This window comes from Gouania willdenowi, chromosome 6, assembly GCF_900634775.1.
Source record: "Gouania willdenowi chromosome 6, fGouWil2.1, whole genome shotgun sequence".
Taxonomy (NCBI): domain Eukaryota; kingdom Metazoa; phylum Chordata; class Actinopteri; order Blenniiformes; family Gobiesocidae; genus Gouania; species Gouania willdenowi.
Genome location: NC_041049.1, coordinates 34,844,992 through 34,986,189, shown reverse-complemented (window position 1 = coordinate 34,986,189; position 141,198 = coordinate 34,844,992). Strand labels below are relative to the sequence as shown.

Sequence of the window (141,198 nt, the reverse complement as noted above, 5' to 3'; positions counted from 1 at the left end):
GCAGTAACTAAATATGTAAGTAACTAATGCAGTAACTAAATATGTAACTAATGCAGTAACTAAATGTGTAAGTAACTAAAGCAGTAACTAAGAAAATAACTCAATAAGTCACTAATGCAGTAATTAATTAAGTAACTAAGTAACTCAATAAGTAGCTAAGAAAGTAACTCAATAATAATAATGAAAATAATAAATTAAATATGTATAGTGCTTTTTTGGACAATCAAACATGCTTTACATTGGGAATAATAACACAGCGTCAGACATCAGACCGTTTCATGCCCAGGCCAACATAATCCTGACCTCCCAATGAAGGCTTCAAATTGTCTTTACTGACTGCAAAAATGCCCTATATTAAAGCAATTTTAAGTTTTGTCCAGGAATAAAATTATTAATATTATTATTATTATTATTATTAATAATAATAATAAATAGACGCAAGTGGCGATAAACGGCCCTCGCCTTTGCCACGCCGCCTTGCCAGTGCAGGTGGCACTGTGGGGATGTGTTTGTTCTTTGCAGACCTGATTTCATTATTATTAACGTATAAAAAAGATATAGTAAACACATGAGATTGTCTTTTTATGAACAATATGGCCTACACATCTCAGAGCAGTCTTGTTTTTTTATCATCATTATTATTATTGTCATTATATTCAATCAGTTTTTATTTAAATTTGCATTTATATTTTAAAAAATTACAAGATCAGACACTATATGATACCATAAGGCAAATCTATATACAATATAAAAAGTTCAGTGTGAAACCAGGAAGAAAACATGAGCACAATAAACATCCTCGTAGATATAAAAGGTCCGAGTTCACTACCTATAGGTTTACAAGCAAAAAAGAAGATACATTTCTCCTAAATCCAACTTGCATCACAAGATCATTAGCAATTGGCAATCATTAATCAAATGTATTATTTGAACATCTGCCAGAAACGTGTCCGTCTGTAATACTGGTCCGTCGGAAACACTTCCGTTGCGGAAACCCGGTGGCCAGGAAGTGTCAGGTGAATGCATTTAAAGAAATGAACACAAATGCAAAAAGGTCACAACGGAGGTGTTTCAGATGGACCGGTATTACAGACAGACACGTTTCTGGAGGATGTTTTAAACCAACCAGAACAGAGAAGAACAAGAAGAAGACATCGAAACGCATATGAAAGTAAGTGAAAGTTGATTAGGATACGCTTATATTTTTCATATCAGGCTATCATATCATAATACCCGTCCGACTGATACCGGTGTGTATATTTGCAGGTGCAAAGTAAAATAACGTGTGCAATTTCCCTGGTTTAATTCTATGAGACATGCGTATGATGAATGTGTTTTAATTATTATTAGTTGTTGCCACTGTAGTGTTATTCTGGAGTCATTTTGTGTTTTGTTTTTTTTTTTTAATGTAGTTTTGTGCATTTCTGTTGTCATTTTAGTGTATTTTTGTATAAATATTTAGTTTTGTGTATATTGAGTCATTTTCATATTTTTGTTGTTGTTTGGTGTATTTTTCTGTAATGTATGTATTTTGGAGTAATTTTGTGTGTTTTTGGAGCCTTTTTGTATATTTTTATGCATTTCTGTTGTCATTTTGTGTACTTTTTGTATAAATATTGTTTAGTTTTTAGTTTTATTTTACTCATTTAGTATATTTTTATTATAAATACTGTGTGTGTGTGCCAGCCATCTCCTCCGCGCGTTATCTATCACACATGCGCGCGCGCTTCTTACACATAAACCATCGCAGGTTGTTAAGAGACACGGTAACTACGGTAGCCAGTTAAGTCAACTATTCATCAGCATGTATGTCTATGCTGTACAACCCCTCGACTAACAGAGAAAGTTTGTCACACCAGTGCCACCACTGGATAAGTTTGTGTAGAGCCCTGATAATAATAAATATGTTGTTAGGGATATGATATTAATAGTGAATGTAGTAATAGTAATAAAAGTAATGTTGTAATGATATTAATGGTAGTAATTGCAATAACAAAATAATAATTTACTAAAAACAATATTAATAATAAACAATATCAAATAATTATAAGGTAATATAAAGATAATATAGAAATGCTAATAATACAATGAGAACACCAGTAACTATAATAAAAAAATATATATTAATAATGAAAAAGAATATGATGGGAATTATTTGAATAGCAATAACATCAATACAATAGTAAAATTATACAATAACAAAATAATATAATGAAAATCCAGTAACCATAATACAATAAAAACAATAACAACATAAAATAATAAGGTAATAGCAATAATAATAATACAATGAGAATACCAGTAACTATATAATACGGTGTGTGTGTGTGTGTGTGTGCGTGTGCGTGTGCGTGTGCGTGTGCGTGTGTAAAAAAGAGAGACCCAAAAGTACCACAAAAAATAAACATTTTGCAACACCAAAGTCACAAATCTCTCTCTACGGCTCTGTTTGGTGTATTTTTCTGTACTGTATGTTTTTTGGAGTCATTATGTGTATTTTTGGATCTTTCTGTTGTGTTTTTGTGCATTATTTGTATAATCATTGTTTTTGTTGCCATTGTAGTGATTCTGGAATCATTTTGTGTATTTTTTGTATAAATATTGTTTAGTTTTTTTTTTATCGTACTCATTTAGTATATTTTTCATTATAAATACTCTGTGTGTGTGTGTGTGTGTGTGTGTGTGTGTGTGTGTGTGTGTGTGTGTGTGTGTGTGTGTGTGTGTGTGTGTGTGTGTGCGTGTGTGTGTGTGTGTGTGTGTAACAAAACTGCACAAAACAAAGCGTAAAGCTCCAAACTACATGAGTGAGTAAGTAAATTAAAGTGTTATGTACAATTTGGCTGTCTTTTTTTAAAAACAAAAATCATTTTTTACCTTTGAACCGAGTGGTCAGAGCTTAACTTCCATGCACGGCACCACAGAGAATCCGCAGTTTTCTGTTCTGTTGTTAAGGTACAAAGATAAACCGTCAGGAGACCAGCCATATGAGTAACCAGTGCGTCTTTTATTTTGGTCCCCCCCGAACATCCCGTACATAGTTCCTACCACACATAGTGACCTATCTCTACATCCCCCTTTCTCAGTAAGATACATTCTTGCAAGGGCTGCCTGTGCAACTCTGTGGAGTTCAATATTTATACTCTAAACCTCACCAAAATACTGTATTACTAAAGTGCAAACAACATCAACCTCAACACTGCATTTAACATCGGCATTACACATTTCCATTAAAGTATTTTCTTAACTCGGGAATAATTCTGTTTATTAAAACTTGTAATGAACATTTCCAACACACACTTAGCTTCGCTAGTAGCCTGAACACGGAAACAAACAAAAGCATTTATACCAACAATTTCAAAGATATACATCCTTTGCAGTAAGTTGGCAAAACATTTGAAATACTGAAACATTCTTGGTGTGTGTGTGTGTAGTAAGGATGGGGTAGACTGCCCAAACCTTTTATCTGAGTGTGGGGATTATTCTGCCCCATTGTTCACTCAGCAATGTCCATCATCTCACATAGTCTTTGAAGTATGCAGGAGACCTCCTGGTCCGAGCAGGATACCGTCTCTCACACACTGTAGATTGTTGACCGGAATCACACTGCACATCAATCGGGACTTGAGCAGGGTCCGTTTCCAGTGAAGCATCATCCGGCGGCTCGTCGGGTGCATCAGGAGATGTTGCAGGTTCCAAAGACGTCGGAGTGAGATGAAACCTGTTTCTTCGAAGCTCGCCTCTCTGTGTCCCCACAATGTAAGAGGCAACAGTGCCTCTCTCCTGCAGGTCCTTTACCCAGACATGATCTCCAGGTCGCAGCTGTGACATGTCTCGAGCCCTGTGCCTTCGATTGTAGTTCTGTTGTTGCTTATGTCTGTATTGTTGCTCCGTCTGTCTTAGTTTCTTCATGTCTGCACATTCAGGGTTGAGTTGAGATGAAATAATAGGAAGAGGAGTCCTGAGTTTCCTCCCCATAAGGAGTTCAGCAGGACTGTATCCATTCGCCAGAGGAGCGGCACAATAGGCCATCAGGGCCAGATAAGGATCACTGGATTTTTTCATAAGGCCTTTGACGGTCCTCACTGCTCTCTCTGCCTCACCGTTGCTTTGTGGAAAGTGTGGACTTGATGTCACATGGTTAAAACTCCAGTCACGAGCAAACCTCCTAAAGGATTCTGATGTAAACTGTGGACCGTTGTCTGAGCGCACCACTTCTGGGATTCCATGACGTGAAAAGATAGACTTGAAATGCGCTACCACGCCTTCAGATGTTGTGGATGTGAGAAGAGCAACTTCAAAGTATCTGGAGAAATAATCGACCACCACAAGGTAGTTTTTCTTATCATCGGTCTGGAACAGATCTGCACCAACTGTAGACCATGGTCTCGGTGGAAATTCCGTGTGCATCATTGTTTCTTTCAGGTTTATGTTTTCACGAGCACATGTGTCGCAGTTTTGTATCAGCTTTGTGAGCTCTTTGCATAACACTGGCCACCAGACTGACTGTCTTGCTCTTTCCCAACATTTGGTGATGCCAAGGTGACCCTCGTGCAGTCTTGAGAGTATGTCTTCTCTAAGAGATGAGGGAATCACAATTCTGCTCCCAAATAATAGCAGGCCGTTTTGAACTGTGAGCACATTTGCATACGGCAGGTAAGGTTGAAACGCAGTTCCAATGGAAAATTTATTAGGCCAGCCCTTTTCACAAAAGTCCTCGAGCTTACTAATAATATCATCGTTGTCCTGGTGCATTTGGATCTTTTTGAGTATCTTTTCAGTGGCAGGAAGGCTTGCAACCACAGAGTCAGCATAAAGGTTTATCTCCTCTTCTTGAGGTCGTTCTGTTATGCTGCTTGTTGGACACCTTGACAACACTTCAGCAGTAGCGATGTCCTTACCAGCCACATGGGAGATGGTGTAGTCAAACCTCATTAGTCTCATGCGCAAACGTTGGATACAAGGAGGTAGTTCATCCAGGCTCTTTGAACCAAGTAAAGGAACAAGAGGCTTGTGGTCTGTTTCAATGTGGAAGGTCTTTCCAACTAAGAACTCTGCAAACCTCTCACAGGCCCACGTGGTGGCCAGTGCCTCCTTCTCTATTTGGGCGTAACGCTGTTCAGTGTTGCTTAAACTCCTTGAGGCGTACGCCACTGGTCTCCAGTCGACTGTGTCTCGACGCTGAAGAAGAACAGCACCCAGTCCATAAGATGATGCATCAGCCGATATTAGCGTCTCCGCATTTGGATCGTACAACGCCAGTCCTGGGGGAGTGGTCAGGTCCTCCTTTATCTTCTTAAAGGCTTGCTGCTGCGGTGATCTCCAGATCCACATATTTGATTTTCGAAGTAGATCTCTTCGCGGCTGTGTTTTTATCAGCTAGGTGAGGGAGGAACTTTCCAAGGTGATTTGTCATCCCCAGAAATGCTCTCACTTCTCCCACATTGCTGGGCTCTTTCATCCCTTTCACAGCGCTCACCTTTTTGGGATCCGCAGTAACACCTGACGCTTCGATTATCTGTACCAGGAACTTGATCTTGTGCTTGGAGAATTCACACTTTTCATTTAAAGTCACCCCCGCCTCTTGTAGTTTGGACAGGGCCTTCCGCAGCCTCTGATCATGCTCCTGCTGTGAAGCTCCCCAGATGAGAACATCATCCATCTGGCATAAAACACCTTCCAGTCCTTCCAGGATCTGCTGCATGCGCTTCTGGAAGTGCAAACACAGACGGTTATAGCAGTAGCGCCCAAAGGGTGTGAGAAATGTGGTCAGCAGGGAAGAGTCTTTTGACAGAGGGATTTGCCAAAATCCTGCATTAGCATCAAGTTTTGAAAACACTTTTGCACCTGCCAGCTGACCCAGTGTGTGCTCCACTGAAGGGAGCTGGTGTCTCTCTCTCAGCACAGATTTGTTTAGTTCTGTGAGGTCAGTGCATATCCTTACTTTCCCCGCGCGTTTTGGGACCACCACCATTGGTGCACACCACTCCGTAGGTTCCTCTACCTTCGAGACGACTCCCTGTTGCTCCATACGATTGAACTCCTCTTTAACCTTTGGCAGCAGAGGGAGCGATATGCTCCTCGGTGTCGTGATTGAAAATGGCTTTGCTCCCGGTTTTAGGACAATGTTGTATTCCCCCTCCATCTTGCCGAGTCCTGTGAAAAGCTTTGGAAACTCATGCTTTACAGTCTCTTTGGAGTGCAAACCGATGTCTTCCAGCCTAACTACCAGCTGTAGAGCTGTGGCAGCGGGTCTACTCAGCAATGTTGTCCCTCGACAACATAAATTTCTTCCGACACACATCAATCTCCTCGACTAAGGGAGGCTGTAAACTTTCTTTTCACTTTCAGGGTTGTCGAACCAGGGCCCTTTAAAATTTTTCTGGCCTTCTCCAACCTGTGGAACCGACCATCTGCATACAGTGACCCTGGGATCGCAGACACATCAGCCCCTGTGTCGATCTTGAATGATGTGATATAATCATCCACTTTCATGTCTGTCATCCATGGACTGCTGTCGTCATCAGTCACAGAGCCGAGGAATGCAACCTCATAATCGCTCTCAGAGTCCTGTGTTACTGTTGCACTGCTCATTTCACAGATTCTTTTGGTTTTGCACACTTTAGCATAATGTCCTTTCTTTCTGCATTTATTGCATATTGCTTCTTTAGCTGGACATTGTTCAAAGCTGTGTATTTTAGAGTCACCACATCGTCTGCATGATCCATGTTTTTCTTGTGACCTTTGGGGCATCGGTTTAAACTGGAACTTAGCTTGCTTTACTCTTGCATTGCTGTGCCGCTGGGCCTACAAACTATCCAGCTGTGTACTAGGCGTGTCTCCTTTAAAATTAGAGCGCAGCATTTCTTGTTGCTTTTTCACAACTTCGCTTTGTTTAGCTTTTGTTACAGCCTTCTCTAGCGTCAGTTCAGCATCCAACTGTAGTTGTTCGGACAATCTCTTGTCTCTGAGCCCGACTATCAGTCTGTCCCTGACCATTTCGTAGTGCAGAGCACCATAGCCACAATGCTCCGCCAGACAGTGCAGTGCTGTGATGAAGCTGTCTGCTGACTCGCCCATCTCCTGCTGCCGCTGGTTAAATTTGGCTCTCTCAAAAATCACATTTCTGCGTGCTATGAAATGCGCATCCAACTTGTCCTTGACAGTCTCATAATCACTCATTTCTGCTGGAGTAAGGTGCAATGAAACCAGTATATCCTCCGCTTCTTCTCCCATGGTGTAGATTGAAGCATTTACCTGGTTTTCATCCACTTGTGTTTCCAACCCAGAGGCAATACGAAACCTTTCGAAGCGCTTTATCCACTTTGGCCAGTCTTCACTCTTGAAGGAAAACTTTTCCGGTGGGGAAACTTGAAAGTGATTCATCGTTAGCACCGCTATGCTAACTGCTAACGCATGAAAAATCACGGACTACGTAGGTCTGCCTCAAGGAACCTCTAAACACGCAGTGTGCCCACTGATGCCGTCTATACACTTCACTGAGCCTTTGATCTCATTTAGTCACTTCTGACAGAATGTTCTGTTGTTAAGGTACAAAGATAAACCGTCAGGAGACCATCCATACGAGTAACCAGTGCGTCTTTTATTTTGGAACCCCCGAACATCCCGTACATAGTTCCTACCACACATAGTGACCTATCTCTACATTTTCCAGATGGAGTATTGAACTGGTTGGGAAACGTGTCTCTAAAAGACTCACCAGTGGCTAATGGTTTCAAATGATCTATTCAGAGAGCTATACAGCTGCTTAGCTGTGTTCGCAGCGATTGGCTCTGGCCGCACACATGACTCTTGAGCTGTGCAGTGAAGATGGTGCGCTAGCACCCCCTCACACCCTGAGGTCAAAAGTTGAATAGGTTTCATTTTGGGGCCGTCCAGAAGTGAAATAAAATTTAAAAAAACTTTTTGAAATGACCAAATTACTCCAAAATGACAGATACACACACTTGGGGTATTTGGAACCCGTCAACCGAGTTTCAGGTCGAACTGGTCGGGGAGATATTTGCTCCACACACACACACACACACACATCCATCCACACATACACACACACACACACACACACACAGACCTCCCTTGAATTATAGTATATATAGAAGATAGTATAGATAGACTAGTACAGTGCCCGTCGGAAGTATGCATTCATGTGGGAGCTTAAGTAGAGCTAATTATGGCCAAATGAGAATGTGTTTGAAGGTTGGATGTACAAAGAGGTGTACATACTCTGTAGTGTTATGAAGGTGTATATTTGTGGGTGCAAAATAAAATATTGTGTGATTTCCCTGTTTTAATTCTATGGGACATGAACATGATATATAGATAAAGGTTGCACCAATGTTTGCTGGACTTAGGTAAATGAATAATTAATGTACCAGAGCATCCCATCTTTAGACCCTACCTCAGCAATGAAAAACACAAAACCCAGTGTGAAAATTAATTACACACAAACATGTCATGTACATCCAACATACGACCATAGAGAAGAGACACAGAAAATTGGTGGGTTTTACATTAAAGGTGCCCCTCTCCATTTATCCAGGCTTGGGATTGGCACACAGGAACACACTGAGTGAGTTCTTTAGTGGCTGGATTCCCACCACCACACCATGTTAGAGGTTAGTTTGTTAGTTGTTAGTGTGTTAGTTCTTAGCAGTAATAGTACGTAGTATCAGTGTGCGTGCCGCTCAGACGCTCCTCCCCCTCATGTCTCGTTTGGTCTAATTTGTGTTGATTTCAAAATCAAAATAAACGTTTTTAAACGTAATTACTGAAAACACCAACACGCTGCAAAGATTGACCCTGTGACTTATTCACAGTCATGGCAAAGCATGGTCTCACTGGAAATTGTTTGCGTCTTAAGGTGAATGGGAAGATGTTGTCAGATGGTATGAGTGTGATTCATGGAATAAAGAGTGCACATCCAGCATTTACACCAATTACAGATTTTGTAACTAAGAGGTGTGGCAGGATTTCTTCGATAATGTATCTTGAGCCATTACAATGTCCATTTTGTTGGTCAAAGTTTCGCAGTAGCATGATCACCATTCCAACTTTTAAAGAAATGCGATGAGGAGGCATTCCGGAAGGGCAGAGTGTTTTTAAAAACTCAGTTGGGTACATATGATGACCCTCAGAATCTGCTGTGTCAACACTGTTGCAAACGTGTTCTCCTGGAAAGATCTTGGTCATGTGCTCATTTACTGTGTCGACTTCAGAGTTAGTTGGGCATAATATGACACGTTCACATAGCCACGTTGGACAGGAAATGTTGGCCAGCATGTCTTTATACACCCAAATTACAATGTCTTTTAGTTTGTCACCAGAAATTGTCAGTGTGTCGTTGAGTTTAATTGCGAATTCACCTTCTTCTGGAACTATTGGAATTTTTGCCTCGCCAAGGTCTAAGAGGAATTTGGCAAAGTTTTCTTCAGCTTGTTGATGTTCTGTAGCTTGAGAGATTCTCATATTTATTGTTAGACTGAGAGTTTCAACATTTTTCCTTAGGTATGAGCTCTTGCAACACCGTCCTATGATCGCGGTTCGGCCACCCTGTGGCACAACGGTCAGTATTTGCCTCCAGTCGCCACCAAAGACCATTGTGATGCCAAATGATTTGTCTGATCTACGAAGACACCGAAATGTACGGTCTGCTGCATCTAATGCACGGCGATCCATCATCGTCACTTCATCCACAACCAAGAGATGTACCATCCTAATGAGTGTGGCAGTGTTGTCATGTTCACTGACAGCGCAAGTGGATTCATCAGTGAGAATGAGAGAACATTTTGTTCTACTGTGAAAGGTGGTGCCTTTTTGCAGTAGGGTTGCTGCGATGCCACTCGCGGCTGTTGCAAGAGCCACTTTGCCTTTTGCACGGACTTTGTTCAGGATGTGGCATAACACAAAGGTTTTTCCTGTCCCACCACTTGCATCAAGCACGATCATCTTTCCAAGTCCCTGTTCCACGCTCTCTATCACGGTTTTGACAACACTTTGCTGCTCGGGATTAAGTGTGTTTTCTGTTTGAATAATTTGAGCGTGAAGTTCCTCCATGTTGTGCTCTGTCTCGTGCTGGATGATGTGGGGAGTCTGATTTTGATCATGAAGTGGATTAGGTTCAGGGAGTCCAAAGTTTCCACTCAGTGTGAAACCATGTCTTTCAATGTGGTCCTTGAGGTCGAGTAGCACTTCATTCAGAATGTTCTCATTTGGCTCATTCATTGCAGTCCTGTGCAAGTCATCACAAAGAACACGTTTGTGCCTTTCCCAAAACTGCAAGTGCTCTCCTCTAAGCACAAACATGAGCATGGTGGCAAATACTTCACGTAGTGCTGGGCCAAAGGTCACATTTGCTGCTTCCTCCATAACAGAATCCACTTCCTGGTCATTGTCAACAATGCCATGTGCAATGCAGGCAGCCAGATAGGTGTCCATGACCACATCTCCAACTTTACGGAGGTCTCTGAAGGAAGTAGGTCCTGGGATACGGTATAAAAGGATGCGGAGATAGAACAGTTCAGCAGTGTGTGGGTTGAAGGCAATCATTGGAATGCGTCCAACGGTGTTGGCCATGCGATAATCGTGGGAACTTAGTCTTTTTTATCCCCTTTTTTATCTGACACATTCATGCCCCCTCTGATCGTCTTTAAGATGGGAGAGCCAGGTGCATCTTCAGCTCGTCTTCTGTACAGTGGATAAGAGTTGTAGTTTGTGGTATGTCTCAACTGTTTGGGGTAGTCCTTTGAACACTTTCTGTCAACCATGCATGGACTGTTACGATTTCATTGTACACATGGGCCGTGAATATGTGATGTGACAATGTGATGTAGATATGGATTTGTGTCTTTGTTTGGAATCTCTGCAGATACAATGCGATCAGTATCAGTGGAGGTCCTGGGTTTGTCACGTTGCACCATGGTGATGAGCATATGTATATGAGGAAGATGTCTTTTTTGAGTTTCTTTCACCATCACAAATGCATCCACATGTCCCAGTATGTCATGTTTCAGAAGGTCTGTGAGTAGAGCTTCCACCTTCATGTGGAATACTCTGGCATTGATGTCTGGTCTTTGATGGGTCTGATGACCTTCAAAAAGCGATCTTTTAATCTCAGCCCAGTTGGGGTTGCAAGTGAAGGTGAGGAAGAAGTCTGGTTTGCCTTTGACTCTGACCAAGGCCATGGCGTCTTGGAATTCTTTGGTGTACCATCTTGATGATCCATAAATCATGGGGGGCAGTATGGTTAGGCGTCCCGGAATGATCTCAGTGTCACTACTCAGGGCATCAACAATGACATTGTATTTTTCTGCCTTGATAGATTTCTGGTTGTGGCGAATCCAGTTGAGATGGTGTGATTCAATTTTAGCCATCATGTCACATACATACTTTTGTGTGAGTTTTCCACCACGATGCAGCAAATTAAAGTCAGTGTTGTGCAATTGAAGGTGGAATTGGTAAAAGTTTGTTGGGGTGACACCTATCAGTTCAGTGTGGTATCCTTGAGAGCCCTGTGGCAGAAGAAGCACATATAATAGCGGATCATATGCTGGATGAATGGCATCAATTTCCTGAAGTTGTCCTCCTCTGAGGTGAAGACTGACAGCCAGCTTTCCAAATTGCTCAATAGGAGTGGTTCCTGGAGCAATGACTGCAACATCGCTGTCCAGTGACGGAAGATTGACAGTGCCACGATGAAGGTCACGACGGCGAGAGTGAGCTGTTAGGACAATTCTCAGATCATCAGCAGTGTCATTTTGGTTCATGTACTCAATTGCTGACTTGAACTGTTGTACATATGGGTTGCACCTGTGAATGGCCTCTTGTGCTCTAAGCAAGAATTCTTCATTCAGATCACTGTTTGAGGCATGAGTATGGCGTAATTCCCCTTCATGGGAAGGATCATGAAAGTAGATCTGAGCAAAGTTGGGTATTTGACCCTGTTCAGGAAGGGGGCCGGCAATGAAATGAAAATTTTTTTCTTGTATTCGTATGCCTGTGTTGAAACCAAGAATTGCGATCTCTTTTATGCCAATGCTTGCCATTGCCAAAGCATTGTTGTATTGCTTAGCTTGTTTAACAAAGTTTTGATTCATGACCGTGGCTCAGGTGGTAGAGGGTCGTCTTCTGATCGAGAGGTTGGGGGTTCGATCCCAGTACCTGACTATGTGTCGAAGTGTCCTTGGGCAAGACACTGAACCCTAAGTTGCTCCCAGTGGTCGACTAGCGCCTTGCATGGCAGTCCTGTCCCACTGGTGTGTGAATGTGAGAGTGATTGGGTGAATGAGCTGATATGTAAAGCGCTTTGAGACTGCTTCAGTGTGGTGATAAAGCGCTATATAAAATCAAGTCCATTTACCATTTACCATGAAAAGGTCCTTGACAGCATTTGGAGGCTGTGGTGGGATTGAGCCAGGTTTAGGATAAGTGGGATTGTATGTGAGGTCTATTTTTCCAGACACACAATAGAATCCTTTCCTCTCCTCTTTCCGTACATAGGCATTGCAGTGTACGCATGTAGGACACTCAAACAGTGAGGTGATACTGAGTGTGTGTGTGAAATCACCATAAATTTCCTCTTTAAAAAAGTCTGTCATCACACCGAGCAAGGTTGCAATTGTTTTTGCGTGCCTGTTCTACGCGTGCACGATGCATTTCTTGATGGCACAGGGCATCTCTGGCTTGTCGGTCCTCCTGCTGCTGAGGTGTTTCTGCTGTACGGCGTGTCACCTCGCTCGCAGCGTTGCTCGCCAAGCGATTATTCTGTTCTTCACTCGTCTCTGCTGCACGGCGTGTTACCTTGCGCGCAGCGTTGCTCACCAAGCGATTATGCCGTTCTTCACTCGTCTCTGCTGCACGACGTGTTGCCTTGCGCCCAGCGGTGCTTGCCAGGCGATTTTTCCGTTCTTCACCTGTTTGAGCTGCACGACGTGTCGCCCCGCACGCAGCGTTGCTAGCCAGGCGGACATTTAGTGAAAATAGTAATAGTAATAAAAGTAATGTTATAATGATATTAATAGTAATAATTGCAATAACAAAATAATGTAATATGCTAAAAAGTATTAATAATAAACTAAATTAAAAAATACAGTAGTAGTACGATTAGATGGAGATAATAATAGTGAAAGTAGTAATAATAGTAATGGCTATAATAATAATAGTAATAACAGCAATAACAAAATAACCTAACCCCAAAATACTGTAATGAATACCAGTAAATAATAAGGTAATATAATAATTTAGCAATGCTAATAATACAATGATAATGAATATGAAGATAATATAGCATTAATAGTGATAAGCTTTAGCTTAACTGCCGACATTAGAAGTATGTGCATGTTTAAACGGACTTTGCGGGTTTTTCCAGGGTTTCTTCCTGAGAGCAATTAGGGGCTTGACTACTCCATGTATAACCTCGAGCACCATGTGATAAGCTTTAGCTTAGCTTTCTTAACTGCCGATGCCGACATTATAACCACACACACACCTCCCTTGAATTATAGTATAGATGTGCATGTTTAAACGGACTTTGCGGGGTTTTTCCGGGGATTCTCCCTGAGAGCTATTAAGGGCTTGACTCCTCTATGTATAACCTCGAGCACCATGTGATAAGCTTTAGCTTAGCTTTCTTAACTGCCGACATTAGAACTATGTGCATGTTTAAACGGACTTTGCGGGTTTTTCCGGGGATTCGCCAGCGTGTGATGCTCTGCTACGAATAAACATGCATGTTTACTTACCAGAATAGTACGTCCCACAAAACTGATTAACGTGGATGCCGATGCAGATGAATAGCAGATGATTCACAGTTCATCTGTTTCGTACGGTGGCTGGGAAGTGTCAGGTGAATGCATTTACAGAAACAAACACAAAAAGATCACAACACGAATGCAAAAAGGTCACAACACAAATGCAAAATGGCCATAACGGAAGTGTTTCCGCAACGGAAGTGTTTCAGACTGACCGGTATTACAGACAGACACGTTTTTGGCGGATATTTTTAGCCCGCCATAACAGAGAAGAACAAGAAGAAGAAATCGAAACGTGTGAAAGTAAGTGAAAGTTGAATAGGATACTTTTATATTTTTCATATTAGGCTATCATAACGCTAGCAATGCAGTAACGTTAGCAATACGGCGTTTAGCTAGCGACAGCCAAATTAATATAAACTGTAATCCTGTCTGGAGCGAGTGATGTCAGGCTAACGTAACAGCAACAGTAGACCATTTTTAGGTGTACTTTGAATAATAGTGTACATTTCTCAATCACGTTCAAGAGACGACTTGTGTTGCGGTTAAAAGAGTCACCATGTTAACTGATAACTTTTAGCTGAATGTGCTGTGGTAACTGCTGCGTTTGATGGAAATTATCGTGTCATGTTGTCAACCTCACACTGATGGCAGAGGTGTAATTTATGTGTCGATGACGTTTCGTTAAAGAGTTATTGATGCTGGAAGTCTGAATCTGTAAATATCTGCCAAATTTACCGAACAGTGTTACGGTCCAAATAGTATCAAGATAAACTGGTGACTGGGCGGACTTTTGCTCCCGGTCCGACACATAAAAAGAAACAACTCATAAGTCACGTTACTGGTGAACGTTATTAATACATAATTAATGAAAACATAAAAATGAATGTTACGTAAAACATGCACATATGTGGAATCAGAGGTGGTGTAATAAATCTATTGTTGCTCCTCATTTCTTACGACCAACTTCCGTGTGTGTGTTGACGGCTGCTGTTAGCGGTATTTATAACGTGCAAAATAAACATTTTACTGCCCTCAAAAATGCTGTAATTGTTTTTTTTTTTTTTTTTGCAAAAGTGTCAAATATTAGTTCTAGTTCTAATATCTATTGTTCCTCACAGCAGCCTCACAGTAGATAGTCAGTCAGCAGTTTATCTGGATACTATTTAGACCGTACCACCGCAAAACAAAACAATTAACGTGAGCAGTTTTTTACGAGCTAAAACATTCACAGACTGAATGAAAACATGAGACCAGAAAACTGTTGAAATAAATCCTAAACAGTCTCATTGTGTGTGGAGACCTGGTCCAGGACCTGGATGAGTTGCAGCAGATTTCAGTTCTTGCTTTAATTCCCCCATAAATATCAAAATATCACACAAACAGAACAAGTTAAAAAACAACAAAAAACTGAAAAATGCTGATTATCTGGTTTTTCTGTATTATTTCGGTTTTAAATCAGAAAAACAAAATAATCACACTGTTTATTTGTTATTTTTATTTGTTTTTAAAATAGAATAATCAAAGAACGAAGGGTACACGGATTCATTAGATATGTCTCAAACACTAGAACCTTGTTGTGCTTTTCAACACAACCAGCATTGTGGCGACGACCAGTTGTTCATTTGTGTATGTGTGTTTATTTCTATCACACAGATTACAATGTATTGTCCCTTTTGTGGATTCAGCCTGCAGCATGAAACCCCATTCTGCAGTTCCTGTGGCAAAAACATTAAATTCTTGCTTAATGTTGATCAGCCTGGTAAAAGCAAAGGTAACGTTTCTTCGGTTACTTTCTGTAAAATTAGGTTTTGCCCATCTACATTTAATATTGTATTTATCATAATACTCAGTGAGTGAACTCCAGAATTAACATTGTTTGATGCACTCTTTTAATAATATTTTATTGAAATATGTTAATGCAGAAAACCCAGGAGAAAATGCACTGGCTTCGTTCCTGAATTTCAGGAGTCTAAAAGAGAAGGAACGGAGATTGTGTTTCCAAAAGAAAAAAGAACCTTTGAAAGACAATCCAGTAAAGGTAAATTCCTTTGTGTGGGCTAATAAATTGTGAGTTCATTCTGATATGTATTTTTAGTGTTGATTTTAAACCATTTACAGTGGCCTACTTCTTTGTTTCCTCACAGATTTCAGTAGGCCTTATGCGCATGAAAGATGGAGGACTGAAACCTGTTAGAGGAATGTTACTACCCCTGATAGTGAGGCCAGGGTTCAATGCTGACCAATTGCTTAAAGCCGCCGAACAGAAAATTAAGGACTTTAACAAAAATTTACAGGATGGTCCGTACCTCCTGCTCTACCCCGATGGCACGAAGATTTCTTGTATACCAGGGACAGAAACACCCTTCTCTCTGAAACACTACAAGGAGGCAGTGGGGAAAGCATACCAAGGCATCACATTGCATATTTGTACAACTGAAGATTACTCTACCAACTGTAAGTGTTAAAGTAGTTAATAACCAAGAAGTATTGCTCTCTTAAACCAGGTAGTATCCCAAGTAAATTAATCACTGCTCTGACCAAGTCTGTCTAATCCTATGTTTCACAGCTCAGCAATCCAACTCGGACTCATCGATTCAGAGGTAGTTATTACAAGTAGAAGTGCTGCAGAATTCTATTCGGCTGATACAGTAGTGAGTGAAAAATTGTCATACTGTCCCTGCTAGCATGATATAAGTGCCAGTCATAGATGGTAGACCCTTGGATACCTGAATTGCTTGTAGTAAAGTTTCTTTCATTCAAATCACGTTCACGTCTCAAACAGGTTCTCTCCCTCCGTGAGGACAACACACTCACTGGGGAACAAACTCTGATAATTGGCGACTCCATAGTGAGAAACGTGAAGCTAGCGAAGTCAGCGGGCATTGTGAGGTGCATCCCAGGGGCCAGAGCGGGCGACATAGAATCAAATCTAAAGTTGCTGGCAAAGAGTAATCGTAAGTTTGATAGGATAGTCCTCCATGTCGGCACTAATGACTCCCGACGTCGTCAGTCAGAAGCAACCAAAGTGAACATTGAATCAGTTTGTGCTTATGCTAAAACAATGTCGGACTCCGTAATTTTCTCTGGTCCCTTACCAAATCTGACCAGTGATGACATGTATAGCCGCATGTCATCATTTAACCGCTGGCTATCGAGGTGGTGTCCAGAAAACGAGGTGGGCTTCATTGATAATTGGAGATCCTTCTGGGGAAAACCAAACCTGATAGGAAGAGATGGAATCCACCCTACTTTGGAGGGAGCATCTCTACTATCAGAAAACATGGCACAGTCACTGTTATGACATCTCATGAATGAGACCATGTTACAGAGGGGGAGTCCTCCACGCCCCTCTGCGCTTGCCTTAGGACAGTTTCCCTTCCATTGCTATTATGATAGCTGTGTTCATCGCCATGACAACTGTTGTGATGGTGATGAATATTTTTTTATGGAGACATTGTCTGTCCCCCGACCCATATTTCACAATGATTTTAACATAAAATCAAATAAAAGAGCTATCAATTATAAAAATCTGAAAAAAAATTAAGATCTCAAATCTAGAAACACCAAAACATAAAACCATTACATGTGCTCTATTAAATATTAGATCACTGAGATCCAAATCTCTACTAGTAAATGACCTTATCTCAGAAAATAACTTTGATTTATTCTGTTTAACTGAAACATGGCTGTATCAAGATGAATATGTTAGTTTAAATGAAGCCACTCCTCCCAGTCATTTAAATACTCATATGCCACGAGACATAGGCCGTGGAGGTGGTGTAGCAGCTATTTATCATTCCTCTCTCCTAATCTATCCTAAACCAAAGGCCAATTACACTTCCTTTGAAAGCCTGGTTCTAAATTTATCTCATACCGAATCAAAAACCTACCAGCCAGTCTTATTTGCGATAATTTACCGTCCTCCAGGCCCTTAATCTGAATTTCTATCAGAATTCTCTGAGTTTACATCAAACTTAGTCCTCAGTTCTGATAAAATACTGATAGTAGGAGATTTTAATATCCATGTGGATAAAGATAGTGATAGCCTGAGCTCAGCCTTTATGACCCTAATAGACTCAGTTGGCTTTTTTCAAACTATTAATGAAGCTACTCATCGTTTAAATCATACTCTTGATCTTGTTCTAACATATGGCCTTGATATTAATGAACTAAAAGTCTACCCTGAAAATCCTCTGCTATCAGATCACTTTTTAATATCTTTTAACATTATATTAGAGGATCTCGCACTGTGCAATAAAATAGTTACGAGTAGAAATCTGTCCAATAGTGCTGTGGCTAAATTTAAAGAGGCCATTCCTGCTGCCTTAAACTCAGTGCACCATCCAATAAATAACTATGACATTAATTATAACCCCTCTCAACTGGATCTGCTTGTTGATAGCTCTGCTAGTCTACTAAAATCCACCTTGGACTCAATTGCCCCATTGAGGGAAAAAACTATTAAACGTCAGAGGAAAGCTCCGTGGTTTAGCTCTGAAACTCACACACTCAAACAAACAACCCGTAAATTAGAGAGAATGTGGCGCTCCAATAAAACAGAGGAGTCACGAATACTCTGGCAAGAAAGCCATAGTAAATGCATGACAGCCTTACGACATAGTCGATCTACATACTATTCCTCACTAATTGAAGAAAATAAAAATAATCCGAGGTACCTTTTCAGCACTGTAGCTAGGCTAACACAAAGTCAGAGCTCTATTGAGCCCATGATTCCTCTAGCCCTCAGCTGTGAGGACTTTATGACATTTTTTAACGATAAAATTCATAAGATTAGAGATAAAATTAGCCACTCCCTGCCTTCACCTGGGCCTGCTGTACCATTAAATGTAAATAGGCCTAACCTAAACTGTTTTTCACATATAGGACTTCAGGAACTTAACTCTATTATTTCATCCTCCAAACCATCGACCTGCCTTTCAGATCCGATCCCAACTAAGCTGTTTAAAGAAGTTATTCCCCTAGTCTGCCCATCTTTGTTGGAGACAATAAATATATCCCTATCAATAGGCTACGTGCCACAGTCCTTTAAAGTAGCTGTAATCAAGCCCCTTCTCAAAAAACCTACTCTTGATTCCAGCACTTTAGCAAACTACAGGCCTATATCTAATCTTCCTTTTATTTCAAAGATTCTTGAGAAAGTTGTGGCGGCTCAGCTCTGTGAATTTCTTCAAAACAACAGCCTGTTCGAGGACTTCCAGTCAGGTTTTAGAGCTCAACACAGCACAGAGACTGCTTTAGTTAAAGTAACTAATGATCTACTCTGAGCTTCAGATGAAGGACGACTCTCAGTGCTGGTTTTATTAGATCTTAGTGCAGCTTTTGACACAATAGATCACTATATTCTACTAGAGAGATTAGAGGAATTACTTGGAATCACAGGGACTGCCCTAAACTGGTTTAAGTCCTACCTATCTGATAGGTACCAGTTTGTACACGTGAATAATAGGTCTTCTGTGTACATTAAAGTAAGCTACGGGGTTCCTCAGGGCTCTGTGCTAGGTCCAATCCTCTTCTGTATCTATATGATCCCCCTTGGTAATGTTATGAGAAAATACTCTGTTAACTTTCACTGCTATGCTGATGATACCCAACTGTATGTATCAATGAAGCCAGGTGAGACAAATCAGCTATCTAAACTTGAGGCCTGTCTAAAGGACATTAGGGCCTGGATGGACCAAAATTTTCTTCTTCTCAACTCAGACAAGACTGAGGTCATTGTACTGGGCCCACGACACCTTAGAGAAACCTATGCTAGCCTAACTGCCCGAGATGGCATTACTCTGGCACAAAGCACAACTGTTAGAAACCTTGGGGTTCTATTTGATCAGGATTTATCCTTCAACTCTCACATAAAACAAACTTCGAGAACTGACTTCTTTCATCTCCGTAACGTTGCTAAAATCAGATCTATCCTGTCCCAGGGCGACGCCGAAAAACTAGTCCATGCTTTTGTTACCTCTAGACTGGATTATTGTAATTCTCTTTTAGCAGGCTGCCCGAGCAAGTCGCTTAAGACACTTCAGCTGGTTCAAAATGCTGCAGCACGTGTACTGACTAAAACTAGGAGAAGAGATCACATTACTCCTGTATTAGCCTCTCTACATTGGCTTCCCATAAAATATAGAATAGAATTCAAGATTCTTTTTCTCACTTATAAAGCCCTAAATGGACAGGCACCAGTCTATCTCAAGGAGCTTGTAGTGCCATACAATCCCCCCAGAACACTACTCTCTCAAAATGCTGGACTACTCGTTGTTCCATTTGTCTCTAAAAGTAGTATAGGAGGAAGAGCTTTCAGTTATCAGGCCCCACTTCTCTGGAACCATCTACCAACCACGGTTCGGGGGGCAGACACCCTCTCTACCTTTAAGGTTAGGCTCAAAACATTCCTCTTTGGTAAAGCTTTTAGTTAGGAACCAGCTCATAGCTCATAATTAAGATGCAATAGGCATAGACTGCCGGGGGGGGGGGTCTGGCATGCTCGGTTGGAGAGAGGTTGGAGAGGGCGTTAAGAGAGAGGTCATTTAGGTTAGAGAGGGACCGGAGAGGGTCCCATTCCTCTCTCAAACACTCCCTCTATGTCTGCTTCTTCCCTTGTGTGTTTGCTCCTGTACTCCTTCTGGCTTTTGTCTTGCAGGTCCGTGGGATCCTCAGTGTGGAGTTACAGAGTCTCAGCAGCTCTGTCTCCACCCTCTCCTCTGCACACACCCATCACAGCATAACGTGGATGGCTGTTCATCATAGGAATGGGATCCACACAAGGTTCCTGCTGCTTAACAGAAGGTTTTCCTTGCCGCCATGATGAATTCATGTTGGGTGTGGGATACATATGTATGTGTATATACGTATATATGCATATGTGTGTATCCATAAAATGAAGAGTCCGTCCTTAAGACTGCTCTACTGTAAAGTGTCTTGAGATACCATTGGTTATGATTTGGCGCTATACAAATAAAGATTGATTGATTGATTGATTGATCTCCAGTGCAAAAGTTAAATATTTCTTCTACTTCCAGCTATTTGAACCTATCTCCAACAGTACCAGTACGAGTGACAATGTTGGACAATCTTTACAGCTTGATTCAGCTGCTCCGGTAATATGTGGCTCCTTAATTTTAATGTGTTGTTCACATGTAGCTTTGTCTGAGAATATTGTTGTGCAATTTATTTGTTCTACAGTACATAAAGTGATGCATGCCACTGACTGTGATGATGTCCACATTAGAATATTTTTTCTTTCTAAATAGGACATCTCATACCCCTTTCTTTACATTATGACGTGCTTCCACTAAATAGTCCAATACCTATTTTGGTTTGCTTCACAGATCTTGCTTACTGATTCAGAGGATGACCCGGGAACATCAGGAGTTGCAGTGGAAACTACATGCTATGGGTAATATGATTGCCCCCTCAAGTTTGAAGTATTATTATTGATTTGGAAACATAAAAAATGTAAATGTGTTTGTGTTACTTTCTCAGCAAATACACAACCCTGTATGCACCCATTATTGTAGACAACGAAGAGGAGGACTCAGACAGTGATGCAAGCAGTCATGAAACTTCACTTGATGCACAGTAAGAAATGGATAGTTAAACTTACGGCATCTGTTTTGTTTCATTTTACAGTTAATTATTTCTGAAATTATGTTGCATCAATGCCCCAATATTACTTCTTTTAAATCATTTTGATTGTACACCCACTTTCAATTAGTGCTGCTCAACTCTAAAAAAAAAAAATAATAATAATAATAATAATAATAATAATAATAATAACAACAATTACTTTAGTCATAATTGAAATCATGATTATTTAAATGATTATTTGTCAACCAAAAAGTTAGTTATTTTTTGTTCAAAAAAACATAAAACATATTTAAACATAATAAAATCCTTCAAACACTAAAAACAAGTATGTTCACCTTTGCACCAAACAAAACAATTTCTTTTAATAGTTTTTTCTCGATTGTTATTTTTGTAATTGTTGGGTATGATAATCAAAATTGAAATCAAATTTCGATTAATTGAGCAGCCCTACTTTCAATAGGAAAACATAGCAACCCTTTTATTTCCATTGGCGCTCTGAACGCCTGTTCCTACACTTTATAACTTTGTGGAATGGGTCAGAGCAGCTGCGAGAGGTGTGCATATTACTCTCATTGGTCAGTTGACATTGCTCTTAGGTTTCTGAATTTGTCTTTGCCAGTGTCTGACCCATCAACTTGTAAAAAATGTACACAGGCTTGTGTTTATAACAGTGATGTAAATATGAATAGCAGCCAGAAACTTTTAGGGCATAGATTCTCAAAAAGTGGCCTTTCTCCTGTTGTGGCTTTAAGCTAAAGTAACCTTTGTCATTGTCTGTCTATTGGTAGGATGGAACAGGAACAGCAATCTGTAGCACAAATAATTCAAAACTTGGCACTCCAGATTGACGTCATGCTGTCAGCAGATTTAACATCTGCCGCTCTGACATCTGGGATGGAGCTGTGAGAGGATTCAAAAGGGGAACTTTCTCTGAAATGAAGGACATTTTAGTTAAGTTTTCAGATGATGCAGGCCAGTTTGAGGAAGGTATCGATACTGGTGGCCCTAAAAGAGAATTCCTTTCACTTCTGATGAATACACTTCACCATCGACCCATATTTGATGGACCTGCAAAAAGCCGCTACCTTGTGTATAATTCAACAGGTACAGTTTTGTGTAGAATGTTTAAACAGAACTATACTATTCAACCATGTAATGCTTGTTCAGTATATACACTTATTGAATAATTAATTTTGCATCTCCATGAGCAGCAATGAGAGAAGATGAATATAGTTTGGCAGGGAAGATGATTGCCGTGTCCATAGTGCACGGTGGACCTGGCCCAAATTTCCTCTCAAAGGATCTGGTCAGCCACATATCAGGCAAACCCAGTTTCAACTCGTCTGTGGATGACATTACAGATGAAGAAATAGGGAAAGTGTTACGAGAGGTAGGAGTGTCATTGACGGAAGGGTTTGAAATCTTTGTAAAGGTAATTGGCTAGTTACATGAACAATTTTGTCCATTTAAAACTTCAGGGTAGTTTTCTGATATTAATATTTCTAATTATTACTTTTTGTGTTTGAATGGATTTTGTGCTATAATTTGAAGGTTGTTTTTTTTTTTTTTCAGATCCAGAATGCAGCCTCATTAGAGACCCTGCAAGACCTGATTGTTAAAAACAGCAGCATGTTACAGACCGCAGGGTGCTGCAAACATGTGAAGTCAGTGGAGGAGAAGACCTTGATTGTGAAGGAGTACCTCAGATGGTACATACTTGACAGGAACCACAGTGCAATCCAAAGGTGTCATTTTGTTAAATTACACAAATGTACTGGTAAAAAAATAGTTATTCATGCGAACAGTGTCACTGTATTATTCCTTTGCTTTATAGCTGCTTGTTGTCCATGTTAAACTTTTCAAGTAATCTGTTATATTATAGATTCAAGGATGGACTTGCCAGCCTGCAGTTTTTAACAGCGCTGCAGCAGCATCCTGCTGTCCTAAGCCCTGTCCTCTGCCACTCTGAAAGGAAGTTATCCGCTACAGAAATCGAAGATCTGTTTCGACCAGATCTTAGTCCAAATGGAAGCAACAAGAGGGTCCAGGAGAATAAAACAATAAGTTTCTGGGGGGACTACCTACTTGATTGTGAAGGTTAGTCAAGTTCTCTTTTGATTGTCAAATTTTACCACACCAACTGCACTGAAAAGTCCCTGTGATGCAAACTTTGTCAATTTATTTCATTGTTTTTCACTTTTAGAAAAAAAGAGTGAAGTTTCCTTGCAGGAGGTCTTCATGTTTGCCACAGGTGTGCCTTGCCTGCCTCCTGCCGGCATCGAACCTCGTCCACGCCTTCAGTTCCTTTCCAGCTCAAAACTGCCTATAAATACATGTGCCAACACTTTAAAGCTGCCTCTCTTACATTGCTCCATGAGCTTCAAAGGAAACATGAACTTTGGGATTGAGAATTCCCCAGGCTTTGGGTGCAGTTAACCACGTCGGGACATTGGATTACCCGTGTTAAGCGTTATTGTTAAAATAAGATGCTTTTGGTTTACAGTTGTACTGTGTTAACAACAGTGGACAACGTTAGTTCTATTTTTGGAAAATGTTGTTTTTGTGTGGTTTGATAAGACAGCACGTCTTTGTTCAAATGTACTATGTTATGTAAACTATTGCTAATCTGTACCTGTATTTTCATAACAAAAAATGCATCCTTTTTAGCCATGTTTTAGCCATTAGCCAGGGCAAGATGGGGGATCAAACCGCCAATCTGTGGATTGAAGGCCAACAGGCTCTTCCAGTTGAGCCACAGTAACCCCTTAAAAATTAAGAATTAGCATGGAAAGAAGTGGGTCAAATTCTTGTTACTAATGTATTTTTTGCACATCTTTAAAGTTTCTCAAAGTATTTAAATCAATGCATTAGCAAGTAATGGTATAAGGACAATAAATAATACGGCAAAAGAAATTATAATTTAACACTCATTTATTAGTAGGCATCACATCATAACTTAACTCATGGTGTAAAACCTGCTGAAGACTGCTTAAATTAAATGGTGCTACTTTGTTTTAGTGCATTGCATTTAAATTCTTTTAAAAGGTCTTATAGCATACAAGTCTTCTTTTTTTTTTTTTACAAATCAGTTATACCATTGGATCCCCAACTTTTTCTGCAGGCCCCACCTTCGAATAATAATATTTTTTCCCACCCCCCTACCATACACATTAAAATATCGACACACACTGTGAATCACACTGTTTTGCAAACAAATTCCTACATCTAACAGCTGCAAGCAAATTTAAAAAGCTTTGTCATCTGTGGTGGAGCTGCATTTTCAGCCTTATATTTACCTGGAAGTCCTCATTACATACGTTTTGTTAAATCGGCTGGGACACTCGACTGGTTCCACGCCACACTTTGGATTATACTACAGGTCAGCCATGTTCTTCAGGTGGATGTAGTTCTCTACAGCAGATTCCCATTGTAAAGGAGGTGTCAAACCACTTATTCTCTGTAAGTCTTCAAAGCGAGTGTGCTGCTCATCATTGCCACTTGCAGGTGATGTTAAGAGGCTGTTGAACTGACTCATGGCTTGTGTAGATAATGGGAATCCACAATTCCTTCCATTAAATCTAGGAACAAGACAGTACAGTTGACTTACAATTAAAAAAAAATGACAAATCTCTTAATTTACTGAGCGCCACATCTTGCAATTTCTTGCAATTTCATCTTTATTTTATTACCATTCCAACCATTTTGGGAGTGTCTTACACTATAAATAAGCAGAGACATTGTTAAAAGTCAACATGATCTAAAATGAAATTAAGTAAATAAAAATATGCTAAGTGCTACTGATTGAAGCGAGTGTGTATTTTCGGTCATAGCAAAAGGGTTCAAAATGAGAAAATTGATTCTTCAATTAGTGGTGGCCAACACAGTTTCATTGTCAACGCTTTCCTTTAACTACATGAAACATTCACAGATTATTGATGGTTTAGTATGTTTGTAGGAGGTGCTGTACTGAAAACATTTAACAAATACTGCAAATGGCATATAATTGCACTGCACTCTTGCTGTACTTTATATTAAAGGCAGGGTTGGTGATTTCCTCCAGATCCACTTTTTTTGAGATTTCCGTTGAAATTGTCTTTAGGTCCTGACAGAAATGAATAATACATGTTCTGAAAATTAACTGAAGAAAATCTGTCACCTGTAGCAGTTGTAAGCACTTAAAAACTTCAACCAATATCTGTAATCAGTGCAAGTTTTATGAATCAATCGTACATCCATGTATTCCTGTCCTGCATGCACGAGCCCGCAATCACAGCATGAGCTGAAATCTGATTCTGGACCAATGGCCCTAGTGTATGTAGGTGAGGAGCACGACTTTTGAGGAAGCAAAGATGGGAGGGGGTGGGTGAAGGTGAAGCACAAAGAGAATACCACTTTCAAAATCATGCTAGTTTTTGCAAATTACCAACCATGGCATTAAATAGTATGAATGCTAATATAGCAATAGTATATAGTAAATTGAAATGAAGCCAAATAATCAGATTTATATAGTAACATAGAGATCCAATACTCACCTGTGAAGCACATGGTACATGGCCTCTGGTTTACCAGATGGGCACTGGGATTGGCGAACAGGACGAATAGTGTGTGTGTTCCACAGCTGCTTGTACTCATCCAGTTCTTGCTGCAGGACACCCAAGAAGCAGTACCGCACCAATCTTGTATGTTCATAACTGCCATTAAAGAGATGTCTCTCCTTCAAGTCCACAAACAAATCAATCCAAAATTGACTCCTAGGCAGAAATCACATTTTACTGTAATGCTGCACCAAGATATTATTATTAGGAATGTGAAAAAAACATTGTCAGAAAACTAAAAGGGACAAAAACCTTTGTTTACGGAAATAGGACCACCAGCTTTCAATGCGTTGGTTGGATGTTGAAGTGCCATACATGCGGCTTTTAGCTCCTGCAAATTCATCTGCATGTTCAGATCTCAAAGTACAGGGAAGTGCTGCCATCAGTCCATTTTCTGTGCCGCAGTCTGTATGAAGGCGCTTTGGAACAACTTCAAATTCTGCAACACACTGCATATAGTTTGCAGCAATGATCTCAGGGTCATTGTTGGACTTTCCACATTTGAGCCGCATTTCAGGAGAAGCATCAATACATCCACTTATTGCTATTCCAAAAGGCTTTATTTTATCATATCCGTCAACATGCCAGAATTCATTGGGACCCATTGAGTAGTATCCTCTTCGAACAAATCTGCATCTCGACCGATTTTCTACTTCTGATGGATTCATTTCTCCCATTAAGCGCATCACATCATCTCTTCTGACTATAAGGGAGTACTTTTGTTTAAGAGTCTGCCACATTGCTCGGTAACCAAGCAGCTGGCCTGCACAGCAACAGTTGAAGAATAATTTTCCCTCCTGGTCAGGCCTGAATCCTGTAGTCTGCGTTTTAAGGTGCTACGGCTCAATGAAATGTTGTGCTTAGTTGCCAGTAAGTCCATGATTATTTCATATCTGTGGCCCTCTTTGAAATACTTATTGTTGAGTTCATCCTCCACCCCAGCTGCAGGACCTGAAACACACAATTTGAAGTGTGTTTCTTATGTGGATTTTCAATGTCCTTCAAGCATTACATTATACAATAATAAATAATACTCATCAATACAGCAATACATGACCTTGAAGGGAATGACTGTCAGAACTAAATGTACCTTCATCTTGAAAACACCTTAAAAAGTGAACATCTTTGCCACATGAATCACATTGTGACAGGATGGGTTGAAGGTTCGCTCCACAAAATGGACAAAACATAACCTGTTAAAAGATAAAGAGAAGCAAAGTTTTTAGCCATCATCTATTTCATACAAACCATGTGGTATTTTTGCAGGGGAAGAAAATTAGTCTTTTTATACTTTTATAACTATAATCTAGGCAATTGTGTGCAACCAAGGAAATTATTAATGAATCTGAAAACTTGTGTTCCTCTGGCAGACTCAATTAATTCAATGTTGCATTGATATGTCTGACAATGTTACAATGACCATGTTAACTGGCAACTTTAAGCCGAATGCATCTGTGGTTGCTATGGTTACTCATGATTCTGAATCTGTGTGACAGAAAATCATTAAACATACACATGAATAATCCGTGTACCCTTCGTTCTTTGATTATTCCGTTTTAAAACCAAATCAAAATAACAAATAAACAGTGTGCTTATTTTGTTTTTCTGATTTAAAACCTAAACAGAAATACAGAAAAACCAAACACCAGATAAGCAGCGTTTTTCTGTTTTTTAAAAAAAAAATTGAAAAACTTGTTCTGGACCAGGTCTCCACACACAATGAGACTGTTTAGGATTTATTTCAACAGTTTTATGGTCTCATGTTTTCATTCAGTCTGTGAATGTTTTAGCTCGTAAAAAACTGCTCACGTTAAATGTTTTGTTTTGCGGTGGTACGGTCTAAATAGTATCCAGATAAACTGGTGACTGACTATCTACTGTGAGGCTGCTGTGAGGAACAATAGATATTAGAACTAGAACTAATATTTGACACTTTTGCAAAAAAAAAAAAAAAAAACAATTACAGCATTTTTGAGGGCAGTAAAATGTTTATTTTGCACGTTATAAATACCGCTAACAGCAGCCGTCAACACACACACGGAAGTTGGTCGTAAGAAATGAGGAGCAACAATAGATTTATTACACCACCTCTGATTCCACATATGTGCATGTTTTACGTAACATCCATTTTTATGTTTTCATTAATTATGTCAGTCATTCGGGAGGGGCTCAAAGTAGAGTCGCTGCTCCTCCGCATCGAGAAGAGCCAGATGAGGTGGCTCGGGCACCTAATTAGGATGCCCCCTGAACGCCTCCCTAGTGAGGCGTTCAGGGCACGTCCCTCCGGAAGGAGGCCCCGGGGAAGACCCAGGACACACTGGAGAGACTATGTCTCTCGGCTGGCCTGGGAACGTCTTGGGGTCCCCCCGGAAGAGCTGGAGGAAGTGGCCGGGGAGAGGGAAGTCTGGGCCTCCCTACTGAGGATGCTGCCCCCGCGACCCGGAAACGGCTAAGCGGGAGAAGATGGATGGATGGATGATGGATTAATTATGTATTAATAACATTTCAATTCACCAGTAACGTGACTTATGAGTTGCTTCTTTTTATGTGTCGGACCGGGAGCAAAAGTCCGCCCAGTCACCAGTTTATCTTGATACTATTTGGACCGTAACACTGTTCGGTAAATTTGGCAGATATTTACAGATTCAGACTTCCAGCATCAATAACTCTTTAACGAAACGTCATCGACACATAAATTACACCTCTGCCATCAGTGTGAGGTGGACAACATGACACGATAATTTCCATCAAACGCAGCAGTTACCACAGCACATTCAGCTAAAAGTTATCAGTTAACATGGTGACTCTTTTAACCGCAACACAAGTCGTCTCTTGAACGTGATTGAGAAATGTACACTATTATTCAAAGTACACCTAAAAATGGTCTACTGTTGCTGTTACGTTAGCCTGACATCACTCGCTCCAGACAGGATTACAGTTTATATTAATTTGGCTGTCGCTAGCTAAACGCCGTATTGCTAACGTTACTGCATTGCTAGCGTTATGATAGCCTAATATGAAAAATATAAAAGTATCCTATTCAACTTTCACTTACTTTCACACATGTTTCCATTTCTTCTTCTTGTTCTTCTCTGTTATGGCGGGTTAAAAATATCCGCCAAAAACGTGTCTGTCTGTAATACTGGTCAGTCTGAAACACTTCCGTTGTGGCCATTTTGCATTTGTGTTGTGATCTTTTTGCATTCATGTTGTGACCTGTTTGTGTTTGTTTCTGTAAATGCATTCACCTGACACTTCCCAGCCATCGTAGTTTCGCCTTCAAAATGGATACCGGAAGTCGTCTCTCAACAGATGTGATCTATACAGTGAGCTCCCGTGTTTGAGAAGCTAACGATTGCATGGCGGAGGAGGAGTGGCCGAACACGTGACTCTTGCTCGCGTGAGGAGCTGTGTAGTGAAATGGATATAGATGGTGCGCTAGCGCCCCCTCACACCCTGAGGTCAAATTAGGTTTAATTTCGGGACCGAAATGAAATGAAATAATATTAAAATAAACATTTTGAAATGACCAAATGACTCCAAAACAACAGATACACACACTCGGGGTGTTTGGAACCCATCGACCGAGTTTCAGGTTGAACTGGCACCGCGTCGGGGAGATATTTGCTCCACACACACACACACACACATCCACACACAGACCTCCCTTGAATTATAGTATGGATAGATTAGATATTTTATTCAATTTAGGGAAAAACATGTCAATTTTAATACAGTTTGGAAAAGATAACAACAATTTGTGAATAAAAATGACTGTCACCATGGTGTCCTGGTGCAGCCAGAACAACCTGGAGCTCAATGCTTTAAAGACAGTGGAGATGATAGCAGACTTCAGGAAGAACCCAGCCCCCCTCACCCCCCTCACCCTGGGAGACTCTACAGTGAGCTCTGTAGAGTACTTCTGCTTCCTGGGGACCATCATCACTCAGGACCTCAAGTGGGAGCTGAACATCAGCTCCCTTATCAAAAAAGCTCAGCAGAGGATGTACTTTTTGCGGCAGCTGAAGAAGTTCAGTCTGCCAACAAAGATGATGGTGAACTTCTACAGCTCCATCATCCAGTCCATCCTCTGCTCCTCCATCACCATCTGGTACGCTGCAGCTACGGCCAAGGACAAGGCCAGACTGCAGCGTATCATCCACTCTGCAGAGAAGGTCATCGGCTGCAATCTGCCCTCCCTCCAGGACCTGTACGCCTCCAGGATTTTGAGGCGTGCAGGAAAGATTGTGGCCGACCCCTCCCACCCCGGTCATAAACTGTTTCAATCTCTCCCTTCTGGTAGGAGGTTTCGGTCCATCAGGACCAGAACCTCCAGACACAAAAACAGCTTCTTTCCCTCTGCCACCATCCACATGAACACACCCCAAGTCACCCACTGAACCCCCCCCCCCCCCCCTACCCGATCACCACCTCCACCAGCTTGATACCTGCTGCACTATATATATATATTTATATTTATATTTATCCTATTTATCCTTTATTCTCTATCTATCCTTTATTTATCCCTCATCCTTTATATTTATCATTATTATTATTATTATTGTTGCTGGGTTGTTCTTTGTTGTTTTGTTTTTATTTCTTTTATTTCTTTTTGTTGCTTGTTTTGTGCACCAACCACCAAGTCAAATTCCTTGTACTGTCCTCAAAACTGTACATGGCAAATAAAACATTTCTGATTCTGATTCTGATTCTGATATAAGCATGGGAAACTGTGAGCCCTGGCAAATTTTGTGGATGTTTATTAAATGTATCTATTTGGAAGGATTGAGATATCTACAACTGAATTACTTGGTTCTACACAATGACTCATGCTTTCTGTAATTCCCACTTCCTCCTGCGGGCCACATTTGAAGCTCTCAAGGGCCGTATTTGGACCCTGGGCCTTGAGTTTGGCATGTGTTCCCCAGCATCAGACCCAGAATGCAGCAGCAGTAAGCAGCACAGTTCCAGGTCTTATGCTGCGTTTAGACCAAACGCGTTTTCTGCGGGATCGTTCGCGTCTGTCGCGCGAAACCTTCCGCAGGATTCGCAGGATCAAAAAAATTTTCCCTATTTGCTTCATATTCGCATCTGAAGCGAAGCTCCGCCCACCAGACTCCCAAAAAGGCGACAACCAGGCTCTGTTTGTTTCCACCATCAACTATGGAGGACCCCTTCAATTCACTGCTCCTTACCCTCGGAAGGGGAAGAAACGTTGGCTTTCCTGGCTTCACCAGGTTAACCAGCGACACATCCAACTCGGTGAGCTTCACTGCCTGCTTCAGGAGCTACACCTGGATGATGACTGCTTCCAGCGGTACCTGTGGATGACCAGCGCCCGATTCCACGACCTGCTGGGTCTGATTGGCCCACAGATGTTCCAGCAGGATACCAACTACAGGAGCTCCATCTCTGCAGCCAAACGACTGTCTGTCTGTCTCCGGTAAGATTCATAAGCAACCGAAGATGCCATGATTCATCAGACACATCTCTCAAATACACAATAAAGATAGATAGATACTTTATTAATCCCAAGGGAATTTAAAAGCAGAGTTATTAACATTATTGTTTTCTGGAGATACCTATTCTGGGAGATAAGGCCTGCTTTATTATTGTCTTTATCATAAATATATTACAACTAAAACAAAAGTTAATCATTATAATAAATTATTTACTATTGTTATTTTTTGTTCTCTGGAAACCTATTCTGAGAGATAAGGCTTGTTTCATTAATATTTATTGTTTTTAACTCTTATTAATAAATCATTATTTATTTACTACTGTTAATTATTGTCATCTGGCAACACATTCTGAGAGAAAAGGCCTGTTCTCTCTCTAATCTCTCCACCTTTATGCACACGTACACACACCCACATTATATATATCTGATTATCAATGATCTGAGCTTTTCTATGTTGTTAACTGTGCAGGTATCTGGCCACAGGTGACTCCTTCAGGACCACAGCTAACAGCTATGGACGAGAGGTCTTCACATCGTACTTCTCTGCAGGAGCTGTTCCATGGCTGGACATATTGCACCAGCACACCCAAACGACTATTTTAAGAGCCAACCACATACTTCTATAGAGCAAACTTCCTACTGTATTAACATGTGTATAATAAATATGGAAGAATGGGGAGAGAAACATCTGTCAGCTTCATTTTTAACCAGAAATAAATAATCCAAGAAACCTCACCTCTGAAATTAATTTAAGGCATTAAAGGTCTCAAAGAGAATCAACATGAGGAAACCATATGTTCTTGTATGAAAATATATAACCTTGATGTGAACACATAGCTGTTAAGATACATTGATAGAAATTAAAAAGAAAGCAAAAGTACACTTCAAAATGTGTTTTTAATCAACAATTCTGAAAGAACACCATTTACATTAACATAATACCTCAATTTTAAACAAACTATTTACTTCAATATTATAATACTTACATAATAAACAAACTAGTGTAAACAACTATTCACGATGTGGTTCCTGCCATGCAAAGAGTGCCGCCCATCCAGCCCAATCAAAAACCTAATTAAAATTTTCCAAATTTAGTGTTACCGGATGATAATCAAGAAGTTTATAACTTTGAAATTTAACGTTTCCTAAATTCTGGTGGCACTTTTTGCAGGATAGGAAGCAGGTCTCTGAAAAACATCTCATCCTCAGTCAGAGCTGGTGGTGAGGAGGTGGTCTCCTGAAGGTCTGTAGGATAAGCTGCTCCACCTCTCTTGGAGGGCCTTGGCTGGGCCTCTTCTTTGCTTTTTTTCCTTAAAAATAAACAAACACAGCATATATATATACAGTATAAATAGCTTATCAAGTCACTGTTACTTAAATAAGATCATAGATATATTTTAATTAAACATTAAATGAGGTAATGATCAACATTGTCATCATTGATATACCAAGCATTTATAGATACATTTTATTTATAACAAAATGCAAAACAACTTCTGTCATGTTCATATCAGATGGTTTGGCTGCACTTGTTTCTGCAGGAGATGCTGCTGTAGCACCATCATCACCATCAGCATCTTCTCCTGCTCCCTGAGCACTATCTGTTCCCCCTCCATCACTCATCTGATTGTTTACCTCTGAGTGACAGCAAACACAATATATGAAACACATTACTATACATTTTAAATCATTATACTAGATTTAGATCCCCCCACTAGAAGAAGCCGTGATGCATAAAGGCCTGAATATTAACCTGGTATATATTTCTATATGTCTGCACTGATAAACAAACCTCCAGTCTCTGATGGTTGACCATACTTTACGGCCCTGTCTTCCTAAACCCCCTGCCCCATGTTGCTGCTTGTCTCTCGCGGTGAAACAAAGGGGTCGACAAAGGACATGACCACAGGGTATTTCCACCGTTTGGATGTTCCTGCAGATGACCCACTACGCTTCCACTGACATTTTTTCCTCTCATAAATGATCAGTGAAAAAAGCTGGCGTTAGCGGCTAACTCTATCATTAGCTAATGCTATCCTCGCTCACTGCCGACTTTCAAAGATGAAAACTACAGAGAGAACATTTACCTGCTGCTCCCACCTCCTCGCTGATTCTCCTCCATGCCAAATCCTTCCTGGTCCTGGTCCTGGTTAAAATAACAGGCCGTGTCATACAGCTCCCGGTGGTCACACACCGCTACGATTAGCTTCTCCTCAATGGTTGAACGGGTGAAAATACTGGTTTCCGTGTTGCCTGCCTGACATCATTGCCAACAAAGACTCTGATTGGCTTTCGCGCCTGCGCGTCACGCGAAACAGCCACTGGAGTTCAATATTTTCAACTCAAGCGAACCGCAAATATCACAAAAATCGGAAGCGCACTTGCAGCAGCCATCGCTTTCCACGCGTGAAACAGTCCGCGCCGCCCCACCGGCGAATAATTTGCCTCCCAGTGCGTCTAAACCATTGACTTTGCATGTAATCTGTTCGCTTGTGCCACAGAAACCGCGTTTGGTGTAAACGCAGCATTAGGCTCCAGCCATCCACCAGACTTCAGACTCCAGCCATCCACCCTCCACCAGGCTCCAGCCATCCATCAGGCCTCAGGCTCCAGCCATCCACCAGGCCCCAGGCTCCAACCAACCACCAGGCTCCAGCTATTACTCACTGAACCAAATCACTCCATCCGGTTTCACTTTCACTGAAAACCCGCGCCCTGATAGGAGGGTTGGGGGTACTGCTGTCATATACAGAAAGGACATCAAAATAACCAACATTCAAATTCCAAACATTCCTACTTTTGAACACATTGTCTTTAAACTCCCCGGTCCCACCCCATTACTCACTGCAGTCATTTATCGTCCTCCAAAGCCAAACTCCTCCTTTCTCTCCGATTTGACAGACTTTCTGACCAAGCTCCTTGCCATCTCCTCATCCATCCTACTTCTTGGTGACTTCATTTTTTACATTGATAATAAAAACTGCAAACCTGCCTTAGACTTTTTGGATCTAATTCACTGTTTCAATCTCTCCCAAATTGTAAATTTTCCCACTCACTCCCATGGTCATATCCTGGACTGGCTCTACCAGCCTCTCTATCCATAACCTTTCCAGCCAAAATCTCCACATTTCCGATCACCTAGCCATCACACTGGACATCGATATCCCTCTCCCCACCCCAAAACAAAACGCACTATATCTTTTTCAAACCTCAACTCCATTTCTCCTTTGGCTTTTTCAACAACATTGGCTACCAATCTAACCTCCAGCCCTCCCCCCACTGTCTGAAAACCCATCCAAACTTGTAACCTACTACAATAACACACTCTCCACCTGTCTTAATGAACTGGCACCCATAAAAACCAAAATGGTCTCTTTTACCCGTTCAACGCCCTGGTTCACTACTGAACTCCATAAAATGAAAATGTGCAAATGCCGGCTTGACAGACTATATAGAAAAACTGGTTTAACTGTTGTCACAGCAAATTTGCGGTTGATCTCATTTGGAGACATGATTTATGCTCTGTGTTGAATGATGATGTCCAGTTAAAGCTTGATGATTTTATAAAAAAGGATTTATTATAAAACTAAATGAAAAAGAGTATAAAAAGGAGACTGTCCCATCCTGTATTAGGAAGGGCAAGCAGCCAGGTACTAAGCAGGATGGTCCAAAAAGGTTCTTCCCTGGCTCCGGATATACCGGACTGACCAACAGTTTCACAGCTTAAGCTTTATACAGATATGAGAAAAAGTCCCAACCCTGGAGGAAAGAAAGGAGGGGGTCAGATGCCCAACAGTGGAGACGTTGGAGAACGTGTATGTTATGAGGAAGGCTGGCGCCACTGATATCTGTCCTTGATAGTGTGTGCGTGTATATCTGCATGTGAGTTTGAGTTTGGCCTTCAGCAGAGACTGTGTGTTGCTGGCACTGTGGATACAATACAATCTGTACTGTTAATCTAACATGACTCAGCTGTTCAAAAGTGTAAAGAGTAATGAAGTCACTGTGTATTAAAACATGACAAATTGTACATATGAACACACATTTGACAATATGATGAATATAATAATTGCCATAACACAGGAAAACTTACAAGTGAAAGAGTGAGGAAAGAGTGCAAAAGTTGCAAACAGATAAAAGGAAGAAACATTCATTGTGGATAAGAGGAAATTAATTTTATTAATGGTAGATGTAATAAACTGTTCAGCTCAAACTGAAAAGAAAACTGAAAAGATCAAAATAATCATGAAGTCAGCAGAAAAAATCATGGGAATTAAGAGTTAGTAATGGTTATAATAATAAAATGAGAATATTAGTAACAATAATAATAAATATTAATAATGAATAAATACAATACAATAATATGATAATGTAATGATATTCATAATAATAGCAATAACAATAATACACTAGTAGTACCATTATACAATAATAATAATAATAATTGTCAAATGCAATGTATAGCCTTAAACAATGTTGTCAATAAAAACCTGAGCACATCTGAACGTTTTCTGGGTTCCTTTTGTTCTATCTATCTATCTATCTATCTATCTATCTATCTATCTATCTATCTATCTATCTATCATGTCTGACGTTTGTTACAAACAACCCCCGTGGAAATTGCTTGAGAATTTAGTGATGTATGCAGCGTCTACGTATTATGATGTCTATTATGGAATCACAGGAGAGCCAAAATTAAAAGGAAATGCATGTGGAAATATAAAACGAATCAATAATACAAATGTGTGAATAAAAAGAGAATCAATAATAAAAATGTGGAAATATAACGAGAATCATGAAAAAATATACAAATGTAGTATATATCCATTTTGTTTTTTCCATTTTGCAAAGAATTTGTATTATTGATTCGCTTTATATTTCCACATGCATTTCCTTTTCATTTTGGTACTCCGGTGACTCCATAGGTCTATGAGCAATACGCCACCGATGCGTCTAGTTTGCCGGAAATTCAAAAAGAAGAAGATTCAAACGTTGACCACGCCCACTTTAGGACGGGAACAAGCAGCAGCAGAATCCACAACAAAATGGGGGCTTCACTAGACACACCAGCGGTGTGTCCTCTCTGCAACGAGCTTACCCAGGACCTTTTCACCCTGAAGTGTAACCATCGGTTTTGTAGGCGGTGTATCGGAGACCTATGGAGCATCAACACGAGCGGTCCTTACCGCTGCCCTGAGTTCCGGTGTAAAACAGTCTACCAGAGTCTACCATTTGACCGCAGGACGCATCCTAACAGCTCTAAAGGTAAACCAGGTTAAAGCAAGACACGAAAATGTAGCCAATCCTCCTGCTGGCTCACCCAGCTCACTTTAGGATAGGACTAGGAGTCTCATGTGGTTCAGCCAATCAATAGGGAAGCGTGTTATCTGGTGACCGACTTCCGTTTGCGAAAACTGTTATTGTGTGTGATCTGTTAAACATGTGACAGAGAAATTTGTACCTATTTAACCACAGGTGTGTTGGTGAACTGTTTGAAGGTTTCCCCCGCATAACAGCTTTGTGATAATTCTACTTTGTCCCTCTGCTCCACCATTTTCAGATTATGACATAAGCCTTTTCACACTTTGAAAGTGCGCATGCGCAACGGGCGGGGGTCATAGGTCTAGAGGGAAACAAGCTCGTTCATTCACTAACCAGGTTCATTTATTTTTTTTTATTATAATCTATTATTTTAATTCAATTTACAAATTTGATGAAAGTGCACAAGGTTGGTCATGAAAAGTATAAATCGTTGTCAGACAGGATTTTTAAAGCAGTTAAATCCTGTCTGACAACGATTTATTAATTTCATACCCTGACCACTTCCTTTCTGTTCGTTTCCTTTTCTTGTTTTACCGTAATTGTTTAAGACATGAACAAGGACTGTCACGTGACCAGGAAGTAAAAGTAAAAGCCCAAGGAAGTAAGCCAGATTGATAAAAAAGTAGATGATAGATAAATAATTTAGATATATATATATATATGTATATATATATATATATATATATATATATATATAGACATAAATAATTATCTAAAAATATTAGATGATAAGTAATTAAGATAATTAGATATATATAGACCTAAGTAATAAGATAGATAAATAATTGCATAGTGTGTATATATATCACTTATAAGGTTACAAAGTGCTTTACAGAGTATAAAGAGAAAACAAGATTTAAAACAGACAAAGTAAAAACTGTTCCATAAAATGCACATCAAAAAACATTGGTAGAATATATAAAAATGAACAAAATAAATACATTAGATTAAAATAAAAGCCTTCTTATAGAGTGAGGTTTTAAGCAAGGATTAAAAATTTGGTATCGAGAGTTTGAGTTCCAGAGCTTAGGGGCTCTGAGGGATAAAGGTCAAGATAGATAGATGCTGTAGATAGACCGATACATACATACAAGTTATTTTATGTGAGAACGGACACATTTAAATGGATGCTTGTGATGACTTTAGATGTTATTTCTGGAGCTGTAGTTAACCGTTCATGCCACCAAAGGGAGCATCCCCTGAAGTGAGCACTAGTCTGGGTTACTTTGTGTTTAGGTGTTTATGATTTAGCATTTGTATTAATTCCAAATATTAACTTTAGGTAAACCATCATATTTGGAATTAATACAAGTGCTATATCTTAAACACCAATATAATGTATGTATCAATGTGTGTAGTTGTCAATAATTCTGTGTGATGTCAAAATGTACAAAAATGCTTTTCTCTTCTTTTCTCTTGTTGATGTCGCTATTTGTATGTTTGTAATAATAATTGTATATGGAATAGGTGCCTATAAGCTTTCTTGCTTCAGCCTACTGCTTTTGAGCTTTCATTTTTAATAATGTATCTTGTTTTTGGTAAAAAAAAAAAAATAAAAAAAATATGAATGTGAATTGCTCAAATAAACTAAACTTTAGTTCCTCAGTATTCACTGTCAAAGTTGTCACATGTACGTGGTTCAAGTTTATCAAGAACATTCGTCATGTAAATTCTTTTACAGTTGAACTTAAAAGTACATTACCTTTTGAATTCATATTAACATAGCCTAACATGTGTGTGTGTTAGGGATGTCTCGATACAACTTTTTAATTTCCGATATTGCAGCCTTGCATTTTGGCCGATACCGATCTGATATTAGCATGAATCATACATACATTTATTATTCATCAATGTAAACCTTAAACATAAAATGTCTGCAGTATTTTACAATTTAATAAAATAAATAAAAAATTAATTATAAGACCCTGAAAAATAACCTAAATAAATCCAATAAGCTTTGGGGGAATCCTTTAAGTGGCCCACTATTTTTCTCCCGTTGGCTAGTGCATCACTTACAGCTCGCTGTGACAAACCCCTTCATGGACTACAAGCTAAAGACTGTGCACAAAACATCCTAAGTTTGGCACACCTATCTGATCTATAGCCTTTTTCATATTAGCAGCATTGTCTCTTAAAAAGACATGGACCTTATTTTTGTCAATCTTTCAGTCCATGGCGTTCGTGATTGCTACAGCAGTGTGGTTCACTCTGATTTCATGTGCATGTAACACCGCTCTGCAATGTAAAGTCAGTGTCTACCTAGTGCACAGTCAGCCTCAATAAGGACAGTGGTCGATGGTCTGAGCTCCAGATGTTGGTGGTGAAGCTAACAACTTTAGCTTTCTATACATGTGCCACAATATACTTTTTAACTTATTTATGCATCTGGGGTATCGTTTAGTCGACAAGGTAGTGGCGGCTAGGAATAATATAGCGAGGCTCAAGGTACTCAATTAAGCATTTAAACCCAACATTACTCAACACCGACAGGGGCTGGTCATCGGGCACAATAACCTGGGCTATCTTTTCTGTTATAGCCAGTGCCTTTTTGCCGTATCGTGGGAGTTTGTCACGCATTGCAAATGCTTCGGCCAGTGTTCGTTGAGTGAAGGAGCCAGAGGTTTGTTGTTTCTTCACCTCGGCGGTCTTGCCAAAATCCTCATGCTGTTTCAAATGCTGCTGCTTCAAATGCGCGATGAGGTTCTGTGCCACCACGGGAAACTTGTGTATGACAAGTGTTGCACTCAGCTGCAACGTCTTTGTTCGAGTTTATGGTAAAATATTTACACACGTCCAACATCACTTCTCCTTCTTCCAGTAGCGCCGCACACACGTTTTTGTTGTGATCATGTGGGATCTGAGCGAGAGTGTGAAGGCTCATTGCTGCATTGCCTATTTTGTTGGAGTGTGAACCACAGTCATCTATGCATATAAGTTCTATCCAAATATATATTTTATCGGAGCACCTATGCAGACCGATAAAATTCGATATTCGTTTTCTGGATGATATCGGACCGATATCAATATCGGATCGGGACATTCTTTTTATATATACAGTATATGAGGGAGATTCGAATCCCACTCTAGCCAAGTCGTTGTTGTGTCCTTGGGCAAGGCACTTTGCCTAGTATGAATGTAGTGTGAGAGTGTTGGTGGTGGTCGGAGGAACCGATGATTCACTATTGCAGCCTCGTTTTCGTCGGTCTGCCCCAGGGCAGCTGTGGCTGCAATAGTAGCTTACCACTACTGTGTGGAGTGAAAGAATAATGCACATCAATGTAAAGCGCTTTGAGTGTTTATGATAAAGCGCTATATAAAATCCAATGCATTATTATTATTATCTACATAAAGGTTCAACATGCTTTGTTTACTGTCTACTTTGTATACTCCGCAGCATGCACCCACAAGACAACATGATTCTGAATTCACAGAGCCACACAGGGCTCATTACAATTTTCTAGGGCTGGGCAAAAAATCGATTTAATCGATTAATCAAATTTGTAGATAAAAACTGTTTTTATTTTGCAAAGTCGAGTTTAAGATAAAAAAAATATATATATATATATATTTCATTTTTTTTTTCCCCCACCGCAGTTTTTTCTGACTTTTTCGTGTTCCGATGTGAGCCAGCCTCCCTTTGTTTACCCTTTCAGTAGGCTATATGTGTTCCAAAGGCATGTTTCATTTTTTGTTTGCACTATGCTGAGATGCTAAGAGAAAAGTTTATTTATTGTATCATTATATGTTATAGAATATGTAGTTATCTGATTTCTTAATCAGAAACTTTAAAGGGGACATATCATGCTAAATGTACTTTTTTAGCCCTTAAATGCATTTTGTTGTATATTTAGAGTGCTTAGAAGTACAGAAAAAATCAAATTAGTCTCTTCAGGTGCTCCGTAGATATCTTTATATTCTGTTTTGGTCATATTTTTCAATCTGTTTCGATTTTTCTATTCTCTATTATGTTTTTTGAACTATTACATCACAGTATTTGCAGCGGAACTGCCAAATTAGGACATCGACTCACTTCGAGCAATCCGCCATTTTTATTTCTCGCTGCGACTTTGTAGTCCACGCTCAAGGATGCCGAAGTTACGAGAGGAGAAATCAAAATGTTTGGTTGTTGGATGTAGTAACCCACACGCTTCATTACACCGTCTCCCAGCATCAGAACCTTTTCGAAGTGCCTGGTTGAGTTTTATTTTTTATGGAAATGTACCCACATCTGTGGGTAAGGTCATTTTTGTGTGTGCGAAGCACTTCAAGGATGACTGCTTCATCAACCTCCGCCAGTATAAAGAAGGATTTGCCGAAAGACTTTGGCTGATTGAGGGTTCAATTCCTTCTATCTTTGGAGACGACGAACAGAGCACTTCGGTAAGCTGTAAATAACGCTAAAAAGTGTGATGATAAGACGTCCCTGTCATTGTTTTGTTAGCATTAGCAGTTGCACCGTCTTCATATGTTAGCGCTGTGTGCTCGTTTTAGATCCTTGATGATATGGCCTACGTGATTTAATTTAAGTCTAAAGTTTTCATTAGTCATTTCATTTTGTCGTTTTTGTCTCCGAAAAGACTGTATTAAAATGCATTTAGTGACGTTAGCTTGGCGCTAGCGTTAGCTCGGTGCTTGTGTTAGCTCACTCGTTAGCGTTCTGCAGGTTCATCATCTTCATTTTCATCTCGCTCCACCGGGTCAGACTCTGGCTCAAACATGTAAGGCTGGATGGACAAGTCTTCTGTTGTTGACATTTTGTAAATAACCTCTGAATAAAAAGTGTATGCGCCGTTACATAACCGTATCTCTTCTATCAAACTACAAAAATGGCCGAGCAGGGTGGAGTTGAACCGAGTGTCACCTGAAGAGGGGGCGGGGTATGGAGTGTCTCATTTGCATTTAAAGAGACCGCACCAAAACGAGTTGCTCTCAGAAGCACATCAGAAAAGGGGTAGAAAAGGGGCCTGTAGAGCTATAATAATGAGGAATTCAGACCCAAGCATTGCAGTTCCGCTTTATATAGACCACAACTTTATGATTTATATGTAAAAAGGAAGAATTTAAAACCATGATATGTCCCCTTCAAGCTACTGTGAAGTTGCTGTTGCACTTTTGCTTAAACCTGGGTTAAAGCTTGAAATTGTTGAATGACAGAGCCTCATTTATTTTTGATTTTGTGATTGTTCTATGCATTTTAACTCTTGAGGACAATCACAGCAATAAAGTTGCACTTTTGACAATATATTTGATGTCTGGAGTCATTTTTAAGTAGGAATGGGAACTTCTGGGTACCTCACAATAACACTTCTCATGACGTGACGATACTGCGATTATCGATATATTGTTCAGAAATCAATCTGCGATAATCTATGACTTAACGAGAAAAAAAAAAGGATTAACTGAAAAAATACAATTAGTAAATTGAAAAAGTGTCCTATGAACAGTGACACTATTTTAGTGCAACATTTCTATAAATAAGTGTCAACATACCAATGTCAATGAATACGTATCTCCAATAGTGCTTTCTGTAAACAAAAAGGGTCTTTCTTACCAGTGACACCATTATCGTGCAATATTCCAGTAAACAGTGACAACATTTCTGTGAAGACCTACCTGCATATTTTAGTGAAAAAGCAGAAAAGGTTTTGAGAAAAAAAAAAACGATACTTAGCGCAAGCGTATATTGATAATCGATCGTGCGAAAAAATATTGTGATATATTGCCGTATCGAGATATTGTCACACTCCAATTTTTAAGTGCATTAAAAAAAAATAGGATTTTTCTTTAAAACATCTGATTTTTTTTTTTTAAAGGCAAAATCGCCCAGCCCTACAATTTTCCAAAACAAAACACTCTCCAGCACTAACTGACTTTCACCTGTGCCATCCCATTGACCTGGCATGTTGGACAGCAGCCTCTCCTGATGATTCCATTGCTGCTATCATGTGAAGAATAAAAGTAGACAAAGTGTTACTGTGTCTCAATTTCTTCTTGCTGTGGCCCATTTCACCAGTGTTTTTCAGTGACTTATTTAATTGTGTTGATAACTAAGCTAAAGTTTGATCAGGAACTAAACCCTTAAATACAGAAATTAAACTGAACATGAATATCCTCATCCCATGCAGTTCTATTCATGACACATTTATGTATTTGGGGACTTTGTTGTACAACAGTTAAAATGCAAACTTTAAAAATGTTTTACATATTGTATTATGGCTGCAAAAAATCATAGTCTTTGTACCCATCAACAGCAGATCTTGGTTTGGTTGTTGATGAACTAAAAAAACTATTTCCATTTGCTTCTGGGTCAAAGCCAAATCTGAAGGACATTCAAACTAATGCAGTTACCCACTATCAATATCTTGTTCACAGAAGTGACAGGTAGTCCATTTATGGACAAAAGAGTTGGTCATCTTAAGTACAAAACAAAGTATTTATTTAAACTAAAAACTAGGGGAGCTCCAAAATGTAACTGATGAATGGCAGGGGACTTGAGGAAGATGGATGCTCCACTGCAGAGCTATGAGATCAGAGAGACAGTCCCCTGAAGAATGGACAATGTTTCATTTTTCATCACAGCTAAGGTCTATTTTACCACCTGATTGAATTTAAACTACCCTTCAGTCATAACTGAACACAACTCACTGAATACCCAGAGGCATTTTTATGTTTTTTTTTTATTTAAGCACACAGTTCAGGTTTGTTTTTTGTTGTTAGTTTTTTTTTAAACTCAATACGAGAAAATAAACAAAACAAAATACCATCACAACAACTTATCATATAAAAACAAACACTGGAGTTTAAACTATTTTGAACAAATCATTTAAAGAATTTTAAACAGCATCAGGGGAAAAGAAATACAAAATAACGAGCTAAAAACACACATGTACAAACGGGATCCAGTGGACATGCATTCATACATTTTATTAGTGTTTATGATATAGCACTAATAATTCCAATTATTACGGGGTTACCTACAGTTAATATGTGGAATTAATACAAATGCTAAATCATAAATACTTAAACACGTTACCCCAACTAGTGCTCACTTCAGGGGATGCGTCCTCTGGTGGCGTAAATGTGTAACTACAGCTCCCGAAGTAACATCCACAATCATCACAAGCATCCATTTAAATGTGTCCTTTCTCACATAAAATAACTTGTATGTATGTATAGGGGTGAGTATTGGCAAGGATATTGAAATACAATACGTATCACAATACTTGGCCGTGATACAAAATTATCGTGATATATCGCAATATTCTACCCAGTTAACATCAAAATATGGCGGCGATGCTGACGTATGATCCAGCGCTCAATGAGAAGTCTACGTATTCATGTCTATGATGTTTAGCACCTGCTGAGTGAAAATCCCCCCACAGACAGAGCTGCAGTGTCAGAACTGTTTGGACTTAGGCGATCACACATCTCAGTGTTGTTTCTGGCAGATCAGACTGGTATTCCGATCTTTAATCTTTGCGCACATAAACTTTAAGGTCACAGCCGTGTAACCAATGTTATTGTGGTTGATGTTTTGTTTTTTGGGTTTTTGGCAAAATTGAAAAAGTAAATTTAAATTAAAAAAAAAACAGCATTGCTGGTTATCTCTTTGAATTCTTGGACTTGTTCATTTAACAACCCTCTGAAGATTTTTAATTGGTATTTTTGTTGTTTTTTCCAAAGGTGATGCTTGCAGTGGTGAAGAAAACACATCTGACCCCTTACTTAGGGGATCCTCCCTCTCTAGATTCCTAGGAAAAAGGAAAGCTACCACATCTGTATCCGGGCAACCCAATGCAAAACGATCATCAGTAGGGTCTTCACGTGTGCCATTTGACATTGAGGCTCCTTCTGTTTCATTTTCAGATGTACTTGAGCATGAAACCAAAAGAGCAAGCTTTCTTGGTTCTACACAGTTCAAGTTTAGTGATGACCCTTCCTCAACTGGGAAATCCCATGTCGAAGAAATACCTGCCAGTGATTTTGATGGGCCAGCAGATGTTTCAGTACAGCAGGTTGAGTCTGAAGCTGTCATGTTGATAGATGACACTGATAGCTCTAATGAGGTAGACCTTTGTGATTCAGCCTTATTTTCAATCCCAAAGAGAGGCTTCGAGACGAGCGTTACTCATATATCCCCAAAGAAACCTGGCTCATCTGCCAATTTTGATAGATCTGCTGGAGCCCAACATTTTGGGGGTGCCATTACAATGACATATTCCAAATCTCCTGAAGCTGCATCAGGATGCCCCAGTAATGTTTGCACCATCCCAGTGCTGTGCCATTACTGCCCTAAAACAGGGAGCCAGACAGCAGTGAAGACCTGTTTGGTGTGTGGAGCCTCCATGTGCAAAGAGCATCTGCGTCCCCACCTGGACTCGCCTGTCTTCCAGAACCACACTCTGGTTTCTCCCATGGAGGACATCTCACTGTGGAGGTGCCAGGAGCACCAAGAGATAAACCGCATCTACTGTCGGCAATGTGCCCTGTGTGTGTGCACAGTGTGCACCGTCATCGGCTCTCACCGTGACCATGTCTGCATCAGCATCAGGGAAGCAGAGAGAGAGCTCAGGGTAAGCAGTTACATCATTTCCTGTACATCCTTACACTGAACCACTTTAGATATTAACTTCTGTGCTACAGTTAATTCTGTCTAGAATGAAAACGGGCAAGGTGAATGATAATCTGCCTAAAGGTGAAATCGACCTCTTCATTTAAAAAAAAAAAAATTAAAAAAATTCTAACTTAATTTCTGGGCTGTAAAACGCACTGTTTTATTGGCCGCATTCCAAAATTTTGCAATTTTCTAAGAATAATCCACACAAATGCCACAGCCTAACATAGGCTGCACTTTACTGGCTGATAAAGGGACCCTTCAGACAACTCGGCCAATCAGAACGGGCAGGTAGGTGGGCTGCTGTACTCTATTAGGTTTCACAGAGATTTCCGTTCGTTTCAACAGATACGTTTCCTTTACTACATGAAGTTTCCTCCTCACTGCCCCATGTCTGCATATCAATCCATTTACAGCTTTTTATGGTCACTTTTTACTGGAACCAGACTTATCTATCGCTTCGTCCCCTTTTCTTACCACGAACCACTGTCAGAATACGGATGCGATCGCTTCTAAACAAATCCAACGTGGTGGTTTGGCAACTTCATGCTGTTATGCTACTATTACAAACTGGCTGACTTTTACTGTAGGTGTGTTTGTCCGTCCTCCTTACAGAAGCGTCTCCGTTGGTCTCAGAGTCCAGACACTGATCCATTTTGAACAAACCTAAAGTGGTGATTTAACAACTTTATGATGTTTATCCTTCTATTACAAACTGGATGACTTTTACTTCATCCACGCTGCTGCGGCGGGCGCTCTCTCTCTCTCTCTGACAACACCGATTTGTTTATGGTCAGATTTAACACTTGTATGAAGGGATAAAAGCTAACATGTCACACGTGTGAAATAAATGTTGGCATAAATACTAACATCACTTTTCATCCGTCCCAACTTGATAAACGCAATATTTTTTAATTATATTTCACGTGTTCACAGACAAAGCTGGTCCCATTAGACGAATGTAACTATTAAGATTATTACACCTAAATATCCTGAATGATTAAATCATCAAGCTTGATGTCATTTAATTATAGGAAATCAGAGTTATTTATGAACCATACCTTTATGTAACTCATTATCAGATAAATTAAACAAGATTCATCAGCAGTAAAAACACTAATAGTATATTAATATTTTTGCTTCTCATGTGCTTTTTTTTTTTTTTAGAAAATCATTTCATTTTAGGTGAGATAATAAACATATTACATACAATAACACTAATAGTGACCCACATGCACTAATATATTCCATAAAATATCAGCTCATGAACTGTTTGAGTCAGCAGATATTGTAGCCTTTTTTAATGTGTCTAGTGTTGTATTCAAATTTATTTGTGTTTATAAGGAACCTGTTTACACTTTAAGTTGGGAATTGTTTTATTTGTTTATAGTTTTTTATTTATTTGATGTTTATCGTTATTGTGATAAATACCAGAAATTATCGGGATATTTTTTTTAGGCCATATCGCCCGTCTCTAGTGTGCATCATGACAAAATGACTGATCAGAATGATTCAGTGAGAGCACGAACAATTTATTGTTAAGTGTTTCATTGGTCCACCTGGTCTAATGTGACAGAGCTCAATTTTGTGGCATCATAAAGCTTGAAAACCATGTAAAATCTACAATAATGCCACGTCAATGTTTAAGCCGCAGGATTCAAAGCTTGGGAAAAAAAGTAGCGGCCTATAGTCCAGAAATTATGGTAATCTTTTCAGTTTTTGAGAACTGACATTGACAAATAGTTAAGCACTCACTTGTTCTGAAAAAAGCCTTTTATCAAAATAGGGAATAGTGCGGAATATACTCTACCTTAAATGCATTACATGGAAGAACAAAGACCAAGTAGAATGCATGCCAAGCCAGTGTTCCTTACATTCACATTCCGCTGAAATGTGCGTTCACCACTAGCAGACCACAGCTGACCAGGAAAAATGTCTGCTAATTTAATTACTATTATTTAAAGGTGCAGTCTGCAACTCTTATAAAAGTTACTTTTTGTCATATTTGCTAAAGCTGTCACTATGTAAGGGCAGCTTTACATGAAACTAGTAGTTTGTGTGAAAAAAACAAGCTCATTGAGTCCCCCTGCTGCTCCTGCAGCCTTTGGCAGATTGCCAGAATGCACCGCGACCAAGCAAAAAAAACAAATCAGAGCCGGGATTGTGTTCGATAGACTGTCTGACAACTTTTGCTCACAGTCCCCGCCCCTTTCCCAGGGCTGGAGCGCTTTTTACAGTGTATGGTCTGGAGGAGTAGAGGATAAAATTAGCGACTTTTCTGCTTGAAAGGTAGTTACTGCTGCTTGATTTACATTATGTTTGATTTGTAATTGTTACACTAGAAGTCTGTGGTGCACGTAGCAGCCTCTGTATTGGCTAATGTAAGTGACACTGTGTTGTTGCTGCTGCTGAGGTGTGTGCACATTGAGAGAGAGAAGTGCTGCAGTACTATGCTTTTAACAGTGCATGTTATATTACTGTGATGTTGCTGTTGGACTAACGTTTGCTTGTTAGCTCCCCTGAGGGAGGGACTTTGGAAAGTTTGGAGGCAGGGCAAGAGAGCAGCGAGGAGGAGAGAAGGATCTGAAAGTTGCGGACTGCACCTTTTAGACACTTTTATCGAAAGCGTCAAGCGACGTACAGCACGAGCAGTTGGTGTTAAGGGACTTGCTCATCATCCCACAGTGATGAACCAGGATGGATTCAAACCGGTGACTTTCCGATTACAAGCTCATTTCCTTAATTGTTACGACACCATTGCCCATTTCATCTAATCGATGTTAAGTCTTAAAATACAAGAATTTGGCCTTTTAGGTGTGTTATGACCAGTGTTGTGCTAGTTACTGAAAAAAAGTAACTAGTTACTTCATTCACAAAGTAACTCAGTTACTATTTTGATTACTTACATCAAAAAGTAACGCATTACTGGAAAAAGTAACTTTTGAGTTACTTAGAATTAAAGAATGTATTATTTATTTTGGGTCATTTGTGTCCATACAGCTTCATATCAGTGCTGTATTGATATAATATTTCACTGTTGATCAACTGCTATAAAACAACCATAAATGATGTGCATATAAAGCACAAAATTAAAACAGTAATTTTTCAGCCTTAGCACAGTAATGTAAAGTAAGCTGTGCAAATTCCAGGTGCACATTCTGCTGTTGAAAATGCTTATAAAAATAAAAGTGGAAAAACAAATTCACAGCATTTTTCTCAGCTACACAATGCTAAACATATCAGGCTAATAAGCTGCTGTTAGCAGTGACTCAGCAGCAGCGACAGGCTGCTTATTTACAACAACATACCTTGCAATAGTTTGGCTGATCTGTCCCTGGATAACAGTCACAGTCCGTTAAAATCCAGCCGCAGCGTTAGCTTAGCTTCACGGATGCATCTTTTGGAGACAAAAATAATGCGCGTATTTCTACTCTGAGAAGCACGTCCTGTTCTCGCATTGACTCACCATGATTGGCGCACGTAATGTAAACAGACACGCTGGCAATGCTTCTTCTTCTACTGTTTTACCGTGTTTGGCACGGCATCCCGTAAAAATATGTAACGCCACTGTAAACGGGAAGTACACTGCAGCTAGCAAAGTAACGGACAAACGCACCATATTGTAACGGTAACACCGTTATTTCTTTAGAAAAATATTGCGTTACAGTACTAGTTACTGTAAAAAGTAACAAACACTGGTTATGACATACAAGACTGAGAAGCCTGAAGCCTGGCTACAATACGAAAGTTTTATAAAATAGGTAAGATCACTTCAGCTGGCATACACTTTTGAAAAAACTACTTTCAGATTTATAAAAGAGGTCGCACGCACGTCCTACGCCTGTTTCCGTTTATAAATCACACTCCACTCTAAAGTTGTTGTACATGAGAAAATGCCTTGCTCCACCCATACGGTGCCTATCAAAGGGCAGGTGAACACCCTTGATGAATATTCACTGATACAAATTTCACAATGGACCAAGGGGGAAAACGAGCAAATAAAACGGATTTCACTCAATTTGAGGTGGAGGTATTAATTGTTGAGGTGGACACACTCAGGAGAGAGTCATTTAGTGACACAGTGGGCATCACAAATGCCAGAAAGGCAAAAGAGTGGAAGCATGTGGCTCAAACTGTGGCTGAGGTGAAAAAGAAATGGTCAGATATAAAAGCAGAGGAGAAAAGGTGTATCACTCTCCATAGGAAGAGCGTCTGTGCAACAGGTGGTGGAAAGAGATGGAGCTCACCCTCATAGACCAAAAGCTGTAGGAGATCATTGGGGAATCCCTCGATGTTGTAACGGAGGCTGAACAAGGCACAGATGTACCAAATGCGCCCATAGCACTGGATTAAATTGTATTTTTTAATTTCAAATAATAAAAATGAACATGTCTGTATTCATTACTATAATTAAGACCTTTTGCTGCATGTTTGAACCCTCACTTTGGGAAATGCTGCTGCATATAATCACACAAGTTCTTATTAAACATGCTCTTGTCAACATTGTTGAATAAAGATTACCTTTATATGTCTTGGCTTATTTATTTTTTTTACCTTAGGAGAATCTGAAAGAGAAGATCAAAGAGCTTCAGACAGCTGAGCAGCAAGTATCCATCACAGTGTCAGAGCTCACACAGACCAAGGAGACCTGCAGGGTATGAGAGCATACTTTATTCATATATTGATTTTGATCAGCGACAGTCATCATGACCCTGAATTATTTCAGGTGGTTTTAAAAGAGGCCAGTGCAGGAGTGAAGCAGCAGTATGGAGCTATCAGAGAGGCTTTGGAGCAGGAGGAGCAACTGGCTCTTCACTGTGTTGAGAAGGAACAAAAAAGGGTTGTGGGTAGCCTGGAGGAGAAGCTCTTCCACCTTCAGAGCTCCCTGCAGTCCATTCAAAAAGGCCTCCACATGCTTGAGGCTCTGTCAGATACCAAAGGGGACAAACGTATTCAGGACCAGGCGTTCATCATGGTCAGTTTGACGTTTGGAGGAATGTACATGCATCCTTGTCTTGGCCTGTTAATGTGTTTTTTGTTTTAAACTTTTCTCTCCTATACTTTTTATTTCAGGAATACACCAAGGTGGCCCAAATGTAAGTGTTAGTTTCTGAAACACTTCATTGCTATTGCTATTGATCCTGGTCAGTGCTGCAGGACGTGCTGCGCACACTGGGCACATTACTTCACCATCAAAGGACTCTTCAATTCCAATTTCTCAGTACGAGTACCAGTACCAAGATTATATATATATTATAATCCAGAAACCGTTTTTATTTTAGTTTTATAACACTTTACTTGCAGTTTTATACATAAGGTTGTCATTACGCTGTCATTGGCATGATTAAGGTCATTAAGTGTCGTTCGTTACCCTAACCACACTAGATCCCTCCACCTAACCCAAAAAAGGCCAACATGGCTTCAAAGGTGTTATAATTTAGTGAACAACACTTAATGACTGTAGATATATTCAGAAGTTTTCACTTACAATTTCTTTTAATGACCTTAAAGTTTTAATTAAAACTATTTTTTAGCTTAATTATGCTACTATGGTACTTACCTGGTCATTTGTCTGACATGCACAGTGGACTCAAAGATTAGTAATATATATTAAGTTATGATTATCTGTAAAATGTGCCCATCTACTGAGCTGATGAGGATATGTTGCTGAAGCTTCTGTTTTGGAGTTCAGCTGTGAGTTTTTAGGTTAACTGGTGTGCTGTAGAGCCTGACTAATTAATCAATGTGGCCGATTAATCGGGCTGATTTTAGGTATTGCCAATTAATTGTCAAAAAAAACAACAGACAAGCCCCCCTACGTTGCTGAAAACAGCGCGGAAGGGGCGTCATCGCTCCATAGGAGAGCAAAGTTACAATGTTGGGGGTCCCTACGGTCAAGAGCGCTGTCGAGAACCCTGGATATGTTCATTTGTGCTATGTGTAAATTCTGTGGTTCTCTGCTGTGCTTTCTCTATTACATTATTGCTTAAAGTTACATTTTGCTTTTTTGATTTATCCATTTCTAATGTTTGTGATTTGAGCAACTTTTTGCATTGTATTTCGGAAGTTCTATTCTGTTCATATCTTGTGAACATTGATATTCAAGAGTTTGAACAACAAAGAATCACCTCCTGTGAATCCAAGCCTGGTGGTCTTTTATTGTAAGTAGGTATTAAGTCTCTACCAAGTTGTCGTCCTGTTGGGCATCAATGAAAAGCTCTTATAGGGTCTGGGCTTGTCTTTTTCACACTGTGTGAAACTGATAAAAAACATTTGTGTTTAAAATCTAGAACCACTGGCATTGGGAATGTTGTTCACCAATCGGAGCCTCCAGGGGAAGTGAATGGTTCACTGCTGAGGTGTCTGCAGAGGTGGACAGAGAAACGTCTGGACTCTATTGTCATCACGCTGCCTGGAACACACAGAGACCTCTATCGGCTGCTTTGTAAGACACTCATTCACAGCTAGATAAACGAACAGCATTAAAGCTTTAACTAGTAAAGTCATCTTTACTATTTTTTGTGTGCTCAGATGGTTTCGTCCCTTCCTTGGATGCTGACACCGCCCACCCCAAGCTGCTGTTGTCTGATAACAACAGGAAGGTGACCTACAGCGAACTCCAGCAGCCCTACACAGACCACGTGGCTCGTTTTACCTCCTTCCCACAAGTCCTGAGCTCCTCTTGCCTGGAGGGGGGTCGCTGGTACTGGGAGGTGAGCATGTCTGTGGATGATGGTCGCTGGAAAGTGGGCCTGAGCGAGGCTGGGATTGAGAGGAAAGGCCAGAGAGATAACTCCCGTTTGGGCTTCAACTCGTATTCATGGTGCCTGAGCTATGACAGAAAGAAGGTGGAGACTCTGCACAATAAGTTGTCTGTTCCTGTGGAGGTAGACGGGCTCCAAAGAGTGGGATTGTTCCTCGACTTTGAAGAGGGCATCCTGTCATTCTTCAATGTGACACCAGAGGGTGTTGCTTTATTGCATTCATTCAAGCACAGCTTCACTGAGCCTCTATACCCAGCACTGTCTGTGTCTAAAACACAGCTCACCATTTGTGATCTGTATGAATCTTAAAGAGTAAGTACACAGCAAACCAACTTTTTTCTGCTGAATATATGTGTATTTGGGTATTATGTAGTGCTGTTGATTGATCCTAGTCCCACTCTTCACATTTTAGTTAAAGTTGAACAATTTCATTTTGCTATTGGGTGAACAGTAAGCTATTGAAACCCCTGCATCATCACTTTATCTGTTGGCCCCACCTCTCCTATAAATGTGTGCAGGATGGAGGGGAGGGGGCAGTTACTGAAAGTAGCTGGGCGTGTCTGTCTTCTACAGCAGTAACGCTTATAATCAAGGTTTTTTTAATTTCCCTCCTAGTGGCAGCTCAGCAGAAGGCAGGGGTGTACTTACCCTCTGTAGCTGTACTGGATGCATTGCCTTTCTGTGCCTTTTTAAGCTGTCAGCAGATAAGAACCTAACAAGAGAATAATTTCCTCTGCAGAGTTGTATACATTGCTGCAAACACCTCAAAAGTATATCGACAACCACATTTTTATTTAATTTTTTCCAGTGCAAACCAACTAAATATTCAAACTTCATTCATTAATCTTTTATAAGCTCTTTATCAGATGTTTCAAAACATTGTAGAATTCCTAGGTTCCCAAAGTGGGATACGCAGTGTCATGGGGTAAGTAAATAAATATTATAAACAGTGCGACAACATTAGAATATAAATAGAGCAGCAGTCAGGAGCTTTCATGTATTGCCACAAATGGCACATTGGCCTCTGTAAGACTGCCTTCTAGTGGTGAGGGAATTCATTACATGGCCAGTCACCCTGCTCGCACATAGATTTCCATGAATCTCATTGATTTTACACCTGACTGACTGTCACTCACTACTTTGTGTGCCACTAACCGATGAAAATAAATAAGATAAATGACCTTCCACATAGACTGCTACCACGAGTCAGCCCACAGTTGAAGCGTCACCTGCCTGCGACAGCAACACGATATTCCAGGTGTACGGCTGGCCAAGATGCTAGCACCGGTACACTTGCTGATAGCCAAGCTACTAGCATGTGCATGGACAGCAGCAAGGAGTCCGATGCAGTGCCCCCTCATGCAGCCTTAGACAGAGAAACAACCTCATCAAAAAATTCACAAAGTCAGCCAAACACTGCAGAGTTCTGTGCATCCTCTCAACCTCACCCTTCTCAATAAAGTTGTAGTGAGTTGTATTTCACAGTTTCAGGGTGATGAATATGTTGTATTACTGATATATTTTCAATCAACAAATGTTTGGTAGAATTTTTTTTCCAAAAACAGAGATTGGTTTATCACTAAAAAGGCTGCTAGGCTAATTAATTAAATAAAGCAAACAAGTAATAATTCTGAATAAAATGTTTTCATGTATGCTTACAGATTATTTTCCATTATATAGTACTCCTCAACAAGATAGATAAAATTCAGTGACAAATTTAACTGTAGGGCTGCATTTTATGACATTGCATTAGGTTTTTGAGTGTGCAGGTGTAGGGGGTACATGTCTTCAGGTTAAATGTTTGAAGGGATACAGGACTGAAAAGTTTAGGAACCACAGCCCTAGAACTTTATTTATTAGAGCTTCAACGCTGAAGTCTTTCCATGTTTACTCAGCAAGAAAGGCTACAGTGCACGTCATGGACAGTGCTTAGGCAAATACTGCACAATCACTGTACAGGCGTCCATGTTTTTGTATTGTAGAAGGAACTTGAGTACTCAGAGGAAACTGACTGACTAAAAGAGCTGCACAGAAGTCTGTTATTCAAATCCACAACCAGTATATCGTGATTCCCCATGATCTGAATGAATAAAATGTTTTTGTGACTTTTAAAAAAAAAAAATACAAGATTTAGTTTACATTTATTTTAATAGATATAGATTGTATGAATATTAAATAGATACATAATGCAAAATCTGCCTTGCATGTGATTTTATATTTTTATAAAGTGCTTTTTTTCTCTACTGCATATGATTGAGAGAGAGATTTTTTGTCATGTTGTTGATGTAATGATGATTTTACTGATGATTTTAATTGATTTTACTGATGATTTTAAATGTTCTTATTGATTTAAATGTTCTTATTGATTTTAAACAATTGAATGTTTTATCATGTAAAGCACATTGAGTTGCCTTGAGTATGAAATGCACTATATAAATAAATTTGCCTTGCCTTGCCTTGCCTTTTAATAAACAATGGTGTAAGGTACAGCAAGGCAAATTTATTTGTACAGCGCATTTCATACACGAGGCAACTCGATGCATTTTACATGATCAAAAAGTGCAACAGAAAACATTCAACAGCTTAAAATCATCAGTAAAAACATTTAAAATCAAACACATTACATCAACATCACCACCAAAAATCTCCCTCTCATACACAGTAAAGAAAAAGTGCCTTTAATTGTGATTTAAAAATGTTCACATTGGATGCTGACCTCAGCTCTGCTGGCAGTTCGTTCCACTTCTTTGCTGCATAACAACTAAGCGTAGCATCACCATGTTTACTGTGAGCTCTGGTCTCCACTATCTGACCTGTGTCCATAGATCTGAGAGACCTGCTGGGTTCATACCTGACTAACATGTCACTGATGTATTCTGTACCAAACCCATTCACAGATTTATACACCAGCAGCAGAACTTTAAAGTCTATTCTGAGGCTGACTGGAAGTGTTCTGACCTCTTTGTTCTGGTTAAGACCCAAGCTGTAGCTGTTTGATGGTCTTTTGGGGGATTCCTGTTAGAAGACCATTACAATAGTCCAGTCTGCTGGAGATAAAAGCATGGACCAGTTTCTCATGATCTTTCATTAAAGTCATTAAACCTTTCACTCTGGAGATGTTCTTTAGGTGGTAGAAGATGTTTTTGTGATAGATTTGATCTGACTGCTGAATGTTAGATCTGAGTCAATCAGAGCACCAAGGTTTTTGACTTGGTCTTTAGCTTTTAAAGATAGAGACTCGTGATACTCACTGACAGCAGTCCTCTTTTTCTTGTTACCGAAGACTATCACCTCCATCTTGTCATGGTTTGATTGAAGGATGTTTTCACTCATCCAGCAGTTTACTTTTTAAGCAGTCACACAACACCTACATGGGACCATAGTCATCTGGGTTCAGTGATATAGTTGTGTCATCTGCATAGCTCTGATAATCAACCTTACAGTTCTGTAAAATAGGTCCTAAAGGAAGCATATAAAGGCTAAACAGAAGGGGTCCAAGAACAGAGCCCTGAGGAACCCCACAGGACATTGTAATCTAAGGAAATACCTAACACTGCAGCATGGGCATATTTCTGTGACAGAGATCATCATTAATTAAAAGTACAGATGAGTTGTAAAGAGCCAAACTGGATCATTTTTGCTGCACCAAGTAGAAACGGATAAGTCGTCTTCATGATAGATATGCTAGAAAAGTTACTCTAGAAAACATTTTAATTGTGTTTTTAAATAAAGTGTGTGAAGCCCATGATTGAAAGAGCTTACTTATGTTGTAAAAAAAATAATTATACCTCTGTGTTCAGTGGTGACCTAGTTTCTTTCTACTGAAATAAAAAGTCGCTTTCAAAAACAAACCTGTTTCCTGACTTGCTGTTATTACTGCATATAAATAGATACACAGGTGTGGGTTGTGTGTTTTCCCACAACAGGTGTTGGTTGGTGTGCTAACTTTGAAATCTCACCTCCCCTGCACCATGTGTGCTTCGGAGTGCCTCTCTCCCTTAGTTGATATGAACACATGCTAAAATGTCCTTTTTGCTATCTGAGTCGGAGCCTTGTTTACACTAACTGTAGGTCTCAGTGGTAGACATCAAAGTGGTGGTTCTTGTTGAATTGGTCTGCAGATAACAGTCGCTTTGATGCAGGAGTGATGATAACTGAAAGAGAGCTCAGTGAGGCAGCACTGCGCTGCAATTTTTCACCTTGGAGTGATATCCAGCTTTCTGCTTCATCTGGCATTAAAGTCACATAAAGTGTTGCAGGTTGGCAATTTCACACTTGTGGTGGTTTTCCTTTCTTCGTGTCCAGTGTGCATATGCAGACATGTTTGAGGAGCAGCCAGGATCAGGTTAAGAAGTCAATATAATTAAACCTTCCTCTTCACATCCACCACTCACTCCAACTCAGCCAGGCTTGTGACAGTTTTCAGAATGTTTGTTGTCAAACGACAGCATGTGGTTCACTGTTATTGACGTGCACGTAAAGAGGCAGCGACAGGCCACAACAGCTCTGTTGTATAGAACAAGGTCTTCATAAGTGATGGCATGTGTCTCATCCTCCACATCTACACGTCAAAATGTCCAAGATTGGAAACATCCCTTCACACGTCAAGCGATGGATAAGCATATTTAGTTTTCTGTCCCAAATATCTAAATGGGACAGTTGGCAGCAGTGATGAGGGGATTTGGGCGAATCTGTCGCTTTTCTGAGAAATGAGCTATTCTAAAATTCTGACAGGTTTGAGTTGATCTTTTTTCTCCTTTCTTTTTTTCCTTGCTGGCTGCCAGTGAACTATACTGGAAAGTTGCTAGTTTAAATCCCAGGAAAGGTAGAAATGTTTCTCAGGGAAGAGCTAAAAGCAGACACCAATGTGAATTAAAAAATAAGGTAGGTATTGAAATTGCAATCAAGTCCCCAATTGCTGCACAGTGAGAACTTAGTTGATCAAAGTGGCCTTGACTCACAGCTGAATGATCCCTGATTAATGGCCTTCAGACTATCCACTGAGTTATGAAGAGGTTTTTGTCTTTTGGCCAATCCATATATAGATCGTCTACAACATTGGTTTGCACAGCGTTCTCTATCACTAGTTCTCCACTGGTCTTTCTCCTGGGTTCAAAATCCCACCTTATTAAAGTTGTGCCCAAATTAAGCAAACTTTACTTTGACCAATCAGAAACCAGTTTCCAAGATCAACTGCAGATTTTGTTTTGCTGGTTACATGCACTAAATTAGTGTTTGACCGCAAACTTTTTAGATAAGCTTAAGCTTTTTAATCTTTTGTAATTTGATGGTATCCAAAATATTCTTGATGATTCTAAAACCTTAAGGAACATTTTGAAGATCTGCGTAATGGGATTTGTTGACTGATTCATATAGCAGTGTTTAATGGAATATGTAATCAGCCTGAATGGTTCTATTTTATTTTTATTTTTCATTGTTAGCACTAATATAGTGCTTCTGAATTTTAATGTCATCTATAGACCGTTCTTCTGTAGTCTACTCTGAGGCAGGTAACATTTATTTAAATTATTATAAATAAATACATTTCAAAAACATTTGTTCTGGTAACACACATTCTTTCCTGTGGTCAGAGCAGGTACCATAGAGGGAAGTTAACCTAATGTATGTCTTTGAACTGCAACTTTCCCACACTCTAAATTGTATGCTGTGGCCAAGTTTGTCTGTGCCGATTTGCATTTTTTCTGAGCATATCAGAGTCCCTGTCCCCACTCATTTAAAAATCATATATGCAATGTTTAATTGATATTGGGAGTATACCGTTGGGCAAAAAAAGTATTTAGTCAGCCACCAATTGTGCAAGTACTCCCACTTAAAAAGATGCGAGATGCCTGTGATTTTCATCATAGGTATACCTGAACTATGAGAGACAAAATGAGAAAAAAAAAATTCAGTGAATCACATTGTAGGGTTTCAAACCCTAACCCTAAGCATTTCAAGGTCCTGGAGTGGCCTAGCCAGCCTCCAGATCTGAAAGTTGAAAATCCAGTTGCCCAGCAACAGCCCCAAAACATCACTGCTCAAGAGGAGATCAGCATGGAGGAATGGGCCAAAATACCAGCAACAGTGTGAAAACCTTGTGAACACTTATCAGAAAATGATTGCCCTCTGTCATTGCCAACAAAGGGTACATTACAAAGTATTGAGATGAACGTTTGTTATTGACCAAATACTTATTTTCCATCATAATTTGCAAATAAATTCATCAAAAATCCTACAATGTGATTTTCTGGATTTTTTTCCCTGAAAAATAAAAATATACTAAATGAGGGAAATAAAACACACAAAAATGCACAAAAAGACAACTGAAAGATAAAAAAAATACACATGACTCCAAAAAATATACATTACAATGAGTAAAATAAAACAAAAAATACATTATACATTACAGAAAAATACAACAAAATATGAAAATTACTCAAATAAAAATATACTAAATGAGTAAAATAAAACAAAAAACTAAACAATATTTATACAAAAAATACACAAAATAACAGAAATAAACAAAATTACACAAAATGACTGCAGAATCACACTACAATAGCAGCAAAAAAACAAATTAAAGAATGAAACACACATAAAGACTCAAAAAAACATACATTACAAAAATATAAAAATGAGAAACAACAAACATTGTGCACGTGCACCCGGAAGACAGCTGTAGTTCTGGCCACACTGTCTTCTGTGAGTAGCACAGGCCCTGAGCTCCGGTTTTATTTTTTTATTAATTACTTTAAACTTATATTTAATGGGTGATTTTTGTTGATTTTTATATTTTGATGTGTGTGTGTGTATGAAGAAACAAGGACTAACTGTTGTAATTCCATGCCAGGATCTCGCCAATAAAAGCTGTGTTGGCCAAAAGTGACGTGGTCTTGATTAAAAAAACTTAACACAACACACGAAGAAGAGTACAAACCGCTACACGCGCTATGCTAAATGCTATACGTAAGTTCAGAGTGCATTAGTGAATTGATATCACGTGGCCACTGCTGCTCCTTTCTCTAGCTAGAAGCAGGATAACACTACAAGCAGGATGACAGCACTAGAGACGATAAAGAAACTTTCTTTTGAGGAAAGACGACAGCTTTTAAAAGATGGGAGACCAACACCTGAGCTACCAGACCTTCAGCAAAGGTAAGATCAGAAAAATTGTTTGTATTTTCTACAGTGAAAGGAAGTGGATGCGCCTCACTGAGGCTGTTCCGAGTTGTTGTTGTTGTTTTTCTCCGTGTTTCTGTGTTTCCAACACAAACAACGGATGTGCTGCTGTGTCATGAGATATATCTTTGTTGGGAGAGTATGGAGGATATATTAAATAATTGTTTATGTTTCTTTAATGGTGTTTATGATGTTGATTTTGTTAGATGGCTAAATGCTTGTTCATGTGGATCTTGGTTTTTTTCTTTCTTATTATGAATTTTATCTTTTGATAAGCGCATTGAGATGACTTTGTTGTAAATTGCGCTATAGAAATAAAGTTGAATTGAATTGAACTAACACTTGCCGGCAGAAACATATGGAATTGTGATTGGTGTTGACATTGGTGTCTCATTTGCATCGCCCTGCCTACCCAACCCTAGTGCTCACGGCAATTCACTACATATGGTATATTACTGGATAATAAAAGGGGTAAGATTATATACTGTATGTTTTTATTTCTCCTACTCCTTTTTGAACATATAATGGGCTTTACTTGCAGGATTTGGTAATCTGTCTATTTTCCTTGTTTTGTTTTTATTATGATACAGGTACAGTATATACATTGTTCATGTTTGAAATTATATAGATCAATCTCCAATTACATGTAAATGTTGATGCAGCAACATGTTTCCTCTCTGCAGTCTGTACTTTCTCCTCTCTCTATTCTTCCTCTTTGTGTCCTTTTTTTGGTCTAGGTGTCCTGGTTTTAGAGATGATGGTTCCTAGTCTGTGGTTAACCCAGTTTGTAATACTGATGTTATTTCTCTCTATCATTTTTAGGCCGGGCTACCGGACTCAAAACGCCACTCACTTTGTTCTTCTTGTTCTTCTTCTTGTTAGGCCCAAGCGCCATGAGCTGGCGAAGGGCATCTTGCTCTCATAGTGGCCACACTACGAGGGAAGGGGCGGAGCCTATACGAACACCACATGCCCGTCAGTGACCAAGGACTCTTGTCATGTTGTAGGCAAGCCACCGCGCTTTCCGAAAATGTATAGTTCATGGTAATCAAAAAGGGGGAAACATTGTTATTGTGCTAGAATATCATTCTTTCTTTCTTTCTTTCCTCTTTCTTCTGTATTGTTTCTGACTTGTACAAATGTATAGTCAAAGCTTCACACAAACCTTTATCACGTAACAGACTGTGGAAGAAGGATTTTGACATCTCTTTGGACTTAGACTGGCACACTATATGGTGCAATATATCCATGTCCTCCAGAAATCTTGATCACCAAATGATACATTATAAAGTTAATCACAGATTATATCTAACTCCTCGAAGGTTACAACAAATTAAAGTCAGAGACAATCCATATTGTGACTATTGTTTAGACAATACTATTGGTATATATTATCATATGGTTTGGCAGTGCCCAGAGGTTAATAGATTTTGGAACAGTGTATCAAAATTCACTGTTATATTATGTCTTTGTATAAACTTGAAGCAGCGCATCGGAGGCGACACAGCAAAGGAAGCGCAGCAAAGGTGGCACGGCAAAAGCAGCGTGGCGAAGGTGAGGGTTTTTATCACCGCTTGCGGCTATATTTCTTTTTTTTCTTGTTCTTGGGGTGTACACTAGTTAAAATCACTACTCCTCTGTTGTTCGTGAATGGATTGAGCTGAAATTTGGTAGGTATAATCTATGGATGTGTACGCATCAAAGCTTGCAGCTCAATTTTTGATTTGGGGCCGATTACACGTGTCTCGGGGGCACCATGGCGATTCCGAGGACCTCATTTTTCAAATGACTACTCCTCCGTTAGTTCTCCTTAAATTGGAATACAGTTTGCTATGAACACTCTATGAATGACTATGATAAGATGCTTGGAGCCCTTTTTTTGAAATGAGGTAGGGGGCCCGGAGGCCCACCCCCCCATTTTCGGTAATTTCCAAATTTATGGGAACGTAATCGTGTGATATATTGTTTCAAAGGTAATTCAACATAGATTACGATTATGCCTCGCACAATTTGTTTGTTTGTTTGTTTTACTCGGTGGAATCAAGTCGATTCACTGAATTCTCTGGAACGTGGTAGGGGCTATTTGGTGCAGAGACATTCCGCGGGCCTGGCCGTAGTTCATCAGAACTTCTTAGTTCACCTCTTTGTTTCCAATAACCCCAACCAGTCCGGCATATGGCTGGTTCTACTGGAGGTTTCTCTCCATTGTCACTGGTATGTATGTGATGAGTGCCTTGAAATGTTGTTTGACGCTATATAAATAAAGTTGAATTGTTTGCTTGTGGGATCATTAAATCATCCAGGTCCAGTTTGAGGTCGCTTGCTCAATTTGTGGTTTAGTTGTCAATTCTGTGTTTTTCCTACAACAAGAGCTTTTTCCGAGTCATCTTACATCACTCTTGCTTGTCAGTTAAATAGATATTTATCAGAACCATCATGTTTCTAACTGTTCTCTACAATTAGGTCCTTTTATTGCATGTGAAAATGCTAAAATTTGTATTTAGTTATTAAAGACAAGGTTTTATGGAAAAGGTGTATAAAGTACATCTTCCAAAATGAATGGTAAATGGACTTGATTTTATATAGTGCTTTGTCCCTACACTGAAGTAGTCCCAAAGCACTTTACAGATCACCCATTCACACATAAATTGAGTACACAAGACAGATTTTAAAGCTCCCTATCCTCATCCACAGTCATTAAACACCTTGGTCTAGCTGATCCCACCAGGTGAAAAATGTTGTTTCCTGATTCTGTAGCCTGATTGGTTGCTGTATGCTGCGGCAAGAAAGTGCTGTTTGACAGCTTTATGGGCTCCTTTATGCTAGAACCCATTTATTCTCAAACGTACCACATGCACACTGCTGTGTCTGGCATGTGTTAAATGTCATTTAACAGAAGACAAAGACATGCTTCTGTTACAGCTGTGAGTCCCAGCGTCTGCCGTACCGACATCTCTCTTGGCTTTGAAGCTGACTGACCTGTCAGCCACCTGTGATATCCACCCTCTGCCAACACAGCTGTATCTCAAATGTCACAGTTTCCCCAGAGTAATCAATATTCTAAAAAAGCCCCGAGGCAGAGGTCATGATCGTGCAGCAAAATGAAATGCAGCCAAAACATGTGAGATGTAATTCAGGATGGACTCTAAAATCCTTCAGTGGATTATTCTCAAGACGTTACACAAATGATTAAGAAGCCAACAAAAAAAAGGTCCAAACCTTTTGTCTCTTCTTGTATTTTTCTTTTTATGAAACAGTGAATGCCATTACTGTTAATGCTACAAGGCAAGAAATTAGAAAATAATCTAAGTTGCAGCTCTGTGCATGATGGTGTCATTTCTCCTACGCTAAGCTAAAGAAAATCAAAGAAATGGAGGACGAGCATAAAACTGCACATCACTCAGAAGAGAAGGTTTAAAAAACTGGGGTCCCACATTGCAGACAACAACACTTGGACAGACAGACAGATATGAATATGCTGGTTTGTTCCACTACTACTAGTACTACTCTATCCCTAAATCTCTGCAGAGGATGACGGAATCCAGGGCCGTGGAAGTAATTTTTTTTAACAAAAAACCTATGAGCCTGTAGGCCTATTTAAAATACATTTTAAAAATAAATAAACTGATTGAGATTCACTATTTTATTGTCACATACACTTCAGTCCACACAGCCAGAGTCTGTAAAGCACAGACATCATCATCAGTGGTGGGGACTGAGCATCTGTCTGCAGAAACATCCTGGTGATAGATAGATGTGACAGCCTTGGATAGCCTTGAAAAGCAATGTGTTTTCGATTTAGGCTTGGTCAATTTCATTAGCCTTGTGTCCCGGTTCTCTCTGCATTAATCCAATAAAGTGGCCTTAACTTGCAAGCCGGGCACTCAACTTCTCCAAGTTGGTTTCAATTCCACGTAAAATGATCCAATAGCAGCTCCTGCTTGCTTTTGAGTTCATTTATCACATGAGTCTGAGTGTTGAGAGCCCTGCCGCATTCTTCAGAAATGACTGGCAACCTTCCCAAAACAGTTTCCAACGTAATACGGATAAGTCAGAAAGCTGCCAGCTCCAATCAGCAGCATGCCTGCTACCATAATTCCAGTTATGTAGATGTCTTTTACGGAAAGTATCGAGAGACACAAAACTCAACACATTTTTCCAAGGGTCCAGTGCATATCCAGCCGCAAACGTCCAACCATCCGTCCATATATAACGTCCATATATATATATATTATAAATTGTTCCTTTCCCTCACATATTTGACTAACTTGTTATTTTCTCCTCACCTCACCCTCTAACAGCACAATACCAACCCAACCATACCAACACACACACAAGCATGCACATGCACACGCACACAGTATTATAATGTATAACATTTGTAAATATTGTCTATGGTCTATGGCATTTTTTCTGTAATTGTCTCTAGAAAGGAAAAAAGAAGAAATAAAAAAAATATCGAAGTATAATTCATGTGCAGTAGTTCATGTTGTATAATAAAATATGACAGTTAAAAAAAAACTGTCCATGGTCCATTACTGCGCTTCCTCCTTCCTGGGAAATATGTCTTATCTTATTTAATCCAATCTTACTTATCTTAAGTTGATACATCTATTAATCCATTTTCCGACCCGCTTGCTCCTTTTTCAGAGTCGTGGGGGTCAGCTGGTGCCTAAACTTGATACTGTACAAAACATATATTACAATATGTTCAAAATAGAGTTTTTTAAATTGATTTATTTTTTTTTACCATGCATATCCTCTCGCAAAGTAAGTATAGCCTATGTATTTTATTTTAAGTACAAACTACCATGGAAAAAGGAAGTCAAAATATGTTATTTTATTTTGCAGTCTTAGTAGTAAAATCTGTATAAAGTTATATAAAGACTCAAGCTCATTCTTTTTCTGCCAACAATTCAGCAGCAAGCACAGATCGATTCCGTGTGTTTGTGTTGCCATAAAGTCCAATTTGCAGCTATAGCGTGCCGCAAATTCTCAAATGTGTATTTTGAGACACAAATTCAGCACCTATGCTGAGAGCTGAGAAGCTTTTGTTATCAGCACCTGGGTGAGTTTTGCTTGAGCTGTTACAGAAGAGACAACGGACAAATGAGACATTTCCTTTTTTCAGTTTTTGGTCTGACATACCTACCTTCTGTGCAAATTTGTTATTGCTGATTATGTTGTTTCCCTGAAAAATGTGGCTATTTTGCTGTATGTTCCTTCCTCTTGAACCATTACATATCTACTCACCTAACAATCCACCCACAAAGGTACTTACTATCTATCTACAAATGTAGGTAGGTTGTATGTAGATAGACAAGTAGGTGTTTTGGTTAGCTCTCACTTAGATTAAGCCCTAGATGCTGGGTTCCCATTTACAGTAGAGGAAGTTTAAGGATTTTTTGAAGTGGAGTTTAATGCTCTCCACATTCATTTGTAAGCTTCCACTCTAAATGTTTCCAAATTGTTGTATATAAATGTTCCTTTGGGCTGTTGGGAATCCCTAGATGAAACAAAATCACTTGCATGTAAGGTAAAAAAGAGGATAATTTAAAAGAAAAGACAATTAGCTCAACTGACCTTAAGTTCCAAGTTGTACACATATTATTCTGTGGCAATAAGCAAATCTGTTCTTGGAATTGTAAGAATAAGGCAATCCTAAAATTGACCATTGAAAAGCTCCACATATGCTGTTTTTCCGTTTGTTCCTGTGTTCTCACTATTAGTCTCTCTGTCCTATTGCATTTTTACACAAACATTTTGACCCATATGTGGGAGCAGACTTAACCATGTGCATCTCTTGACATGCTTTAAGGTGCTGATATCAGCAGAGGTGTGGACTTGAGTCACAAGACTTGGATTCGAGTCAGACTCGACTCATGAATTTGATGACTTTAGATTCAACTTGACAAAATGTAAAGAGACTTCAAGGATCACGGACGGAGAAGCAACAACTCATTTAGAATAGAATAGAATAGAATAAAGTTTATTGCCATGTGCACATGCCAAAAAAGAACGCATGTCCCAGAATCAGATTAAATTAACAAATACAAATCAGCCAAGACAGTATAAGTAAAGGTGCAAACAAGGAAAGGACATAAGTATACTCAACACAAATATAAATAAATAAATATAACCTAAGTTTAATTTACATATTGCACCTAATTGGTCAATGAAAGAGTACTGTGGTATCTGCCCTCTTTAATGTCCTGTGCCAAGAGCCTGACAGCAGCTTGGAACCTTGTTCATTATTCAAAGCTGCACAAAGAACGGTAAGTTCTGAATGAAAGCTAAAAATATGACCAAAACTTTTCAAATCAAAGTCATTTTTATAGGCAATCAATATTAAAAATGTATATATCGTTTTAGCTTGCTGTCAGATGAGTTTTTCCGGTCAGGGAAACATTGCGTTCTCTTCAGCATGCCAGATTTCATTTACAAAAACTGCTATTTTATGTTGCACCATACAGCAGTTGTTCTGTTTATTTCTGCCTCGTTTGGGCCATTTTTGTAATTTTATTTATTCACAACTAAGCTGAACGAACATTGAAGACACTAAATAAAGCAAAGAAACATAATTATTGAAGCAACAGTTGAGCATTAATTTCTGTGTGGTGCGAGGTAAAATTGCTATTTTGTCAAGGAACGCTGGTGTGCTGCAGCACATGAATTTGACAAGCAACTTACTATAGGTTTTCTGACCAAAAGTGCTGTTTTAAAGCAAGATGAAGCAGTGAAAATATTATTGATATAGTGTACACTAAAACTAACTTTGATTTGTCTCTTTTTAGACCTCCTTTCACAAATTCAGTTCTTCTCATAGTGTAGCGCTCGCCCCACTGGTGGGATATGGAGACATGTGGAATGCTACATACATTCAATTTAATGCATTTTTCTTTCTTTACAATAAAAATCAGTCACGAAACAGAACCACACTAGCCTACATGTAGCTGAATTTTGACCACTGTATTTTTACGTTAAGTTTATGAACTTATTCATTATGAAATAATAACATCAACTATAATATATACAAATATACTACAATTATTTGTGATAGTCTGTTAAATTTAAAGTGTAATTTGCCAGGATTTACGTTTGGGCAATCGGGTAAGGTTTTTATATTATTAATATTAGGGGGAAAATTATATATTCCTAACATAATCTCTTGTGTTCTAGTGCAATATGTTCACGAAACTCACAAAATTAAGAGATGAGTTACGCCAGCTCTAGTGCAATATACAGATGCAAAGTACATTTGAATTTTGTTTTTACTAATGTGAAGAATATTAACATGTGAAAAGAAACAATAAATAAATATAGATGATTAAAGCATACATGGTCTGTAAATATTATTACTCTGTTGTAAAAAGGACTCAAATGGTGGGACTCGGGACTTGAGGGTAAGGTCCCTCCTCTGGTCATCAGATATTACTTATTTTGTATTACCTGCTGTTGAAACATAAAAGATAAGGACTTGAATGCAGCAGTCCTAACATTAAAATCACTGACAAAAGAAGTGACTTCAACTGATCACTTCTTTACTGTGGCATTTGTTCAAAGGTGGAATATATTAGTCAGCATGAGAAGACATCACTTATTATTTTCCTATTTTTGCCTCTTCTGATAGAAATATTGTGTAGTTTGAACATGAGATACATTTCATAAATTTATTTTAAAACCTTAGCTTTACGATGTGTTTCTTTATGCATTTTGTTTAGATTTTGAAATTTCTAAAAGTTATTTCTTTTTTCCAACTACTGTAGTTAAATAATGAAACAATGTCATGAACAGTAAATCCTGTTACTTGGTAAAAAGTGTGGTTCTTTTTATGTTGGTTTCTTCTCTTGTTAATAAGCAGGTGCTCTGTCATTACCTACCTACTGATTACCATTGTAAATTGTATCTTAAGAAACAAATCCACTTTAAGTAAGCCCAGTTTGGAGTATGACTTTACAGAGAGCCTGCAAGAGGATAACAAAGTTGTGGGAATAAACAAGTTCCTACTTATTCATACATTTACTAGTCTTACATGTTTGAAAAAAGACCGAATTAAAAAGTAACATTTCAGTCAGTAAATACTGGAAATGCTTGTGCTTTAAAAATACTGTAATGTACACAATTACTTGGACACTCTTGTAAAAATACATATGTTTAGCCCAGAAATATGCTTGGGAGTGGGACCCACATTTTTTGGTCCCAGTGGAGTGCTACAGTCTGCATTATGGTAGCAGACATTTAGCGGTGCGCATCAGTTTGAGCTCCAGATCTTACGGTAATGACAGCCCGCCCCTTCCTGCTTTGTGCGCGCAGCCCGAACAGACAAACACTGCTCCCTGACCGACCACCACACACACTGGATACTGCAGCAGCTCGGCTCGATTACCAACAAACATCGCAGAGAAAGTCCTCGTCTGAGACAAAGTAAGCCAGCTGTAAGTCCGCTTTCTTCTCACGTTGAACACGAACATCCTGGCATAGTGAGTTCAATGTGTTTCTGTGGGTTTTGTTGCGTTTCATCAGCTGGGGGAGTGAAGTTGACAATGGTGGTGGACTGCAATGGATTTGAAAACATGTTTAACAATTAACAGTTAAAGTAAAACATAAATAAAGAAAAATGATAAAGTCCACGTGCAACCAGGACTTTGAAAGTTTCAGTGTTTAATTTAAGTCTGCAAATTTTGTGTTTACTACGTTTAAGGCATTTTAGAATATTTTAAAAGAGTTGGATGATACATTGGGTTCTATGATACGATACGAGATGTTAGGTTCACGAGATCGATACTTAACCGTAATTTTTTTATTTTAAAAAAACATTAGGTCAAAGTGAGATTTATGCTGAGTGGATAATATTAAGCTAGTAATATTACACAAAAGTAACTCCAATTAAATTTATAAACAATAAATAAATCTGATGGACAAATAGAACTAAATATGCACATGTGCCTTTTGGAGCCCATTCAGCATCTGGTGAGAGAGAAGGATGGACTGGTAATGCACTAGTAGCATTTGTACTGTGCACTGCTTTTTTTTCTTCTTCTTTTTTCACTTTGTCTGCCTTTGTAGCCTTTTTAAATGTGTCTAGTGTTGATGTATTTACATTTATTTGTATTTGTAAGGAACCTGTTTACACTTTAAGTTGGGAATTGTTTTATTTATTTACAGTTTTTTATTTATCGTGATTTTTATTGTTATCACGATAAATACCAGAAATTATCGGGATAATTTTTTTTTTGTCAATATCGCCCATCACTACTCGCCAGTTTGTAGCTGACTTTGTTTTTACAAAATGTGGAATAACAAGGGATGTAGAGCACTGTAGAAAACTGATTTTTTTTATTTTTTTTATCATACCTCCCCTTTAATGCACTTTAGTTTTTTTTGGAATGCATGTTTTGTTTTATTTGAAGGCCTAATATAAATCAAAAACTTTGTTGTGCTTTTTATGAAAAGCAAAGGCTAATGGAATATTTAAAATATGTCATAATATTCATTAAACATTTACTTTCTTTTTAAAACATGTCTAAAAATGTATTCTAGACTATTTATGCACTATTTAAAAAAAAATTGTGAAAAACTTAACCGCATTTAATATTCGGTATTCGGCCGTGTTTATATTTTATTCGGCTTCGGCCTCAAATTTTCATTTCGGTGCATCCCTAGTTAAAACTATCAAAATTTATAGTACACAGCATAAGACAAAGACAAAATAACCCTACTAACAAGCAAAACAATAAATCTATAAACTAGAATCAAATAAATCAATTATAACCCTATTCACACAGGATTAGTTTTACCTGGGGACCACATGTAATAAATAAATTACCTGCTTTTTATGTGGCGCATTCAAACGGGATAACCAAAGCTTGAGATTTTGCCGAAATGTATGGACATCTGAAAACGTGAAACAGTGTGTGAGTTGATTTAAAACTTGACAGGCTTTTGACCACACCTCAGTGCTGTTACTGCTAGCGCTAGCCAGTTGTATTAAATAGAAGGCTACTGAAATGCAGCCTCCATTCTTCGCCAAAAGTAAATATACATGTGTCACGGTCTGAGTTTACCTCGTACTGAGATCGATTATGCGCATATATGCTCAGACTGTGACACCGGAAACAAAACGATGCGTAATCACGCATCAGATCCCACCCATTTCTGTCAAAATCACAGAGAGGCCTATTCGCATTGGATTAGTATAATCACAGGAAGTACAGATTACAACAAGAAAGCAAACAAATGTGTGGCTTTACCTCTTCAACATATCTAACTAACTTCACGTTTCATGAAACATGTAAACATGTGGACTACACTTCTTAAACACTCTGAACTTAACAGGACAGTACAAAATAGGACCAAAAAAAATAAAAATAATTTGCAGCCTTTGCGATTAGAAAATCGTTTTTTTTGGATATTGCAATAATATCGCAAATGCAATTAATTGTTCAGCCTTGGTACGATATAACCCTCTATTGTTGATATCGCAAATTTTATGTTTGTGTGGTCCTGGTCTCACTCTGTTGCTAAAGTATCATAAAGCAGGCTAATCTACTGACAGCAACACTGATACTTTGCAGTAGCATTTTTACGTCACCTGGAGATACTAGTTTACAGTACTGTTAGAGGAGCAAGCTGGTCCCGGTTGACGTGACTGAAATAGGTCTGCCTTCAGCTACTGAAACCGGTGGCTGCCGTCATCCACCTGGATGGGCTGCGTCAGATCCCAGCCTAATTCTACATCATTTAACACTGGCCGGGTTGTGCTCGGACATGAGTGTTAAGTGTTAAGTTTTAGAAGCAAAGATGCAAAAAATTTATACTAAAACATTGCTCCCCAGGCGCCGCAAAAAAGGCTGCCCACTGCTCCTCAGGGATGGGTTAAATGCAGAGGACAAATTCCATGTATGTAATAACATTACATGGCCAATTAAAGGCGAAAGCCCCGATTTTATCTTAAACTTAATCTTTAATTGTTGGTTTGTGCACCCCCTGTGCAGTGGCATTCCCACATACAAATTTACAAATCAGAACATGTGACAACAGTACATATAGCAAAAGTCACAAATATTCCTTCATTGAGAAGATTCTTAAGGGAGAAGTACCATTTATTTTGGGATATTTTTTTTGTTTATTTTTATATACACTGAATAAACACTTTTGTTTTTGCTCCCATTTTTCATGAGCTGAACTCAAAGATCTAAAACATTATCTATAAACACAAAATACCTATTTCTCACAAACATTCTTCACAAATGTGTCTAAATCTGTGTTAGTCAGCACTTCTCTTTTACAGATATAATCCATCTTACCTCACAGGTGTGGCATATCAAGATGCTGATTAAACAGCATGATTATTGCACAGGTGTGCCTTAGGCTGGCCACAATAAAAGGTCACTCTAAAAATATTTAGTTTAATCACACAGCACAATGCTGCAGATGTTGCTATTGGCCGCCAATAACTTCCGGGAACTATTTGAGTCTTTTTGAGTCTAAACGACTCTGTGTGCGTGCAGCATGTACATCCAAGCTGCGCATTAGGTTATAAAGACGTGGTGAAAATATCAGCGTTTATAATGCTGTGTTCGCGGAGAAATGTAAATGTTCCGCACAGCCGCCCACTAATAACGTCCGGGTCCCATCTGTCTGGTCTAACCCGCGGTCAACCCAAAACTAAAATGAAAATAAACATTTTGAATAGGGATGTCTCGATACAACTTTTTAATTTCCGATATGATACCGATATTGCTACCGATATTGTAGCCTTGCATATCGGCCGATACCGATATTGATCCGATATCAGCATGAATCATACTGTACATGCTTTTTAAAAATAATCTTGAGATTTTTTTGTGGAAAAAATGTGGAATCTTAGAAAATGCTCGATCAAGTGATGTTACTCAAACAAAGAACAATAGTCAGCAACAGTAGGGATGAGAAAAACTGACCCATTTGTTATTAACAGATTGTTTCATACATTTTAACCTTCAGCATATTATCTACAGTATTCTACAATTGAATAAAATAAATTAAAAAATGAATAAAAAAAAAACAGAAAATCAGGAAATTTTAATCTGATATTCGTTTTCAGACTAATATCGGACCATTATCTGATATTGATATCGGATCAGGACACCCCTAATTTTGAAATCACCAAATACGTCCAAAATAACACATGTCAAAAAAGTTTCAGAAAAAAGTTTCAGAAATTCGCTACACACACACACACACACACACACACACAGAACTTCTTTGATAGATAGATGGCGTAGCTGATGTATGTGTTTCTGGGTTATAATATGCAGATTAAAAAGAGTTTAAAACAACCCATGCACTCTGAAATTGGTCGTACAGCATAGCCATGCATGGCGCTGATGTATAGTTGCCCTTACTGGCGTACCGTAGATTTGTATGAAGCAAAGATTGACAGTGACTCGAGATATGATGCATAAAATTATATTGTATTCATTTCAGAAAACTCAACTTTTATGTTTTTTTTAATATACATTCACAGTTTTGTCATTTTCTGACCCACTTGCTCCATTTCAGTGTTGCAGGGGACTGTAAATAATCAATCTTTGGAAATTTAGGAATTGGTAAATTTCAAAAACAAAATCGTGAAAAAAACGATTATTGATTGGATTTCATCACCCCTAACATTAAATGGGGGTGGCTAATCAACGATAAAGTATAAACCCTGGACAATCAATAGGTGACAAAATATTACACATTATTAGATAGTTCACCTACTGGAATGGAATTAGCTGAATGACATGAACTAAACCCTCACAGATATGTTTTGGGACAATAATATCATGATAAAATGGGTGGTCTAACGTTTAGCAGGTGCAGTTAATTATTTGACAGATGACAGTCGGATTAAGGTGAGTGTGCTTTCAGCCCACTAATGCAGCATATAATTATGAAATTAATAAAAAAGAACGTACTTGTAGTAACTGGTCCCTGACTGCCATTCTGTCATTTTGATTGTACTGAACAAAGGGTGTGCGATCTGACGATATTAGATCGTTAAGGATTACAACATGACGACGATCTCCCAAATCATGGAGATCGTCTGTAGGTCACATCTTAACCCTTGCGGTGCCGTGTCTGCGTCATACGTCTGTCGTCCATACACAGAACATCCAATTTTACAATACGATGTCGATATGTTTGGATGTTTGCCGATATCACTAAGTCTGTCTCGATATGATTTTAATTCGATTCACAAGCCTGCGATCGAGTTGATGTGATATCATATGCCCATCTCACACAATCATTTACATGTATATCTCGGGCCCTATAAAATCTGCGTTAACAGAAATCGACAAAATCGGCATTAAACCCCGTCACCGTGGGGAACATGGGGAAATGTTTCCGGGGATCACTTATTAGGTGCACCACCCTCCCTCCTCCTGTCCTGGCTGCATTAAACTCATCTCAAACCACCACAAATACCCTCTATAAACAAGGCAAATCATCACTAACTACAGAACCTCTAGTGCCCTTTTGCTGTGCCTGTAAAGCTCTGCCCGTTTTTTGTGTAGTGCAGCGGTGCTCCGTGAAAACGTGATCAGCTTGAATCATCTTCCCCTGCTCAGTGTTTGAACTATTGTGCCTGGATAACTAAGAAGAACTCTGTTGTAATTTTGTTCTTTTTATTTCAGCCTTTTGTCCGTGCCTCGTAGGTCCACATTCACAGTCAGCAAGTTACCTCAAGTGCAGCCGTTTCAGTGGGAACTTCCAGTTTACAAAATAAAAGTCAGTTGGAGCAACGTTATTAGAATGTTACATTCATGACATTAGAATGTTACATTCTAATAACATCTCATCAGAGCTACAGAAGATAGTATAATTTAAATTAGGTTAATTTAAACCAAGTTGATCAATGAATCAATAAACCTGATTAGATTCAGTAAACCATTGGTCCCTGAGAGGAAATATGGTGACATTAATGCTGTTCTCATACATCTTTATATGACACATAAATAATTAAAAAGGAGCAGTCAGAATAAGCCATGTCACGACAACTTATATCTACCTTTTAATTGTATCATACTTTATTTTTGACATACAATTTTGTTTAATTATGAGTTTTTTGTTTTTTATATATATATATATATATATATATATATATATATATATATATATATATATATATATATATATATATATATATTGTTTCCTCACAGGAGTTAAAAACTTATTTTCTTTAAAAAATTATAAATATTTCTAAAAAATAAAAAAAAAATTAAAGTGGAGAAATTGGAATTTGGAAAAAAATAAATATGATTTTATAGGGCCCTATATATCGACTCCCAAAAAACAACTGAAATATGATTTGACCATTATATTTCTAAGGTCTTTCAGGTATTAGGCATTTCAGGCATTAAATAAAGAGTATGAACACCATTCTGTAATATTTAACAAAGTGTTAGACTTTGAATTGTGTGAGTGATTAAAAGTGTCTAGTAGTTTTATTTAAATTTCTACGGTGCAATACGTTTTTAATAATACAAAAATAGGGCTTTAAAAACAGTTGATTTCACTGTAACAAACTGTAACCAGATTGGGAAAAAGTGTTACTGGCATGTTATTATTAATAATATCATTATTTTTTTAACATGAACATGTTAATGATGCCACAGCCACACTGTTATATAACTAAGTATGAAAACATATTTTAAGGGGCATATGATGAATTCGTGTAAAACTAAAATAACCACATGGTTCATTTGTTTTGATATGGTTTTAAAATGGAATAACCAAAGAACTAAGGGTACATGGATAATATTGCTACATATATGGTTTTGATGTAATTTTTTTCTTTTTCAATATTAAATTAATATCTCAAGTGGACTTCCAGACACTTGTTTTTCAGTAGTCTTGTTTATTTACATGAACAGACGCTGTTTGTTGTGGGGAGTTAGTATAAATCATCAACCCATTTACAAGCACGGACCGAATACTGAAAGTATCAGATCTCAGTTTGCGTGTCTATGCACTTATGTGCATGCTAAACCCCTTAGAAAAACAATCTTCTTTAACCCAATTCTTATCGTCTTAAAATCAGCATCACTACTATAGCGCTGAGCTTTCATTATTATTTAATTTCCTGATGTATAGTTAATAATTTTTAACTTTTTCCTCACGTGGCTTTTTCTCCTTTACTCCTCGCTTTGCTGAGCAACAATGTAAACAACGCAGGTTCCGTGCTGCTTTCGGGATACTTCGGTGTCTTCTTCGTTGGTGTTTTATAGCGGTTGGCTCCACATTCAGGAAGCGCCAGCGGGGCATTACTGGTCGGCAGCCGCATAGTGCCGTGTACAAATTTGGGTGGCAGCAGGGGTTGCAGGCTTTGTTGTCGCGTGGCATTTGCTAGTTATGCCACCATCCCCGCGCAGGAAATGGTGGCACGGATGCACAGATGTGCTATGTGAATTTCAAAGTAAAGGCTTATCTTAAACATGAAGATGTGCATTGATGTAATTGGATCGTTAATTAATTAATTGATGTGGATTGATGTATTGTTACACCACTAATGTACATATATTGTATTTTTATAACTTATGTCATATGTTACCCGGATAAGCAATGTTTTCTGTTTTAAAATTTAAAATCTTAATGGTAAAATCCTGTTTGAGTTGTGATATATTTGAATATTTACGGGGGAATTAGAGCGAGAGCTTAAGCACATCACGTCATGTTGTGAGCGAACAGGACCAGGACAGAAGCCCACTGCACCTGGTTTCCCTCCACAGATCCTAGACCAGGGGCGTAAAGAACGTAAAGAACACTTATAACCACTAATAAGCAACGTTTGGGACTAATGTGCGCACCTCCACGGCAGCTCTGACCCTGCCGTACACACAAAATCATAAGAAACGAAAAACTCCGACCCCAACAGGAGAAGGATTAAATTAATGACAGCTCTGTGAAATTGGGACATTTGAGTGAAATAATTGAACATTAGGGACATAACGATTCACTCAACTCCCGATACGATTCGATTCACGATACTGGATTCACGATACGATTCTCTCACGATTTATTTTACAAAATGGGACTGTAGGCAAATGACTGAAAAATATTCCTCTATTTTTTTTGGGAAAAAAACTAGAAAATATTGTATTTTCCTTTTATTTTTAATTGTCAAAAGAATCCCTTGATAAACTATTCAAAACAATGCAATTTAACTAAAAATAAATCTTGAATGAAATAAATAAAGGAATAATACAAATGAAGAAGAAGCCTATTAATTTAAATTCTGGTTCTATGGAAGCCATAGCAATGACACCAACATTGAGTGCTGAGACAGTTGATGATCTTCTGGATGAGTATAATAGAAACGTCTGTAATGTCATAGATGTGGTGGCTCCAATCAAAACTAAGAGAAAACCAAACACACAGAAAACACCTTGGAGGAGGACTGAGATAATGCAGAATTTGAAATCTGACTGTAGAAGAGCTGAGCGTAAATGGAGATCAACAAAACTCCAAATTCATCTAGAACTGTACAAAATAAGTCTGCGAAAATTCAATGATGGCTTGTTCAAAGCAAGGCAGCAATACTTTTCTGAAATTATTGCCAAAAATGTCAACAACTCTCGCACGTTGTTTTCTGTAATTGAAAAGCTCACAACCCCCCCAGATCAGATAGCCCCTGAATTACTGTCAGCTGGAAAATGCAATGAATTTGCTGTATATTTCAATGAAAAAATACAATCAATAAGGTCAAACATCAGAACAAACCAGCAAAATCACAAAAAGCTTGAACAGCTTCAACCACTGAGGGATGAGTCAACTACAATGTTAGAGTTTATTACAGTGAACCCAAAAACAATAGAGGAGACTGTTCAGCAGCTGAATCCATCAACGTGTTGCCTTGACACAATACCCTCAAACTTCTTTAAAACTGTTGTAAAGTCAATTGTCACTGATTTGTGTCAGATAATTAACTGCTCATTCCAATCAGGCACCGTACCAAAATCCCTGAAAGTAGCTGCTGTGAAACCGCTGTTAAAAAAGAGAACACTGGATGCCTCTATACTGGCTAACTATAGACCAATCAGCAACCTTCCATTCATGGCCAAGATCATTGAGAAGGTGGTCTTCAACCAACTGAGTCAATTCTTAACATTCAACAAAATATTTGATAAATTTCAGTCAGGTTTTCGTTCTCATCACAGCACTGAAACTGCTCTTATCAAAGTGATCAATGACATAAGGTTGAACACTGATTCAGGAAAAGTATCTGTTCTCATTCTGTTGGATCTAAGTGCTGCATTTGACACTGTAGATCATACAATTTTGTTGCACAGATTGCAAACATGGGTTGGACTAAATGGAAAAGTAATGCAATGGTTTAAGTCATACTTGGAGGAGCGAAGCTATTTTGTAAGCATTGGAAACTTTGAATCTGACAGATTACCAATGTCCTGTGGGGTTCCTCAGGGATCTGTTCTTGGACCCCTTCTGTTTAACCTTTACATGCTTCCTTTAGAACAAATTTTACAGAACTGTAAGGTTGATTATCAGAGCTATGCAGATGACACACAACTATATCTATCACTGAACCCAGATGACCATGGTCCCATTGAGGTGTTGTGTGACTGTTTAGAAAAAGTAAACTGCTGGATGAGTGAAAACTTCCTTCAACTAAACCATGACAAGACGGAGGTGATTGTCTTTGGTAACAAGGAAAAGAGGACTGCTGTCAGCAATTATCTTGAGTCTCGATCTTTAAAAGCTAAAGACCAAGTCAAAAACCTTGGTGTTCTGATTGACTCAGATCTTACATTCAGCAGTCAGATCAAATCTATCACAAAAACATCTTCTACCACCTAAAGAACATCTCCAGAGTGAAAGGTTTAATGGCTCAGAAAGACCAGGAGAAACTGGTCCATGCTTTTATCTCCAGCAGACTGGACTATTGTAATGGTCTTCTGACAGGAATCCCCCAAAAGAGCATCAAACAGCTACAGCTGGTTCAGAACGCTGCAGCTCGGGTCTTAACCAGAACAAAGAGGTCAGAGCACATTAGTCCAGTTTTAAAGTCTTTACACTGGCTCCCAGTCAGCCTCAGAATAGACTTTAAAGTTCTGCTGCTGGTGTATAAATCTGTGAATGGGTTTGGTCCAGAATACATCAGTGACATGTTAGTCAGGTATGAACCTAGCAGATCTCTCAGATCTATGGACACAGATCAGATAGTGGAGCCCAGAGTTCACAGTAAACATGGTGATGCTGCTTTTAGTTGTTATGCTGCAAAGAAGTGGAACAAACTGCCAGCGGAGCTGAAGTCAGCATCACATGTGAACATTTTTAAATCAAAGTTAAAGGCACTTTTTTTCTCTACTGCATATGATTGAGAGAGAGATTTTTTGTCATGTTGTTGATGTCATGATGATTTTACTGATGATTTTAATTGATTTTACTGATGATTTTAAATGTTCTTATTGATTTAAATGTTCTTATTGATTTTAAACAATTGAATGTTTTATCATGTAAAGCACATTGAGTTGCCTTGAGTATGAAATGCGCTATATAAATAAATTTGCCTTGCCTTGCCTTGCCTTCTATAGTAAACAATGCAAAACTGCATAATAGTTTTTAAAAGTGCAACTGAAAATGTATTTTGTGCCTTAACAATTGGATTTAAAAAAAAAAAAACAGTAATTTCACTGATTTATGTCAGATATTTGTTTGGACCAGCAGAGGGCGCTGGTAACCCAGTGGTCGGTTGGCATGCAGAAATTCTTGCTGTGAAGAAGAGATGCTATGCTAGCAGACAGAGCTAATAGAAAAACGTGACTTTTACAAATATTCACGTAGTATTACAGATATTTTTTGGTGCTAAAGGGGTAATGAATCATTTATTAACATGTTTAAGAGTAGAATGCGGCCAGAAAGAAAGTAGTAGCAGATTCCGCCCCCCGCGTACACTGCTGGACAAGACAAGGGATAAATATATAGTGCCCTCTGATGTTTAAAAAAAGTACTGCGATTCAATTTTCAAAGTATCGATGTCAATCGTTATACCTATGAATCGATTTTTAACTGCCTTACGATTAATCGTTACATCCCTATTGAACATTGCACATTTCACAACACATTATATATGAAGGATATTTTGCAAAAAACAAAGAAAGAAAAAATTATACTGATGCCTGAGTGACGTGCATGCGCCTACAAATAAGGTTTATATTAATAATAATAATTGTAATTAAAATCACATGATTATCGCGCAAAACTGCTGATCAATTGGCGGCTACATCAGTAGTGACTTTAAGAGCTCTGCTTTCCTTTCTAGTTCTGCGCACTTTTCCATCGTCAGACATGTTTTTTGCTTTTATTGCAGCATGCATCATTTCTTGTGCATGCTGGTTTAATTCCATCCAAGTACTTATTTATAACACGGACCAAGTGTAGTCGTGATGAAGTGCAGAGGATCTCGGTAAAACTTGCGCTAACTGACTAAAGCTGAATTAATGCTGATGATCTGCAGCCACGTGTAGCCGTGACGTTGGGCTACACGTATCTACAGTGTCGAGGTGACAGAAACATAAATCGCACTTTGTGCTCAGTCTCATCATGTGCTTAGAGGATTAGAGATTAGATAGATAGAAGTGTATTGATCCCTTGGGAAGGCTTCCCCAGGGAAATTATGGTTCTAGCAGCATTCAAAAAGCAGCCAACGGGGTTGACGTTATATATAATTACAGAATATAGAAAATACTGAAATAAATAAACAAGGTGCTTCATATATTGCAGGTTGGTGCTACTGACTGTTCCTGCTCATCATCTGTCTTTCTGTTGCCCCTCCTCCCCTTGAGTGAAGAGTTGTACAGTTTGATGGCCTGTCATTCTGTTAGTCCTGCACTTGGGAAGGAGCAGTCTAGCTGAACAGGCTCCTCTAGTTGATGAAGATGATGATGGTGTGCAGAGGGTGGCTGGCATCATCCACAGTGACCAGCACATTGTCCTGTGTTCTCCCCGCTGCAACCAGAGCATCCAGCTTCTTGCCAATCACAGAGCCTTCCCACCTGATCAGTTTTTCCAATATGTCCTTCTTTGATGTGCTTCCCCCTGCACACCACGGTGTAAAAGAGGAGGCTGAATACTGCGGACTGGTAAAACGTGTTAAACGACTGCATCCTCCTGAGCAAGTATAGCCTGCTCTGTCCCTTCCTGTACAGGTGGTTTGTAGAAGTCCACAACCTCCACCTCGGCTCCCTCGATCCGAACAAGAACTGCAGTCTTGGTCTGTATAGTTGTCCCAAATTATTATTTTATTACAAGATTATTCTAGTGATTATTTTTCCGATGAATCGACTAACCTACATAATTGATTATGTCGAATACAAAAATTGCTATAAAATCCACGTCGACGTGTCGTTTAATCTTGTAAATAAATGATAAAATCCAGCCCGCGGCCGCTTCTGGCTTTCTTTCTGCTGCAGTACCTCACAGTGACTGCTAGGGCTGCTAGTGTTAGTGGGGCTAATGTTGCCCCACTACATTTGTGCATGTAAACAGCAAAGAAGAAGAATGGTGGAGAGAGGAAAACACTGAAGAAGCTTAATGCAACCAAAAGTTTCTAAAGTTTCAGAACTTTTCACTGAAAACAAACTGGTGAAAAACTAAGTGTAAACCCTGAAGTTGTGCTGTCAATCATTAAAGCATGACGGAGATACATGGACACCTGAAACCGAAACACAGCGGAGCCCCGGTTTGTACACGTACCGGTAGCGGATTTTAATCCATTTCTAATCACATGTAGGGCTGCCATTAATGACTGTTTTAATAGTCAACTAGTCACCAATTATTGAAACGATTAGTCGACTAATCGGATGACAAATCGTACATTTTTTTGCTCTATGTTGCTCCAATCTTTTAAATTTGGCTTGGGGCAAATTCTGACAAATAAAAACAATTAATAAATAAAACAATTCCCAACTTAGTGTGCTGTAAACAGGTTCCTTACAAACAAAAAAGAAATTAAATACAACAACAGTAGAATCTGCTTCAGTAATAGCATTTACACATTAAAAAGTTTGTGCATATTGGTCATTCCATTAGTGTTAGTGTATATAATTAATTTATTTCCTCATTAATAATGAAATTATTTTCTAAGAAAAAAATAAAAAGCACATGAAAAGCAAAAATAACTACATTAGTGTTTTTACTGTTTAATATAAACCATTGCTGCTGAATCTAGTTTAGTTTATATCTAATGAATTACATAAGTTATGGTTGATAAATATCTCTCTGATTACTATAATAAACCAGATCAAGCTGATTTAATCATTCAGGATATTTAGGTGTAATAATCATAATAGTTACAGTAGTCTAATGGAACCAACTTTGTCTGTGAACACATGAAATATAATTAAATATATTGTGTTTCACAAGTTGGGACGGATGAAAAGTGACATTAGTATTTATGCTAACATTTATGACTCTCACGACGTGTGGCAGCTTTTATCCTTCCATAAATGTGTTAAATCTGACCATAAACAAATCGATGGCTCTTTGTGGTTTAATGAACTAGTAGAGTATAATCTTCTAAAAACCATGTATAAAGCTCATCTGGAAAGTTTACCAAACAATTTGCAAAACCTCCATAACCTGCAGGTTAGCTCCAGCTTTTTAAAGTAACTTATTTACACTAACTATGTTTACTACTACTACTACTACTACTACTTTGTTCAAGACAACTTACACTTTAGGTTTGTGATATTTAAATTATTCATGAATTTATTGTAATTTCAATGATATTTTGTGTTAAATATAACAACTACACTACAAATTTGTAGTAATGTGTTTCATGTCATTGTTTTAATTCCTCTCTGTAAAACATGCTGTCACAGTCCAACAGGGACACCTTGACAGGTGGAAGGATTTAAGCATGTGTGCTAAAAGCAGTCCCAAATATGTGCCTCAAAACAGAAAAATAATTGTGACTCGTCAAATAATCGAAAAAATAATGGATAGATTAGTCGACTACAAAATTAATTGTTAGTTGCAGTTCTACAACTATTCATTCAATAAGGATCTCAAACTATCTCGTTAACATTTCAACATTTATTGACAAAGTTTTTATTCGAACACTGCTTTGTAGGTCATTGCAAAAGAAAATTCTAATCAAAATATCCTCTTAGGGTGTGCAAGGTTTATCTTTTCAAAGACATTTTCATCACTGCTTTAACATTCACGTTGCAGTGCATGAAATTAAATATGCCAAAATTATAAAACACTTTTTTTTATTATGTTTCATGGCATAAAATTATGAAACATCTAAATATCTTCAAAGACATTTAGTACAATATAAATTCAACAAAATGGGACGCAGCATACCCACAACAGAAACATTTTCCACTGCCTTGAAGAATCCTTTAAAACTCAAGAAAAATAATGTAATTGGATATCAGCTTACATTTTCTTCTGGTAAATCACTGTACTGTATTACATTATTGTTTATATTTTAAAAAATAACAATTTGAATATGGGCAGCGGGCCAAAACTACAACTTCGGCCCGAGGGTCCCAAATTGGACGGCCGTGGTTTAATGCTTACTTGTAAGCACATACACATTTCTTTTTTCTGATAATTTACATCTTCTTTTCATCCACACATTCTGAGTGTCACACATCAGCATGTGTTATTTTTTTGCCCCAATATAGATGGATAACCTGCCCTGCTGCTGCACAAACCTTTAGGATTGTAATTTTTATTTTGATATATTTGTAGGAATGTATACTTTCCTAATGAGTAGGGCATTTAAATAAAAGAATACAATCGAGATTTCCTCAAATCAAACAGCAGCAGTGGATATAAAACAAATGTGGGAGGCAATGAGGTGTCATGTGTCCTTGATCATTAATAACAGCATCAACACAAGTTGAACAGCATGATGAAGAGGACACACAAACGCATGTAGTGTATCATTGGATCAGGAGAATGTTAGTCAAGTGTTCTTGTTATTATGGGATATTAACATGCATTATTGAAAGATGAGAAGGAATGTTTTGTCAATCAACTCTTTTGTTTTACATGTGCACGAACATTAAACAGATTGTGCAGTTTGGTTTATCCATGTTTTATCACATGTAGAAGTGAATGGCAGAGAGATTTGTATGTCGTAAAGCTAATTGGTAGAAGTGTAAGGTGTGGGCCAGTTTGTAAATATGCATTGTTTCCAGTATTGATTATCTGTCACTGAGGACCTTTTATTATTTGCTGTCTGTCTGCAGTGTGAGAACATGATGGACAAATCAATATGTCTCTGAATAGTAACAAGATTGGTGTGTGGCAGTGTTGGCGTGAGTGCAGCTCTGTATGTTATTGCCTGTAAAAGGGTCCAAGTATGAAAGTATAAACCGTTGTCTGACAGGATTTAACTGATTGAAAAACGGACAAACAACGCCGTTTTTCCATTTTTCGTATCGGTTACAGGAAACCATAAACGAAAAAACGGATTTCAAAATAAAGGTCGAAATTTGATGTGTGTGTGTGTGTGTGTATATATATATCTCACTATAAAAGTTCCTCTTAACCATTCCTTAAGGTAACTCATAACACATATGTATTTCATTTTTTATAGCTCTGCAGTGGAGCATCCATCTTCCTCAAGTCCCCTGCCATTCATCAGTTTCATTTTGGAGCTCCCTGAGTTTTTAGTTTAAATAAATACTTTGTTTTGTACTTAAGATGACCAACTCTTTTGTCCATAAATGGACTACCTGTCACTTCTGTGAACAAGATATTGATAGTGGGTAACTGCATTAGTTTGAATGTCCTTCAGATTTGGCTTCGACCCAGAAGCAAATGGAAATCGTTTTTTAGTTCATCAACACTCAAACAAACTAAACCAAGATCTGCTGTTGATGGGTACAAAGACTATGATTTTTTTGCAGCCATAATACAATATGTAAAAAATGTTTTTAAGCAAAATAATGCATAACGAAAATGATGATGCTTTAAAATGATCAAGCATTTGACTTTTATTTCTAAAAAAAACAACATTTAGCTCCAAACTAAGCCCATTTATTGCAGTTTAACCATGTAGTGTTTATAAGTGCCAGTGCCAACAATTAAATAACAATACAGTTAAGTCAACTAACTACCTACTAACAAATAATATATCATTTCTGGGGTGAGCCTATTTGCTATGGTAACCTAGAAACCTGTGTGTATGTGTTTGACAAACACTATTATTATGTTTTTAGCAGATGAGAAAATGTATTTATCTTGGGCTTAATAAAGTATTTCTATTTTATGTCAAAATATTGTGCTGCTGACATTATTAGAATTGTCACAGTGATGATCAGAGACAGTGTTTACAATCCACAACACTTAACAGCACAGGCACTTAGACGTACTACAATATTTAATACTTTCTCAAATTTAATGCCCTTTTAAAGCTTTTAAGGCCTTAAAGTTGGCTACATCAAATTTAATACCTCACCTTTTTAAGGATTTAAAGACCATCTACCCTGGTTTGTGTGTACACGCGTGCCGTGCGTGCTTCTGATCACACCGCTTTTTCAACAGCTCCTCCGCTGGTCCGAGGCTCCACTGCTACATAGGCTGCTGAGTGTAGCTGCTGTAGCAATCCAAAGCTAGTGTTGCCGCATCTACTGGACAATAACTGTTTGATTGACCTAAATCTAAAATGGCCTGGCGGTCGTAGACTATTTTAGAGTAAACACATGATTGCACTTTGTTTCCTTCATTTTTGAGGATGTAATGATCCCAGACTTTAGACGTTCTCTGTCACTTACTCTCCGCCATGGCACCAACTAGATGCAGAATGTTTATCGTGCATTGATGACGCGCTAGTGGTGTGCGGTGTAGGAGGAGGAGTTATTAATAGTGAGTTATATAAATAAGAATATTAATTATGATTATTAATATTACTTCAACTTTTGCGGGGTACCACTCCTGTTAACAGGAGAATTATGTCCAAGTTTTTAGACTAAAGCCATAAAAGTGAATCCAGGGAAAAGTGAATTCGAACAGCAATCTACACCATCATCACAACTTTAATGAATCGGAGGAATCAAAGTAATTTATCCTTTTATTCAAAATTCAACAATTAACACAGTCAAAATATCAATTGAAATGGGATAATTAAATAATGTAAAAATGCATTTTTAGGATTATAAAAGTGAGGGTTATATGAAAATGCAGGATACATATTTGAATAATAAGATCATAAAATCAAAGAATAAAATCACAAAGAGAGCTCATAAAACAAGGAGGGGAAGACAGACAGGGGAGAATGAGCAACCATGAATGAGATGAACTGTGTGTGGAACATGTTGTGAGTGTGTGTAAGTGTGCAGTTAATGGAAGTATGGATGTGAACTATTGTGGATCAAGTTTGCTTATCAGAGTTGTTCTGGTACCTTGAAGATGATGTCAGGGTTGGAACTGGAGGTGCTGTTTGAAGAAATGCAGCGGGACGTGCCACCGTTGAGTTCTGTTGTGTTTCAACAGAGGATAGTCCCTTCAGGCGTTCTGGCCTTCGCAGCTGGTTTAGAGAACTCTGTAAAGCACTTTGTAACCTTTTAAGTTCTATATATATATATATATATATATATATTATCTATCTGTCTTTATAATTATTTATCTATTTAATCATCTAATTATTTATGTATATATCTAATTATCTTAATTATTTATCATCTAATTATCTATCTATCTTGCTTCCTTGGGCTTTTATTTTAACGCTTTTACTTTTACTTCCTGGTCACGTAACAGTCCTTATTCTCGTCTTAAACAATTATAATTACTGTAAATATAATGCAATTATGCTGATGTACCAAATATGGTTCAGGCATCAGGGTTCTCACCAGGAGTTTTTCACAGCGTAGGTGATTGCTTGGTGCGTGGAGCAGCTGCACGGCATATGCTGCAGGCATGGAGGGAATACCACAATTTATAACCCTCTGAAACACTATTTCCTGCTTTTTGAGGGACAAATTTTGTGAAGTAAAGGTAACATATTTAAATCTTTTTTCCTGCCTTACTTTAAAGTCAAAAGTTATTTTTGAATTGGTGAAGGCCAGGGTCATGATGAATGTGGTTAGAGAGTTACTAATGCTTGTTATAGGTCCTCGACAAATAAAATACTCAGACACGATATTGACAAGAAATAACATTTTATTGAAAAGACAAATTCAAAGACACGCTTTGACTTTAAAACTTCTGCACTCGTCCTGCCTAGTTGTCGGCCAATGAATGTCATGCGAGTCACTTATAACACGGGATATACCATCGGTTTCCTGTGAAATAGAGCAGAGCAGCAAAGGAAAAGCCATCCACGTGTCTGAACAAAATCAGGGTGTCGATTACATCCTCTTTACACATTGACTGGATGGGCATTTTGGTATAAACATATGCACAAACGGGTGTTAATTACATTGTTCTCCATTCTGTGAGGTGTTCCTTGCACCAAGAGCAAAGACGATAATATTACAACATACCTTTTTAAAATTTTAATTAGGTATTATGTGGGACCTGCAGTAAAATTGAGACCCCCCCCCCGTAGCTCATTAACTTTATATTTTTTGATTGCTTTATTTAGTTTTTGTTTAGATTATGAAGCACATTGTTTTTCATGAATGGTGATTATAAGTTATAAAGCAGAGGATGCATACAGGCAACATCGGGGCACCCAAGTGGCTGCAGAGGCACTCAGGTGAAGGTGGGCAGATTGCCTGTAGTAAATAGACGGTGTGGCTGATGTATGTGTTTCTCAGTTATGCAGATTAAAAAAATAGTTAAAACAACCCATGCATGGCTGGAAGTCCCTTTTGTGTCCAAGTGTAACAATTAAAAAAGGAAAAAAATTACAGAAAATCCCCCTAAAATGCAGGGGTTGACTTCACTCCGTAGGGGATCAAAACCACAGCATGGGGGGGGGCTACGATCAATTGCACTGGCAAGAATCCTGGGCCAGATATTTTCTGGAAATTGAACTTTTAGGAAATGTTTAATACTGCAATTGTTTTTTAAAAGGTGTAATCGGGAAACATCACTAATGTACGTAGATTTCTAATATACATTTAACACTATAATGAATGGATCTTTGTTGTGTTGACAACCCATTTCCGTTTGCTGGTTGTCTAAATAGGTAATTTAACTGTTTATTGTGCATCATTAAAGTTTACTTCATTAAAACATTTAATTACTTGCTCCACTACACAAGCAGAGCATCAAGTTATTTTATTTAAATCTGTGAGCCTATGCTGCAACACTGTAGCAAGCTATAAGTATTGCCATCAATTCCAAATAATATGTACATTTCCAAGAACAAATAATTTATAATGAGAAGTTATTACTTGTCTCAGGAAAGCTTTTGTTTAATATCGGCACACACACAGTTAAAGATGGATGCTCATGCTTTTACCGTCAGTTTGCTAGGTTCCTCCTGCTGGGCTCTGATGGCTTTGTTATGAGGAGGTCATTCCCTTTCTAGTTGTGCACCTGTCAGCTTGGGTTTACCTCACTACATCTAAGCTGTATCTGCCTTAAGGCTGTTTTATGCTTGACGCATCCACGTGGTACGCACTCCTCCGTGCATACAAATGACCTAATTTTGCAATCACGCCCCCCGCGTGGGCACTCTATGCGGAAACATTTCCGCTTAGAGCCCCTCCACATTTTTCTAACTACGCGGACAAGCCGCACGGAAAATCATGGCTGCCTTCGGCCTCTTCAGATGTGTCCTCATTCTCCTCATTTGTGGAGACAGTCTCCTACTTTTAGTGGTGGTAAGTGTTTTTATATTTTCCACTAATTAACTTGAGTGATGTTTATGTTGTTTTTTACTTATATCAGAGGTAGGCAACTTTAATCACAGCGGGGCCACAAAAATGCGTTTGTTTGATTGGAGGGTCACATGGTCAACATTAATGTCAGCATTTAGAATGAGTGATCTGAGCATTCATACAGAAAACAACAGAGTTTTATAGTAATTTTGTGTGTTTCTCTGATTTTGTGTTTGTAACCCAGGGCGCTGGTAACCCAGTGGTCGGTTGGCATGCAGTTATTCTGTGCAGTGAAGAAGAGATGCTATGCTAGCCCACAGAGCTATAGAAAAACATGACTTTTACAGATATTCACGTAATATTATCATTTATGAACATATTTAAGAGTAGAAGGCGGCCAGAAAGAAAGTAGTTTGAGATTCTGCCCGCCGCGTCAGCAGTTGGCAAGAGAAGGATAATATATAGCGCCCCCTGCTTTTTTAAAAAAAGTACTGCAATTCAATTTTCAGAAAATCGATATCAACCGTGATACCTATGAATCGATTTTTAACTGCCTTACGATTAATTGTTACATCCCTACTTACGATTAATTGTTACATCCCTACCTACAGGTGAAATATTGCCTCCAAATCCAAGCTGACAACTGTGAAATAAGCAAGAAACATTGCTACCATATAGTTCAGTAATATTATTACATGAGCCATTGTGTAACAAGGGAAGTTCTGAATACAGGTGCGTTATCAAAAGCGTAGGGGAAGTTTTTGTTGTTTTTTTCTTTTTAATCGGTCGTAATAATTGTTGCACACTTGGACACAAAGGGACTACCAGGCGTGCACTGGTTGTTTTAACTCTCTTTTTAATCTGCATAACCCAGAAACGCATACATCAGCCGCACCATTTATTTAATACAGGCAATCTGCTTGGATGCTCCCATCTTCTCCTGAGGACCGCTGCCGCCACTTAGCTGCCCCCGATGATGCCTGTGTGCATTCTCTGCTTTGTAACCGTAATCACCATCCAATATAAACGTGTGTGTGTGCGTGCGTTGTAATTATTGTGTTTTGTTCTGCTGCCGTAATAGATTGATAAATTGATTAGTAAACTTTTGAATTATTCAAATAATCAACTAATCCTAGAGGTGCTTTAACCAATGTGGCAAAAACACATCAAGCTGTTATAGCATTGTAACACCACTCCTGAAGCCATCTCAATGGACCAATTTGACATTTCAACTACGCACGTGCGAGGTTTAAGGACAACCCATTTCTTTGTTGTTGTGGTTGTTCTTCTTCTTGTTGTGTTCACTAGTTAAAATCGCTACTCCTCTGTTATTCGTGAACAGATTGAGCTGAAATTGGGTAGGTATAATTTATGGATGTGTACTCATCGATGCACAGAGCCCGATTTTTGATTTGGGGCCCCAAAAGTAAAAAAAAACCAAAGTTGATTTCTCATTTATTTGCGAGTCAAAAAACGTTTGGTGGTACCAAATCATTGGCACATACCAATATATAAATGGGGCCCATTACCCCGTACGTATCACAGGGGCGCCAGGGGGCCCCATTTTTCAAATGACTACTCCTCTGTTAGTGCTCGTTGAATCAAGCTGTAATTTGAGATGGATATTCTAGTGGATGTCAAGAGCCTCTCAGAGACCTTTTTTTACTCGGTCGAACCGAGTCATTTGACTGAATTCTCGATAATGTGGTACGTGCTTTTCGGTGCGAAGACGTTCCGCGGGCCAGGCCGTAGTTCATCCGAACTTGTTTAAAAAGGTTGCCGGAGCCTTAGGGCAGCCATGGCTCAGGTGGCAGAGGAATTGTCTTCTGATCAAGAGGTTGAAGATGCTATTATTAATTATTAATTAACTAGAAACAATAGACTTGCAACAAACTATTATTAAATACTGCTGCTTGACTTAACCAGGACACACTTGTAAAATATTTTATTAATCTCAATGAGGTTTTCCTGACTAAATAAAGGCAAAAAATAAATAACAATTCACACAATGTACTTATTATCATATACAACAATATAAATCATACAATGTAATAATGGAGAATATTATGAAGATCACTATCAGTACCAGGTAATTTAAACTTCATTTTAAAACTTTAGCTGAAAGTTATTATTTTGGTAAGTGTTACGCCCCGGTCTAGGAGCTCCAGGACGCAACATAGAAATGTAATCTAAATAAAACTCGGTCTCAAAAACCACAGACAACGGGTTTCAAAAATTATCACAAATTTATTCCGGAACAAAAAGAGGCCTGCCAGCAGGTACAAAATACAATAAACAAGAATATGCTAAGAAACGGAAAACTGCACAAAACACAGGAACTCAGACTATATAACAAAGGAAATAAAGTGCACTATATATATATATATATATATATATATATATACACAGGTGATAAGTAGGGATGGGAACGACATGGGATTTGGGAAATCGATTGTCGAGGCCCATGTGTCGACTTTTTGTCGAATTGTCGGCCTTTTTTTTCTTTTTTCTTTTTTTTAAAGAGCAGCAGAATGCGGAGGGTGGAAAATAATCTATACTGTTGTACTAGTTAATTTTAGTCTAAAAAACATGGCTCTAGTGTCCAATATTGACCATTAAAGCAGTAATAATAAAAACGAGAGAGAGAAATTTAAGATGTTTATTCAACAGCCTTACAAACACATAAGACGTACTTTTTAACGTTTGGAATTTACAGAAATAAAACAGCCAGTTCATTTATTATTTAGTTTTGTAGGCTACATGTAGCCTAAACAAGTTATTTTTACAAATAAAAAAAAACAAACTAAATGAACATGTTTATCACTCGTGAAAATAAGCAACAATTAAAATCGAAAAACAGCGTGCCCATTTTTTTTTTAAACCACAGAAAAGGACGGAGCCTAACACCAACAACTCAGATCTCAGTGAAAATAAAATATATATAGGTATCTTACCATTTCGGCCTAATTTTTGTTTAAGAACAGAAGCATGTCTACATGTTTGGGTAGAAGGCGACTGCGGAGTCTATTCACGACCAGTCCTGCGGCTGAAAACACTCTTTCCGCCGGCACAGATGTGGCGGGGATGCAGAGGTAGGCTTTTGCCAGACGGCTCAGGTTTTTAAATCTGGACTCATTGAGAGACCACCAGAGCGCAGGATCCTGACTGGGTGATATTCCTTCTTCGTTTGTGTAACGTTCTATTTCAGAATGGTCAGATGTGACCGTGTCCCCCTTGAAATAGTCCTCTCCGAAGAATGAAACCATTGCATCCACCTGTTTAGCCCTTTTAGCGGGCCCGGACTCGTCATCATCAACGCGCGCACTATCACCTGAGACCGCACGGAGGCAGGACAACAGATCTCTAATAAATAAAAATGCAATCTGGAAATCCCACAAGCCCCGCCCCCTCGACATGTCGACACTCTATTTTTTTTGTCGAGGGGAGCATGTGTCGAATGTCGGTCGTTTTGTCGACAAAAAGTCCCATCCCTAGTGATAAGCTTAACACTTCACAAACGGGTATCGCAAAGGTACGAACGGATTCGGAGACAGAGTTTTTCATACGGACAAAAAGTGATGTTGCTGCTGTCAAGGTTGGTGAACCTCGACTGACAGTTGGCGCTGGGTTTTTGAAAGTGGTGACATCCTCCTCAGCCAATCCGGGCTGCCCACCACTCCTCCTGCTGGCAGCCAATCCTGGGAAGCATCATCAAAGCTGTTCCATTTGGGGGAGACATCTCACTCTGTCACGGAAACACAACCCAGGCAGCAACAAACAACAAGAGCACAAACTAAACACTAAATAATACGGTGAGGGCCGTAACAGTAAGAAAGTCTGCGTAGAATCCATGTCAAATGTGCTATGGAAAAAAAATATTTGGGCTTTTAAAACTGTGCTGTACACACCTGTATGCTCATTTCCCCTTATAAATCACAGCCCATCTAGAAGGTTGAACGGGTGATTTCACTTTATAGCTCACCCTTGACGCACCCACAATCTACCATAAATGGTCAATGCAAAGGAGCTCATGAATGGATTTTCTAAACTAACAATGACATTTTACACTGGAACATGGCAGAAAAGACAAGAAAAATTAATTATGAGGAGATACTTGTCCAGTAGAGATATCACTAAGAAATGAAAAGCAAATACTTTACAGCAGCTGTCACTGAGGAACTAAACACTTAGCAGAGGGTAGTCTCATAGCACCACCAGAGCATGTCTGTTACAGGTGAGGCCATGACACACCCGAGCCCACACTGCCTACCACCTTAAGAGAAACTCCGCAAGTCAGGGAGGTGCAGAGCCGCAACAGGGTGCGCACGAGTGTGAGCACAGTAAAGCCAAGGGTTGGTTAAGTACATTAGTACATTCTTTTTCAACAGTGCTGTGTGTCAGGATGAGTGATTCATGTGTTGATGCCACTATGCACCAAGTTTGTGTGATTGTATATTGGTTGTTTGCACATTTTCTGGTTCATATACAGGACATGCATTCAGCATCTCACCACCAGCGCCATCATTTCCTCATATCTCCAAGATGGTGATGCACCAATTGTCAGAGTTGGCATACTGGTGCACGCTTTTTCATGCCACGTTTATTTTTATATATCACAATGTTTGCGTGTAAAATATGCACATCTTTCAGGACTCGTTTTTTACGTATGCAACGGCTTTAAATAAGGCCCTTGATCAGTATCTATGTGGTTTTTGGCAGCAACATTTTTGTTCTTATACACGGCCTGGTTACTACCATTTACATTGGAAGCGGTGCCATACTGGGTTTCAATAATTAAACCTATGTCATCCACCATTTTTTTACGTTTCAAACCAAAATCTGAGGCCCTGAGAAACATCAAATGTAGAAAATATTTATTTAAATGTATGTTGAGATGCGTGTGCTGTGTGTTATCAGCAGAGAGGATGAGGGAAGAAGTAATTCAGTAGAAACGGCTTTGGGTGCCAGTAGAGTTTAGCCAAGCTAACAAATTAATGTAAAAAATACTTGGCAATAAAGAGCCCGATAACCTGCAAAAACCCGTCTGTGTGCCATATCTCCAACCCATAACTGCTCAGCAGTCTCACTACTGATGGATATTTCATTAGAGACTTGAGAATTGTTTACAAGGGTATAGTTCGACTACAGTTTGGTTTCCTTGTCTATGCATTCCTTTTACATGATGTCCGCGAGGTCTTAAAAAGTATTAAAGGTCCAATGTCTTGTAATTTTTCACCCTTCTCCATTTGTTCTAAGAACTCTAAAAACAAAGTATTTAAGGTTTATTTTCCCAAACTTTCCTGTTTACCAGAGTTTTAGCCTCTGAAAAGTCACTCTCTAAGCAACTCTACACAAACAGGCTGATTTGTGTGATACTTATGCATATTCATGATTGGGTGTGTCTATAGACGGGACACTGACTTCCTCCTCCCCGCACAGTGACGTAGGGCCAGAGGCCGTCCTCGTCCTGCCCACTTTGTAGCCGAGCTCATGCTGGTGCTTCGTGGGCGTGTCTGTTTACTAGGGATGTAACGATTCACTCAACTCCCGATACGATTCGATTCACGATACTGGGTTCACGATACGATTTTCCCACGATTTATTTTACAAAATGGGACTGTAGACAAATTTTTTTTTTGGGAAAAAAACTAGAAAATACGGTACTATTTTCCTTTTATTTTTCATTGTCAAAAGAATTCCTTGATAAACTATTCAAAACAATGCAATTTAACTAAAAATAAATCTTGAATGAAATAAATAAAGGAATAATACAAATGAAAATGAAGCCTATTAATTTAAATTCTGGTTCTATAATAAACAATGCAAAACTGCATAATAGTGTTTTTTCTTTTTAAAAGTGCAACTGAAAATGTATTTTGTGCCTTAACAATTGGACTTTAAAAAAAAAAACCGTCATTGCACTGATTTACGTCATATTTGTTTGGACCAGCAGAGGGCGCTGGTTACCCCGTGGTCGGTTGGCATGCAGATATCTTGCAGTGAAGAAGAGAAGCTATGCTAGCAGACAGAGCTAATAGAAAAACGTGACTTTTACAGATATTCAAGTAATATTACAGATATTCATTCGGTGCTAAAGGGGTAATGAAACATTTATTAACATATTTAAGAGTAGAAGGCAGCCAGAAAGAAAGTATTAGCATACTCCGCCTGCCGCCTACACTTGTGGATAGCGCCCTCTGCTGGTTAAAAAAGTACTGCGATTCAATTTTCAGAAAATCGATATCAACCGTGATACCTATGGATCGATTTTTAACTGCCTTACGATTAATCGTTACATCCCTACTGTTTACATGTCAATCATGGCAGAGAGCTTCCAGAAGGCGCCGCTTCTCCAGCTCAGTGCCGCGTCAAATTCGTAATCAAAGTGGGAACTCGTCATCAAATTGGAGCAAGGTGTTTGGGCTCGCCCTGCAGTAAGAAAGGAGCAAATCACCCTCTAACAATTGAGGGAATCAATGAAAAAAACACTTTGGGCATGTGTATGAAGCCTAAATAGCACTTTTTGTGATGTTTAAAGCACAGAAAAGTCAATTTAGAGTAACATGGGCCCTTTAAATTATTATTATTAAATTTGATTGGTATTCAAGCTTTGACTCGGTTGCGTACTCGGAGCTAGATTGCCTCTGGGCCGTGCGCGTACGGGTGACAGTCAATGTTCTGGTGCTAAAACAGACGAGAAGAAAACAAAAATGGGATTAGCGGGTAAAGACGGAAGACCTCCAACCCCTGTGACATGGACATGCTAAAGGAGCTATTGCTAAAAGAGTTAAGTACACACAGGTAACACTGCGGCTTCACCTACTCTCTGTAGGTGTGTTGGGGGGGAGGGGGGTACGTTTTGTGTGATCTTTGCAGAGATATTTCTTGCAGTTGAAACACAATACATTTGTCTTTCTGTACTTACTGCTTGGGCCTTACACCTCTTTCTTTGAGAATCAGGTGGCCGGACTGGGACTGTGGCTGTTCTGGTTGGTGTTGAAACAGGACTTGTTAGGAGAGGAGCTGTGTGTCAGCTGACAGTGCACTTATGATTTTGGTTTTGACTGGAAGTATTGCTTTATAATCTTATTATTATAACTGTCGAAACCGACCCTAACAACACAAATGTCATAATTTCAACCAGCGCAAAAAAAGCCTTGATGCAATAAATAAATTGATGTGACTCTTATGCATTTAAAAACTAAAAACTGGTCGGTGCCGACCCTAACACAAGACGAAGGTTAAAGTGGTGATAAGGTCTTACATTTTTGGAAAAGTTTTTTAAAAAGGTATTGAAATTTACCTCAGTTTTCCTGCATATACTCTATTTCAGTTAAATACTTTTGGGTTTTATTATACATACAGAGGAGCTACAAGCCAACTTTGTCCCTTTCTCCCACCCCTCCTTTAAGAAGACCCTAAAAGGGACTGGGTAGTATAAGGCTGTCTAAAACCAGCATGTTGAAGTTGTTAGTTTTATTTTAAAAAGCTGGCATCTGCTGTTGTTTTGTAGGAACAATTATTCACTTAAAAAACCTTAAAGCAAATGAACAACTCACAGTAAAAAAAAAAAAAGAGCAGTGATAAATCACCTGAGTTTCATATTGCTGCATATCATATAAGTGAAATCTTAACTTACAAGAACAATAGACAGGGTAAAGTTAGCTGAGAGTATAGGTAAGAAATTAGGCAGCAAAGTTTTTATTAGTGTCCATAAGGGGGGTGGGGCGTCAAGGAATATGGTTACTCTATCAATCTTCACTGGATAGCTGTGTTTGGCTGAAGTTGGCCAACAAGAGGGTAATTTCTTTGACTGCAGTGTGTGATGCAATATTACTGAATATTAGGCAGGGATACTCTAAATCCCAAGAATCATTAAGGCATTCTATGGTAGCCACTTCCAAGATACAAATAGAGGCTGTTCTCTCTTCAGACATGGGGGTGGATTCACTATGGGTTTAGGGGTATTAAAATGTGTGCAAACATTACTCCACTGCGCCCACAATCCATTTAATGCGTTTCTTTCTGATGAAGATGTAAAGTAAGCAGATCTCATAAGGGACATCAATCCTGGAACTGTTTGCGGTGACTGACAAGCAGGTGCAAACGCACGTGCAAAGATGAGCTGCAGTAAATGTTGACACAAAACACAGCGGCGATGGGAAAAAAAAAAAAAGACTCCAGTTAAAAAGTAACTGTCACCTTACTGCAAAAAAAAAAATCTACCTGTGGGTACAAATAAAGTAAAGCAACCTGTACCTGAACCTGAATGAATGAATTTATTGTTCTGAAAGCGCCTGACACACACAGGCTTTATCAGTTAACTAATGTAGGTCAGTCCATCACATAAAAATCTATATGTGATGGACATATAGATTTGTCCATTCTTTCATTGGGTAAATGAAAGAATTGCATCAATGCTTAAATATTCTCTCTCCATCAGGTCCATGCCGCAACGTGTTCACGGAATGATCCACCTTTTCTTGGGAAGGTCGTTTTCTCAGAGAACTGATTGGTCAAGAGGCGGGGCTTTATATTTGAATCTCATTAAGCAGTTTAGCCTAAGTTAGCATGGTGATTTAGCCGGTAAGAAGTTAACCAGTAGTGCGTCATAGTACAGGACACACCAAATAAATCCCGGAAGTTACTGTGATAAGAGGAAATTTAGCTTTGTAGTACAGACCTGCAAACTCTTTTTCTTTTGCTTAACTTGAAATGAAAAACATTAAATTAAGGTACATACTTGCTACATAGAAGTGTGCCAATACATTGATGATTAAATTAATCTCGATTCAACACGTGACGATTCGCTAACGATTCATAAATGTTCAAAAAATGACAGGAAAACGACCGCTGCCTGCGGAACGAAAGTGAAAGTCTCCGCTGCCACCCGGACACCTGAAGGAAGGGACAAGGTGAAGGAGGCGATGGCGGCAGCTGACTCTTTGGCTGTGTCCGAATAGTCCTTCCTATCTTCTTTCCTACCCACTTTTCCTAAGTAAGACTTTAGAATGTTTACAAAATACTTGTAGCCTCAATTTTTCTGGACAAAATGTGCTTGTTAGAATCATTGTAAATTACTTTAGCAGTGTGTTCCATGGTATGGGACAGGTCACAATATGCAGATCATGGTCTTGTCAAAGATGGTATTTTTCTTGTGGGCCATTTGACTGAGGCCTAGTAACACTGGCTTGATCTTGAGTTTCATTTACAGACAATGTTGGATTTTTAGCCTAGAAGTCAAAGCGGGCTTGTAATCGGAGGGTCATTGGTTCGAATCTCACCCGGCCCATCACTGTGAGATGTTGAGCAAGTTCCTTAACCCCAATCCAACTGCAACCCCTTGGCGAAAATGGGTAACATGCAGAGAAGAATTTTACTACGTGATTAATAACGGTTACATTATCATAATTCATAACTGACATTGATATTTTTTACCTCCACACCTACTTGCAGAGATCATCTAGTTTCTGCTGTAGAATTAACGTACAGATGATAATTATTCCCATCATTTTGGGCCTTTGGCAAATGCAGACATAAGACAAAGCTGAAAATAATGTTACATGATGTAACACGGGGGGTGGTGACAAAATGGTTAAGGAAACAGGCTTGTAATCAGTTATCATTCCTTTGATAAAAAAGAACAATAAGGATTTAAGAATTATCATTCTTTCATAACAATTGTTTTTTTAACAAAACAATTAAGATACCTAAAGCAGATTCTCTCCCTGAGACAATTATGACAAAACCCTAAACCATGGCAAATTTGGAAATTTTACATAACTACTTCACATGGAATATTCAAAAAGGGTATTATACAACTGTACAACAACTACAGAAAATCAACAACAGTGTACCTCAGTTAGTAGCCAAATGTGCTTAACAGACTGATTAACTATTAAATTAAGTTAAATTAAATTAACTGAGAACAGGAGGATACGGTGTAGGTACGCAATCCGCAATATTCTCAATTTAAATTTGGGCTTAATCTGCTCTGTGCAAACAAAATAGCAGAAGGTGGGGACAAAAATACAATAAGCTCCAGTCAGTATATAACCCTATTAAGTGGGCTCATTCTTCACTGCACTATTCCCTTAGCTACAAATAATGTGTAACAGAGTGAGTCTTTTAAAGTCATAACAGCCATTTAAGCCACGCCCACCAAACAAATGGGAGGCTGAGAGCCACAGATCGATTACTATCAATAAATTAAACAATAATGAAACAGAGAACATGCACGCACACATTATGTACTGTATATATGTTTTTCTGTTATTTTAATTACATAATGTTTAGTAGTTGATTTATTTTACATTATTTTATATTAATGGATAGCAACCAGTTTGCACTGGACAATATTTGGTGTGAAACACAAAGATCAGATTACTTCACTGACACTGGTGTTGTAATTTAACTGCTGCACAACACTGTTTGAAAATGTGTTTGGTGTTTCTTCTACTTTTGCTTATACTCAGTATTATTGTATCTGCACTGTGCTATAAATAATAACCATACAGTATTTTAAAAGCTGTACATACTTAGGTTTAAAGAGAGGAAACAAATTATATTTTAGTGAAATAGAAATATTTCTGCTTGAAGGCTATAGGATTCAGGCTAACTGCATTTGTTAGTAAAGTAAATCAGTTTGGCACACATTTACTGTAATTAAAGTCAGCACCTGTGCATTACATGACACATGAAATGCACAGTGCGGACACCAGTGTAGGTAAATAACTTATTGTTAACTTTGGAGCATGTTATTACCTAAAACACCTACTTCAGGTGGCACTTTACTATGCTGTGTATGTAACTTTTGTAGCTTTAACTATAGAACTTGTTATGGTGGTGCTTCCTTTGTTTTACAAATACTACAAAACTGTAACAATAACAAAGAATATATACAATACAGTACTAATTATTGTATGGTCTGGGGTCTAGGTCATTGATTCTACTGAATTGTGCATAATTGTACTTGGCAATTGAAAACTGCCAAATACATTGTTCTCGTAGTAATTCTCATTATTATTCTCTCCTTATTATACTTCTCCTAGGCTATAAATGCAGCACAAATGACACGTATGTCATCTCATAGGGTCAATGTCAAGGATGTGCAGTCAACCTTTTTTGGAGCCAAAATGTCAAATGTCAAGGTTGCATCAAGTGTCAAAAACCAAAATTTTCCATCTCTCTGCACATATTTATCATACAAGTTTGATGCTTACATTTATGAAAAGCTCCTCTCAAGTGGAGTATTTTATTTACTTGGATCGAAGCTGTACGACCCACCAGTAAAAAGATTGGTAGGGGTCAAAGTTCATGATGTCACAAAAAATTAAAAAAATACTTTTTTTCTTATAAGTTGGCCACAAATTTAGATACAGTGCTCAGACGGGTACCATTGAACAACATTTCCTTTCAATGTGTGACCTTGACCTTCACTCGAGGTCATATTTAAGGTCAAGGTCAGTCATCTGTTTTTCCTGCATTATTACTTTCAACTTAATTAGTAAAAAAGAACAAACTTGTCAACAAATCCAGATACAGGTTGTCATTTTTGCCAATTTTTTCAAGTTGCCAAATACGTATTTGCTTTGCGAATATTGCCTAGTTAATGGGCAAACTGATTGATAATTTGGGAAATTTTATTTGTTCAAACTACTGTGGCTTCTCCCAGTCTCTGTGTTGATGGATACAATTAACTGCAAACCAGAAAACTCCCTAGAAGCTGCTGTCTAAATGTAACAATTAGCCACTGATTTTGTCCACACGTGAAATACATAGGACAATTTGATGCACCTTTCACAGGGAAAGGGTAAAATAAAAATGAATGTGATCATGATGCACCCCGATGGCCTTATAATTAAGCCTCACCATGATATTAGGAGACTTCATTGATGAAGTGCTTGGTCACATTAGAATGTGGTAAATAAAAAAACAGCAACAAACAAGAGAAAAAGATAGAACAGATAAAGTTTATAGAGAGTAGGCCAGAGCAGGATGAAATTAGGAGGTTGTTAATGATTTTGAGGATGGCACTTTCAGTGCAATGTTTGGTGCAGAATCCAGATTGAAATTGTTCGAATGGTTGATTATTTATGTGGAAATGGATTTGTGAGACAACAACTCGTTACAGAACTTTTGACAAAAAGAGGAGGTTGGAAATTGGATCAAAAGTTGTTCATGATGTCGGGGTTGAGACCAGGTTTTTTGATGACGGGGGTTACAGCAGCCAGTGTAATGAGGGGACAGAGGGAAAAGTGAGGGAGGAGTTCACAACTTTGGAGATGAGATGGTGGGGAAACAGTGCTTAACAAAGGAGGATGGGACGGGCTGTAATATGTAAATGGAGGTTTTCGTGGTAGAGATGATTTCTGACAATTCAGCTGGGAGGACGGGTGTGAATTTGGAAAGAGGCAGAGGCAGGTGATGGAAATGTGTAAAGATCTGTGGAGTGTGTCAATTTTTGATTGGAAGAATGATAGAAATAGATGCATTTGTTGGTGTTGAATGAGTGAGAGATGTTGTTACAGGGTTTCAGGAGTTTGTTGACGGTGGAGAAAAGAGCCTCATGGTTATTGGAAGTGGTGTGGATAAAGTTATAGTAGCAGGTAGAGCGGGCGATGTTGAGGGCAGTTTTGTACAGTTGTGATCGGATCGATTGTAAATATGATTATAGTGTTTTATAATCCCACATTGGATCATAATTTATTGATTGATTAATTCATAGACACTTGTATGCACACTGAGAACCAAATACTTTAAAGTATTTGTGGTTTTCCATTCAGTTAAATTTTTTTTTTTATGGATGGTAAGGCAGTGTCAAATACAAATATGTGCACTTTATGATATAGGCTTACTGAGCTCTATACTGAATGCAACGTGTTCCTGAACAAAACTTCTGTGCTGTAGTAAAGTGAAAATGATTGATCAGCGTGTGTCTGTTTATATTGTCTGATGAATAATACTGTATAGTTTCAAGATTTTATGCTTTAACAGTCACCAGTTTTCTGCCAACATTCCTTCCTGACTTTTACTGCGGCAATTGTGTTGCGTTTGGCCTGGATTAGGGACTATGGATTTCACTGAGAGATACCCGGGATAAGTAAACCCTGTTTTCTAGTACAGGCGTTAGGTGGGCTGATTATTGTTGGTTGTATCAGTGAACTATTAAGAAAAACGTTGCTAAGAGCTCAACAGATGTGTGCATTCACATATTTTGACCAAAACTTGCTATAATAGAGTCAAGTCCCTAATTTAACAACATTTTATAAACTCATATCAATTTAACAAACCAATGAGGAGCTTAAATGCTTTTTAGCTGTGCTTAAGAAAACAGAAACTGATCACAGAGGAACTTTCATAGAAATTCAACCATTAGTGATGTGAAATATTACTGTTGGCCACATGTGTGACATATGTATCTGTGAAAAGCTAGACTGACAAACTTCTTTGTTGACCATAGGCTACAGTGTATGAAATGTCGACCATATAATGATTATTAAGGAGAGACAGGTTTCACCTCCTCAGACCTTCCTATGATTTTTAATGAATTTGAAGTTTTGTGAAAAAAAACATCTCATGCTCACAAGTAGGTGGCGCTGTGTTTACAGTCAGTTATTTTATTTGTATTTGTTATTTTTAGTAAAGTAATGTGTGTGAAGTTTCAGATGAATAAGACCATGTACAGCAAAGATATTACATATTTACTGTTTCAGGGTTTTAAAATGGCAATCTCGACCAGCGTTGAAGGCTTGCCACACCCACACTGTGTGAGATATGGAAAGACTTTGACTTCTCATCAGTTCTTTAGTGATGTGCAAAAGTTTCAGGCCTCTATGATGATTTCTCTTGGAGCTAGAGGCTAAAATTCCATTAAATTGGATTAAAAATAACAGGGTTTAGAGCATGGCTTCAAGAGACTTTTTAGTATATCTTAATCATTTTTATAAGCCTGTACATTTTGGGATGTCTACTGCAAATTTTAAAAGTTCAAGGGGGCGCTAGAGAGCCAATTTTGAAGAAAAAAAAAATTACAAAAATGTTTTTAAATTAGAGGTTTTGGTACCCTTAACATACATGACAGGTTTCGTCACTTGCAAACTACTCCAATTGAGACATTCAGTTTTTTGGCGAATGGTGCTCTGCCACAGGAAATGTGTTTCGTAAAAACTCATTTTCAACTTTTCAAATTTTCAAAACTCAAATTCAATTTTTTAGAAGTTTTAATAATTTTTTTTAGAAAATAATTAGTTTTTTAACTCCTGTGAGGAAACAAAATAAATACTAATAAAAAACAAACAATTAAATAAAAATGTAATGTAAAATATTAAGTAAGATATTTATATCTACCTTTTAATTGTACTACTGACATGGATTTTTCTGACTAACCTTTTTAATTTTTTATGTCATATAAAGATGTATAGAGCAGCAGTAATGTCATCCAATTTCCCCTCAGGGATCAATAGTTTACTGAATCTGATCAGGTTTATTGATTAAGTTTCATCAACTTACTTTAAAATAACCTAATTTAAATGATTCTGATGACATCATTCCAGACCATAATGATTAAACAAAAACAAATGGAGACAAGGATGCATCAGTTATTTCACCACTAGGGGCCAGAATATTTTACAGTATGAGAAGCTATAATTATTATTAACCTACAATGTTTCAGACTCTATTTAATGGTCGATTTCGTCTGCGATTTTGTTGAAATGGATTTTAGAGGGCCCTAGCCTGGCAATGTGGTAAAAACTCACAGTTTTTAGGAACAGCGGGTCTCCAACTTGTCAAGAACATAAATCCTAAATTTCATGTGGAAATTCTGAGCACGCGGAGGAGTTCATAGTTTGGCCAAAAATTGAGAAAAAGTGCTAAATTTGGTCTGCTAAATTTAAAATTGCAGATTTCCTGTTTAATTTAGGTTAAAGGTCCAAATTACATTTTTGCTAGTCACAGTCCACTGCATATACCTACAGCTAGTTCAAACCAGTGAAAAGTAACAAACTCTAGGATGGCGCTAACGCCAAACCCCGGGAATGGCAGAAGAAGAAGACTTCAACCTTGTTGCTCACATATTTGATCACCCTTACCCGACAATTTTAAAACATATTGCACTCGAAATATATATTTTATTTTAAGTTAGGTTCTTTTATCGTTTGAAAAGGAATTTTTTGGCTAAAGCTGCTACACTTTTTTAGAGTTTTTGTGTCATTTCATTTTTTAAAATCTGAAATATGAAACTTTAGTTCTTTCCGTTTCTTCAAATTATTTGTCTTATCAATAATTTTGATTTAATGTGGCTCATATGCCCTCAGCTACTTTTGTGCTGATCTGTTCTTTGTACATTTGTGCTCTTTCTGTCAGATCAGTGTTTTTAACACTTTTTCATATTATTATTATTCTGAAGACTTCTTGTCCATCATGTAATTTTCTTGTCATTTGACATTGTCAAAGACCTTAAGTTTTTATTTAACTAGAAGCCATCTATTTAGCAAATACATTTTGCTTGCTATTGACTGATCTAGATTAAAGGTTCCTCATTTGTTTTTTTTAAATGTCACCTACAAGAGCGGATGAAAGCAATCACTTGTGCTTTCAACCGCATTGTTGCCAAAGGTGGTTTTAATCAGGAAAGGTGCTGTCAGTAATGAAGAAATGGTTGGTCCATTGGCGGTTGCTAAGCAACTGTGTCGGCATTATTCCTTCAAGTTTTAGAATACAGGCTGAGTGATTCAAATGGAGACGCCTGTGGTGGTATTTTACCATAAAGAGAGATGCAGAGAGCTGTTTGTCAATGCATGATATGCACTGAGCCTCATTTAAAGCTTTTGCAAAGATATTGATGAAAATCATGATGGTGACACAGATTCATTCATAAGGAGCCACAGATGTTGATGAATGGTTGCATCATAAAATAATATAATAATAATAACGATGTTTTTTTAAAACCCATTGCAATGCGCAACTATACCTGACTGGCTACATTTCTGAATTCCTTTCTAGCATGAAGCAAGAACAATTTTATTTGTTTTGGGCTCGGACATAAATATCTTAAATAGAATGGACCAAAATAAAAATTATTGTCCGAAATCAAAAATGAGAAAACCAAGGCCAAAAACCACCACACCGACATACATTTAGCAAGTTATGAGTATAATCAAATGCATGGCTATATAAATGTGTACTAACTTCACTAATATTAAAGCATTGTAGTTAAGGTTTCCCTTATTTTGGGGTATTGGCGATCGGCCGATTCTTGCATATGAAACCGCTCTCTTCCGCCGATTTTTTTTTTTAACCTCCGCAAGCGTCTTAAAGTCAGCGACAGTCAACTCACAGCAGAAGAGGACAGACAGGCCCGCCCACCAGGTCATGTCTGCATGTCCGTGCTGCGCATGCCTCTGCTACACAGAATAACAACAACAGTTGTCATGAAGGCACGGTTAGCTTAGCATGTCCGCAGTTCGGCAGTAGTACACAAAAAAAGGATCGCAATTTGTAATTCCTGTAACTCGGAAATAAATCCTGGTGGGGCAGCAAACTACCTCATTCACTATAAGACACAGCCACACTGCTGAGTGTGGAGTATTTGAAGCTAGAAATCAAGCTAAAGCTATAGCTAACGGAGCAAACAGCCAGTGGACTGTTGTTAGAGCTTATGAGCAGTGAAAGGAGCAAAGCGACAATGAAGAAAACAGTGGAGTTCATGGCTTTGTACATGAATAAAAAGCTTCCACTAATGAACAAGAGACTGAAATAAGTGAGAGAACAACTAACCTTTGCTAGGTTCATTCTGTCATTACCCGTTGATTTATGAAATTGTTACACATGATGCACTTTATTATTTTTGACTTTTAGGAGCTTTTATCTTGTAAACAGTTACAGATTATTTTTAAATTGATATTTTTACATTTAAATATCCCCAAAGCCGCTGCATTTTCACATTTTTTAAATTTTTGCACTACAAGGAAACCTGTCGTTTAAGATGTTTTTTTAGTTTGTCCTGTAGATTATTATTTATCATCTATGCCAAACCCTGTGATTTTCTTTATTTCTTAAACCAAAATACTGCTGTGCACTTTATTTTTGGCAAAGATCTGAAAACAGCTTTGTACCTGGTGGACACGTTTAGTTTGTTTAAAATGTGTAAAATGTATTTTGCCCAGCAATGTTCTAAACTTTTAATTTATATTTGAGATAACTACCTCATGTGCAGTTAAAACAACATGTTTGTATTGTTTTATGGATATTGTTCAATGTTTTACAATAAAATAAGATTGGAACATTCAAGGTGTATGCCCTTAAAAAGAAGAAGAATCGGGATCGTCAAAAATTGAAATCGGTGCACCTATAATTGTAATTGTATAAATTGACGTTACACAGAAACATAAATGACACTTGAGTGTGTACTTTTTATAGTTTACACTCCGTGCAAACCTCTGCTTAGAACACGCTTTAGTCCTCAGATGTGTTGAAATACGGCCACGCCACAAACACGTTGGCTCATATACAGACATGCGCTGACTGCTGTGTTTGCTTGCGTCATTACATCTTTTTTTGGCAGTGTTGTTTTGGTGAATACGTTTTTCGGACGAAAACCTAACATGCATTTTTGGCCCATTTTAAGTCAAAAATTTGTGGTGGCCGAATTTTCGGTGGATCACTAATCTTAATGCCTGTCAGGTTCTGGTCGGGTTAGATTACTGCTCTGCTTATTAAAGATTATTGATTCTATTTTTGAATTTGCTGATTATTCATCTTTCATTTAACACCAGTCAGCTGCTAAATGATTTGACTTATCTTTTGAGTAACACCTCACACCACCTTCAATATTGAAGTGTTATTGAGATGTAAAAAGTAGATGATTCCAGCTAATTTTGATAACAATTACACATTTTTTTTTAGAATTGATTTTTGGAAATTTAAGAATCGTTTCATAATCGCCAATAATAAAATCACGATTTATCGATTATGATTTTTTTTCACCACCTCTACTGGAAAGATTTAGCTGAAGCAGTAATGTGTCATGCTGCAAAGCATATGATCAAAATATTACTTAAAGTAGGATTGTAATACCATGAGTGCGTTACCTCAAAAGCAACTTGAAGTCACTAGACTGCCTTGTTATGTAGTGTAATGTGTGTACCGTAAAATTTAATGTTTTTGCGTTTAGGTTGTTTTTCATTTTGAATTAAGCAAAATGAAAAGACTAAAAGAACTTGAAGTTTGTCATTGTCAGCAGTTTTGTTTGGTGTTAATTGTACTTAGGACCAGTTTGCTAAATTGTTTACCTAAATTTGACAATTATTGAAAAAGGACCCTGTCTCAAATGATTTTTTTCCCTGTTTAGCACTATGATTTGAATAGGTAAATTTGGTTCATTTTATTGGTAAATAACTTGAAAAACAGTATAAATAATCTAAATGAAAAAAATCTAAAATGTATGTTAATTTGGACAGATGGATGAAAAATAGTTAATCGGCACATTATTTAGGGTTTGTTGTTGAAATTATCATCAATATGAAAAATGGTAAAATGTGTGAAATGCAATCATTTAAAATGACAGATAGCCTCCAAATTTTTTTTTGTCACAGCTCCAAAAAAACCGAAGTGATATTGAATACCACTTAACTGTTTAGACCAAGCTTTGCGTTTCCTTTTAGTTGTGTCATTACTGGAACATGACTCCTTCTTCCTGGTGGTTGTTGTCCAATACAGATCTCTCTGAATAATATATTAGCTCATGTAAGCAGCTTTGCCAAAGTATTTGTCAATGATTTATTTAGTTTCTCTATCCAAGGTCATTGTTATGACAGTGCTTTGTTTTTTCATATTTTGTTCCAACTTCCAAGTACTATAATTATGGTTTTCCTTACCCTATTTACTAGACTCCAGAACAAAGTTCTTTTGAAGAGTCTTACAGCATGTACTCAGATTCAGAAACCACTCTGTAGAGTAGAAGGACTCTCTGTCTACGTGTGTGAGCGCCACTGTCTCCTTTAATCAGGACAAGCACTACAACGCAGAGTCAATGAGGATGGGGATTTATTGTATTGCTGCGTGTCCCTACAGAATCCACTCTATTCATTAGCATTGATCAATAAGACCACTGCAGTCTCTCCACATTTAATAGCACAAGCCCATTAAGGCTCTAAACAACAATGTTGTATGTTGTGATTTGTATGGTAAAGGAGGTAAGGATATTTATGAACAAGAAAAGGTTCAACTAGGAAGGAAGTAATTACATTAAATTCAACTTTATTTATATAACAAATTACAATAGTTATTTCGAAGTGCTATCAAAATATACAATTCTTAAGAAAAAAGAAAAACCCCAACAAATCCACATGAAAATGCATCAGCTACAGTGGGGAGAAAAAACTGCCTTTTAAGAGAAAGAAATCTCCAGCTGATCCGTGCGCAGAGGTGCCAGCCATCTGCTTCTACTGGTTGAGGTTAGTGGACAGAAAGAGGAGAACAGAACGGTATAGAGGAGGGATGTAATGATTAATCGTAAGGCAGTTAAAAATCGATTCATACGTATCACGGTTCACATCGATACTGTGAAAATTGAATCGCAGTACTTTTTTTAAACAGCAGAGGGCTCTGTATATATTTATCCTTCTCTTGTCCAGAAGTGTTAGTTGCGGGCGGAATCTGCTACTACTTTCTTTCTGGCCGCCTTCTACTCTTAAACATGTTCATACATGATTCGTTACCCCTTTAGCACCGAAAGAAAATCTGTAATATTACGTGAATATGTGTAAAAGTCACATTTTTCTATTAGCTCTGTCTGCTAGCATATCTCTTTTCACTGCTAGATTAGCTGCATGCCAACCGACCACTGGGTTACCAGCGCCCTCTGCTGGTCCAAACATATATCTGATGTAAATACGTTATAAGGCACAAAATACATTTTCAGTTGCACTTTTAAAAAGAAAATAAACTATTATGCAGTTTTGCATTGTTTACTGTAGAACTAGAATTTCAATTAATAGGCTTCTTCATTTGTATTATTCCTTTATTTATGTCATTCAAGATTTATTTTTAGTTAAATTGCATTGTTTTGAATATCAAGGGATTCTTTTGACAATGAAAAATAAAAGGAAAATAGTACAGTATTTTCTAGTTTTTTTCCCAAAAAAAATAAAGGAATATTTTTCAGTCATCATTTGTCTACAGACCCATTTTGTAAAATAAATTGTGAGAGAATCGTATCGTGAACTTAGTGTCGTGAATCGAATCGTATCGGGAGTTCAGTGAATCGTTTCATCTCTAGTATAGAGAGATAGAACATCAGTGTGTCCCAGACTAGTTGAGCAGTGAACCACAGATCAGGAACTGCCAGCTCCAGCTTCAAGACACCTGAAACAAAAAAGAAAGAAGGGTGAGGCAAAGGCACAGACTGCAGAAAAACATAATACAGTGATACAGGTTTTTCTGCATGGAAACACCTTGGGGCGGATTCACTGAAGGTATAGGGGTATTAAAACGTGTGTAAACGTCACTGTATGCGCTAATAAGGTGGCCGAATATTGCAAAAAAAAGTAACATTCGGCCTTCGGGTTTGTGAGTTAAAAATAAGACCGAATAGTAGCGTGACGCAATCAAACAACGTGCAGTGATTTAGAGTCGGAAAAGTGTGTGCATGTTGCTGCACAACCAGCAGCAGCAGCTCCTCCTTTCCACACACAAACACAGCCAGACTCTCTCCTTACCGCTCTCCGTCACCGCATTAAAGTTGGAAGCCATTAAATTTCACAACTGAGTCCATTGTTAGTGCTGTGAACCATGAATCCATAAACATCTTCGTCGTTTCATCCTCAGTTTACAAGCTGCATAGGCTAGTGTAGCATTAGCACGGAGTGCTAACAGCTGATGTGTGTAAACAATGGGTCCGGGCTCTAAGCAGTGACTCCCAACATGATCGGCAGTAAAAAAAAGTTGTGCAGTTTGGGCATCCAGTAGTGCAGTTTCCATTTACATATATGGCAATAAAGTATAATATATATTCTATATTAAACCGCAGTGTTGTTTTAGCTGTCAGATAGTTGGAGAGGGATGAGATCACATTCTAGGAGGCGTGTTAGGTGACATCACCTACCAACGTGGGCAAAATCCAACTCACCCGTTTAAAGCTGACTTTTTACAAATTTTTTTCCCTCTGAATGAGGCTAAAGTGATTTATATCACTGTAGCAAAACCATTATAAAGTGAATATTTTCATCATACCTCCCTTTAATGCACTTTTTTGGAATGCATGTTTTGTTTTATTTGAATGCCGAATATAAATGAAAAACTTTGTTGTGCTTTTTTTGAAAAGAATATCTAAAAAATGTCAGAATGTTCAATAAACATTTACTTTCTTTAAAAAAACATGTCTAAAAATGTATTCTAGGCTATTTATGCACTATTTAAAAAGTGCATAAATAGTGAAAAACGTAACAACCGCATTCGATATTTGGCATTCGGCCAAGCGTTTATATTTTATTCGGCTTCGCCTCAAATTTTCATTTTGGTGCATCCCTACTTTCTAGTATAAGAAAATAGTTTAAATAAAACAATAGTCAACAGCCCCATAATAAGAAAATGCAGAGTAAAGTGTGTGTGAGGGAGAGAAAAACTGGACACTTGAAACGGAGCATGTGAAGTCTAGTGTAGCTGTGGTGTAGAGGGTTGCTGTGCACGGAGCTCCATGGATGTCGCTCAGTACGCAACCGCTCCTGTGAGCTCCTGTGTCTTTCCCTTCATATTTTGATCATAAAATTATTGTCGTGTTGATGCCACACCTGAATCAGCTGATGGGCTGCGCAGTTTACGCAACAATGGCACAATGTTCACAAAAGAGAGTGTGTGTGACTATTCAGGAGATCAGATCTGCTGGATGATGCTCAGTAGATCATCTTCAAATGGTGCTGATCGACTGATTAACAGACTCTGTTGCTGCATTAACTCAAATCAATGGCATCAACAGATCAATAGGATAGTTTCTGTCTAAATCTGCCTGTTTTAAGAGCAAAGGTTCTAGCAGAGCGCCCACATTTAAACACAAAAAACATTTGTGTTTATTTTATTTTCTACATTATTAAATGTTTGTGCAGCAGACAGAGAAGTCCACCAGCCTCCAATTGAACTTCTTCATATGTAATTTTGTGCTTGTGTGCACTCTCCACGTTGAACGGGCAAAATGTTCATTTCATTCATTCAGTGCCAGCCATTTTCAGAAAAGCTACCCCCCTCACTGCCAGCCATTTTAGAGAATTTTGACTGAATTTTAAAGACCCACACATTATATTGTATTATGACAATCTAAAATCTGAAACCAGATTCCGAAAGCACTAGACGTTTTTTTTTTTTTTTTTTTTTTTTTTTTTTTTTTTTAAATATACGTCATTGGCAGTGAGCATTTGGATTTGAAATTACATCTATTTATGTCAATGGCAGTGAATGAGTTAAATAAGGCGGTGTCAACCATGTCTGTAAGCACAGCTTTAAGTCCTGCAATGTTAGTGAATTCCCCACAACAGGTGAGGAAACGGTGCCACCAAAGGAATTAGGGACTCACCTGGTTTACCATCCTTTATTTCACATCTTAGTGAATCCGCCCCTTAGTGCTAGACAGTGTGAGTGGAATGAGTATGGTATTGCATGTTGTGTAAGCAGTGTGGTGGGTATACAACAAGGATCAGAAGTGGGGGATTTACTACGGTGCAACCTTGCAGAACTGCATCTGTTTGGACAGCAACCGGTTAGGACTATGTGTAGATGGTGGTAGGGCTGGGCGATATATCGAATATACTCGATATATCGCAGCTTGTAGTCTGTGCGGTGTTGAAAATGACCATACCGTTAAACTCGCGGACTTTTTTTTTTTTTTTTTTTTGATTTTTTTTTTTAAATATCTTAGTGGCATTATGCACAAAAGGTGCACTTAAATTTAGTGTTGTTTTGAAATGTCATCTTAATGACAACATGCACAAAAGGGCACTATTTGTTTTAAAATATTGTAGTGGCATTATGTACAAAAAGTGCACTTTAATTTTGTGTTTTGAAATGCCATGTGAGTTGCATCCTGCACTAATGTCTTGTTTTGAAATGTCTCTGTGACAATTTTGCACAGAACGTGCACTTTCTGTTGACAATTTTATGTTTGAGCCACTCACTGTTTAATAAATACAGTTATGTCAACTTTGACTTAGTTGTGATATCCCCTTTTTTGCATGAAAGTTTAAAATTGGCATATATTAATGCAGTATGATCAAGAATGTTTTAATGTAGACATATAGAATCATCATACTGGTGTGATTTTGTGCATCAAAGTGTTAATTCAAGGGTAATGCAAAATATCGAGATATATATCGTGTATCGTGACATGGCCTAAAAATATCGCGGTATTTATAAAAGGCCATATCGCCCAGCCCTAGATGGTGGATTGTGTTTGAATGTAATGTTGGTGTTCTACTATATAATATGTCTTTTTGTTCCTATTTTTAGGTTTAGGGCTTTGTTCTTAGTGGTTTGGTTGACACTATTATACAATATATGCTTTATCAAATAAGTAGGTTTTTAATTAAGCCTTAAAGGTGGAGAGGGTAGCAGCATCCCGTACTAAGACTGGGAGTTGGTTCCAAAGGCGAGGAGCCTTGTAGCTAAACACTCTGCCTACTGTTTTACTTCTAGACATATTTAGAACTTCCAGTAGACCAGCAGAGTGTTCTGCCCAGATGATAGGGCACTAACAGGTCTTTAGGATATACAGGAACTTGATCATGTAGGGCTTTGTAGGCTAACTGTAGGATTTAAAATTCTGTTCTAGATTTTAAAGGAAGCCAATACTGGAGAAGTATGCTCTCTCCTTCTTGTACCTGTTAGTATTCTCGCTGCAGCATTCTGGATTAACTGGAGAGTTTTTAGTGAGCTACTGGGACATCCTTACAGTAAACAGTTACAATAATGCAGTATAGATGTAACAAATAAATGCATGGATTAGTTTTTCAGCGTCACTCTGGGCCAAGATATTACTCAAGAAAGAACTTGCTGGAATTAAGTGTGAGAGGAACGCAAGATTATTCTGTGTGAACTATAAATCCTTCAGGTTGTCAAGCAGCGGCTGGGGAGTGTGTGTTTCCAGGTTGGACAAAATTTAGTTTATTTTTTACTGAGTAGACAGGAGTCGGTATCCTTCCTTTAGTTTTTACCAATAAAGCTGAAGGCTGTAAATTGACCAAAATAGCTAGGGGACTCAGGAGAGCTGGCCTGGGAGCTAGGGGACTCAGGAGAGCTGGCCTGGGAGCTAGGGGACTCAGGGGAGCTGGCCTGGGAGCTAGGGGACTCAGGGGAGCTGGCCTGGGAGCTAGGGGACTCAGGGGAGCTGGCCTGGGAGCTAGGGGACTCAGGGGAGCTGGCCTGGGAGCTAGGGGACTCAGGAGAGCTGGCCTGGGAGCTAGGGGACTCAGGGGAGCTGGCCTGGGAGCTAGGGGACTCAGGGGAGCTGGTCTGGGAGCTAGGGGACTCAGGGGAGCTGGCCTGGGAGCTAGGGGACTCAGGGGAGCTGGCCTGGGAGCTAGGGGACTCAGGGGAGCTGGCCTGGGAGCTAGGGGACTCAGGAGAGCTGGCCTGGGAGCTAGGGGACTCAGGAGAGCTGGCCTGGGAGCTAGTGGATTCCAGGGAGAACCCAGCAATCTCCTGATCTGCTTCTTAGCGTTCTCCAAAGTCTTCGCTACGACGGGGACTCTCTCCAGAGCCGGTCGAAGACAAATGACCACACAAACTCCCATCAGAGTGTCCATGCTCTCCTGATGACAAATGGTCTCCTTCAGTCTGGAGAGCAGGGGCTCCAGCTCAGCCAGAAGCTCCTCCAACTCGCTGCAAAATAAAAAATCCTGCACCGAGGGTCCCGCTGGGTCTGCTGAAGGCTGGGACATTCTGTCATGAACATGTGTAGGTGCAGACCCAAATGCAGGGACGGAGGCGGAGCTCAGATGCATAATTCCAATATTTATTGTTTTCTGAGGCATGGTCAGTCCAGGGAGGCAGAAGTAATCAAAAACACAAAAAGGCAAACCAAGAACACGGAGCGAGGGTTAGAATGTCCAACTGCTGGGGAAAAACACTTGTTGTCGATCCAGGAGTTACTGGTATGAAAACCAAGCCCAGTTCACAAGTGGTATCATAGAGCGAAAGTAATTGTCCCAGCACTGACCTGAACCAAAGCCTCCCCATTTATACCCAGCAGTTAATCAGTTGTAGCTGGAGACCAATCAGCAGCAGAAGGCTGCTGGGAGGGAGGCCAAGATCTCCTGCCTGCCCTCTAAAATAAAACCCCATCCTGACAACGTGGCTCTTTAAGAAATTTGCAGCAGGGACTACGTGAGAGTAGGAATGTAATGGTATTGTAAGTAATGCAGTATTTTGGTTTTTAAAATGCTTGCAATAATGCCGTGGCCTGTGATGATATCAAGTGGGATATCACAATACTTCCGCAAGTGTAGGATTCTATTGAGTGAGTCGGTCTGAGAAGCAAACTACATCTCCCAAGATTCCCTGAGCAGTGCAGGAAGGGCAAGTTGAGCAAAAAATCTTCGACTTGGTCCGTCCATCTTGTGATCTCCCGGCTGCTCTACTGTAGAAAGACTTTTAAAGAAAATAAGATGACAAAAATACTACAGGTATGGTTAAAAATGGTAGCCGTGGTCAATATCATTGGTGCTTGCAGCCCTTGGTGGTATCTCCACACAAATCTGGTGTATGTAGCAAAAGTCACGAGTAATCCTGCATTGACAAGATAATTACAGGAAAAGTACCATTTATTTAATTTAGGATTTTCTTTTTTCCCATATCCTCTGTACTGGAAACCTTTAAAATGTGATGGAAATTATCTATATTTTGTTAAATTGTTGTGAATCCGAACACTTTATTTTTATGAAAGAATTCAAAGTCAAAGGAGTATAGAATAGGATAGGTCAATCAGGGTAGTAAACAGGGAACTTTAGTTTCAGCTAATACATATTTGTGTGGTGTTTCAGTGGTTATGTGGTAGTCTGTAAGGTTTGGGTTTCTCAGCAGACCTGCAGACTACATTCACATGGGTTTTTTGGGTTGTTGGGTCGCTCGACACAGATGTCGGCTCTATAGTGAGAGGTTATAGTCAAACAGAAAATCTAATAAAGTGCAGGGTATCTTTTACGGTCACTGTTATGTAATTTTAATTCAGTGTTATATTGCTGCTGACAAATTCTGTTTCCTGTTTCATCACTTTTTCAGGTGTAAGCCATGGCGTCTAAACCTCACCCTTCTCTCATGAAGAAGCACAGTCAAACGGACTTGATAAGTCGTCTGAAGAGTCGGAAGATCCTTGGGGTTGGTGGTGAGGATGACGAGGGCGAAGTACATCGCTCAAAGGTCAGACGATTACTTTATTTGCATTCTTCAAATGTTTTGTGACCATGGGTGCACATAAGTGCTGCGCACCACTTTCCTGGTATATCATCAGATATACAAATATATCTTTTCAAAATATCAAATATTTATTTTTTGTATTTGGTTTTTCAGTCATTTTATTAAAAAGCCTAATATTGTATTGGGTTTTAAAGAACAGACAATTAGTTGGTCTGTTTGTATTCATTTTCAGTTTAAATTAAAATAAAATGTCACATTATCAATACAGCCCTCTATTCGTCTTCCTGTGAGTTGGTTATGATTTTTTTTAATTGTTTTAAAATATTTTTTAAATTGAGCACTAAGCAACAACCAAAGCAACAAGGGCCCAAAAAACCACACCAAAAAAAATATATACACCTTTGTTTACAACAATTAAGCCTAATACATAACTCATTTCCAAACTGAAACAAAACATTAAATGAAGGATTATCAGGAAAGAATAGCCAAAATAAAAGGCGATCCCCATTCCGGATCCACCCCCGGGCGTCGTATTTGCAGATCGTGAGCGTGTGACTCCTTCACGCGTGTTTTGGTTTGGTCAACATGTTTAAATGTGCTGTCCTCATGTAAAGTCTAATAGACAGACACATGTACACTTCACAGTAGCTTGTGAGGAATGGATTCCTTTTATTAAAAAGTTGTGTCTCTTAAACTGAACGTAGAGACAGTCTCTCGTCTCTGCCCAGTCTCTTGCTTTCACTTACAGCATGTATATGATACGGTCAATGTCTACTTGAATTTTCCATACCTTTGTTTTTTCGTCACCCTGTGACTTTGGTAGTAGCAGACTGTGCTCAGTTGATAGCAAAGAATTGTGATATAAAATTGGAGTTGACTGTGGACGCATAACAGAGATGTTGAAGACGTGTTGACTTAAGAGAGACTGTAATGTTCAGTGTGGACTAGCCTCAGCCTGTTTTTGCAGTTGGTCCAAAACTCAGTTAAACAGTGATCAAACTGTTAGACGGTGATCTGCTGTGGCAACTCACAGAGGAAAAAAGGTAAGGATGTTGAATTTGTGGTTTCGTTTTTAAAGCGGGTCATTAACTCACTCAGTGCCATTGACGAGATAACTCGTCATTTCAAATCCAAACGCTCAGTGCCATTGACGAGACATTAGCGGGTTTTTTCATGGAGATTACTAGAAAACACCCTGGCGGAGGTCCCTCATCAATATCTAAGCTGTGGGGTGTTGCAGTGACCAACTGTGCACTGAAGATGGCAGCAGTGCACCTTTAGATGAGAGATTAGCCACTGATGCTACCCAGCAAAGCAGGAAGAAGCAGGAACGAGTGAGATTACGGCGCTACAGAGTGATATTGTGATGTATCCATTAGCTCACAGCTCCACATACTAACACAGAACATGTGTGGACCTGAGTGGATTATTGATAATGTTGAGATGGTGAGATAAAACCATCAACTAACCGGGCCAAACGGGTCATCCCTGCGTGTCCGGGGGGGGGGTACAAAATACCCCCAGCCTGTCAGCTAGATCGCAAAATAATAGGTGACACGTAGGAGGTAGCAGCACACCTTTGGATGAGAGATCATCCGTGCTCAGCAGAGCTAAGAGGAAAAGGAGGAAAGGCATTTACGAGACAGAAAATGGCGCTACGTACGAGGGTTGACGTTCCCAGCAGCGCACACTCAACCGGAGCATGTGTGGAACTCATGGATAGTGTGGCGATGGTGAGATAAAACAATAAAAAAAAAAACGGGGGAACGCAGTGACACTGCATGTCCGAGAGGAAGAGGAAGTTGCGTGTGTGTGCAGAATGACGGGAGAGAAACTTGGACGAACGCCAAAATACAGTAAGAAATACATTCAACTCTGACTCAGATAAATAATAATAATTTTTCTATCAAAAACCTGGTCTCAGTGTTTTTTTTTTTTTGTTTTATATAAGGAAACAATGTTCAGATGTTAGAGTTGTCACCAAAGCAAAAAAATAGCTTTAAAGTCACTGACGGGGTTTTTTTTTTTTTTTAGAAAAAGGCTGTTTTCTCAGCTTTTTGCTCTGAAACTGAAGATTTGTGTAAAACTTGCTCTATTCAACGGCTGATTCCAAAAGAACGAAACGAGCCAGAAACAAATAATTTTTTTTGATGAAAGTAGAGGCTTCAATCTTTCAGAATATGGTGTCAGATTTCAGATAGTCATAGTAACAATACGGCTGGCACTGAGGGGGGTAGAAAATCTGAAAATGGCTGGCACTGAATGAGTTAATTAATACTTTTCTACAAGTCAGAGCTCAGATTGAACAAACATGGATCAGAATCTGTTTACATGCGTCTCTACTGACCATCACACCAAGTGTTCCAAAGTTCAAAGTAAAGTCCAAAGACAGGAGATACCATTTTTCTTTTGTCGATTTTTTTAAAAAGAAAAGGGTTTCTTAACCCCTGTTTTTCTTTCGTCTTTCTTGGTTATTGGCATGTTGTAACCAACTTGAATAGGTGCATATCACCACCTGCTGTACATGTTTTATTTCATTACTTTCAACCTGCACCTTAACCCCCTCTCATGTAGTACTTGTTTTTAAGATAAATTGTTTTGTTTTATTTAAAGTGTAAGCACACCCTAAAAAGGTTCAGTCCGCGACTCACAGACCCCTCTCTCCCCTTCCTCCCCGCTGCTCTCTTGCCCTGCCTCCAAACTTTCCAAAGTCCCTCCCTCATATACCATATACCATTTTTTTTAAATGGTATATGGTAAATGGACTTGATTTATATAGCGCTTTATCACCACACTGAAGCAGTCTCAAAGCGTTTTACATATCAGCTCATTCACCCAATCACTCTCACATTCACACCAGTGGGACAGGACTGCCATGCAAGGCGCTAGTCGACCACTGGGAGCAACTTAGGGTTCAGTGTCTTGCCAAAGGACACTTCGACACTGTGAGCTCTTCCACACAACTTGCTGCAGCTGTCATGCGTAATTTAATGAAACCCTTGAAGAATCTTCTTAGAAACTACAGGCTGACGCAGCTGAGCCACACACGCACTGCACTTTTTTTATGAAATACAACAAGAAACAGACACTCAGTGCGTGAAGTCAATAAAACTGGTTAAAGCCAAAAGACCCGCAAACCTGAGTGACTGAGCAGAGACAGTGCTGTTGTGTGCGTCACTGAGCAGAGGATGTGTGTGTGTAGGGGAGGGGCACTCTGATTATCGTGCAGAACACAGACACAGTCAGCACCAATGAGGATTTTCATTCAATCCGAGCACAGATATTGACTCGTGTTACTCGGCAAAAGTGCTTTATCCATCCCGAATATTTGTTTCAGCTGAGTGTCCGGCTCAACCCTCGTTCATACTCTAAACCAGGGGTCTGTAACCCTTGGCACCCATGCCACAGGTGGCACGCCATGGCATAAACACTGGTATTCTGGCACTGCGCACTCAGTGCGATGACGATCCCAGCTTTTCTCTTCTTCTTTGGTTTTCCTGACTTTTGAGTGACTGCTCCCGCCGATATTCTCTGTAGCGCAAGCTGCGATCCCGCTAGTCATGCGCAAAACATTTGGCTCTGAGCCAAGTCTCTGTAGTGAATCAGAAAATTGGACTGAATTGTCATCATTCCAGATCCTCCGTAGCCCGTTGAAAACTTCTCAGAGCAGCAGTACAGAGGTGCTGTGGTTCCCCATACAGCCTTCTAGCTTCCTCTGCCACCGACAAACACCACTCTTTTCCAGCTGCTACAGCTGCTGCAAAGCCGATTCAACGTCAACCTATTCGATGACGGATGCTCCGCAGCGGCCAGCCGCGACCCGTCACCCGGTCAGTGCAATGCTGCGTTTAATTATCATCCGGTAACACTAAATTTGGAAAATTTTAATTAGGTTTTGGATTGGGCTGGATGGGCAGCACTCTATGCATGGCAGGAACCACATTGTGAATAGTCGTTTATACTAGTTTGTTTATTATGTAAGTATTATAATATTGAAGTAAATAGTTTGTTTAAAATTGAGGTATTATAATGTTAATGTAAATGGTGTTCTTTCAGAATTGTTGATTAAAAACACATTTTGAAGTGTACTTTTGCTTTCTTTTTAATTTCTATCAATGCATCTTAACAGCTATGTGTTCACATCAAGGTTATATATTTTGTTCATACAAGAATATATAGTTTCCTCATATTGATTCTCTGTGAGACCTTTAATGCCTTAAATTAATTTCAGAGGTGAGGTTTCTTGGATTATTTATTTCTGGTTAAAAATGAAGCTGACAGATGTTTCTCTCCCCATTCTTCCATATTTATTATACACATGTTAATACAGTAGGAAGTTTGCTCTATAGAAGTATGTGGTTGGCTCTTAAAATAGTCGTTTGGGTGTGCTGGTGCAATATGTCTAGCCATGGAACAGCTCCTGCAGAGAAGTACGATGTGAAGACCTCTCGTCCATAGCTGTTAGCTGTGGTCCTGAAGGAGTCACCTGTGGCCAGATACCTGCACAGTTAACAACATAGAAAAGCTCAGATCATTGATAATCAGATATATATAATGTGGGTGTGTGTGTACGTGTGCATAAAGGTGGAGAGATTAGAGAGAGAACAGGCCTTTTCTCTCAGAATGTGTTGCCAGATGACAATAATTAACAGTAGTAAATAATAATGATTTATGAATTATTAATAATATATGAGTTAAAAACAAAAAATATTGTTAATGAAACAAGCCTTATCTCCCAGAATAGGTTTCCAGAGAACAAAAAATAACAATAGTAAATAATTTATTATAATGATTAACTTTTTTTTTAATTGTAATATATTTATGATAAAAACAATAATAAAGCAGGCCTTATCTCCCAGAATAGGTATCTCCAGAAACAATAATGTTAATAATTCTGCTTTTAAATTCCCTTGGGATTAATAAAGTATCTATCTATCTTTATTGTGTATTTGAGAGATGTGTCTGATGAATCATGGCATCTTCAGTTGCTTATGAAACTTACCGGAGACAGACAGACAGTCGTTTGGCTGCAGAGATGGAGCTCCTGTAGTTGGTATCCTGCTGGAACATCTGTGGGCCAATCAGACCCAGCAGGTCGTGGAATCGGGCGCTGGTCATCCACAGGTACCGCTGGAAGCAGTCATCATCCAGGTGTAGCTCCTGAAGCAGGCAGTGAAGCTCACCGAGTTGGATGTGGCGCTGGTTAACCTGGTGAAGCCAGGAAAGCCAACGTTTCTTCCCCTTCCGAGGGTAAGGAGCAGTGAATTGAAGGGGTCCTCCATAGTTGATGGTGGAAACAAACAGAGCCTGGCTGTCGCCTTTTTGGCAGTCTGATGGGCGGAGCTTCGCTTCAGACGCGAATATGAAGCTAATAAAGAAACATTTTTTGATCCCGCGAATCCTGCGGAAGGTTTCGCCCAACAGACGCGAACGATCCCGCAGAAAACGCGTTTGGTCTAAACGCAGCATAACAGGTCCACACTAATCTGTAATATATTGTCGTTCACAATATATTGTCAAAAACATTCTCACGGGTAAGAATATGTCATCTCACGATAGAAATGATAAATACCCATGTCGGAAATTAGCAGGGCCACGGGCCATTTTCCCTCAATTTAGCCAAGAATACCCATAAAAACCTTATTCCAGGGGCCAAAATTCTCTACAAGTTTCTTGTCAACAACTTATTATTCTCTGGAGGCAAGCGCTGTTCGTGGCAGCTCCGCAGCGGAGCCTCCACGGTGTACACCACCGCCGCTCCCGCCCCCTATTTGTTTATGGTCAGATTTAACACTTGTATGGAAGAATAAAAGCTAAACATATCACACGTTGTGTGAAATAAATTTTAGCATAAATAATAATGTCACTATGCATCCGTCCCAACTTGTGAAACGCTATATTTTTTAATTATATTTCACGTGTTCACAAGACAAAGCTGGTCCCATTAGACTAATGTAACTATTGATATTATTACACCAAAGATTACTGAATGATTAAATCATCAGCTTGATCTGGTTTAATTACAGGAAATCAGAGTTATTTATTAACCATAACTTTATGTAACTCATTATCAAATAAATGAAACAAGATTCAGCAACAGTGCAAACACTAATGAAGTTATTTGTGCTTTTCATGTGCTTTTTTTAGAAAATGATTTCATTTTTAGTGAGGAAATAAATAAATGACATACAATAACACTAATAGAGTGACCCACATGCACTAATATATTCCATAAAATATCAACTCATGAACTCTTTGAGTCAGCAGATATTGTAGCCTTTTTAAATGTGTCTAGTGTTGATGTATTCAGATTTATTTGTGTTTGTAAGGAACCTGTTTACATTTTAAGTTGGGGATTGTTTTATTTATTTATAGTTTTTTTATTTATCATGATTTTTATTGTTATCGTGATAAATACCAGAAATTATGGGACTATTTTTTTTTTAGTCCACATTGCCCATCCCTTGTCCACACAAATACATAGTCCTCTCTTTCCTCCAACTTCACTCATTATTGGCGATTCAATAACTAGGAACATCAGATTATTTAATGCCATTACACACTGTATTACAAGTGCTACAGTTCACACTATTTAAGATAAACTTAACCAAATGCTACCCACGCTGCCAGCAACTGTTACTAAAATAGTGGTACGTGTAGGAACAAACAACACCACTCGACGTAAATCGGTGCTGACCATGAGCAAGTTTAACCTCTTTAACGTATTAGAGATGTGTGGAAAATCTGTGTTCATCTCTGGTCCCCTTCCTACGCTAAATCAAGGTTTAGAATGCTTTAGCCGTCTCCTACAGCAGCTCGACCTCTTATAATCCTCCATAATTTCACTTTTATTAATAACTACAACTTTTTTTGGAAACATGCTGATCTATTCCAAAAGTATGGTCTCCATATGGACTATTAAATATCAGATCCCTCTCATCTGAATCTCTGTTAGTGAGTGATCCTATAACTGACCATCAATTAGGTTTGTTATGCCTCACTGAGACCTTGTACAAAAATAAAGATTATGTTGCTCTTAATGAAGCCAGCCCTCCCAGCTATGATAATCACCTCGTTCCCCTTGAGAGTGGTCAGGGAGGGGGAGTGGCAGCAGTTTTTTTTTACTGTAGCTTGTCAGTCACCCCAAAAACTAAACTTAACTGCAATTCATTTGAAAGCCTCTCACTTGGAATCCGTAATCCCAAAAGTAAAACACGGGGACACTCTATTCTATCTCACTGTCCCGCTCTGTTCTCGTCTTTCTGTCCACTAACCCCAACCAGTCGAAGCAAATGGCTGCTACCTCTGAGCCCAGTTCTGCTGGAGATTTCTTCCTGTTAAAAGGGTGTTGTAGCTGATGCTTGTTAATGTGGATTTGTTGGGTTTTTTCTTAAGAATTTTATATTTTGATAGTGCTTCGAGATGACTATTGTTGTAATTTGTGCTATATAAATAATGTTTAATTTAATTCAATGTGTAACATGAACTAACACACACAAAAATGGGATGTTTCTGAAAAATCTGAATTGTGGAGTAGCACTTGCTGTCTGAACAGAGCCAATGATAGTGGAAGCATTATTTGACTGGTCTGATGAGGTGGTCAGTTTATAATTTGGCATAAACAGCATAAAATAATGTATTAATTCTGCCTTGGATGAAGTTCATTTCAGGCTGCTAGGTGGTGAAAATATGTGCAGGAGATTTTGGAACTTTGGATTTCGTTCTTACTATCATCTGAAGCACAGTTTAAACAACACAGCCACAATATCTTTGCTTACCATATCCTTCCCTGTATGAGCAAATATTTCTGTCATTCCACAATTAGTCTTCATCCAATAGAGCACTATTGAAATGTGTTGGACAACATCTCTGAATAAGATTGTGAGCTTAGTTGAATTTGTTGTGGCAATGACTTTTACAGTTCCTCAACTTAGAACAAAGTAGAACCTGGTAGTAGAAAGGTGTACCATTCGAAGTCGCCACAGTTGTATGTGGGGCGATTCAATTACAGACTCCTGGGCCACGTGCAGCTCAAGTTTACACGGTTTTACACAGTCAGCACACAAGTTTACACAAGCTGCGTTAGCCTTCAGATTTAAAACATTTTGCCTTGACCATCTTTTTTTGGCTTTGAAATTTAAAACTAGTGAGAAAATTGTCAGTTAAACCTGACTGATGTTCGGCTTTAAAAACATGCAACTGTTTTCTTCTTAAGCCTTTTTTTTTAACTATATTCATGAGATGTGTTGGACACAGATCTAATAAAATGCATCACTGTAGCATGGAAGCTACTATAAGGCAAAGAAGAAATCCCTGCAGAGAGTGGTGAAGGCTGCACTGAAGACTGTTGAGGTAGCATCATAAAGGATCCTACTGATCCTCATCTACCTTCAGGAAGACTGCTGCAGAGCATTTAAAGCTTCATTCCTGAAGCTGTTACTGTTGAACTCTGGTGCAACTCTGTAGCCCTCATTCCTGCACAGTTGCACTAACACTTCTGCTGCTGTGATACACAGGAGTTTTTCTCTTTTTATTAATATATACACTACCGGTCAAAATTTTTAGAACACCACACTTTTTCCAGTTCTTTACTAAAAATTATTCAGTTTATTGTATCATTGCACTCTGAAATGAAAGCATAGAACAAATAAGCGATTTGAGTTGAAAAAGAAATCATGGAATCAATTTATAGACCAAAATGTACAGTGTTCCAACACTGCTAAGTATTTCAGTAAATTAGGGTGTTCTAAAACTTTTGGCAGTGTATATATACAGTGTATATATATATATATATATATAAGTATAATATTTAATATGTTTAAATTCTCATTTTGCTATTATGTTCCTTTCACTGCTCTGATCCACAAGCTCTTTAACCTCTGTTAACATTCATCTTTTTCAAAATACATCCAAAACAAATCTCATTTTTGTTGTATCCTTTTCAGTAGTGTGACAGTGTTCATCCATTATATTATAGATCACTTGGACAATTTTTTCAGTCAAGTTAATTTTTTCAGCTACTCTAAAATTGGAAGTGATGAAGACAAAAGTAATGGATTTTTCACTGTGGGATTTCTTTGAATTGTTAAACAGAACTAAGCTGGTGTCAGGTTTCCTGTAAAAATTATTAAACAGAAAATGAGTCATTGTCTTGTTTTTAAGTGTGTGTGATAGCATTCATGACTCCAACAGGAAGGGAAGAGCTCTATTTTTAAACTGGAACACTGATTTTGAAGACAGAGTTCAATGTATCAGAATACTCAGTGCAGGATCACTGGGCAGTGGAGGATAATGACCTAAAAATGTTTTCTTTTAAATCACGTGGTTGATTACCCGTGTGTGTAGAACGTTCTTCTGAGAAATGCATGCACTATAACAAGGAAGCAGGCCAGCAGAGGCAGTGTTAGGCTGGAGGCTCTGTTCTCGTAGGGAAACGCAGGTACATAGATGCATCCTTTGATGGAATCAGTATTCGTTAAAGGCTATGTGCTACCACAAAGCATAACTAGTTCAGGAATAGTTGAAGGGAAAGGACTTGTTTGAGAAGTTGACTTGGCCACTAAATTCCCAGAGCTATATATATATAAAAAAAAAAAAAAAAAAAACTAGATTCCCCAGAGCATATTGTAAATCCAGAAATGTAGGGTGGAAAGTGAGTGTGATCCATAGATGCGTAACCTTGCCAACATGTTGGTGCAGGTATGGCAAACTGTTAAAGGTGAGGTGGAGTTGATGCCTAAATGTGTCCCAATTGTTTTGGAAGAGAAACATATATTGAACATGAGAAGCAGAGTAGTATGAGAAGCAGTGCAACTATAAAAGCTTTCTTTGTTGTAGAAAACAGTTTTGACATTTCTTCAACCTGAAATAGTTAAAGCTCTGTTAGTTTGTAGCCCTGTTGTGTCTCTGATTGCTTGACATCTAAGTTTTCATATCGTCTCATTTTATTAGTCTTATTGTAACTCGTCCATCAACTATAATGAACAATTACTCAAAGAGATCACCAAGCCTAAGATTCTGCACAGCAGGTCTGAATCCTGTTGTCTTGGTGTTTTCAACCCACCTTGCCTCACACGTGAGATTTGTTTTAGTCTGAAGTGCTGTTTCAGATTAGCAGCTTTTCACTTAAACGACTACTCCATGACTGCTGTGGCACATTAAATCCTTTTTTTTGTTATTATTATATTAAAGGTTTCCCTGCATATGCTCTCACTGAGAACATTAGGCAAACAGAACCAATACATGTGATGTAAAGACGTTATTTTTGTTTTCTATAATGCCTTTTATGCTTGTTTACCCTGAGTTCATTGCACAGTAATATCATGAACTTTATATATTTGGGTTTAGCTTTGGATAACTTTAATAATTGTCTGTAGTGTGAAATCCATAGTTTTTTTTTTTTCTAAATTCTCTTTCTCTATATATGACTGTGGGACAGACATAAATTAGAATAAAATAAATTTAAATTAAAAAAACAACAAAACAAAACGACGGCATAAAAAAAACCACACAACAAATGTTGGGGGAAAAAAACACCTCTGACCTCATCCACCAATCAGGAGCAAGCATTTCCTCTACTAGTTGCTATGCATCCCCACTAATTAAATTAACTCTCAGCCTTATTTATTGAGTATTATTAATTTGATCTGTGGCTCTCAACCTGTTGATTGTTTGATGGGCGAGGCTCAAATGGCTCTTATGATGCTAAAGCATGCCGACCCCTGCCCTACATTATTCTAAAAGCCTGTATTTTCCTTATCAAAAATAGAGTAATATTTATTAAGTTTAAAAATATTATTTTTATTAATGAAAATGGATTAGTTACAGTTGTGTTTATGAATTTAGACAGTAATTGCACAGTTGTTTTAAATGTCTGGCTCTAAACCTAAATACCTCTAAACACTTAAAAAAAGGTTTTTTGAGCAATGCTTGAAGGCATTCTGTGGTCTGACTGTTAATTCTATTTGTATGGCGATTACAGAATGTTACATTATGGTATGGATTTTACAGAGACAAAACCAGAGGGTGGAGCAGCACTGTTATCAAGTTATGTAGATAACCCTATGTAGAACTAATTAAGTTACAATATAAGTGACAGGAATGATTGTATTCATTACATCTTTAACTGTATTTGAAAGTTTTTGTTCGAACACCCATTGAAGCAGAACCTAATTGGATTTAATGAAATACAACCTCAAAGCTGGTTAATCTTTTTTCTCTTCTCTGCTCTCTCACAGATCAGTCAGATGCTTGGGAATGAGATTAAGTTCACAGTGCGGGAACCCATCGGCCTGAGGTGAGACTTTATCACAATGTCTCAGTTCACAAATTGGCAGATTTCTGTAACTTTCAGAAATGTTTAATGTGATGTGTAATCTGAGGAAATGGTTGCGTGATTAATGTTGATGAAAGAACGCAGTATTTTAATGTACTGTTTTTGTAATCAGGATGTGGATTCTGGTCTCAGCAGTGGGTTTTACAACTATGGCTTTGATGGTAAGTAGAAATCTAAATCTAGTTTATACCTAGAAAAAGATAATATTTCCATTTTTATATTTTCGACGCACTTACACCTTCGGTATGGAGGAGCTGCTCCTATTTTAATGATTGACAGTTGGTGAAACTCATTTGTCCAAAGTCTTTTGTATCTGTGAGTGGAGCTTCTGTTAAATAGATATAACAAGTCAAATAGTCACAGCCATGGGTATTTAAAAAAGATTGTATAATGTCACACTTTTTTCATTTTGAAAGCACTCTTTAAGGTATTATACTCATGCACACATACATTTTACCACAGACTATTAAGTTCAAAATCTGAACCCTCCAAAACTTCAATAATGTATGGCTTAAATATATGAATTTAGAATATACTGCTTGACTATCAATCTTTATTTGTATAGCGTCAAATCATAACCAATGGTATCTCAAGACACTTTACAGTAGAGCAGTCTTAAGGACGGACTCTTCATTTTATGGATACACACATATGCATATATACGTATATACACATACATATGTATCCCACACCCAACATGAATTCATCATGGCGGCAAGGAAAACCTTCTGTTAAGCAGCAGGAACCTTGTGTGGATCCCATTCCTATGATGAACAGCCATCCACGTTATGCTGTGTTGAGTGTGTGCAGAGGAGAGGGTGGAGACAGAGTTGTTGAGACTCTGTAACTCCACACTGAGGATCTCACGGACCTGCAAGACAAAAGCCAGAAGGAGTACAGGAGCAAACACAAAAGGGAAGAAGCAGACATAGAGGGAGTGTTTGAGAGAGGAATGGGACCCTCTCCGGTCCCTCTCTAACCTAAATGACCTCTCTCTTAACGCCCTCTCCAACCTCTCTCCAACCGAGCATGCCAGATCCTTCCCCCCCGGCAGTCTATGCCTATTGCATCTTAATTATGAGCTATGAGCTGGTTCCTAACTAAAAGCTTTACCAAAGAGGAATGTTTTGAGCCTAACCTTAAAGGTAGAGAGGGTGTCTGCCCCCCGAACCGTAGTTGGTAGATGGTTCCAGAGAAGTGGGGCCTGATAACTGAAAGCTCTTCCTCCTATACTACTTTTAGAGACGAATGGAACAACGAGTAGGCCAGCATTTTGAGAGCGTAGTGTTCTGGGGGGATTGTATGGCACTACAAGCTCCTTGAGATAGACTGGTGCCTGTCCATTTAGGGCTTTATAAGTGAGAAGAAGAATCTTGAATTCTATTCTATATTTTATGGGAAGCCAATGCAGAGAGGCTAATACAGGAGTAATGTGATCTCTTCTCCTAGTTTTAGTCAGTACACGTGCTGCAGCATTTTGAACCAGCTGAAGTGTCTTAAGCGACTTGCTCGGGCAGCCTGCTAAAAGAGAGTTACAATAATCCAGTCTAGAGGTAACAAAAGCATGGACTAGTTTTTCGGCGTCGCCCTGAGACAGGATAGATCTGATTTTAGCAATGTTACGGAGATGAAAGAAGGCAGTTCTTGAAGTTTGTTTTATGTGAGAGTTGAAGGATAAATCCTGATCAAATAGAACCCCAAGGTTTCTAACAGTTGTGCTTTGTGCCAGAGTAATGCCATCTAGAGCAGTTAGGCTAGCATAGGTTTCTCTAAGGTGTCGTGGGCCCAGTACAATGACCTCAGTCTTGTCTGAGTTGAGAAGAAGAAAATTTTGGTCCATCCAGGCCCTAATGTCCTTTAGACAGGCCTCAAGTTTAGATAGCTGATTTGTCTCACCTGGCTTCATTGATACATACAGTTGGGTATCATCAGCATAGCAGTGAAAGTTAACAGAGTATTTTCTCATAACATTACCAAGGGGGATCATATAGATACAGAAGAGGATTGGACCTAGCACAGAGCCCTGAGGAACCCCGTAGCTTACTTTAGTGTACACAGAAGACTTATTATTCACGTGTACAAACTGGTACCTATCAGATAGGTAGGACTTAAACCAGTTTAGGGCAGTCCCTGTGATTCCAAGTAATTTCTCTAATCTCTCTAGTAGAATATAGTGATCTATAGTGTCAAAAGCTGCACTAAGATCTAATAAAACCAGCACTGAGAGTCGTCCTTCATCTGAAGCCCAGAGTAGATCATTAGTTACTTTAACTAAAGCAGTCTCTGTGCTGTGTTGAGCTCTAAAACCTGACTGGAAGTCCTCGAACAGGCTGTTGTTTTGAAGAAATTCACAGGCATGGGAGAGAGTTCAGGCAGACACATGCACAACAAAAACTAGAGGGGACTGGTGTATTACAAAGCTCAGGGTGTACATTATACAAAAAAAATTTTGGGAACCACTGCAGTTGCTATGTGGTCTTAAGACTATTCATCTGTCTATTAAAGCAATGAATTTCTGTCTGTTTGTCTGTGTGTGTGTGTGTCTGTGGCTCAAATATCTCTGGTGTTCAGGGACAGACAAACCTCATACTTTGAACATGTATGGATCTTGGTTCAAAGCTGTGCGACGTCAGATTTGTTGGTACTGTAATGCTACAGTTAACGAATAATTTCATAAAATTGTCTACCGCCAGCAAAGCAAAGCCACTAGAGCCAATCACTGTTGCGATCTAGAGTCACGTGTGCACCCAGAGCCAATCGCTGAAAAGCTTGAGTAGCTACATGAGCATGCACCAGACGTGCGCGCACATAGCCAAGCAGACACGGACCACTGATATACATTGCATTGTTTTATTATCTCATTTACACCAAAGAGTTGTTTGCTTTATGTGACAACTTTATTTCACTCGCATCTGTGCACAAAAGGGAAAACCTATGTGCGAAAGGCAAAAATGTTGAACTATTGGAGTGAAGCAGCTGAGCACTGACTTCTTTCTGAGTCTGCTGACTCATACATGTTATGTTTATTCATTCGCAGTTAAAGGGACACACACACACACACACTGAAGATAATCACCCCTGCACTAAGAAATGTTACAAATTTGTCTTTTATCAGATTCTACCTAAACAGCCGCATTGGTACAAACATGCAATTTATAATGGGCATGTCCCATAGAATTAAACCAGGGAAATAACACTACAGAGCACAGAGTATGTACACCTCTTTGTACATTTAACCTTCAAACACATACTCATTTGGCCATAATTGACAACTCTATTTAAGCTGCCACATGAATACATGCTTCCGACTGGTACTGTACTAGCTTCTGTAAAAACAGAGTGACTGAAAGACGTAATGTGATGGGTCACACACTCTTGATGCCACTAAACATTCCTGAGATAAACACTGAGTTGTTTTACATTTTCTTCTCATCTTTTTCCTTCATACTATCCACATTTTCTATAACTTCAGTGTTCAGGGTGTCTATAGCGAGACCATTTTCAAAACAGGAAGAGTTTATGACACACAAAAAGCTGTTGTGCAGATATGACAGTGCTGCATTGTGCTTCTGTGTTATTTTGCGCAGGCCCTGGTGTTTCCCAACCAACTCTATGAGCTGGTGTTTGAGGAGGAGCTTTCCAACACCAGCCTCTCAGTCCGCCTCTATGGCGGAGCACTGCTCAGTAAGTTATGTGATCTAATGCCCTTTTCGTCACATGCATTTTGGGAATGAGGGCATTTTATGACGTTAAAGTGCTGTCTTCATATTTGCTGTGTACACATAATAGAAACATGCTCTGCTTTTACTGTGTTAATGGCTTTTAAAGCATTCATTAGAATTCAGACTTACTCTGAGAGTAAATAGAGGATATAGAGCTCAGCCTCCATATTTTTTCCTTGTGTCTGCAAACACAGACACACACACACACCATTTTAATTCAGTTTTTAATCTAGAGTTCTCTATAGGGGCATGGTGTCAATACAGGGACCACTGGTCATAGTTTATGTGGCTTCCTGTTTAGGTCTGGTCAGTGGGACATTAAACACACTGTAGTTATTCTCCTCATTCAGTCTGTTTGTAAATAAAGCACCACTCTCCCTATCTTTGTGCCACATCATTGACAACAGGCAGACAGTAGTCATAAATATGGAGTTATGAAATTTCTGCTTCGCTATCTGCTCTCTGAGAAGGTGTATCTAATGTGAGTTTTAATGAGTCTAGTGTGAGACATCACTGCCAGTAAGATGGTTGCAGGTTCCATAATGGATCTGTGGAGAGGAACAACATGACTACCACTAGGAGCAGGTCACCCACTGATCATTAACTAATGAGAGAGGGGAATGCCACATACCAAGAAAGAGAGCGACTATGATATTATTTTCTCTGATGTTTATGCAGCAGAGTGCTGCTATAACACTATATGGTACTAATTTTGCTCAGTTTTTATTAAAAGCCTAATAAAAACTGCTCCTCAGGGATGGGTTAAATGCAGAGGACAAATTCCATGTACGTCACAACATTACATGGCCAATTAAAGGCGAAAGCCCCGATTTAATATTTTCTTGTATTTACTTACTGATAGACAGTAGAGGTGTAAAGAGTACTGATATATCCTGCTCAATTAGAAGTACTATAATTGATTAAAATTGTAGTCAAGTACATAAATACTCAAGTAAAAGTAAGAAGCAGCTCAATTAAATGGTACTCAAAGTACAAGTTACTAGTTACTTTCACTTTTTTACTTTTACTTTCAGAAATGTATTGAATTACTTCACTTATTTTAAAACAGATTTAAGTATCTAGTACCCATAAAAACAACTCAATTAAAGTAACGTGAGTACTTGTAATCCATTACTTTCACCTCTGCTGATAGGTGATCTGAAGGTTTACTATTGTTAAAGACCTGTTATGGACAACCCACGATCCTTAAAGAAAAAAGGATGTGAGGATAAAAACTTCTGACGGGTGTCAGTAGAGGTAACTTTACTTTAAAAAGAATGAAAGTGATAAAAGAAGTGCATGATAGAAATATCATGATGTGGCTCCAATAAAGGGTTAAATGTTGCCACTTCTAAAAGATTACTTTAAAATATGAACAACACAAGGCCCTGGTGGTATGGTGTACCTACTTGACATCTTAATGTGCCCAGTCTTGTCCCTTCTGATGGAAATCATGTGCATCATTTATGTCAGATCCTGGCTGTTTCTTACTCAGTAAGATTTTTCCCTTGCATAGGAACTTTATTTGAATTTACAGTTTACAGCAAATGGCATAAAAATATCCTTACTTGACTAAATTCAGTGGAACAAAAGGAAATAATTCTATGTGTGGTAAGAGTGGTTTTGTCCTCTCGGACTCTTGTGGTGGTAGGTTTGCTTCCCTCGAGCCGTGCGCGTAGTTTATGGGGGGCATTGCCCCTCCCCTAGTGGTCAAAAGTTTTCATTACAGTTTTCCCAATTCTTAATATAATTTACATAATATACAAATATTTTAAGTGCCAAAAAACTCCAGTGACCCATAGACTCATGCACCGAGAAAACAAGCGGCTGACAAAGTGAACGAGCAAACACCGCGATAACTGCACGCTTATCTGTATATAAAGCGGTGGATTGAGCGATTTTGTTCCAATCTACTCCCTCCTCCCCGACAAAATCAGCATCCACTGGCCGCCTTGAGTGTGCATGCATTCATTGTTCACTGAAGGCAGAATAACGTTGTTAGAGGTTTTTAATGACATAATCTACGTTGTTGAACTTTTAAATGCTTTTCCATCCTTTTATTCTATCCTACTTGTGTCTAACTTAATGATTTACAACTGCCATCTAGTGTGTCCCTCCATGTTAAAGCGTATCTTCCATATAAAATCAGAATCCTTTTTATTGTCATTGTACAAAGTAAAACGAAATTGCAAATGTCCCCACCCAACATTCAAGCACACTTAAAGATTTAAGCCAGAACAGACACAGTTATCATAAAAAACAACATAAGGTAAAAGCCTGCCAGAATAAAAGGTTCATCAGTATAAAAGTTAATCAGAATAAAAGTGCATTGGTATAAAAAGTTCATCAGTATAAAAGTGCATGGTATAAAATATACACGCACAAGTTCAGAAAGAGACAGTATTTCATTTCTTGTTATATAAGTAGTGATGCTGGTGTTTATTGTTTAGTGAGTGGATTGCTTTTGGGAAGAAACTGTTGATGAATCTGGTGGTATGTGATCAGATTGTCCTGTATCGCCTCCCAGAGGGCAGAAAGAAGGCGATACAGGACAATCAGACACATGTATCCAGTGGTGTATCATATACTGTATCATGTAGAACATCATAAATAATAACACTGCTTGATTTGAGCAACTTTACTCTCTCATTCTTTAAGTTACAAGAGGGTGCTGAACCTTTCAAGCTCCATTTTGGATTGCAGCAGTTCATGTTTTGTACTACATAAAAAATGAAGCAGAAAACGGCCGCCGGCCTGATTTTATCATGAATTTATAACATTAAACGATGCGTTGGGGCAATTTTTTGTAGTCAACATTATCAATTTCATGACTAATCGTTTTTGCATTATTGTTTATGTTACACACATTGTGGTTGGCACGAATCTCGAGACGTTTTATATATTTAATTCTATTTAGGAGCCTCATAGCTGAACACTCTGCCTCCTGTTCTACTTCTAGACACATTTGGAACTTGCAGTAGATCAGCAAACTGAGAGCGGAGTGTTCTGCCTGGACGATAGGGTACTAACTAACTATCAAATCACAACTCCACTATTTAAAGATGTTTTTCCACTACTTAGAACTAATATGGTGAATTGGATTAACACATCTCTAGTAACAAGTTATGTGCCATAGACTTTTAAAAGCTCTGTAATCAAACCTCTCCTTAAACAACCTACCCCTGATCGAAGTGATTTGTCCAATTATAGGCCAATATCCAACTTTCTTTTTGTTTCCAAAAATCTTGAAAAAGTCATTGCAGGTCAACTATGTGATCACCTACTTAGGAACAATTAATACGAGAGCTTCCAGTCAGGCCCATCACAGCACAGAGACTGCCTTAGTAAATGTAACCAATGATCTCCTTTTAGCCTCAGACAGAAAGTTTATCTCGTTTCTGGTTCTCTTAGATCTCAGTGCAGCTTTCGATACAGTGGATCATCATTTATTGCTGCACAGACTGGAAAGTGTTTTTAGGATTAAAGAAGCAGCACTAGGTTGGTTTAAATGCTACTTATCAGACAGAACCCACTTTGTTCATGGTAATAATCTCTCCTCAGCATTTCTCTCTGAGGTGTTTTGGACCAAATAAAATGACTTTGGGTTTACCCTGGTTAAGAAGGAGAATTTGATGAGGGTGCCCTTCAAATGACTCGCCAATCAGAACGGGCATGTAGGCGGGATGCTATACTTATAATAACAATAATAATAATGGCTTGGATTTATATAGTGCTTTCTTTGAGGAGACTCAAAGCGTGTTACAGAAACCATTATTCATTCACACCAGTCACTCACACAGTCATACCAGTGGTGGTAAGTTACAATGTAGCCACAGCTGCCCTGGGGCAGACTGACAGAGGCGTGGCTGCCATTTTGCGCCTACGGCCCCTCTGACCACCACCAACATACATGCACATTTCATACTCACTCATACAAGGCAATGTGGGTAAAGTGCCTTGCCTAAGGACACAACAACAATGACTCGGTTAGAGCGGGATTTGAACAGCCAATCCTTCGGTCACTGGACAACCCACTCTACCACTGAGCCACTGTCACCCAATATACAGTATATATTACTATACTTATGTTAGGTTTAACAGATTTCCGTGTTTGAACTGATAAGTTTATTTCTCCACATGAAGTTCTCCTCATCACTGCCCCTCGTCTGCATATCAGTCCATTCACAGCTTTTTATGGTTAGTTTTTACTGGAACCAGACTGATACACCGCTTCGTCAGTTCTTCTTTCTTTTGACAGGCCTGTTCTGAAATGCTTATTGCACAAGCAAATATATAGATTTATGTTTAAAAAAAAAAAGTGGGTCGCGATTTAATGACGGTGGCAAAATTGGGTCGCAGAGTGAGACCAGTTGAGAACCACTGACCTAGTGGAAGCTTATATAATGTAAATAGCATTGGTCCTAAAACTTAACCTTGTGGAACTCCACGATTAACTCTGCCGTGCGTTGAGGAGAGATTATTAACATGAACAGAGTGGGTTCTGTCTGATAAATGGGATTTAAACCAACCTAGTGCCGTTTTTTTAACCCCAAATTTACTTTCCAGTCTCTGCAGAAATAAATAATTATCCACTGCATCAAAGGCTGCACTGAGTACCAGATCTGAGACCAACCCTCTGAGGATAAAAGAAGATCATTGGTTACTTTTACTAAGGCAGTCTCTGTGCTGTGATGGGCTGTAAAATATGATCCAAAAAACAAGCTTTTTATTCTGGGTTTTTGATGAAGTGAGCAGCTATGTTTGGTGCTTTGCACTTTCAAAATATTTTTATATATATATATATATATATACATATATTAATCAAACTCAGTTTTTATGTGTTACTGTTTCAATATTATGTTTGTATTTTAATACAAAGAAGTGGAACAAACTGAAGTCAGCTCTTTAAAACATTTTTAATTCAAGTTAAAGGCTCTCTTTTTCTGTACTGTGTATGACTGTGAGGGAGATTTTTAATGTTTTTACTGCTGTTTTAATGTTCTTATTTATTTTAAAACTGTTGAATGTTTTCTGATGCACTTTTTAATCATGTAAAGCACACTGAATTGCCTTGTGTTTGAAATGCGCAATACAAATAAAGTTGCCTTGCCTTAATATTATACAAATATTGAATAATTGTTTAGTAATTTTTAATAGTAATAATAATATAACGTAGTTGATCATGAAGAGCTGTCGATGGTAAAAAGTAGCTCGCGAGCCCAAAAAGTAACCATTGAGGTCAGCTCAAATAGACCAATAGGAGTGAAACTACTGTATGTAAATTAGGTACTACATGATGGAGTTATTTCAGGAGCTGCTTTGTTTAAGAAAATATTGAGCACTCCTGCAGGGGGCATTAGCTTTTTTGGAATTGCTAGAATGTTATCAGTAAAGAAGTTCATGAAGAGCTCAACAAATTGTCAGAGTAGAAACACAAATTGATTAAAAATAACCTTATGTTTAATCGCTATACTTGCTCAAAGAGAATTAAAATGTTAAAGCCAACACTGGACCAGTGTCTATATTACAAATGTCAGCAGAACTATGGGGATTAGTGAAGAAACACGAGGATGTCTTTGGAGAAGAAGTTCCATTTAGAGGCCATGGATGGCTCTCATCTGCCACACAGATGGGGAACGCAGTCTCCTGCCAGCTATGATCAGCTTTGTAAGCATCACTGTTATGTGTGGGCGGGAAAGCCAATCAGAGGCAGAGCTGGGAGGGAAGTAATGGAGCTTTAGCCTTTTATCAGAATCAATGAGTTTCCACAGCTTCCTCATGTTGGTCCAGATGAACAGCTCTGTGCCTGAGCAGGATTCTGTCTATTCATCTTTAGATTTCTTTACACTGTCTTTTATTTTTCACAGGCCTCGCCCTCATCATGTGGAATGGCCTCTACACAGCAGAAAAGGTCATCATCCAGTGGACTCTTCTCAGTGAGGCCTGCTACTTTGCTGTGCAGTTTCTAGGTGAAGATCTTTCCTCATTAAAAATGTCTGCTTTAGTGTTGTCCACAGTGTAAAACATGTACATTTTGATTTTTGATAGGAATATAGGTAATTTATTATTATTTGTTCTGTTGCAAATGAACGCTGTCACAGCGCCATCTGGTGCATGCAGAAGGAAATCACAACTCACAAATTAGGAATGCTGAACACAGGGCTGTATGTTTCCCTAACACAGTTGTTCTCAAACGTTTTGGGTATTTCCCATTTGAACAAAGGTGAACTTTCAAGCCCCACCTGTGCCATTTTGTCCCCCAAATAATCAAAAATCACAAACTAAATTAAACAAATTACCTGCATAAAAAACTGCAGTATTCAGAAATACAGGAAATAACCAAACGTTGTTTGCGATCCGTGCCAAAAAGCTTAAAAAACACTGACGCTGTGAATCCTGGACAGTGATAGTTTTGTTTTTTGGTTTTGTTTTTTGATGACTCAGCCTGTCTATCCTGTGTGAGGGCACTGTCACACAAACTTTTTTGGTCCTTGTCACAAACATATCCATATTTCTTAGGCTAATGAAAGTTTATTGTGCTGCTCCACTTCACATGCCGACGTAAATCATTATTTTTGCACTTTTGGTCCACATTACATTTTGTTCTCAGTCACATATCTAATGCAGTCTGATCATTTAATGCTCTTTTACTTTCTGCTACATTTTTAGGCTATTCATTATCACTTTCTTTGTGTGTCGGTGTTTTGTTTAGTGTTAATGATCTTTATTGCTAATGAAGATAGGTTTCTAAGAAGATTGACATGAAATTGATGATTTCCTTCTGTTTGTCGAGCGAGTGAGGAAAAAGGTACAGATAGAGAAATGACTGCCACATGTTTGCTCATGGTTCTTGTTCAAAGCACTTTGTTGTACTTTCAAGTTGAAATATATTAAAACAGGTATTTTATATATGTTATTGTCACTTTTATTATTTCACAATTAAAATACCGTATTGTTTTATTGATTATGTTTGAGAGTTTTTAGTTCTTTTATAGATTTGGGTCATGGCTTGTTATTGAAGGGTGATGTTACGTGGGAATCACTGACCTAGTCTATTCTTTCTTTCAAGTCAACATTGTTCTGTCTTTTCAGTGACATCGTTCACCCTGATTGAGGTTGGTGCCCTTTCCAATGCTGCTGTGCTCCTCCTCCTCAGCCGGGTGTTCTTCATGGTTGTCACCATTACCTACTATTACCATCTGGGTCGCAAGCCTAAAAAGATCTGAGGCGATGGCATTCTGCCTGAAGGGAGGAGGACAGTTAAACACAAACATCACACACAGGGTTAAAGATTGAATCAATATCAGATCAGGGCTTGTAGTATTACTGAGCCAGTCAATTCCCCCAGCCTCCCCTACAGGGATAAACCCAACACAACCCCCTCCACTATTCACCAGATGAGGACAATGGTAAATTACAGACTCTACTTTAAGGACCAGAAACATTATGTTGATAGCGACCTACTGTTAGAAATAGGGACCAGCAGCCTGTTAGCTTTTCATTCTTATTCCTTTGGTCATAAATGGTCAGTACAGGTTAACTTCACATACTACAAAGTTTTTCACAGCTCAGTATTTATTTATTTTTTGCTTTTTCTTTGCTCCTGCTTTCACAGACCAAAGGTTTATGCTGTATTTTGTTTCCTCTGCCAACCTTTTTTGAGTATTTGAGCATTATTTTTTAACATTGTTAGACAGATTTTAGTCACAACTACTAACTAGGAATAGTGATCAGATTTACAAAAATCTCAAGTTCATTATCTTTTGCTCTTTTTCTAGAGGTCCTACCAAAGTGAATGAGACTGGTTTATAACTGAGTTTTCCACTGCTGAGATCACATGCATGGTTGATTGAAGCACATAAGAGCTGAATAAAGGAAGTTTAAACTGTTGTGCTTTCCAATGGGACCTTAAAGTTGGAGCGAAAGTCTTGGCTGGCTGTAGCACAGTTTTTCTCTTAACACAACATATCCTTAGCTTTGCCTTAAAACTACTTCAGAAAAACACCTACCGCACTGCGTCTTACTTCTTGTACATATTGTAAGTAAAGCTGTTTTGTGGCGTTCTTGTGAAACCAAACAGGAAACTTATTCAGTATTTGTTTGATTAATTTTTAAGATAAATCCTCTTCTACATGTGTTATGTGTACCTAATGAAGTGACTTTTGTGTTTCATTGCATGATTCCACCAAAGTAAGTAGCTCAAACCGTGCAGCATTACTCATGCGACAGTGTTTAGAATGAAAGTCACAAACTGGTTCAAAAAAGTTCAACTCTTTATGTAGCTGTTACTTCCTGGTTCTGGATGAAATTTCCTGTGTGATAAAGCGATAAGATTTATACATACAGACCTTCTGTGACACACAAAAAACCTTACACTACAAAAGCATAGGATATGGGATTTATTGTTGGTGTTGATGGATTACTTTAGTTATGTGTTTTACATCCGGATAAACTTTAAAAGGTAAATCTTTGGAAGGACTGCCATCACAAGACGTTGTTTATATTTATCTTTAATAGCAGCTTCATAATAAGATGCTTTTGTGCTTTTCGATAATTGTACCCAAAGTTTGAGCATATTTTCTACCTCCCAGCTCTTAGCATTCCTTCAGGTAAAATAAATCCCAGAAATGTTAATATGTACAAAAATACAGACACAGGGGGGCTGTAACTCTGAGGTGGTCTGAACCTTTGAACATGTTGAATTCAGGCCTAGAAGGGAGCAGCCCTGAGGTCAGCATGATTGTGGGTTTGTAAGTACAGCCCTGACGGCAAGCTTGCTCCAGATGGAGACACATGGGTGAGGTCTCTGGTACCCTCCTAGACTAGTAATTATCCTTGTGCCTGTGTTTAAATAGATTCAGCTCCCCCCAGAGACATTGCACCCCCCCAATCTTTAGCCATACTCGGCACTAGAGGGAATGGTAATTATTGAGTTTAACAAAAAATGTTCATTTCCATCCAAACTCAAGACCTGAAGCCATCAGCTGTGTGAAACTCTAACAAGTTTGTGAAAAGATGGGTCATTTTATTGGGATAGGCTGAAGGTGAAAGCCAAAAAATGTTGTTTAATTTTCCCATGTAAAATAGTAATTATGCAGCTTTGGGTCTGTTCAAGTTGAAGAAACAGTAGGTTAAACTTGTTATTAATTTTTCCGAACTTCTGTAAAACTTTTTGACACAGTTTCGAATGTAGCATTGTGTTTTTATGTATATAGTATGTGCTCTATTGTTCCTCAGAAATGCAATGATAAGTATTTTTATTCCTTAGATTGAAATAAAGAAAACTGTTGTTTATATGAAGACTTGTATATCTGATCTTTTTTTTACAGAATTTTCCTACATTTCTTACAGTCCACTGGGATCTATTGCTGCTCCGCATTGTGTGTATGAAATTGAAGTTTACTTATTCAAAATAAATAAATATTCAAAATATTATTTATATCGTTCCAGTGAACATAGTTTTGTGATTTCAGTAACATTGTTTTTCTTAAAAGTCTATTTTGGCCCTAAGTCTTTGGCCTTTCTAGAGAGGATATTGCTTATGAAGTAAAATATTACAATTATATCCGGACTTTAAACGTGTAATATTGTTCCACTTACTGTACTTACTGAGTACAGTAAGTGGAAAAAGCCTACGTATGCTTACTAACAACATGCAAACATAAAAACAAAGACAAGAGTTTGAATGTTTTTTGGTATCTGGTTTTGGTTCACTTTTTAAACAATAATGTACAGATTCACACCTAATTAATTTTAAGATGGAAAAAAAGGGTTGACAACGTAGGGTAATTGCAGTCTGACAAATCTAATTCAAGCACAATCTGAGTCTTTGGTCTTTCTGTTTACTTTTTAAATTATGTACAGTATGTATTATTGTCTAGTGTTTCTTTTCACCTTTTTATAGTTTCTCACTCGGAGCCATTTAAACAAAAATTAATTTCTCGCTGGGATAATTAAAGTAATTCTGATAAATTACTTTACAATAGGGCCATTGCTTTTTTCCTCACAAGCAGTCTTTCACTTTCCATACAATTACTGATTTAGGTTTATTTTGCTAATTAGAAACAGTGGGATTGATGGAGGCTCCATCTTTTTTTCCACATCCTGCATTTCTGAGTCTGTAAGATGATGTATCTGATGCTCCTCTTTAGTCGCTCACTTACCTCACACATATGTCTCGGTCTGACAGTAAAGTAATGATTTTTTTAAGCTGTTGTTATTGACCATGGTTACTTCAGGTCTGCAAAAGTTATTCTCATTTGCTCAGAAAAGTCAATTCAATTACACTCCTTATAAACCCTTTCTGTCAAAAAAGTAATTTGTTCTGCACTCCTCTACCTAGCACCAAAAATGAGATGTGGGAATTTAGGGATGTTTGATGTTAGCGTTTGCCAATATCTGATGCAAAACTAAATTTTGGATATTAACTGACCAATACATACATAGATGCCCTCCGCCTGATTTTTGGTCACATTAAATGAAACTCTATGGAAATGACAGGTTAAGCTGACTTTTAATGTGAGGTCCACCTGGATGTATTCCACAAATAAACATTATCTGTGTAACATAAGAACACGTATTCAACTTTAGTAACGTGCCACATTCGTGCTAAATATGTATGTATAAAACACATTTGTTTTTCATCAGTGAAAAAATTGATTCCAAAGTCGACCGATATAACATTTTGTGGAAAACACTGGTCAATAATATTGCCCATCTCTAGTTTTATCTTGTTAGGGAATTTACAAATATTTCTAGTTTCTACAAATCTAAAGTCAGTAGTGGCTTCCTTTTTTCTGAAATGTTCAGGACCAGGATGTTATTTAGTCATTATCGCCACAGTTTCTTAACTTCCTGCCTATTGTCTATCCCAGTTTTTCTCAAATGGAGGTACGTGAATCCCTAGGGGTACGTGATGGCAGTACATGGGGTGCTTGAGAGAGACAGAGAGGGGACAATTAACAAATGAAAGCAATAAAAATATGGGGTTTTATAATTAAAATTTTTAGTTAAAAATGATAATACAAATTATTACCAGCAACTAACGAAATGACAACAAAAACACACAACATAAGAGAAAAAAACACAAGATCACTACAAAATACACAAAAATAACAGAACCAACACTAAAAAATCACACAGAGAATAATTTCAATAATACTAACAACACAGAAAAACACAAAATACTGTATACTGAAAAATAAAAAGAACTAACAACAACAAAATACACAAAATGATACAAAAAACACACACACACAAAAAAAAAAACCACTATGATGATTTAAATTATTAGAACATGAACTGAAAATAGAAAGGTCAGTCTTGGTCCCACATAAGGAGGCAGATGACCGGATCTGATAAAAACTATAGAAATAAATCTATTCAGGAAGCCTCAATACTGTTTTATTCTACCTGTTTACAAAATAAGATTATTTAAAATGTGTTATCACTCATCCATTCCATCATTATGCTCTATAGTTGTTGTTTCATAGTATTCTGAGCAAAATGTTGTAATCGGACAAATGGGGTACTTTGATTCATAAGTAAGAGAAAGGGGTTACTTGAGCCAAAACATTTTGAGCACCAATAGTCTAGGCCATAACATCAATGACATACAGTATGTCCTTCATAATCTAGGATGAAGGAATGCTTGTTGGCTAGAATGAGTGAAAAGAATGTTGTATGTAGCTTTTTAACTGATAAAAAAAAAAGATTTTAACCTCATTAACAACGCCAGGAAAAAAACTGACCTCACTCACTCTCACTCTCACTCTCTCTCCTGATAATTTCAAACTTAAATTTACTTGATTATGTGATGTGTGGTGTGCTCGTGTTGTACTTTGGATAAAAGCATCTGCTAAATGGGTGATGTGATGTGATGTAGGCTATAATTAAACCATTTAATTAGATGGCAAGCAGGTCTGTTAATAACTGACAATCCTATAGTCAAACAATCAAGCAACATACTTAGTACCAGGTGCAAAATTCTAAAATATCCTAAACTAGTTGAAATGCCTTGTATTGTTTGGTCCTTAGATGTGGGGAATTGGTTATTTTTTTTCTTTAGCTTTGTATTAGAATTCAGCACACACACATCCACATTCACATTATGTAATAGTATACGAATAGTACAGAAGTGGCCAATTCAAGGCTAACGGGCCAAAAACCAAGGCTGCTCCCTTGTGTCAACTGAATCAAAATTGTGTCTTTGACTAGATTCAAGATTGGAACGTATGGTTGCTTGGGATACATAGAAAGACAAATAAACAACCAATGGTGGACAGTTAAAATTTAAATTCATTTAAGTACTGTACTTAAGTACTAATTTTCAGTATCTGTACTTTTCACAAGCATTATTTTTGGAGGATACTTAAAGGCTGGCAGCCCAGATAGCCAACCATGCACCCCCACCCACAGCAATTTGTCCACTTTAGGGAATGATGACATGTCAACCCTCCCCCTATCAAAAATGTTTTAAACAGCATGTCATTTGAACTACCAGGTAGCTTCCATGTGGAAGCACAAAGACTTATCTAAGACAGACTTACCATCTGTTCTTTATAGTCATGGGTGGGTCTCCACAGAGAGAGGACTTCATCCTCTGTGGTATGAAGGTGAATGCCAATCATCAAATTTGGAAAACATTGTGCAGGACCACCAAG

The 141,198-nt window shown here is 38.5% G+C and overlaps 2 protein-coding genes and 3 long non-coding RNA genes across 7 annotated transcripts; all 5 read left to right on the top strand.

Moving 5' to 3' along the window:
• Positions 1-15,426: 15,426 nt before the first annotated feature.
• On the top strand, positions 15,427-16,111 carry LOC114464350 (uncharacterized). The gene is made up of 3 exons (XR_003674183.1): positions 15,427-15,537; positions 15,689-15,804; positions 15,911-16,111. It is a non-coding gene; the product is annotated as an uncharacterized LOC114464350 (long non-coding RNA).
• Positions 16,112-20,739: 4,628 nt separating this feature from the next.
• On the top strand, positions 20,740-22,819 carry LOC114465722 (uncharacterized). Its single transcript, XR_003674337.1, has 5 exons — positions 20,740-20,881; positions 21,113-21,180; positions 21,267-21,362; positions 22,160-22,475; positions 22,583-22,819. It is a non-coding gene; the product is annotated as an uncharacterized LOC114465722 (long non-coding RNA).
• An 11-nt stretch (positions 22,820-22,830) lies between these two features.
• LOC114465723 (uncharacterized) lies at positions 22,831-25,672 on the top strand. The gene is made up of 3 exons (XR_003674338.1): positions 22,831-23,116; positions 23,254-23,468; positions 23,575-25,672. It is a non-coding gene; the product is annotated as an uncharacterized LOC114465723 (long non-coding RNA).
• Positions 25,673-36,411: 10,739 nt separating this feature from the next.
• On the top strand, positions 36,412-54,427 carry LOC114466152 (tripartite motif-containing protein 14). The gene is made up of 7 exons (XM_028451671.1): positions 36,412-36,692; positions 44,433-45,322; positions 49,923-50,018; positions 50,090-50,338; positions 50,437-50,459; positions 51,654-51,808; positions 51,895-54,427. Exons 1-7 carry the CDS (start codon positions 36,473-36,475, stop codon positions 52,434-52,436), a joined length of 2,175 nt encoding a protein of 724 aa, XP_028307472.1. The 5' UTR covers positions 36,412-36,472; the 3' UTR covers positions 52,437-54,427.
• Positions 54,428-67,614: 13,187 nt separating this feature from the next.
• Positions 67,615-137,724, top strand: LOC114466230 (tumor protein p53-inducible protein 11-like). 3 transcript variants are annotated; one of them, XM_028451828.1, is made up of 7 exons: positions 67,615-67,730; positions 113,345-113,482; positions 124,717-124,775; positions 124,927-124,975; positions 128,402-128,498; positions 134,404-134,505; positions 135,629-137,724. In XM_028451828.1, the coding sequence occupies exons 2-7, from the start codon at positions 113,354-113,356 to the stop codon at positions 135,760-135,762; spliced, it is 570 nt and encodes a 189-aa protein (XP_028307629.1). In that variant the 5' UTR covers positions 67,615-67,730; positions 113,345-113,353; the 3' UTR covers positions 135,763-137,724. The 3 variants fall into 3 exon arrangements, with proteins under 3 accessions (XP_028307629.1, XP_028307627.1, XP_028307630.1); XM_028451826.1 differs by having other exon boundaries at positions 67,620-67,741; XM_028451829.1 differs by having other exon boundaries at positions 67,655-67,786.
• The last annotated feature ends 3,474 nt before the right edge of the window (positions 137,725-141,198 follow it).

Coding starts and splice junctions, on each gene's coding strand:
- LOC114466152 (XM_028451671.1), top strand. CDS start 36,473: ATGGGGGCTTCACTAGACACACCAGCGGTGTGTCCTCTCTGCAACGAG. Junction 36,693..44,432: donor GCATCCTAACAGCTCTAAAG/GTAAACCAGGTT, acceptor TTTTTTCCAAAG/GTGATGCTTGCAGTGGTGAA. Junction 45,323..49,922: donor AAGCAGAGAGAGAGCTCAGG/GTAAGCAGTTAC, acceptor TTTTTACCTTAG/GAGAATCTGAAAGAGAAGAT.
- LOC114466230 (XM_028451828.1), top strand. CDS start 113,354: ATGGCGTCTAAACCTCACCCTTCTCTCATGAAGAAGCACAGTCAAACG. Junction 124,776..124,926: donor CGGGAACCCATCGGCCTGAG/GTGAGACTTTAT, acceptor TTTTGTAATCAG/GATGTGGATTCTGGTCTCAG. Junction 128,499..134,403: donor CTATGGCGGAGCACTGCTCA/GTAAGTTATGTG, acceptor TATTTTTCACAG/GCCTCGCCCTCATCATGTGG.